Raw genomic sequence first — 144179 nt, 5'->3', positions numbered from 1 at the left:
AATTTAATCAAGAAAGTGATTGAATGCCCACTCAGGGGACCATGGACCATTATTAAAGCACTGTAGCTGGAGAGGACTTCTGAACAGATGTGACCTTGGAGTCTACATGCTTGCAAGTAGATTAGAATCAGAGGCAAGTTTTTGTTTTTTGGGGAGAGGGGGTCACATTGATGATATCATTTAAATCAGGCTATCTATATATATAAACGTAGCCTGTTCTTGTAGCTTTTCATGACAACAGAGACCTGCCTCACCTAAAATCATAGGTGTTACTTAATGTAGTATAAACATTAAGCTACCAAAGTTTAAAGTAACAATCTGAGCAGTTAATGACAGAAATGAGGCACAATTAATATTTAAGTTGATGCACAACACACGAAGCTGCTTTCTTACAGTTGCAGGATTCCGTAAAGTGACCTGCTTTTATAGAAGTGCTGTTGGTATCAAGGTACATACATCTGTTTTTGTCAGAAACAAACATCAAGTGGTCTTGAAGGCAGGGAGGGGGGTGGGTTTCTGAGATATCACAGCAGGAAACAATTCTTTCACAATTACAGGATTAAATGTAGGAATAAAACCCATATTTATGGCTGCCATGTTGCTTTTAATTTCTCCCACAAATTGTAGGATCTCTAATTCATAATGTGAATATTTTATGTGTAGAGAACATCTTAACGTCACTAATTTTTAAATGCTGACAGCAGATAATCTGTGTAGGCACACCCAAAATAGAAAGGAGGCATCACGAAGGGTTAGAGAAACAGAGAACAGAGGAATGCTATCAGAAACAAAAGTAGGTTAAGACCAGAATTTCTAAAGTACAGTATTTGCCTTCAAGAGGATTGGCTAGGCCAAGAAAAGGAAATTCCCCAAACTCCTTTTTCAAAACAAATATTTCAAGAATGTCAGTTTAAGTTTGACCTTATATTATAGAGACCTTTTTTTTTGAGGAAAAAAAAACACAAAATATTGTTTTAATATCAGAAACTTTTTCCGTATCTTTATTCTTCAAACTTGATGTCAATTTACAAATAAATAGTCCATACCATGTGGCTATATTGCTTCTTTATGATGTACACTTCTTCAGGCAGAAAACAGCAGTAACCAAGAATACAACCAAAATGAACTCCCAGTGAATAACCGTTAAGCGTAGAGAAAGGACGCATTACATTTCAGCGTGGTCCAGTATGTACACTGTTAATAGTGGCTCCCCTTTAAAACATCACAGATGTACATAATTCTCTTACAAAAGAACAAACTCACAAACAAGAGATTTTAAGTTTTAGAGTTGTATCACAGGAAATAATTGCTTTAAAAACTATAGAATTTATTTTGGCAGCAAAAAAAAAAAAAAAAAAAAATTTATTCCAGGATAATCTTTAAACATTGCTGAAAAAATTGCAAGCTTTGGAGAACATGGTATTAGATCCATTACTTAAAAAATCAAAGCAGTACTTAAGAGAGACCCCTTACAGTTTTGTTCTGCTGTTGGTAAAAACCTTTCTAATAAAGTTGAAGCTAAAAAATCCCCAGCAGGAGAGGTGAGGGAGGCTGCCAAGAGAAAAGGGGAGGTAGCCGCCATCAGCCCTCAGACTTACTGTCACGGGCAAGGCTGATAAGTCTTATGTAACTTATTTCCAGAAAACAAGTTCTTCAGAATCATTCTTTTTAGGATCTATAGTCTGTTTTCAGATGTATTAGATTTAGCAACTGACTTTGACATTCTTCAAAGTTTTCCTCCCCAAGCGTCTTCAAGCTAAACCAGTATTTTAAAAAAATCCTCATTGTTGGGTGGTGTTTTTGGTTTTGGTTGTTAAACCAATGGTTTCTTTTCGAAAAGTTAAGATGAAAACGTCTCATTTTTCAAGTCACTAAAGATGGTGTGGGTCAGAGAGGAACTTGTTTGAAAGGGGACGCTACTTTATGTAATTTCATACTCTGCTGTGACATCTGACACCTGGCATCTGAGATTTTAGGACTGAAAAAAATGAGAAAAATGGAACAAAATGCAAATTAAATCAGTCCTGTTAGAGGCTTCTGAAAAGAAACAACTTGTATCCAGAATCAGTGATAAGCTGCGTATTCATCTGACAGTTTTTGAGTCCCGATTGCATTGTTCTCTCCCTCCCTTTGAAGCACTGAACCTTCTTTTCTAAATACAACTTCTCAAAAATCATTTGAAAGCAGACATTCTAAAGATAAAGCATCTGAAACAAATTCTCCACCCACCCTGACTTAATCTTCAGATCACAACATCCTGACAGAGAAGTTCTGTTTAATGTCTTTCATTGTTTTACTTCTTGGCAGTTTTCCCAAACTTTATGAATAAATTTAAACTATGACAAGGAAAAACACACTCAAAACACAATGCTTATAAACAAATACAAGAAAAGTTCGAAACAGAACACCATATGCGGTATCTCCAAATATGATGTGTGTGCAACATGACCAAAAGCTACAGAGTCCTGGGTCTCAGCATTCCTACTGTCCTACCCAGATCTACTTCTTTTCTTTGTTTTTGCCTTATGATGCCTAAAGGAACTAAGAATCGAAAAATAACCAAGAGGACATAAGAAAACATGGTACCTTTTTTTTTTTTTTTGAAGTCTTGATCTGAACACATCGTCATTGGTGCAACAGTACTCTTGATAATGCTCAAATACAAGACAAGCAACACATATGAAGACTTACCATGTACATACAAGCAGCGTTTTTAGAATCTTAACTTCCACAGTAACATAAAAACCTACAAATTAAATCTTAACTCACCTCAGTATAAAGTTAAATTCTCATATATCTTAGTACGAATGCCAGTATCAGAAACATTCTCCATGTTTCCGTATTCTAGTGTAAAAAAGTTTCATAGAAAGGATAAGGTGCCTTTTTGATAAGTTGCCAACACACACACACACTCTCTCTCTTTCTCACACACACACACACACACACACCAGTGCAAACTATCAAGAGAAAAATCCTCATTTTGAAATGCGATAGATTACACATCTAGACTAAAAGCATCAGAGCGGACAGAGTAGCTTTCCATGATTGAGGTGCTATAAATATGAACAACTGCATGTACAATGGTTGATGAAATAAAGAATAGCTTTCTATCCTTTGCCTCTTAAATCCCACCTTAACTTTTAGAATTGCGCCCAACTCTTAGAGTCCGGACATTCTCCTAGTTTCAAAGCAACTAGAAGACCCTGACTATTCGGAGGGTAAGCGACTAGAGACTAATTACCCAGCGGCGCTACACTTGCCGCGTTTCTTCCTTGCGCTTAAGCGTGACCCCCAGTGCCAGCTTGTTTCACGCAGCACCACACTTCCATTCTTTTCCCTAATAAAAAATAAATATATATAAGACGCTGTCGGGCATATATTCACAAGGTCTCAATTTCTTAAAACATAAGTATGGGTATATTTATTTCTCTCAAATGCATACAAGACAATAATTACACAGCAACAAATCTTTTGTTCAACAATGATTTGATTCATAAGCGTTTGAATTTACATAATTTCACATCCATACCCTTGCATTTTTAAATACTGTAAGTAAAAAAGCCCCCCAAATAACCAGTTCTTATATTTCCTATTTCTCTCTCTATACATCCAAACTTTAAAAAGTTACAAACTGAACATTATACAGAACATATAAATCATGTTTAAAAACTTGAGGTTTTAAAATCACTGTTCCCCAAAATGATTCAAAGTCCTCATGCTGACAAGTGCAGTCCTAGGTGGTAAGTTGGAAAGGGGGAAGAAAGAAGAGACAGACACCAGTTTGCTGTCTTAATGTTTTACTAATCCCGTCAGTAAGAACGGCGACGTCAGAAGGAACAGGCGACGTCAGAAGTAACAGCTTAGGTTTACTACGAGGAACGAGGAACGGGGTTTGCCTCACAGTTGGAGACATGCACTTCAAGTATTTTCCTATTTGATCTGAGCTCCCTGCAGCAAACGATGCTGAAAGAGAAGAACTATTTTCTTCCATACATTCGCTCAATGTCCGCCTGGTAATGTGTTTTAAGCTCTTTACGTTTCAGCTTGAAGGCATCTGTCACCAGACCAGTTTCGGGGGTCCACGGTTCCGGGCTCAAACGAATTTTTACTGGAATTTCGAATTTTTCTAGACTCGCTGCGATGGTGGAAGAGGGAGTGAAAATGTAAATGCAGAGGCATAAAAAACATACAATTAAAATTCCTGGCAAACAGTGTAACTTTTCTAGTCTTAGAGCGCCCATCAAAATGCACAACATCCCATGAAATCTTGCTTCTAAATAAGCCATCCCTCAAAAACACTAGAAGTAAATAGATACATACAGATATGTATGAGAATTATAAAAGCCAAATTTTTTGTTTAAAAAATCTACATGGCCATCAACAGAATAAGTTACATTAAGTTATGATGCAGGCATAAAATGGAATAAAATTCAGTCATTAAAAATAAGATCTACATGGTAGGGTGTATAAAGATATTTGCAATATATTACTAGGCTTAAAAAAAAGGCAGTTTTCAGATTTTTTTAATAGCAGATAAATGTTATGCACACAGATGTGTAGGACAACTATACACCAAGTTATAAACTGTATAGCTCTAGGGGTTAAGATCCATGATTAAGGAAAAGCAAATGCCACACACCTAAATCTGAGTTTATTATAAGGAGATCACTTTAGAAACCAAAAAATAATAAAGTTTAAAGAGAATCTTGTCATCAAATCAGAATATTCAGCATAAGCTATGAGGACAGAATGTTTGCTTACTAGTGTGTCTCTATATACTGCTGGATATCAGTAAGAGTCTCAGTAGCAGAGGGTTGGACACAGGGAGAGGGATGGAGAAAAGGGAGAGGTTTTCCAGCATTCATTCAACAAATATTTATTGAAAAAAATTACTGTGTAAAGCGTTTTACTAAACACTCTTAAACACTCTTTAAGAAACACAGAATAGTTCCTGTTCTCAAGTGGTATAAAATCTAACAAGGATAAACAGATGAACATCTAGCCATGATTACACACACACACACACACACACACACACACACCATACAGACAGGCACACTTGCTCACTAAACTGAAGGTGTAAGTACCTTGGGAGCAAAAGAGATATATTAACTCTAACTTATAAACATAGACATAACAAGGTTTTCTTCTTCAAAGACTAAAGCTATTCCGGGAGTGCTCTCCTAGAGGGAAAACCACAGTGAGTAAAAGCAGCAAGGCCTGGACCTGAGAACTTATGGAATGGTTCTTGTTTTGTTGTGTTTGTATATATGTTAAAGCAAATATTTTTATTTTCCTCCCTTTTATTCTCCTATCATAATAAGTATTAATAAGCTAACTGTGTATCACTGAATAAGAGCAAAAATCGCTCAAGGGGTGTGCATCGTCTTCTGCAAAAAAGGTTAATGTATTTTCAGCTGTGTGCTGGGCAGTTTTACTACATGAGGCGGGAGTCTTTGTTACTGTCCTTACTTAGAAATCAACTATGCTCTCACGAGATGTACATGGGTGCCAAGCGGACAAGCGATGATAGACTGGAAAAGTCAGTTTTATGTATCTACTGGCTTAGGCTAGTGTCCCCAGTTAGTCAATTAAACTCTAACACAATACACATTGTACATAAATGATTAAGTCTACAACCAGTTTACTTTATGTGAGGCAAACTGTCCTCGATCATCTTAACGGGCCTGGTTGGGTGGACTGAAAAGGCCGCAGGAGCAGAGCTGAGGTGTCCCCAAACAAAAACCAACTCCGCCTGTGGTCGGACTTCCAGCAGCTGCCAACCAGCTGCCCTACCGAGTTCCAGCTTTGCCTAAGTCAACCCCCAAAGAGCACATAAACCAATTCTTCACAGTGAGTTTCTTTATAGATAACTACTAACTGTTTCTCAGGTGTAAACCTGATACAAATTTTGCCTAAGAATGAAGTTGGATCCCTCCTTCACACATTAAAATGAACTCAAATAGACCGAGGACCTAAATGTAACAGCTGAAACTATAAAACTCTTAGAATAAAAAATAGGGTGTATCTTTGTGATAGATTAGGAATGATTTCTCAGGACACCAAAAGCACAAACAACAAAAGAAAAAAAAATTACCCTTTCAAAATTAACACTGTTGTACTTCAAAAGGTACCATCAAAAAAGTAAAAACACAACCCACAGAATGGGCGAAAATATTTACAAACTGCGCATCTGGTAAGGGCCTCGTGTCTAGAATACATAAAGAACTTATACAGCTCAGTAATAAAAAGGCAACTCCATTTTTAAAAAACGGGCAAAGGATCTGAATAGACATTTCTCTAGAGAAGACATAAAATGGGTAATAAATACAAGAAAGGATGCCCGACATCATTAGCCACCAGAAAAATATATATCAAAACCAACAGATACCCTACTGCATACCCACTAGGATGAGTAGAATCCAAAGGATGACAGTAACAGGTGTTTCGGGGACGTGGGGAAACTGGAACCTAACACCAGTGGGAATGATAAAATGATGCCAAAATTTTAGAAAATAAGTTTGGAAAATACTTGGAAAAAATATTCTGGAAAATAATCTAGTACTTTCTTAAAAGGTTTAACAAAGTTGACACAGGCCTAGCAATTCCACTCTGAAGTACCTACCCAGGAGAAAGGAGCCCGTCTGCACAACCCCTTGTACACGAATGTTCACAGCAGGATTATTCAGTAACCACCAGAGCGACCGACTGCAGGCTCCCCCAACACACCCGCAAAAAGGGGGGATAGGACACATCCATACAAGCTACTACCAGCACATTAACAGTGTAGAAAATGCAGAAAAGAGTCTTGGGCAGTTGAGGATGGGCCGGGGTGGCCAGGACCCAGCTGAGAGAAGGAGAAAAAGGGTGAACCCAGAAGACAAAAGCTAAAGGGACAAGGACAAGGACTGGTGCATGGGGGTCATGGGAGCACATGATAGGCGAGTCCTCTGGAAGGGCCTGTGAAGTCTGCTCTTCTATTTAGCTGCAGGAAAACATAGTTGGTTTCTGAGTAGGAAATGACGTCACCTAAGCCGTGTGACGGCAGCACAAGCGAACGTGAGCACCCTCTTCCCTTCCCGCCTCAGTCCTCAGTCTGTTTCACAGCCACTCACCTGAAATAGCAGCTTCAGAAAGCACTTTGAGGACCTCGTTTTCCATTTCACAGCTGTTACACAGCTCCTCCCAAGTCCCATGAAGTCCTTTCTTTCGAGCGAGTTCTGTAAGTTCCTTTTGGTTTGGCACAACAAACCCAATGACGTAAGAATGATAACTGAAATACAGAAAGGACAAAGGGGTAAGGATCTAAACGGCACAGGGTGTGAGCTGCAGTCATGATTACCAATGCTGTTGTCATCGATCCACGACTGCACTAAAGAACACACATGACGCCTATTTGGTACTTAGCACACTCACCTCACGCCACTTCTGCTGCATGACTCATAGTATGTTCAAGGCTCTGACAGAGTTCCCTGCTAAATAAACCTTCATCGGATATTTAATGACAAATTTCAACTATGTGTGTTATGAATACTTCCATTTATACATTTTTTTAAAGAAAATTACAAATATTAGAAAATTCAACTCTTAAATCAGTAATTCACATTAACAGGTTAAAGAGAAATTAAAATTTATGTAAATAGAAATTATATCTAGGGGCGCCTGGGTGGCTCAGCCAGTAAGCATGTGACTCTTGATTTCGGCTCAGGTGATGATCTCAGCGTTGAGACCGAGCCCCATGTCAGGCTCCACATTCAGTGAAGAGTCTCCCTGGGATTCTCTCCCTCTCTCTGTTTCCCCCTCCCCTGCTCATGCACTCTGTTGCCCTCAAACAAATAAAATCTTTAAAAAATATATTTAAAGTAAAAAAAAAAAAAAAAAGTGTATCTCAAGAAATCTGGCAGCAAATCAAAGTAATGTGGTTACATTTATTTTCTCTTTTGTTGTCACGAGAACTGTTAATAAAAGAGCTGTAGGTACGCCTGCCAATGGCAGCAGGAAATGGCAAGCAGCATCAGGAAGAGAAGGGTAGTCTGGTTAATATCACACAAGTAAAAGCCAGAACTGTAGTACCACAGAAGAAAACATCTCTTGGCTAATTGAAGGGCAGAATAATTTATAATACAATGTAGTTAATCTTTAAAGTCTGTTTCAAAATTGGTTCTTCTGATACCAGATTTTATCTTTTCATAATAATTATTATGTCAACTGCTGCAGCAAGTAGTAGCACGAAGTAGCTGATCATGAACACTGGCCACAGAGTAGCTGATCATTAACACTGGAGACATTACCACATAGAATACTGTTAGGAAAAAATGTCACCAGAGTGCCAATATAAATTTCCAACACATTTCCCAGGAATACATTTCCAGGATTTTTCTTTAAACTCTCCTTCCCAGCTGCCTTGTATCATTACGGATTAGATATGATAGGAGTTAAGCCACAGCTTAACACAGCTTAAAGCAGAGCCCCCCCACCTTGGCGAGGGTCCCAAGCAGGCTTAAGTCTAGTGCAAGGTAGTAGGTGTGGAGCAGGGTCCAGCTTGAAGACTATCCAACTTCCTTCTCTACTCCCCTATGCTCTGGGCTGTTTCTGGGAAGCTTCCCTGTGCGGAAAGACGTGTTGCTGGGGATGCCAAGGCACCAAGAAGGAGCACTTGACTTTCTTCCCCTCCCCATCACACAGGACACCGCAGTGAGATGTAAACAGAAACCAGAGAGAGAGGATGACAAGGAGGGGAAGCATCCCAAGGACAGAATCAGTTACTGGCTTTCCAGAGAAGAGGCCACTCCCAGAGACAACAGATACGAAGGAAGAAGAGTTCTTAGTATAGTTTTAAGAAGAAGATTCATCTAGGAAGGAAATGCCAAGAACACACAAAAGGTTTGAAGTAAAAGTAACAGAATTCTACTTTCTTACCTGTTTGCATATGCACAAATGTTATCTATAAGGGAGAGGTTCTTCAGGGCTGCCTCTACTTTCCCAAGAGAAACATATTCTCCGGCTTGCAGTTTCACAAGGTCCTTCTTACGATCTATGCAGGACAAAGGCCAGGAGGGGGCACATGGGAGCACAGAAATACCTTGAATACACATGAATATTGGCCATTCCTGAAGTAATTTGCTATCAATTAAGTTTATTATAATAGTTACACCAAAATTAAAAGTACACAGTAAATTAGGCCCTAATTTCAGTACCATTAAATAAATTCTTTCAAAAAAGAAAATTAGTTTCTGGTCAAGAGTCCCTCCAGGGCTTCAGGCATGTTCTGCTGAAGAGGTATGTTCCCTATGACATATTAACACCAGGAAGGAGAAGAGTTCTCAGTGACATGTGAAAGCTCATGTGCTATCTGGAGAGAAACATATCCCCTCAACACAGAATGGTAACGGTAAGGGTCAAGCCTGTCCAACCTGCTGATCTGGAAAGAATTCCCACCAAGTGAGGCCTGGGCAGAGTCTCTAGGAAAGATAGGAGGTAGCCAAGTGCACTGGCCCTGGTAAACGACAGACAGGTAGGTCAGCCTGAACTTCCGCAGCACTTGGGGGGAGGGAGGGGCTAGATGGGGAGGCGGAGAGGTGAATCTGGCTACAGAACAGAGGCACTGAACCGAGCCCCTAGCTGCCACTAGAGTTTTTTAGCAGCAAAGTGGCCCAGTGAGATCAGTGCTGACGGCTCAAGCGTGTGTTTAAGCGGGACAAGCATGTCCAGAGAGAGGAATTTCTTGCAACAGGGTGACAGAAGGTGTGGGCCTGACCTATGGTCATGGTGAGAGGGCAGAGAGAAAAGAATGATTTTTTTTTTTTTTTTTGGTGCAAAATGGTAGTTTTATTAAACCACGGGGACAGGACCCGTGGGCAGAAGAGCTGCTGCCAGAACAGAATGATCTTGAGGCACGTTTCACCTGGTAAATCAGCAGAAGAGGGGTAACACATGGGGAGCTCCCTGAAGTCTCACATCTCCTCCGAGGTTTCTAAGTAGCATGACTAGTACAGAAACACTATTAACTGAGAAAAAGAATGTTAAGAGGGAAGGCAGGGAGCTATTTTCTGCCCCATGGGTCACAATACTCCAACTGCCAGGCCTTCCTTATCTCACAGGCAAGGCCAGGACATGGTTCCAACAGGAGAGCCGTGTCCAATAAACCTTAGATACCAAAGAACACAAAAAATAAATATTCCGTACTAAGAATTTGATTCCTTCAGGGTTATCTAGTAATTAAAAATATCACTGCTATTGAACAGATTTTGAGATCTCCTAAAATGTCAAGCCTTAAAATTCCTTCACAGTCTCTATTTTATATTCCAGAGATGATACAACAGACCCTATCAACACTGCAGAAAGATCTATTCTTGTATTATTAAAAAGCTTCCCTAAATATAAGTTATCTCTTTTGCAAAACTGTTTCAGAAACATCCATTGTCAGGGGGTATATATACATACATTTTATATATATATAAAATATATGTATATATATATATATATATATTAGTTGGCTCACCAATAATCTTTAAACAACCATCAGGGTCAAACTCCCCAATATCTCCAGTACAGAGCCACCTCTGTCCATATTCATCTTCAAAGAAATCAGCTTTCGTTTTTGCTTCATTTTTGTAGTATCCTAGTGTCACATTTTGGCCACCAATAAGAATTTCACCCCTGGGGTGTGGTTTATCAGTATTAAAGTATCCACCTAGTAAACACAAAATAATTAAGAGTTAATTCTAAATTTTTATTTCTATATACATCATGTGAAAATTAGAAAATGTTAGTTTCTAAATAGGAACATCTGATTTTAAATCCAATTAGAGTTTCCCAAAGGAAACGAGGCAGACAGTATAAATGAACAAAACTCATTCAAGTAAAACTAGGTGCAACATTTCAGTTGCTTACCCATAAGCACTGACGCTTTTAAACTACTATTCCAAGCAAACATTACACTAAAAAAATCCAACGCCTGTGGTATAAAATAGTCATGTGTACTACAAGGTAAACTCCTTTAGGGACTCTGTGGAGATTCTTAGATGTCTGATAAAAGTACTAAATCATGTATTCAATAAAACACAACACTGTAAAACCAAATTACACTATATTTAAGAGATTTATGCCTTATAAAATTCAGAATGACTCCAAATTTAAATTTGTCAAACATTTTCACTAATTCTGCTAAAAGAGAAATGAAAAATGGCATCAAACCTTCAGAATATTTATTTTGTATAAAAGAAAAGTGAAACCAAACACTAATAATCTATATACACTGATAGAATCAAATGCAATTTTTTAAAAAGTAATTAGTATTTAAATGGCAAAACAACAGATTTTATGAAATCATAGTAAAAATTTCCTTCTGATGATTCTAGATTGAAATCATCAGGGAAAAGAAAAAAAGAAAAAATATGAAAAATCCTGTTTCAGAGATTACATTTTATGATTTTTGCTTCTACAAAATAAACTTATGATCATTCCTAATTTATTGACATCGTTTAGCAGATTTCAAGTTTTTGTCATAATTCTTCCTTGCATTCATGTAATGAAATAAGCAAAATAAAAGCAATTATAACTCTTCAGAATCATTCTTGAAGCAAGTAAATCCAAGTATAGCTCTAGATAAAATAATTCTATTAGATAAAAAACAAGCACTTGTGGATGATTTATGTCCTAAAGTAAGAAAATGAAGCACAGTTCTAACTTTAAGGTTAAATATTATACAGATTAATGCTCTGTGGTTAAAACAGGTTATTACCTTCCTCCCAGTTCTTTAATTTGATTTCACAGCAAACTAATGGTGCTCCCACTCTGCCAGTATTGTAGTCCCACACTAAGATACAAATGAAAAAAGGTATTTGATTACAGTGGTGACTAAACAGCTTCATTTTTCTACCAAAGATGATGACGTATCCCAAAGCTCTGACATCCCCAGAGAATCTTTAAAAGCAGGAGTCACAAACTGGTGAACCACAAGCTATGGGGCCCACACAGGGTTTCTTTTTATTCTGACTTGGTTATTGACATTTAAAACTCAAGCCATTTTACACAGAAGTGTGGACCCTCCAGGAACAACAGGGCCCGCATCTCCAGCACAGCAACAACTGGGGTCCCCGTCAGACGGGGCATGCCTGCTCCAGCTCCCCTACATGCCTTACTCCCTTCACGGATCTTCTCAAGGCCCACTTCACTCCGTGAAGCTGCCTGGCTCATCAGTCTGGAGCCCCTATCCTCAAGGATGATGGGACCCACTCCACTTTCTTGTCAGACCAGAAGGCTTTGCAGTACCTGCAGCCTCTCCAACCTTCTCCTGTCTATCACTATTTCAAAGGGAGACCTCTAAGCCTCCCGGACAGCAGCCTAGGCTATCATCCAGACCAGGCTGGAGATTAACTTTCAAGGATCTGGGAAAAGCACACACCACTATTGTGAATTACTATTTCATCATGTTTCCTCTTCAAAGATCATTCAAGTACCAGAAAGAAAAGGCTGATTATTTAATAATTTATAGGCTGTTTTATTTACAATATAAGCTGTAACTGATTAATCACATTCAACACAATAATTAACACATAATTAAGACTTTTATTTCCTGCAAAACAAAACTTAGAAATAGCTTCCAAAATATAGAAAACAGGAAAATACAGAAGTAGTGTATGATAAACCTGACATAAGAAAGGTACACAGAAACATTCAAGGTAAACAAGGAAAATGATCAATTAGGAAGTTTAATATCTGTCAGTATCTAGAAAATATAAAGTAGCTCTTCCTAGTACTGAGAAGCAAAATAACTTTCCTCAATAAAAGGGACACATGAGGCACTCCGGGATTCATCTGGGAACCACTTGGGTTATGGATGGCCTCGTCAATCATGTCACCATGATAAACCCTAGAAATTATATTCTCTAGAACTGAATCTGGTTTTCCTCTCATTACACAGACCACCCCCATAAACCACTTCCAAGTTTGAGCTTTAATACACATACCTCAACAACTACACAAAACATGTTTATTTTTCTTCACAAAAAGACACTTAATAACTGAAATAAGAAAATAAATGTATATAATACAGCCAATTCTTGTTACTAAAACTTTTTCCAGAACTCTAAGTAGCTTTTAATTTAACATATCATAATCTAACATGAAACTATCAATTATTGACTATTAGATGTATCCAATACATTCTAAACACTATCAATAATCACAGTACTTAGAATTTACCATCATTCTGCACACAAATACCTTAACCACTTTTATCCTTCATACTGCAGAAAAAAACCATTACCAAAGAATGCCTAGAGGTGCACCCCAGCCTCTTTTTGGACACACCACTTTGAAGAACACAAACCTTCTGTAATTGTTCCCGCACCGCAAGATTCAGTCAGTCCATATCCCTGACCAACGGGACAGCAGAAACAGATGTTCATGAATCGCTGTGTGGTTGCAGAAAGTGGAGCACCTCCACATAACAGAAGCCGAATATTTCCGCCTAGCAAGCCTCGGACTTTTCGGAAAATAAACCTTAAAAAAAAAAAAAAAAAAAAAAAATCAGAGAATTTGAAGCTGAATGGCATTCTCCAAGTCATTTGGACTAATCTCCCAATTCTGAAATGTGAGATTCTGAGAGTCAGGCTCACCCAAGGCTACATAGCCAATTTAAGAGATTCTCTCACCCACTACTTAAACCTTAACTTTTTTTTTTTTTTTAAAGATTTTATTTATTTATTTGACAGAGATCACAAGTAGGCAGAGAGGCAGGCAGAGAGAGAGAGAGAGAGGTGGAGGCAGGCTCCCTGCGGGGCAGAGAGCCCGACGCGGGGCTCGATCCCAGGACCCTGGGATCATGACCTGAACCGATTGCAGAGGCTTAACCCACTGAACCGCCCAGGCGCCCCAAACCTTAACTTTTTTTATGTTTGGCCAAGTAAAGAAAGTAGCATTTTCTCTTAACTTTTCAAGTTAATATTTGAATTCAAAATTGTCAGGTTTAATTTTATACAGTAATGACAAACTTATGTTTATGGCCAGAGCAATTAGTTTTATATTATATAATAATACAGATATTAAGGGGCGCCTGGATGGTCAGTTAGTTAAGTGTCTGCCTTTGGCTCAGGTCATGATCCCAGGGTCCTGGAATCGAGCCCCATGTCAGACTCACTGCTTAGCAGGAGCCTGCTTCTCCATCTCCCCCAACTTGTGCTCTCTCTATCTCACTATCTGTCTCTCTAATAAATAAAATCTTTTTAAAAACACACCTATTAATACTGAATAATCCTGTTGTATCTTCATAAAATTTAGCATTAAAAGCAAAGCATTTTCTTTGCTTTTGCTTACTTCATTAGGAATGTGTACGTATTGGGGGCACCTGGGTGGCTCAGTCAGTTAAGCATCTGACTCTTGGTTTCGACTCAGGTCATGATCTCAAAGTCGTGGGATTATGAACTTGGCCCCACATCAGGCTCAGCACTCAGAGTGGAGTCTGCTTAGATCCTCATTCTCCCTCCCTCTTTACCCCTCCCCCTGCATACACCCATACTCTAAGTATTTTTTGAAAAAGAAATGGGTACATATTTGTACAATCTCTTTTTAAAATTTCACTGGTTTCTGAAGTGTTTATTGTTTTAAAATGTCTGCTAAATTAAAAAAGGAAAACAATTCAAACATCTAATTAAAATGTTTCTGAAAATACACTAATAAAAAAGACTGCTTATTAATAATTTTTTTTAATATTTTATTTATTTATTTGACAGACAGAGGTCACAAGTAGGCAGAGGGGCAGGCAGAGAGAGAGGAAGGGAAGCAGGCTCCCCGACGAGCAGAAGCCCGAAGTGGGACTCGATCCCAGGACCCTGGGATCATGACCCAAGCCGAAGGCATAGGCTTTAACCCACTGAGCCACCCAGGCACCACGCTTAATCATAATCTTTATCAAAAAGGGGAAAGGGTAGGTTTTTCTTTAATAACTCTGGAAAAGTAGAAGACCAAGCAGCAATCATTTTTATATCTCACTCAGAAGTTAATTAAAATAAGGCAAAAAAATATAGTTTCAAATAATGTGGAGCATGTAAAAACTGTATTAGTATTGCCATAAAAAGGGGTACCTGGGTGGCTCAGTTGGTTAAGCGACTGCCTTCAGGCTCAGGTCATGATCCTGGAGTCTCAGGCCTGAGTCCCAACATCAGGCTCCCTGCTCAGCAGGGAGTCTGCTTCTCCCTCTGACCCTCCCCCCTCTCATGCTCTCTCTCTCAAATAAATAAAATCTTTTAACAAATTCCCATTAAAACAAATAAAAAGTCATATATTTTTTAATTTCTAAATTATTTTATAACTAAATCTACTCACTCAGCACTACAAAAACAAAAAATAACAGTCTGTGGTAAAACCTATCGTTTAACAGTTTAAACGCAAAACATTTACTCCTATTTGGTTGCCATTTTATATTCATAGTGGAATTAATTTAAAAACAAAGAAACACTATTTCTCAAACTAAAATTACATACGTGTCCACAGAAAATAAAAGCACACTATTAAATATAATAAAACTATAAGTGAAACATTTTTTCAAACAACACTGCAATCTATTTTAATTGCTCATATTCTTATGCAAGATGAATTTATAGAGTCCCTTTGACTTTCTAAAACCTAATTATTTCTTAGAACTATCTCAATTACCTAGTCTAGTAATATGAACAAAATGGTTATTTGACACCAAAGAGAGAGGGAGTCCACTGACCTGTCACACAGTGGAGTACCATGGCCTTTGGAAATCTGTTCCATTTTGTAATTATAGGCCAGAATAAACAGATTACGTTGGAAACTACTCATTTCATTCACTTTATTCATGACGTTTTTGTAGATCCGATCCATGATTTCCTAGATGTATAAAAATGAGTTAATAAAGTCAATAATGCTATCAGCTGCCTTACATATTATATCTTAACATCAGATAAATATTTCTATCAGTACTGAGGCATTTTAGAAGATATAATCTATCAGGAACAAATTTTTTAAATAGAGCCATAACTAGTTTAAAAATGAGGTTTCTGTAAAACTAATTTTTCAAAGCACAAATATACCTAGATGTTCATGGCGGGGTGGGGAGACAAAAAGAAATAAAAGCCTTAGGTCAGTAACATAATCAGTACTGATTTTTTACATGGCTTTGCATATCTTATTTATTTTGGAAAAACTAAGCTTACTACATAAATGAACAACCATTAAATGAACAACTATATGAAATGGTTTTTAAAATTCTCATAACCTGGGGCGCCTGGGTGACTCAGTGGGTTAAGCCTCTGCCTTCAGCTCAGGTCATGATCTCAGGGTCCTGGGACTGAGCCCCGCATTGGGCTCTCTGCTCAGCAGGGAGCCTGCTTCCCCCTCTCTCTGCCTGCCTCTAGGTCTACTTGTAATCTCTTTGCCAAATAAATAAAATCTTTAAAATTCTCATAACCCTATAAAAATACAGAGAGCCACATTCTTTGCTCACAAAAGGACCACAGGGTTATTTTGGTTGGTTGGTTGTCTTTTAATGCTACACTCAGGAAATGTTCCCTTCTCTGCACTGCATTTTGCTTGCGAGCCCTATGACTTGAAATGGTTTTCCCTCTACAATTTTAAATTATATTTAATTTTACATGAACTAAAAGTTTACATGAACTAAAAAGTAAAATACTACACTAAGGAAACTATACACCTACAGAAACTATCAAACTATTGGTCTTTTATATTTGGCGTAACTATGTAACTTTGCTTGGACTGGAGTACTCAGGTACCTGGTAACGATTCCCAAAACTTTCAAACAAAATCAGGAGCCACATAAGACTTAAAATTCAGGAGACAGAAAATTGTTACCATCCCACTTCTACTCAACTAATTCCCAGGCCCCTGCCCATGCCAGGTACATTAGGCTACACAGTGCTTCTCAGGTAATTCAAAGGCACACTAAATTCTCTGTCACTTTTTTTCATGACTAGGCCAGACTGTTCCTGGGGACTCAGGAGGTAATGGCACAATTTGTTTAGAGGAGGAGGAAGTGGTTATCAAACCTTCCACCCTACCTCCTGCCGGGCTTCAGGTTTCTACTAATATCAAACATATCACAAAAATGATCTGAGTAAGAAGTGACTTAGGGAAAGGACCTGATGATGTCATAGAGAAGCTGAAACCACATTCAGTAAATTTTAAAAATAGATAAAGCTAATAAAGAAAAAAAAATAAAGACAATGAATCCAGTAGAGCATTAAGGCAATATAATCAATAAGGAATAAATTCTACATTAACCACCTTGTCAACAGTTATCTTTTAGCCTAGCATTTAGGTTCTGTAGCAGATGACACATCTTTTACTCAACATTAATTAATGGTCAATTCTTACCGGAACAGCTGCCATCAGTGTTGGTTTCAACATGGTTGTATCCCCTTTGCTTCCTTTTTTTATTTTTGAGGACTAGAGAGAGAAAAAGTGATTCATATAAACTGTTCCTTATCTCAGAAATTTGTTGTAATTCTTAGACCAAAAAGTGTATTATAAATTCATCATTTTTATTTACTTATTGTAAAAACAAAAAAAATTAAAAATAATTATTTTTAAATGATTAACTGCCATCCTTACAATATACTGTCATACGAATATAGAAAAATGTGTTAAAAAATTGTAATTTTCTTAGTATCTGAAGTCACAAACATTTAACTTACCTGATCTGCTAAAGTCTGTGGTGAAGAGTAGCCAATGCGGCATCCGTGAGAAAGACAGACAAGCTCAGCACTTAATTCTAAAACATGGGCCAGAGGCAGATAGCCAATATAAACATCTTCCTCTCTAAAAGAAAAGGGAGATGTAAAAGCAACTGTCAGGAGTGGTCTCTGCTGGAAAATATTGCAAAGCGAGCCCACCCACATGGAGAGAGGGAGATCGAGAAAGCACACGTGCACATGCGTGTATGGGGGAGGGAGGGGGAGGCAGAAAGATGCTGGGGGGAGGGGTGGTGAGAAGTACAGTTCAACCTAAAGCCCAGGAGGCAGACATGAAGGAAGAGGCTGTCTCTAGGGCCACCTGAAGACACTCACTAATTACAAGTGCTAACGTGCAGAAGACAGAAGAAACAGGGCCTGAGGGGCCAAAACATGAAGGGTTCTTCTACAGAACAGAGGAAATCATCCAAAGAGGAGTGGTCTTTAAAGGTAGGGGGGCAGAGTGCCTGGGTGGCTCAGTGGGTTAAAGCCTCTGCCTTCGGCTCAGGTCATGATCTCAGGGTCCTGGGATCGAGCCCCGAATCGGGCTCTCTGCTCAGCAGGGAGCCTGCTTCCTCCTCTCTCTGCCTGCCTCTCTGCCCACCTGTGATCTCTGTCTGTCAAATAAATAAAAAATCTTTAAAATAAAAAAATAAAATAAAGCTGGGGGGGCTCCCAAATAAAAAGTTCCAACAGAATCCAGAACTGCTGGCCAGAAATTTTACAACAGATTCCTGTTTGGAAAGTTACTTAGAAATAATAAATTATACTGTATGTAAGAAAATGTGTATGTCTGTATGTATTTCAAGAACTGCCCCCACCCCCAAAAATATGAAGGGCAAAGACTAACCCAGGAAACTACTGCTTTTAATTTTTTCTGAAAACTTATCCATTCATAAGAGAAATCTCTCTCTCCATCCCTAAATTAAGTTCCACAGTAACCTGTGAGTATAACTTCTGTGCATAAGGGCATCAAAAATACCCCAGCACTCCCACCACACCATATTAGTCATCAAGTACTGACTCCTCTACTACCTGTCATGATCCCATCTGGCTTCCCGTCTCTTCCCTACAGCATGCCTACCCTGCCACCATGGCTGCGGGAATTGGCCTCAAAAATAAGAGAATGAATAAAGCTCGATAAATACTGGAACAGATGAAGTTATTTGTTCACCTCAATTATAACATGTTTAGGTATAAAAAGGACTACAGGGGTGCCTGGCTGGCTCAGTCAGTTAAAGTCTGCCTTCAGCTCAGGTCATGATCCCAGGGTTCTGGGATTGAGTCCCATAATGGGCTCCCTGCTCAGCAGGGAGTCTGCTTCTCTCCTGCCTGCCATTCCCCCTGCTTGTGCTTGCTCTGTGTCTCTCTCCCTCCCTCTGTGTGTCAAATAGATAAATAAAATCCTTTAAAAAAAAAAAAAAAAGACTATAGCAGCAATATGATCAACTGATTATTTAAATTAAAGAATTTAAGTCAGATAAAATTTACACTTTTGAAGTAAAAAAGTAATGCTATATAAATGATATATACATTATATAATGATATATAAAACTATATTTTAAACCTTACAACGGTAATTATTTTGTAATTAATTTTCAAGTCCCTCTGATTTTTTTGGAGGAATTGCTTACTGCCAACAGACTCTGAAAGACTAATTTAGCCACATACCACTAAATGGCACAAACCACGTTAATGTAACAACCAGCATCAACAAGGGACTACTTCATATGCATTGAACATGTGACATACCCCAGTCCTGGAATCCTTTCCGCCATCCCAGTTATACCAGCAATAATGTTACTGTGGGAGATCATGACTCCCTTCGGAAGTCCTGTGGATCCACTTGTATACATGATTACTGCAATATCTAAGGGCCCTGGTTTGCTAAGAGGTTTGCTTTCTGCATTGGAGAAAAAACAAAAACAAACAAACAAAAAAAAACACACACACACTTCTGAGAAATGCAGCCATAGCACCCATTTTTTTCATAATCATGTTTAATAACTCAATTTGACAACCATGAATTATATTCATTCAGAGGTCAACGAAACAGATGAAGTTCCTGCACATAAGAGACGTATGTTCTATTGAGATAAGCAAACCATAAATCCATAATGTAGTAAGAGATAGGAAGAAAAATAAAGACAAGGTGAGATGACAGTAGAAGTATTTAGATGGAAAAGTCAAGAAATGCTTTTCTGGCACGTTGGTGTTTTAGTGAAGACCTGGATACAGTGAGGAAGGGAGCCATGGAAACCCTGGAACTGGGAGATTGCCTCAAATAGTAAATAAGTGAGAGCAAAGGCTTTGACGTAGGAACCAGGACCATATCTGGCAAAGCCCTCAAGGCCACGCTGAAGACTTTGGATTTCACTTGGAGTAGAAAGCAATGTTGTTTTGAACAGGGGCTTGTCATCACCAGCAACAAGGGTCACTTTGGCTGCCAAGGAGCTGCCTAACTTGGGGAAGAAAGGCAACAGGGAAACAAATGGCTATTCCAACAATTTCACTATGAAGTAAGTGTGGTTGGGCTAAGGTACCCAGACACTTGTTAACAACTGTTCTCTGCCTCATGGTGAAGTGGACTTGGCTACAGTCCGAATCCTGGATTCAAAGACAGTGTCCTCCACCTGCACAAACCTAAGGGCAGTAGCCCACATCCTGGAAGTGACACAGGAGGAAGGCAAAGCGAAGCGGGTCATGGGTGGCACCCCCTGAATTAATCTTAGACCGCCCCTAAGTGTGGACTTCTTAAATAAGTGGCAGAAATAATTTTAAACATGTTGCTGAGTGAACCTTCCTTTCCTACAGGCACAGATCTATTTCATGACAACGCGTTATCTTTATTCCAGTCCTTACTTTCCAGCCTGCCGTTCACTCCTCCATCCCACACCACAATTCTCCACCACCTCCTAGCAACTGCTCTGGGGTGGGCCTCCCCCAATGCCTGTGTCATCCACTCCTCCAGGGCACCTGCTCTTGTGGCCAACACCTGCCTCCAAGAGAGGCTCCTTCATGCGCCCTCATGACAAACTGCGCGCCTCCCTCTTTCCTCTGACCCACCCTCAGTTGCTTTTGGAGACATGGCTTTCTGTGGGTAACCTCACCTCCCTCCACATCTATACTTAAAACCCAACTTCTAGCTTCTAAATCTCTAACTCCAAACTTACCTCCAGAGTACATGCCACTCCCCACTAAATATCCATGTCTGAATATCCTCTAGCACTTAAATGTCCAATGGTAATGTCAGCAAAACCCCATTCCCAAGCTGAGTGCTTACATCTAATTTATCACTGAGTTTCCAACTATAAAGGAAATATTGTCCCAGCATCCCAGCAGCTTTTAGGATATTCCTTGATACCCATACGCTTTCTAACACTTTCTGAGACTTATCTGAGAGTAGGAACTTCCAGCATCACCATGCCTAATGTTCAGGCGCATTATAAAAAGATGCTCCCTCTGGAAAAAGGCAGATTTGGAGCAGGGAACGAAGGAGGGGATCTAGGTCTAGCCACTCCAGCTATCTGTACATCCTTACGGATGATCCACATAGGATTAGTTTAATGGCATTGTTTAGAAAACGAACTTCAAACCACTGAAAACTATCTCAAAAGAGAAACGGGAAACCTGTATAATGTTCCCCCTTTAGAACAATAAACTAATGTGTGTATTCTTCCTTAAACGCTACTTTGAAAAGTAGAGAAAAGTATAACTAGAGTGACCTTACTTCCCCAAGTGATGATCTAGAAAATTATTTGTCCCTGATCTGACTTCAGGATCTGGAACCACTCCAGAGAACGCGGTCACTGCAGAACGACGACAAGGAACTGGGAAGGTGCGCCATACCTGTGCTGGCCTTGGCTCCCAGAGCCTGCACCGCAGCCATCGTGTGCACGATGACGCCCTTGGGAAACTCGGACCACGTTGGTGGCTTACCATCCACAGTGATGATGTGCCGTAGGCGTGGGACTAATGAAACTATATCCTGGAAAAACATAAGCATTTAGTATGTTCTTTGCTGCTGTTCCTCAGGAACAACTTAGCAAACAGTCTAGGACACAAGAAAAGTAGTTTACCATAATCTGTGAATTACTCATTTCTTGCCTTCAAAAAAAAGGTTAGGGGGTGCACTGGTATGAACAGCACTCTTTTCAGATGGAGAAACTGGTCTGACATTTCCAACAGCTATTTTATAGCATTAGATTTACTGTGTATGCCCCTGTTCTTAGGTAAAATCCTAATCAGCAATGTCACTTCCTTACAAAATAGGCATATAAACATAGGCCTCCTGTAATACAGAGTAGCCACAAGTCCTAGGTTTTTATGAGGCTCATAAAGATATGCGGGGAGAGGGAGGGAACTCACAAATCTGGGTATTAAAAAACCCAGCAGATATTACTGTTTTCACTGGAAGTCATCTAGGCACTTTCAAAACTTCTTTCTCCAACAGTTTATCATAGAAGTCTCTTTCTTCCCTTTAAAAAAATCCTAAAAACTCATAATGACTCAATGCTTCAGAAATAAATGATTACTTTAGAAACTAACCCTTGAAAATTATAAATTTGCTGAAAACAGACTAGAAAACAAATGAGCATAATAAAAAAGGTAAACCCTTCATCTTGGATTCCATGTTAATGATCTGTAACTCTGCACTACTTATACATAAATATGTATGAAATCTACTTTTTCTTTTCTAAAGGCAAGGAAGAAAGTATGGTACTCCTAAAAGTTTACAAAGATATTCAGGATTTTAAAGATCATAAAAGTATCAGTATTAGAGCTCATGAAAATGAGAATTCTTAAGTGCTGGATAATTATAAAGTAACCACAATCCTCACCTTCAACTTTGTTTGCAAGAGTTCTTTACTGGTAATGATGCTGGTCACTTCTGTTTCGTTTAATCCATGAACAATAGCTGGGCCTCCTAGAGTAGCATACAAGGTAACAACTACAGGGAAAAGAAGGGCAAGTCATGTATTTGCACATTTCATGAAAGTGCTACATGTGAAGTCTCTGAAAGTAGTCAGAAATTCTAATGATATACTGAACACTAAATTGTCAGATCCACAGTTTATTATGTAACTGTGCTATGATTAGCTAAATTATTTCAATATACTAATAAATATGTCCACTCACCCTTTCCTACTTCCTCCAAGATTTCCAGTATCTTTCAATATCTAACTGTGCTATGATTAGCTAAATTATTTCAATATACTAATAAATATTTTTTCTGTATCTTTTTTTTTTTTTTTTTTTTAATTTGACAGAGATCACAAGCAGGCAGAGAGGCAGGCAGAGGAGAGGGGAGGAAAACAGGCTCCCCACTGAGCCGAGAGCCCGACATGGGGCTCGATCCCAGGACACGGGGATCATGATCTGAGCTGAAGGCAGAGGCTGAACTCACTGAGTCACCCAGGTGCCCCATTTTTCTGTATCCTTAAAGCAAAAGAAAGAACAGGAAGGATTGGGGAAGAAGGAAGGGAGACCCAGCATAAAATTCTTGTTCCTCAGACTGCAATCTAAAATCCATCTTTTTCTTTCATAGCCATAATGCGTTTTATGACATCAAGGGCGTGCTGGTGACTCGGCATCGCGGGTGTCCTGCTGCGGTGAGTCTGCGTCACCTCCTCTACCTGTGACAATAGCATGTCCTGCTGTACCCGGTTCCCATGACTCTGTAGGAGAAAGGCTCGGGGTCTGCACCACTTTGGGAAGCCAGGAAGCCGGGGACGGAGCTGGCAGACGTCAGCATGCACGGCGGCCGGCACCCCAGGGCTGGTGATTCACAGAAGGAGAATGGGGGGCAGACCGTCGCGGAAGCATCCATTATCTCCACGCAGTCCCTGCCGCTTCCTGTAAATGCTGCAGAGGAGGGAAACGAGATCCACCCGGCCAAGGCTGCCTTCGGCCTCCCCACCGAGCGCCAGCACGTCTCTTTTTGATTAATGATACTGTGTACGTTTTTATTTCCCTCGTTATTAGAGTATTCCTGGGAAGGGGAAGGACAAAACAAGGTCCCAAGTGACTCAAAAGGCATATGAGATTATTATTTATCATCAGGGGGAAAAAGGAGGGAGGGAGGGAAGGACTATGTGACCAAAAATCCTAACAGCTCACATCGCACACCTTCTTTCTCCTGATCGCCTGCATTTTAGCCTGGGCAAAGGCTAACTGATGAAGATGGTCCCAGAGCAAACGTTCCAAATCTCAGAGAAGACAGACATCCTACGCTAGACCTGCGGAATGAAAGGAATTGCTAAAGCCCCCGTGTCCTGGGGAATTTAAACTTACCCCAGGAGTCAGGATATATACACTCAAAACAAAGTAACAATTGGATAGCTTGCAAAACTTCTAAGGTTTGATCCAGCAGGTCCACTACTCAAGAACTGTCCTATATGTGAGTTTCCACTTATGCCCAAAGTGTTAGTAAGGGCCCTTTGCTGTCACAGTGATTGTAGTGGTAAACTTTGGAAAAACCTAAAAGCCCAGGAAGGAAAGAATGATTAAATACATTATAATACAGGACACAGTGTTGGCTCAGTTGATTAAGCATCTGCCTTCAGCTCAGGTCATGACCCCAGGGTCCTGAGAGCAAGTCCCGCATCTCTTCTCAGTGGGGAGTCGTCTTCTCCCTCTACCTCCGCCCCCACTCATGATCTCTCTCTCAAGATCTCTTTCAAACAAATCTAAAATCTAAAACAAAATAACAAGTATGCATAAAAAATTTTAAAAAGAGCTGAGCTGTATGGAGACAAAAGTGCCACATAAATAGGAAAATTCCAATTGAGTGCTGAGGCAATCAAGAGAATTGATAACATGAAAATAAAAATATACAGAAAAGGGAAGGAAACACAGAAAAAAATGTTTAATACAAGAAGACAGGGATAGATACTTAAATATCACATTATAAAGATGGAATAAACAGAAAATTGATAAGCAAAATGCATAATTGGGGGGGCACCTGGGTGGCTCAGTGGGTTAAGCCTCTGCCTTCAACTCAGGTCATGATCTCAGGGTCTTGGGATCGAGCCCCACATTAGGCTCTGTGCTCAGCAGGGAGCCTGCTTCCCCCTCTCTCTTTGCTTGCCTCTCTCTGCCTACTTGTGATCTCTGTCAAATATATAAATAAATAAAATCTTTTTTAAAAAAAGTATCATTGGAAGAATGCTTTCAAAAAAAAAAAAAAAATGGGCTATGGGTCGAATTGTGTCCCCACCCCCCACCCCCAGAAAGATACGTTGTCCTAACTCCTGTATCTCAGAATGGGACCTTACTTGGAGGTAGTAAGGTTATTGCAGACGACCAGGGTAATGCGACTATGTCCTTATGAAAAGGGGAAATTTGAACACACAGATGCACACAGAGGGAAGATGATGTGAAGACACGGGGAGAAGAATGCCATGGGGAGGAGCGGGGCGATAAATCTACAGGCCCAAGACTGCCACACATCATGGCAAGCCGCCAGCAGCTGGAAAGAGGCAAGGAAGAATTCTCTGATGGACTTCAGAAGGAACATGGCCAAACCAACACACCTAGCCTCCAGAACCGTGAGAACAGATTTCTTCAGTTTTCAGTCACCCAGCTTGTGGGATTCTGTGACAGCAGCCCTAGGAAACTAACACACTAATAGAAATACAAGGAGATTAAAAAATCAAAAGTTGGGGCACCTGGGTGGCTCAGTCGTTAGGCGTCTGCCTTTGACTCAGGTTATGATCCCACGGTCTTGGGGCCGAGCCCCACAGCAAGCTCCCTGCTCAGCGGGAAGCCTGCTTCTGCCTCTCCCACTCCCCTTGCTTGTGTTCCCTCTCTATGTCTCTGTCTTTCAAATAAATAAATAAAATCCTTTTAAAAAAGGAAAGAAAGTCAAGTTTCTGGTTTTTACCAAAACATGACACAATTTCAAGACTTTTTCTCTTAAAAAGTATTCATTTTGCCAGGATAAGAAAAATAACGACTGAACTGTTCTCATAAATTTGGATTTTTAAGATAGCAATAATGTCATTGTAAATTAAAAAAAAAAAATAGTAAAGAAAAGCATGGAGGGGAAAATAAGGGAACCACAATTTCACAATCACCACCATGTTGGCATATGTCTTTCCAGGCTTTTCTCTATGCAATATGCGTGCCACACAGATGGGCGTGCATGTGCACACACACACACACACACACACACACACACACACACATTTTGACCTGAAGTGCCTCTACATTTTGATTCCAACTTTCTTCCCCCAAATCATTCATAATATGAAATAATCCTCATGATATAAGAAATTGTGTAAACACTTGTTGCCCATACGATCAGTCGAATGGATGTTATAGGACATTTAGCTATTTAGATATTAGGGCATGTAGGATGTTTCCAACCGACAGTTACTATAAACTTCACCGTGAAAGTCTTTGTCCAACCCAGCCTGAGCGCCCCTCCCCTGACCCTCACCCAGCCCCCTGTTAAAGCCATCCTTTGATCTCATTCTGACCTTCAGTCTGCCTCCCATTTCAGACACAGAACCCTTCTGAGGTCAGACAGCATCCAGTACAGGGCCATGAGGGTAGACAAAGTGTAAGGGCATTGGAACTATAGGCTTTTACAAATAGAATTTGGAAAGCTGTGGCATCACATTATTTGGGCAACATAGCAGTGGGTTTTTCATTCCTATTTTGATGGAGACTGTGGAACTGTGCAGTATCACAGAGCAAAAATTTCACAGCTGTGTTCTGCTAACAGCTACGATGTTTTTCCTCCAGTGGAAAGCTGGGACTCGGGGATGGGAGAAGGGACATACATACAGCCCAGCCTATGGACCCGTACTCTCACTTAAAAATGATTATCTTAACATGTCTGTGGTCATTAAGGAAACCCAAAGTGAATGATTTTAAAACTCTATACATTTCCTGGTAAAGCACAAACACTTGTGAACGAAAAAGTCCATGATTTTAAAATATCGAGATGTAAGCCACATAAATCAAAGCTTTCTAGGGTCCTCAAGAATTTTGCCAGTAATTTGTTTCAGATTGTAAAGAAGTCCTGAGGTCAAAGAGTTAGGGAACTGCCTTAACATGTGGAAAATCATATAGGTATGAAATCCTCTGGTTGTAAAAACCTGACAAAGTCTTTAGGGACTGCCCATTCTTTATCCAACATGTGAGTGTTCATGCAGGTTAAAAACAAAAATGAATGTGAAGAAAGTGGGGAAATCTTTAGCTATAATGCGCCTTGTAATCAACATCAAAGAATTTATACTGGAGAAACTCCACAAATGTGTTCACTACAGGAAAATCTTCACTTACAGCTTGCCTTTGATTAAACAGGAAAGCTCACACTAGGATTTCCATGAAGAAACCCCATAAATTCAGACAGTGTGGGAAAGCCATAGGTCGTCCCACTCTTACCATGAGAGGGCATTTTCTAAAGAGAAAAATCTACCACCAGTATTTTTCACTGGAACAAATAATTCTAAAATTTGTATGGAACCAGAAAAGACCCTGAAGAACCAGAGGAAGGTTGAAAAAGAAAACCAAAGCTGGAGACATCACAATTCCGAACTTCAAGCTGTATGACAAAGCTGCAATCATCAAGACAGTATGGTACTGGCACAAAAACAGACACATAGATCAATGGACAGAATACAGAGCCCAGAATTAGACCCTCAACTCTATGGTCAACTAATCTTCAACTAAGCAGGAAAGAATGTCGAATGGAAAAAGGACAGTCTCTTCAACAAATGGTGTTGGGAATGAAAAGGAATGAAACAGGATCACTTTCTTACACCATACACAAAGATGAACTCAAAATGGATGAAAGACCTAAAAGCAAGACAGTCAAAATACTAGAGAACGACACAGGCAGCAACCTCTCTGGCCTCGGCCATGGCAACTTCTAACTAGACACCTCTTCAAAGGCAAGAGAAATAAAAGCAAAAATGAACTATTGGTACTTCATCAGGATAAAAAGCTTTGCACAGCAAAGGAAACAATCAACAAAACTAAGAGACAACCCATGGAATGAGAGAAGATATTTGCAAATGACATACCTGATAGAGGGCTAGTATCCATAATCTATAATAAGAACTTATCAAACTCAACACCCAAAAAAACCCCCAAAAATCCAGTCAAGAAATGGGCAGAAGAAATGAACAATTTCTTCAAAGAAGACATCCAGATGGCCAACAGACACATGAAGAATGCTCCACATCACTTGGCATCAGGAAAATACAAATCAAAACCACAATGAGATACCACCTCACACCAGTCAAAACAGCTAATATTAACAAGTCAGTAAACAAATGTTGGTAAGGATGTGGAGAAAGCGGAGTCCTCTTACACTGCTGGTGGGAATGCAAACTGGTACACCCACCCTGGAGAACAGTATGGAGGTTCCTCAAAAGGTTACAAATAGAACTACCCTATGACCCAGCAATTGCACCAGCAATTGCACTAGGTATTTATACAGAGGGTACAAAAATGCTAATCCAAAGGGGCACATGCACTCGAATGTTTATAGCAAACATTAACAATAGCCTATATACACACATATACATGTGCATGCAATGTGTGTACACACACACACACACACACGAATATTACTCAGCCATCAAAAAGAATGAAACCTTGCCATTCGTAAAGACACAGATGGAACTAGAGGGTATTATGATAAGCAAAGTAAGTCAAAAAAAGACAAATACCGTATGATTTCACTCATGTGGAATTTAAGAAACAAAACAGATGAACATAGGGGAAAGGAAGGAAAAATAAAATAAGATAAAAACAGAGAGGGAGGCAAACCATAAGAGAGTATAGGGAACAAACTGGAGGGGAGCTGGGTGGGGGGATGGGGTAATTAGCGGATGGTTGTTAAGGAGAACACTTGATATTATGAGCACTGGGTGTTACATGCAAGTGATGAATACATTATATGACTAAACTGAATTTAAATTTTAAGAGAAAATCTGTAAATGCAGAAAAACTTTCATCAACAAAAAACTCATATTGGAGAGAGACCCTATTTCTACAAGGTAATCCATGCAGAAAAAGTTTTAATCAGAGGCCCCATCTTATTGTGTAACAGAGAACTCACACAACAGGATCTATCTTTACAAAGAACTGAGGATTAACAAGGAATCACCAAATGGAAAAGTTGCTTCTGAATGAATCCCACCAAGTCAACACTATTCAAAAGTATCAGTCAATAAGAATGCTAATGGAAAGGTTTGATGAAAAGGGTTCCAGAAAGTCTAAACTAGAAAAATGCATCTCTCGTTCGACACATATATGCCTTGTGGTTATAATTTTGTTAACATTTTAATTTAATCAAGAAAGTGATTGAATGCCCACTCAGGGGACCATGGACCATTATTAAAGCACTGTAGCTGGAGAGGACTTCTGAACAGATGTGACCTTGGAGTCTACATGCTTGCAAGTAGATTAGAATCAGAGGCAAGTTTTTGTTTTTTGGGGAGAGGGGGTCACATTGATGATATCATTTAAATCAGGCTATCTATATATATAAACGTAGCCTGTTCTTGTAGCTTTTCATGACAACAGAGACCTGCCTCACCTAAAATCATAGGTGTTACTTAATGTAGTATAAACATTAAGCTACCAAAGTTTAAAGTAACAATCTGAGCAGTTAATGACAGAAATGAGGCACAATTAATATTTAAGTTGATGCACAACACACGAAGCTGCTTTCTTACAGTTGCAGGATTCCGTAAAGTGACCTGCTTTTATAGAAGTGCTGTTGGTATCAAGGTACATACATCTGTTTTTGTCAGAAACAAACATCAAGTGGTCTTGAAGGCAGGGAGGGGGGTGGGTTTCTGAGATATCACAGCAGGAAACAATTCTTTCACAATTACAGGATTAAATGTAGGAATAAAACCCATATTTATGGCTGCCATGTTGCTTTTAATTTCTCCCACAAATTGTAGGATCTCTAATTCATAATGTGAATATTTTATGTGTAGAGAACATCTTAACGTCACTAATTTTTAAATGCTGACAGCAGATAATCTGTGTAGGCACACCCAAAATAGAAAGGAGGCATCACGAAGGGTTAGAGAAACAGAGAACAGAGGAATGCTATCAGAAACAAAAGTAGGTTAAGACCAGAATTTCTAAAGTACAGTATTTGCCTTCAAGAGGATTGGCTAGGCCAAGAAAAGGAAATTCCCCAAACTCCTTTTTCAAAACAAATATTTCAAGAATGTCAGTTTAAGTTTGACCTTATATTATAGAGACCTTTTTTTTTGAGGAAAAAAAAACACAAAATATTGTTTTAATATCAGAAACTTTTTCCGTATCTTTATTCTTCAAACTTGATGTCAATTTACAAATAAATAGTCCATACCATGTGGCTATATTGCTTCTTTATGATGTACACTTCTTCAGGCAGAAAACAGCAGTAACCAAGAATACAACCAAAATGAACTCCCAGTGAATAACCGTTAAGCGTAGAGAAAGGACGCATTACATTTCAGCGTGGTCCAGTATGTACACTGTTAATAGTGGCTCCCCTTTAAAACATCACAGATGTACATAATTCTCTTACAAAAGAACAAACTCACAAACAAGAGATTTTAAGTTTTAGAGTTGTATCACAGGAAATAATTGCTTTAAAAACTATAGAATTTATTTTGGCAGCAAAAAAAAAAAAAAAAAAAAATTTATTCCAGGATAATCTTTAAACATTGCTGAAAAAATTGCAAGCTTTGGAGAACATGGTATTAGATCCATTACTTAAAAAATCAAAGCAGTACTTAAGAGAGACCCCTTACAGTTTTGTTCTGCTGTTGGTAAAAACCTTTCTAATAAAGTTGAAGCTAAAAAATCCCCAGCAGGAGAGGTGAGGGAGGCTGCCAAGAGAAAAGGGGAGGTAGCCGCCATCAGCCCTCAGACTTACTGTCACGGGCAAGGCTGATAAGTCTTATGTAACTTATTTCCAGAAAACAAGTTCTTCAGAATCATTCTTTTTAGGATCTATAGTCTGTTTTCAGATGTATTAGATTTAGCAACTGACTTTGACATTCTTCAAAGTTTTCCTCCCCAAGCGTCTTCAAGCTAAACCAGTATTTTAAAAAAATCCTCATTGTTGGGTGGTGTTTTTGGTTTTGGTTGTTAAACCAATGGTTTCTTTTCGAAAAGTTAAGATGAAAACGTCTCATTTTTCAAGTCACTAAAGATGGTGTGGGTCAGAGAGGAACTTGTTTGAAAGGGGACGCTACTTTATGTAATTTCATACTCTGCTGTGACATCTGACACCTGGCATCTGAGATTTTAGGACTGAAAAAAATGAGAAAAATGGAACAAAATGCAAATTAAATCAGTCCTGTTAGAGGCTTCTGAAAAGAAACAACTTGTATCCAGAATCAGTGATAAGCTGCGTATTCATCTGACAGTTTTTGAGTCCCGATTGCATTGTTCTCTCCCTCCCTTTGAAGCACTGAACCTTCTTTTCTAAATACAACTTCTCAAAAATCATTTGAAAGCAGACATTCTAAAGATAAAGCATCTGAAACAAATTCTCCACCCACCCTGACTTAATCTTCAGATCACAACATCCTGACAGAGAAGTTCTGTTTAATGTCTTTCATTGTTTTACTTCTTGGCAGTTTTCCCAAACTTTATGAATAAATTTAAACTATGACAAGGAAAAACACACTCAAAACACAATGCTTATAAACAAATACAAGAAAAGTTCGAAACAGAACACCATATGCGGTATCTCCAAATATGATGTGTGTGCAACATGACCAAAAGCTACAGAGTCCTGGGTCTCAGCATTCCTACTGTCCTACCCAGATCTACTTCTTTTCTTTGTTTTTGCCTTATGATGCCTAAAGGAACTAAGAATCGAAAAATAACCAAGAGGACATAAGAAAACATGGTACCTTTTTTTTTTTTTTTGAAGTCTTGATCTGAACACATCGTCATTGGTGCAACAGTACTCTTGATAATGCTCAAATACAAGACAAGCAACACATATGAAGACTTACCATGTACATACAAGCAGCGTTTTTAGAATCTTAACTTCCACAGTAACATAAAAACCTACAAATTAAATCTTAACTCACCTCAGTATAAAGTTAAATTCTCATATATCTTAGTACGAATGCCAGTATCAGAAACATTCTCCATGTTTCCGTATTCTAGTGTAAAAAAGTTTCATAGAAAGGATAAGGTGCCTTTTTGATAAGTTGCCAACACACACACACACTCTCTCTCTTTCTCACACACACACACACACACACACCAGTGCAAACTATCAAGAGAAAAATCCTCATTTTGAAATGCGATAGATTACACATCTAGACTAAAAGCATCAGAGCGGACAGAGTAGCTTTCCATGATTGAGGTGCTATAAATATGAACAACTGCATGTACAATGGTTGATGAAATAAAGAATAGCTTTCTATCCTTTGCCTCTTAAATCCCACCTTAACTTTTAGAATTGCGCCCAACTCTTAGAGTCCGGACATTCTCCTAGTTTCAAAGCAACTAGAAGACCCTGACTATTCGGAGGGTAAGCGACTAGAGACTAATTACCCAGCGGCGCTACACTTGCCGCGTTTCTTCCTTGCGCTTAAGCGTGACCCCCAGTGCCAGCTTGTTTCACGCAGCACCACACTTCCATTCTTTTCCCTAATAAAAAATAAATATATATAAGACGCTGTCGGGCATATATTCACAAGGTCTCAATTTCTTAAAACATAAGTATGGGTATATTTATTTCTCTCAAATGCATACAAGACAATAATTACACAGCAACAAATCTTTTGTTCAACAATGATTTGATTCATAAGCGTTTGAATTTACATAATTTCACATCCATACCCTTGCATTTTTAAATACCGTAAGTAAAAAAGCCCCCCAAATAATCAGTTCTTATATTTCCTATTTATCCCTCTATACATCCAAACTTTAAAAAGTTACAAACTGAACATTATACAGAACATATAAATCATGTTTAAAAACTTGAGGTTTTAAAATCACTGTTCCCCAAAATGATTCAAAGTCCTCATGCTGACAAGTGCAGTCCTAGGTGGTAAGTTGGAAAGGGGGAAGAAAGAAGAGACAGACACCAGTTTGCTGTCTTAATGTTTTACTAATCCCGTCAGTAAGAACGGCGACGTCAGAAGGAACAGGCGACGTCAGAAGTAACAGCTTAGGTTTACTACGAGGAACGAGGAACGGGGTTTGCCTCACAGTTGGAGACATGCACTTCAAGTATTTTCCTATTTGATCTGAGCTCCCTGCAGCAAACGATGCTGAAAGAGAAGAACTATTTTCTTCCATACATTCGCTCAATGTCCGCCTGGTAATGTGTTTTAAGCTCTTTACGTTTCAGCTTGAAGGCATCTGTCACCAGACCAGTTTCGGGGGTCCACGGTTCCGGGCTCAAACGAATTTTTACTGGAATTTCGAATTTTTCTAGACTCGCTGCGATGGTGGAAGAGGGAGTGAAAATGTAAATGCAGAGGCATAAAAAACATACAATTAAAATTCCTGGCAAACAGTGTAACTTTTCTAGTCTTAGAGCGCCCATCAAAATGCACAACATCCCATGAAATCTTGCTTCTAAATAAGCCATCCCTCAAAAACACTAGAAGTAAATAGATACATACAGATATGTATGAGAATTATAAAAGCCAAATTTTTTGTTTAAAAAATCTACATGGCCATCAACAGAATAAGTTACATTAAGTTATGATGCAGGCATAAAATGGAATAAAATTCAGTCATTAAAAATAAGATCTACATGGTAGGGTGTATAAAGATATTTGCAATATATTACTAGGCTTAAAAAAAAGGCAGTTTTCAGATTTTTTTAATAGCAGATAAATGTTATGCACACAGATGTGTAGGACAACTATACACCAAGTTATAAACTGTATAGCTCTAGGGGTTAAGATCCATGATTAAGGAAAAGCAAATGCCACACACCTAAATCTGAGTTTATTATAAGGAGATCACTTTAGAAACCAAAAAATAATAAAGTTTAAAGAGAATCTTGTCATCAAATCAGAATATTCAGCATAAGCTATGAGGACAGAATGTTTGCTTACTAGTGTGTCTCTATATACTGCTGGATATCAGTAAGAGTCTCAGTAGCAGAGGGTTGGACACAGGGAGAGGGATGGAGAAAAGGGAGAGGTTTTCCAGCATTCATTCAACAAATATTTATTGAAAAAAATTACTGTGTAAAGCGTTTTACTAAACACTCTTAAACACTCTTTAAGAAACACAGAATAGTTCCTGTTCTCAAGTGGTATAAAATCTAACAAGGATAAACAGATGAACATCTAGCCATGATTACACACACACACACACACACACACACACACACCATACAGACAGGCACACTTGCTCACTAAACTGAAGGTGTAAGTACCTTGGGAGCAAAAGAGATATATTAACTCTAACTTATAAACATAGACATAACAAGGTTTTCTTCTTCAAAGACTAAAGCTATTCCGGGAGTGCTCTCCTAGAGGGAAAACCACAGTGAGTAAAAGCAGCAAGGCCTGGACCTGAGAACTTATGGAATGGTTCTTGTTTTGTTGTGTTTGTATATATGTTAAAGCAAATATTTTTATTTTCCTCCCTTTTATTCTCCTATCATAATAAGTATTAATAAGCTAACTGTGTATCACTGAATAAGAGCAAAAATCGCTCAAGGGGTGTGCATCGTCTTCTGCAAAAAAGGTTAATGTATTTTCAGCTGTGTGCTGGGCAGTTTTACTACATGAGGCGGGAGTCTTTGTTACTGTCCTTACTTAGAAATCAACTATGCTCTCACGAGATGTACATGGGTGCCAAGCGGACAAGCGATGATAGACTGGAAAAGTCAGTTTTATGTATCTACTGGCTTAGGCTAGTGTCCCCAGTTAGTCAATTAAACTCTAACACAATACACATTGTACATAAATGATTAAGTCTACAACCAGTTTACTTTATGTGAGGCAAACTGTCCTCGATCATCTTAACGGGCCTGGTTGGGTGGACTGAAAAGGCCGCAGGAGCAGAGCTGAGGTGTCCCCAAACAAAAACCAACTCCGCCTGTGGTCGGACTTCCAGCAGCTGCCAACCAGCTGCCCTACCGAGTTCCAGCTTTGCCTAAGTCAACCCCCAAAGAGCACATAAACCAATTCTTCACAGTGAGTTTCTTTATAGATAACTACTAACTGTTTCTCAGGTGTAAACCTGATACAAATTTTGCCTAAGAATGAAGTTGGATCCCTCCTTCACACATTAAAATGAACTCAAATAGACCGAGGACCTAAATGTAACAGCTGAAACTATAAAACTCTTAGAATAAAAAATAGGGTGTATCTTTGTGATAGATTAGGAATGATTTCTCAGGACACCAAAAGCACAAACAACAAAAGAAAAAAAAATTACCCTTTCAAAATTAACACTGTTGTACTTCAAAAGGTACCATCAAAAAAGTAAAAACACAACCCACAGAATGGGCGAAAATATTTACAAACTGCGCATCTGGTAAGGGCCTCGTGTCTAGAATACATAAAGAACTTATACAGCTCAGTAATAAAAAGGCAACTCCATTTTTAAAAAACGGGCAAAGGATCTGAATAGACATTTCTCTAGAGAAGACATAAAATGGGTAATAAATACAAGAAAGGATGCCCGACATCATTAGCCACCAGAAAAATATATATCAAAACCAACAGATACCCTACTGCATACCCACTAGGATGAGTAGAATCCAAAGGATGACAGTAACAGGTGTTTCGGGGACGTGGGGAAACTGGAACCTAACACCAGTGGGAATGATAAAATGATGCCAAAATTTTAGAAAATAAGTTTGGAAAATACTTGGAAAAAATATTCTGGAAAATAATCTAGTACTTTCTTAAAAGGTTTAACAAAGTTGACACAGGCCTAGCAATTCCACTCTGAAGTACCTACCCAGGAGAAAGGAGCCCGTCTGCACAACCCCTTGTACACGAATGTTCACAGCAGGATTATTCAGTAACCACCAGAGCGACCGACTGCAGGCTCCCCCAACACACCCGCAAAAAGGGGGGATAGGACACATCCATACAAGCTACTACCAGCACATTAACAGTGTAGAAAATGCAGAAAAGAGTCTTGGGCAGTTGAGGATGGGCCGGGGTGGCCAGGACCCAGCTGAGAGAAGGAGAAAAAGGGTGAACCCAGAAGACAAAAGCTAAAGGGACAAGGACAAGGACTGGTGCATGGGGGTCATGGGAGCACATGATAGGCGAGTCCTCTGGAAGGGCCTGTGAAGTCTGCTCTTCTATTTAGCTGCAGGAAAACATAGTTGGTTTCTGAGTAGGAAATGACGTCACCTAAGCCGTGTGACGGCAGCACAAGCGAACGTGAGCACCCTCTTCCCTTCCCGCCTCAGTCCTCAGTCTGTTTCACAGCCACTCACCTGAAATAGCAGCTTCAGAAAGCACTTTGAGGACCTCGTTTTCCATTTCACAGCTGTTACACAGCTCCTCCCAAGTCCCATGAAGTCCTTTCTTTCGAGCGAGTTCTGTAAGTTCCTTTTGGTTTGGCACAACAAACCCAATGACGTAAGAATGATAACTGAAATACAGAAAGGACAAAGGGGTAAGGATCTAAACGGCACAGGGTGTGAGCTGCAGTCATGATTACCAATGCTGTTGTCATCGATCCACGACTGCACTAAAGAACACACATGACGCCTATTTGGTACTTAGCACACTCACCTCACGCCACTTCTGCTGCATGACTCATAGTATGTTCAAGGCTCTGACAGAGTTCCCTGCTAAATAAACCTTCATCGGATATTTAATGACAAATTTCAACTATGTGTGTTATGAATACTTCCATTTATACATTTTTTTAAAGAAAATTACAAATATTAGAAAATTCAACTCTTAAATCAGTAATTCACATTAACAGGTTAAAGAGAAATTAAAATTTATGTAAATAGAAATTATATCTAGGGGCGCCTGGGTGGCTCAGCCAGTAAGCATGTGACTCTTGATTTCGGCTCAGGTGATGATCTCAGCGTTGAGACCGAGCCCCATGTCAGGCTCCACATTCAGTGAAGAGTCTCCCTGGGATTCTCTCCCTCTCTCTGTTTCCCCCTCCCCTGCTCATGCACTCTGTTGCCCTCAAACAAATAAAATCTTTAAAAAATATATTTAAAGTAAAAAAAAAAAAAAAAAGTGTATCTCAAGAAATCTGGCAGCAAATCAAAGTAATGTGGTTACATTTATTTTCTCTTTTGTTGTCACGAGAACTGTTAATAAAAGAGCTGTAGGTACGCCTGCCAATGGCAGCAGGAAATGGCAAGCAGCATCAGGAAGAGAAGGGTAGTCTGGTTAATATCACACAAGTAAAAGCCAGAACTGTAGTACCACAGAAGAAAACATCTCTTGGCTAATTGAAGGGCAGAATAATTTATAATACAATGTAGTTAATCTTTAAAGTCTGTTTCAAAATTGGTTCTTCTGATACCAGATTTTATCTTTTCATAATAATTATTATGTCAACTGCTGCAGCAAGTAGTAGCACGAAGTAGCTGATCATGAACACTGGCCACAGAGTAGCTGATCATTAACACTGGAGACATTACCACATAGAATACTGTTAGGAAAAAATGTCACCAGAGTGCCAATATAAATTTCCAACACATTTCCCAGGAATACATTTCCAGGATTTTTCTTTAAACTCTCCTTCCCAGCTGCCTTGTATCATTACGGATTAGATATGATAGGAGTTAAGCCACAGCTTAACACAGCTTAAAGCAGAGCCCCCCCACCTTGGCGAGGGTCCCAAGCAGGCTTAAGTCTAGTGCAAGGTAGTAGGTGTGGAGCAGGGTCCAGCTTGAAGACTATCCAACTTCCTTCTCTACTCCCCTATGCTCTGGGCTGTTTCTGGGAAGCTTCCCTGTGCGGAAAGACGTGTTGCTGGGGATGCCAAGGCACCAAGAAGGAGCACTTGACTTTCTTCCCCTCCCCATCACACAGGACACCGCAGTGAGATGTAAACAGAAACCAGAGAGAGAGGATGACAAGGAGGGGAAGCATCCCAAGGACAGAATCAGTTACTGGCTTTCCAGAGAAGAGGCCACTCCCAGAGACAACAGATACGAAGGAAGAAGAGTTCTTAGTATAGTTTTAAGAAGAAGATTCATCTAGGAAGGAAATGCCAAGAACACACAAAAGGTTTGAAGTAAAAGTAACAGAATTCTACTTTCTTACCTGTTTGCATATGCACAAATGTTATCTATAAGGGAGAGGTTCTTCAGGGCTGCCTCTACTTTCCCAAGAGAAACATATTCTCCGGCTTGCAGTTTCACAAGGTCCTTCTTACGATCTATGCAGGACAAAGGCCAGGAGGGGGCACATGGGAGCACAGAAATACCTTGAATACACATGAATATTGGCCATTCCTGAAGTAATTTGCTATCAATTAAGTTTATTATAATAGTTACACCAAAATTAAAAGTACACAGTAAATTAGGCCCTAATTTCAGTACCATTAAATAAATTCTTTCAAAAAAGAAAATTAGTTTCTGGTCAAGAGTCCCTCCAGGGCTTCAGGCATGTTCTGCTGAAGAGGTATGTTCCCTATGACATATTAACACCAGGAAGGAGAAGAGTTCTCAGTGACATGTGAAAGCTCATGTGCTATCTGGAGAGAAACATATCCCCTCAACACAGAATGGTAACGGTAAGGGTCAAGCCTGTCCAACCTGCTGATCTGGAAAGAATTCCCACCAAGTGAGGCCTGGGCAGAGTCTCTAGGAAAGATAGGAGGTAGCCAAGTGCACTGGCCCTGGTAAACGACAGACAGGTAGGTCAGCCTGAACTTCCGCAGCACTTGGGGGGAGGGAGGGGCTAGATGGGGAGGCGGAGAGGTGAATCTGGCTACAGAACAGAGGCACTGAACCGAGCCCCTAGCTGCCACTAGAGTTTTTTAGCAGCAAAGTGGCCCAGTGAGATCAGTGCTGACGGCTCAAGCGTGTGTTTAAGCGGGACAAGCATGTCCAGAGAGAGGAATTTCTTGCAACAGGGTGACAGAAGGTGTGGGCCTGACCTATGGTCATGGTGAGAGGGCAGAGAGAAAAGAATGATTTTTTTTTTTTTTTTTGGTGCAAAATGGTAGTTTTATTAAACCACGGGGACAGGACCCGTGGGCAGAAGAGCTGCTGCCAGAACAGAATGATCTTGAGGCACGTTTCACCTGGTAAATCAGCAGAAGAGGGGTAACACATGGGGAGCTCCCTGAAGTCTCACATCTCCTCCGAGGTTTCTAAGTAGCATGACTAGTACAGAAACACTATTAACTGAGAAAAAGAATGTTAAGAGGGAAGGCAGGGAGCTATTTTCTGCCCCATGGGTCACAATACTCCAACTGCCAGGCCTTCCTTATCTCACAGGCAAGGCCAGGACATGGTTCCAACAGGAGAGCCGTGTCCAATAAACCTTAGATACCAAAGAACACAAAAAATAAATATTCCGTACTAAGAATTTGATTCCTTCAGGGTTATCTAGTAATTAAAAATATCACTGCTATTGAACAGATTTTGAGATCTCCTAAAATGTCAAGCCTTAAAATTCCTTCACAGTCTCTATTTTATATTCCAGAGATGATACAACAGACCCTATCAACACTGCAGAAAGATCTATTCTTGTATTATTAAAAAGCTTCCCTAAATATAAGTTATCTCTTTTGCAAAACTGTTTCAGAAACATCCATTGTCAGGGGGTATATATACATACATTTTATATATATATAAAATATATGTATATATATATATATATATATTAGTTGGCTCACCAATAATCTTTAAACAACCATCAGGGTCAAACTCCCCAATATCTCCAGTACAGAGCCACCTCTGTCCATATTCATCTTCAAAGAAATCAGCTTTCGTTTTTGCTTCATTTTTGTAGTATCCTAGTGTCACATTTTGGCCACCAATAAGAATTTCACCCCTGGGGTGTGGTTTATCAGTATTAAAGTATCCACCTAGTAAACACAAAATAATTAAGAGTTAATTCTAAATTTTTATTTCTATATACATCATGTGAAAATTAGAAAATGTTAGTTTCTAAATAGGAACATCTGATTTTAAATCCAATTAGAGTTTCCCAAAGGAAACGAGGCAGACAGTATAAATGAACAAAACTCATTCAAGTAAAACTAGGTGCAACATTTCAGTTGCTTACCCATAAGCACTGACGCTTTTAAACTACTATTCCAAGCAAACATTACACTAAAAAAATCCAACGCCTGTGGTATAAAATAGTCATGTGTACTACAAGGTAAACTCCTTTAGGGACTCTGTGGAGATTCTTAGATGTCTGATAAAAGTACTAAATCATGTATTCAATAAAACACAACACTGTAAAACCAAATTACACTATATTTAAGAGATTTATGCCTTATAAAATTCAGAATGACTCCAAATTTAAATTTGTCAAACATTTTCACTAATTCTGCTAAAAGAGAAATGAAAAATGGCATCAAACCTTCAGAATATTTATTTTGTATAAAAGAAAAGTGAAACCAAACACTAATAATCTATATACACTGATAGAATCAAATGCAATTTTTTAAAAAGTAATTAGTATTTAAATGGCAAAACAACAGATTTTATGAAATCATAGTAAAAATTTCCTTCTGATGATTCTAGATTGAAATCATCAGGGAAAAGAAAAAAAGAAAAAATATGAAAAATCCTGTTTCAGAGATTACATTTTATGATTTTTGCTTCTACAAAATAAACTTATGATCATTCCTAATTTATTGACATCGTTTAGCAGATTTCAAGTTTTTGTCATAATTCTTCCTTGCATTCATGTAATGAAATAAGCAAAATAAAAGCAATTATAACTCTTCAGAATCATTCTTGAAGCAAGTAAATCCAAGTATAGCTCTAGATAAAATAATTCTATTAGATAAAAAACAAGCACTTGTGGATGATTTATGTCCTAAAGTAAGAAAATGAAGCACAGTTCTAACTTTAAGGTTAAATATTATACAGATTAATGCTCTGTGGTTAAAACAGGTTATTACCTTCCTCCCAGTTCTTTAATTTGATTTCACAGCAAACTAATGGTGCTCCCACTCTGCCAGTATTGTAGTCCCACACTAAGATACAAATGAAAAAAGGTATTTGATTACAGTGGTGACTAAACAGCTTCATTTTTCTACCAAAGATGATGACGTATCCCAAAGCTCTGACATCCCCAGAGAATCTTTAAAAGCAGGAGTCACAAACTGGTGAACCACAAGCTATGGGGCCCACACAGGGTTTCTTTTTATTCTGACTTGGTTATTGACATTTAAAACTCAAGCCATTTTACACAGAAGTGTGGACCCTCCAGGAACAACAGGGCCCGCATCTCCAGCACAGCAACAACTGGGGTCCCCGTCAGACGGGGCATGCCTGCTCCAGCTCCCCTACATGCCTTACTCCCTTCACGGATCTTCTCAAGGCCCACTTCACTCCGTGAAGCTGCCTGGCTCATCAGTCTGGAGCCCCTATCCTCAAGGATGATGGGACCCACTCCACTTTCTTGTCAGACCAGAAGGCTTTGCAGTACCTGCAGCCTCTCCAACCTTCTCCTGTCTATCACTATTTCAAAGGGAGACCTCTAAGCCTCCCGGACAGCAGCCTAGGCTATCATCCAGACCAGGCTGGAGATTAACTTTCAAGGATCTGGGAAAAGCACACACCACTATTGTGAATTACTATTTCATCATGTTTCCTCTTCAAAGATCATTCAAGTACCAGAAAGAAAAGGCTGATTATTTAATAATTTATAGGCTGTTTTATTTACAATATAAGCTGTAACTGATTAATCACATTCAACACAATAATTAACACATAATTAAGACTTTTATTTCCTGCAAAACAAAACTTAGAAATAGCTTCCAAAATATAGAAAACAGGAAAATACAGAAGTAGTGTATGATAAACCTGACATAAGAAAGGTACACAGAAACATTCAAGGTAAACAAGGAAAATGATCAATTAGGAAGTTTAATATCTGTCAGTATCTAGAAAATATAAAGTAGCTCTTCCTAGTACTGAGAAGCAAAATAACTTTCCTCAATAAAAGGGACACATGAGGCACTCCGGGATTCATCTGGGAACCACTTGGGTTATGGATGGCCTCGTCAATCATGTCACCATGATAAACCCTAGAAATTATATTCTCTAGAACTGAATCTGGTTTTCCTCTCATTACACAGACCACCCCCATAAACCACTTCCAAGTTTGAGCTTTAATACACATACCTCAACAACTACACAAAACATGTTTATTTTTCTTCACAAAAAGACACTTAATAACTGAAATAAGAAAATAAATGTATATAATACAGCCAATTCTTGTTACTAAAACTTTTTCCAGAACTCTAAGTAGCTTTTAATTTAACATATCATAATCTAACATGAAACTATCAATTATTGACTATTAGATGTATCCAATACATTCTAAACACTATCAATAATCACAGTACTTAGAATTTACCATCATTCTGCACACAAATACCTTAACCACTTTTATCCTTCATACTGCAGAAAAAAACCATTACCAAAGAATGCCTAGAGGTGCACCCCAGCCTCTTTTTGGACACACCACTTTGAAGAACACAAACCTTCTGTAATTGTTCCCGCACCGCAAGATTCAGTCAGTCCATATCCCTGACCAACGGGACAGCAGAAACAGATGTTCATGAATCGCTGTGTGGTTGCAGAAAGTGGAGCACCTCCACATAACAGAAGCCGAATATTTCCGCCTAGCAAGCCTCGGACTTTTCGGAAAATAAACCTTAAAAAAAAAAAAAAAAAAAAAAATCAGAGAATTTGAAGCTGAATGGCATTCTCCAAGTCATTTGGACTAATCTCCCAATTCTGAAATGTGAGATTCTGAGAGTCAGGCTCACCCAAGGCTACATAGCCAATTTAAGAGATTCTCTCACCCACTACTTAAACCTTAACTTTTTTTTTTTTTTTAAAGATTTTATTTATTTATTTGACAGAGATCACAAGTAGGCAGAGAGGCAGGCAGAGAGAGAGAGAGAGAGGTGGAGGCAGGCTCCCTGCGGGGCAGAGAGCCCGACGCGGGGCTCGATCCCAGGACCCTGGGATCATGACCTGAACCGATTGCAGAGGCTTAACCCACTGAACCGCCCAGGCGCCCCAAACCTTAACTTTTTTTATGTTTGGCCAAGTAAAGAAAGTAGCATTTTCTCTTAACTTTTCAAGTTAATATTTGAATTCAAAATTGTCAGGTTTAATTTTATACAGTAATGACAAACTTATGTTTATGGCCAGAGCAATTAGTTTTATATTATATAATAATACAGATATTAAGGGGCGCCTGGATGGTCAGTTAGTTAAGTGTCTGCCTTTGGCTCAGGTCATGATCCCAGGGTCCTGGAATCGAGCCCCATGTCAGACTCACTGCTTAGCAGGAGCCTGCTTCTCCATCTCCCCCAACTTGTGCTCTCTCTATCTCACTATCTGTCTCTCTAATAAATAAAATCTTTTTAAAAACACACCTATTAATACTGAATAATCCTGTTGTATCTTCATAAAATTTAGCATTAAAAGCAAAGCATTTTCTTTGCTTTTGCTTACTTCATTAGGAATGTGTACGTATTGGGGGCACCTGGGTGGCTCAGTCAGTTAAGCATCTGACTCTTGGTTTCGACTCAGGTCATGATCTCAAAGTCGTGGGATTATGAACTTGGCCCCACATCAGGCTCAGCACTCAGAGTGGAGTCTGCTTAGATCCTCATTCTCCCTCCCTCTTTACCCCTCCCCCTGCATACACCCATACTCTAAGTATTTTTTGAAAAAGAAATGGGTACATATTTGTACAATCTCTTTTTAAAATTTCACTGGTTTCTGAAGTGTTTATTGTTTTAAAATGTCTGCTAAATTAAAAAAGGAAAACAATTCAAACATCTAATTAAAATGTTTCTGAAAATACACTAATAAAAAAGACTGCTTATTAATAATTTTTTTTAATATTTTATTTATTTATTTGACAGACAGAGGTCACAAGTAGGCAGAGGGGCAGGCAGAGAGAGAGGAAGGGAAGCAGGCTCCCCGACGAGCAGAAGCCCGAAGTGGGACTCGATCCCAGGACCCTGGGATCATGACCCAAGCCGAAGGCATAGGCTTTAACCCACTGAGCCACCCAGGCACCACGCTTAATCATAATCTTTATCAAAAAGGGGAAAGGGTAGGTTTTTCTTTAATAACTCTGGAAAAGTAGAAGACCAAGCAGCAATCATTTTTATATCTCACTCAGAAGTTAATTAAAATAAGGCAAAAAAATATAGTTTCAAATAATGTGGAGCATGTAAAAACTGTATTAGTATTGCCATAAAAAGGGGTACCTGGGTGGCTCAGTTGGTTAAGCGACTGCCTTCAGGCTCAGGTCATGATCCTGGAGTCTCAGGCCTGAGTCCCAACATCAGGCTCCCTGCTCAGCAGGGAGTCTGCTTCTCCCTCTGACCCTCCCCCCTCTCATGCTCTCTCTCTCAAATAAATAAAATCTTTTAACAAATTCCCATTAAAACAAATAAAAAGTCATATATTTTTTAATTTCTAAATTATTTTATAACTAAATCTACTCACTCAGCACTACAAAAACAAAAAATAACAGTCTGTGGTAAAACCTATCGTTTAACAGTTTAAACGCAAAACATTTACTCCTATTTGGTTGCCATTTTATATTCATAGTGGAATTAATTTAAAAACAAAGAAACACTATTTCTCAAACTAAAATTACATACGTGTCCACAGAAAATAAAAGCACACTATTAAATATAATAAAACTATAAGTGAAACATTTTTTCAAACAACACTGCAATCTATTTTAATTGCTCATATTCTTATGCAAGATGAATTTATAGAGTCCCTTTGACTTTCTAAAACCTAATTATTTCTTAGAACTATCTCAATTACCTAGTCTAGTAATATGAACAAAATGGTTATTTGACACCAAAGAGAGAGGGAGTCCACTGACCTGTCACACAGTGGAGTACCATGGCCTTTGGAAATCTGTTCCATTTTGTAATTATAGGCCAGAATAAACAGATTACGTTGGAAACTACTCATTTCATTCACTTTATTCATGACGTTTTTGTAGATCCGATCCATGATTTCCTAGATGTATAAAAATGAGTTAATAAAGTCAATAATGCTATCAGCTGCCTTACATATTATATCTTAACATCAGATAAATATTTCTATCAGTACTGAGGCATTTTAGAAGATATAATCTATCAGGAACAAATTTTTTAAATAGAGCCATAACTAGTTTAAAAATGAGGTTTCTGTAAAACTAATTTTTCAAAGCACAAATATACCTAGATGTTCATGGCGGGGTGGGGAGACAAAAAGAAATAAAAGCCTTAGGTCAGTAACATAATCAGTACTGATTTTTTACATGGCTTTGCATATCTTATTTATTTTGGAAAAACTAAGCTTACTACATAAATGAACAACCATTAAATGAACAACTATATGAAATGGTTTTTAAAATTCTCATAACCTGGGGCGCCTGGGTGACTCAGTGGGTTAAGCCTCTGCCTTCAGCTCAGGTCATGATCTCAGGGTCCTGGGACTGAGCCCCGCATTGGGCTCTCTGCTCAGCAGGGAGCCTGCTTCCCCCTCTCTCTGCCTGCCTCTAGGTCTACTTGTAATCTCTTTGCCAAATAAATAAAATCTTTAAAATTCTCATAACCCTATAAAAATACAGAGAGCCACATTCTTTGCTCACAAAAGGACCACAGGGTTATTTTGGTTGGTTGGTTGTCTTTTAATGCTACACTCAGGAAATGTTCCCTTCTCTGCACTGCATTTTGCTTGCGAGCCCTATGACTTGAAATGGTTTTCCCTCTACAATTTTAAATTATATTTAATTTTACATGAACTAAAAGTTTACATGAACTAAAAAGTAAAATACTACACTAAGGAAACTATACACCTACAGAAACTATCAAACTATTGGTCTTTTATATTTGGCGTAACTATGTAACTTTGCTTGGACTGGAGTACTCAGGTACCTGGTAACGATTCCCAAAACTTTCAAACAAAATCAGGAGCCACATAAGACTTAAAATTCAGGAGACAGAAAATTGTTACCATCCCACTTCTACTCAACTAATTCCCAGGCCCCTGCCCATGCCAGGTACATTAGGCTACACAGTGCTTCTCAGGTAATTCAAAGGCACACTAAATTCTCTGTCACTTTTTTTCATGACTAGGCCAGACTGTTCCTGGGGACTCAGGAGGTAATGGCACAATTTGTTTAGAGGAGGAGGAAGTGGTTATCAAACCTTCCACCCTACCTCCTGCCGGGCTTCAGGTTTCTACTAATATCAAACATATCACAAAAATGATCTGAGTAAGAAGTGACTTAGGGAAAGGACCTGATGATGTCATAGAGAAGCTGAAACCACATTCAGTAAATTTTAAAAATAGATAAAGCTAATAAAGAAAAAAAAATAAAGACAATGAATCCAGTAGAGCATTAAGGCAATATAATCAATAAGGAATAAATTCTACATTAACCACCTTGTCAACAGTTATCTTTTAGCCTAGCATTTAGGTTCTGTAGCAGATGACACATCTTTTACTCAACATTAATTAATGGTCAATTCTTACCGGAACAGCTGCCATCAGTGTTGGTTTCAACATGGTTGTATCCCCTTTGCTTCCTTTTTTTATTTTTGAGGACTAGAGAGAGAAAAAGTGATTCATATAAACTGTTCCTTATCTCAGAAATTTGTTGTAATTCTTAGACCAAAAAGTGTATTATAAATTCATCATTTTTATTTACTTATTGTAAAAACAAAAAAAATTAAAAATAATTATTTTTAAATGATTAACTGCCATCCTTACAATATACTGTCATACGAATATAGAAAAATGTGTTAAAAAATTGTAATTTTCTTAGTATCTGAAGTCACAAACATTTAACTTACCTGATCTGCTAAAGTCTGTGGTGAAGAGTAGCCAATGCGGCATCCGTGAGAAAGACAGACAAGCTCAGCACTTAATTCTAAAACATGGGCCAGAGGCAGATAGCCAATATAAACATCTTCCTCTCTAAAAGAAAAGGGAGATGTAAAAGCAACTGTCAGGAGTGGTCTCTGCTGGAAAATATTGCAAAGCGAGCCCACCCACATGGAGAGAGGGAGATCGAGAAAGCACACGTGCACATGCGTGTATGGGGGAGGGAGGGGGAGGCAGAAAGATGCTGGGGGGAGGGGTGGTGAGAAGTACAGTTCAACCTAAAGCCCAGGAGGCAGACATGAAGGAAGAGGCTGTCTCTAGGGCCACCTGAAGACACTCACTAATTACAAGTGCTAACGTGCAGAAGACAGAAGAAACAGGGCCTGAGGGGCCAAAACATGAAGGGTTCTTCTACAGAACAGAGGAAATCATCCAAAGAGGAGTGGTCTTTAAAGGTAGGGGGGCAGAGTGCCTGGGTGGCTCAGTGGGTTAAAGCCTCTGCCTTCGGCTCAGGTCATGATCTCAGGGTCCTGGGATCGAGCCCCGAATCGGGCTCTCTGCTCAGCAGGGAGCCTGCTTCCTCCTCTCTCTGCCTGCCTCTCTGCCCACCTGTGATCTCTGTCTGTCAAATAAATAAAAAATCTTTAAAATAAAAAAATAAAATAAAGCTGGGGGGGCTCCCAAATAAAAAGTTCCAACAGAATCCAGAACTGCTGGCCAGAAATTTTACAACAGATTCCTGTTTGGAAAGTTACTTAGAAATAATAAATTATACTGTATGTAAGAAAATGTGTATGTCTGTATGTATTTCAAGAACTGCCCCCACCCCCAAAAATATGAAGGGCAAAGACTAACCCAGGAAACTACTGCTTTTAATTTTTTCTGAAAACTTATCCATTCATAAGAGAAATCTCTCTCTCCATCCCTAAATTAAGTTCCACAGTAACCTGTGAGTATAACTTCTGTGCATAAGGGCATCAAAAATACCCCAGCACTCCCACCACACCATATTAGTCATCAAGTACTGACTCCTCTACTACCTGTCATGATCCCATCTGGCTTCCCGTCTCTTCCCTACAGCATGCCTACCCTGCCACCATGGCTGCGGGAATTGGCCTCAAAAATAAGAGAATGAATAAAGCTCGATAAATACTGGAACAGATGAAGTTATTTGTTCACCTCAATTATAACATGTTTAGGTATAAAAAGGACTACAGGGGTGCCTGGCTGGCTCAGTCAGTTAAAGTCTGCCTTCAGCTCAGGTCATGATCCCAGGGTTCTGGGATTGAGTCCCATAATGGGCTCCCTGCTCAGCAGGGAGTCTGCTTCTCTCCTGCCTGCCATTCCCCCTGCTTGTGCTTGCTCTGTGTCTCTCTCCCTCCCTCTGTGTGTCAAATAGATAAATAAAATCCTTTAAAAAAAAAAAAAAAAGACTATAGCAGCAATATGATCAACTGATTATTTAAATTAAAGAATTTAAGTCAGATAAAATTTACACTTTTGAAGTAAAAAAGTAATGCTATATAAATGATATATACATTATATAATGATATATAAAACTATATTTTAAACCTTACAACGGTAATTATTTTGTAATTAATTTTCAAGTCCCTCTGATTTTTTTGGAGGAATTGCTTACTGCCAACAGACTCTGAAAGACTAATTTAGCCACATACCACTAAATGGCACAAACCACGTTAATGTAACAACCAGCATCAACAAGGGACTACTTCATATGCATTGAACATGTGACATACCCCAGTCCTGGAATCCTTTCCGCCATCCCAGTTATACCAGCAATAATGTTACTGTGGGAGATCATGACTCCCTTCGGAAGTCCTGTGGATCCACTTGTATACATGATTACTGCAATATCTAAGGGCCCTGGTTTGCTAAGAGGTTTGCTTTCTGCATTGGAGAAAAAACAAAAACAAACAAACAAAAAAAAACACACACACACTTCTGAGAAATGCAGCCATAGCACCCATTTTTTTCATAATCATGTTTAATAACTCAATTTGACAACCATGAATTATATTCATTCAGAGGTCAACGAAACAGATGAAGTTCCTGCACATAAGAGACGTATGTTCTATTGAGATAAGCAAACCATAAATCCATAATGTAGTAAGAGATAGGAAGAAAAATAAAGACAAGGTGAGATGACAGTAGAAGTATTTAGATGGAAAAGTCAAGAAATGCTTTTCTGGCACGTTGGTGTTTTAGTGAAGACCTGGATACAGTGAGGAAGGGAGCCATGGAAACCCTGGAACTGGGAGATTGCCTCAAATAGTAAATAAGTGAGAGCAAAGGCTTTGACGTAGGAACCAGGACCATATCTGGCAAAGCCTTCAAGGCCACGCTGAAGACTTTGGATTTCACTTGGAGTAGAAAGCAATGTTGTTTTGAACAGGGGCTTGTCATCACCAGCAACAAGGGTCACTTTGGCTGCCAAGGAGCTGCCTAACTTGGGGAAGAAAGGCAACAGGGAAACAAATGGCTATTCCAACAATTTCACTATGAAGTAAGTGTGGTTGGGCTAAGGTACCCAGACACTTGTTAACAACTGTTCTCTGCCTCATGGTGAAGTGGACTTGGCTACAGTCCGAATCCTGGATTCAAAGACAGTGTCCTCCACCTGCACAAACCTAAGGGCAGTAGCCCACATCCTGGAAGTGACACAGGAGGAAGGCAAAGCGAAGCGGGTCATGGGTGGCACCCCCTGAATTAATCTTAGACCGCCCCTAAGTGTGGACTTCTTAAATAAGTGGCAGAAATAATTTTAAACATGTTGCTGAGTGAACCTTCCTTTCCTACAGGCACAGATCTATTTCATGACAACGCGTTATCTTTATTCCAGTCCTTACTTTCCAGCCTGCCGTTCACTCCTCCATCCCACACCACAATTCTCCACCACCTCCTAGCAACTGCTCTGGGGTGGGCCTCCCCCAATGCCTGTGTCATCCACTCCTCCAGGGCACCTGCTCTTGTGGCCAACACCTGCCTCCAAGAGAGGCTCCTTCATGCGCCCTCATGACAAACTGCGCGCCTCCCTCTTTCCTCTGACCCACCCTCAGTTGCTTTTGGAGACATGGCTTTCTGTGGGTAACCTCACCTCCCTCCACATCTATACTTAAAACCCAACTTCTAGCTTCTAAATCTCTAACTCCAAACTTACCTCCAGAGTACATGCCACTCCCCACTAAATATCCATGTCTGAATATCCTCTAGCACTTAAATGTCCAATGGTAATGTCAGCAAAACCCCATTCCCAAGCTGAGTGCTTACATCTAATTTATCACTGAGTTTCCAACTATAAAGGAAATATTGTCCCAGCATCCCAGCAGCTTTTAGGATATTCCTTGATACCCATACGCTTTCTAACACTTTCTGAGACTTATCTGAGAGTAGGAACTTCCAGCATCACCATGCCTAATGTTCAGGCGCATTATAAAAAGATGCTCCCTCTGGAAAAAGGCAGATTTGGAGCAGGGAACGAAGGAGGGGATCTAGGTCTAGCCACTCCAGCTATCTGTACATCCTTACGGATGATCCACATAGGATTAGTTTAATGGCATTGTTTAGAAAACGAACTTCAAACCACTGAAAACTATCTCAAAAGAGAAACGGGAAACCTGTATAATGTTCCCCCTTTAGAACAATAAACTAATGTGTGTATTCTTCCTTAAACGCTACTTTGAAAAGTAGAGAAAAGTATAACTAGAGTGACCTTACTTCCCCAAGTGATGATCTAGAAAATTATTTGTCCCTGATCTGACTTCAGGATCTGGAACCACTCCAGAGAACGCGGTCACTGCAGAACGACGACAAGGAACTGGGAAGGTGCGCCATACCTGTGCTGGCCTTGGCTCCCAGAGCCTGCACCGCAGCCATCGTGTGCACGATGACGCCCTTGGGAAACTCGGACCACGTTGGTGGCTTACCATCCACAGTGATGATGTGCCGTAGGCGTGGGACTAATGAAACTATATCCTGGAAAAACATAAGCATTTAGTATGTTCTTTGCTGCTGTTCCTCAGGAACAACTTAGCAAACAGTCTAGGACACAAGAAAAGTAGTTTACCATAATCTGTGAATTACTCATTTCTTGCCTTCAAAAAAAAGGTTAGGGGGTGCACTGGTATGAACAGCACTCTTTTCAGATGGAGAAACTGGTCTGACATTTCCAACAGCTATTTTATAGCATTAGATTTACTGTGTATGCCCCTGTTCTTAGGTAAAATCCTAATCAGCAATGTCACTTCCTTACAAAATAGGCATATAAACATAGGCCTCCTGTAATACAGAGTAGCCACAAGTCCTAGGTTTTTATGAGGCTCATAAAGATATGCGGGGAGAGGGAGGGAACTCACAAATCTGGGTATTAAAAAACCCAGCAGATATTACTGTTTTCACTGGAAGTCATCTAGGCACTTTCAAAACTTCTTTCTCCAACAGTTTATCATAGAAGTCTCTTTCTTCCCTTTAAAAAAATCCTAAAAACTCATAATGACTCAATGCTTCAGAAATAAATGATTACTTTAGAAACTAACCCTTGAAAATTATAAATTTGCTGAAAACAGACTAGAAAACAAATGAGCATAATAAAAAAGGTAAACCCTTCATCTTGGATTCCATGTTAATGATCTGTAACTCTGCACTACTTATACATAAATATGTATGAAATCTACTTTTTCTTTTCTAAAGGCAAGGAAGAAAGTATGGTACTCCTAAAAGTTTACAAAGATATTCAGGATTTTAAAGATCATAAAAGTATCAGTATTAGAGCTCATGAAAATGAGAATTCTTAAGTGCTGGATAATTATAAAGTAACCACAATCCTCACCTTCAACTTTGTTTGCAAGAGTTCTTTACTGGTAATGATGCTGGTCACTTCTGTTTCGTTTAATCCATGAACAATAGCTGGGCCTCCTAGAGTAGCATACAAGGTAACAACTACAGGGAAAAGAAGGGCAAGTCATGTATTTGCACATTTCATGAAAGTGCTACATGTGAAGTCTCTGAAAGTAGTCAGAAATTCTAATGATATACTGAACACTAAATTGTCAGATCCACAGTTTATTATGTAACTGTGCTATGATTAGCTAAATTATTTCAATATACTAATAAATATGTCCACTCACCCTTTCCTACTTCCTCCAAGATTTCCAGTATCTTTCAATATCTAACTGTGCTATGATTAGCTAAATTATTTCAATATACTAATAAATATTTATGCCCACTCACTTACCCTCATCTACTTCCTTCAAGATTTCCAACATTTTTAAACAAAAATTTTAAGTTTTATTTCACCTACAGACGTTACTGAGAGGATGCCACAATGGAAAGAATTATTTGACTCCTAAAATGTCAAGCCTTAGTTGTTACTCAGTACTAAAATATGAAAAAGAATAATACTGTAGATAAAGATAATGTACTGAGTATCAGGTTGAAGGGGTTGTATGTTAAGAAAATAACATCAACAGGTGGCAGTACTGCTTATTCTAGTAGAAAACTCGAGAAAAACATTCTTAGTCATACTGAAATTTAATCATCATCATGTGGACTTTTATTTACTTGCTGCCTAGCTCACAGAAGTCAGACTTAAAGTGACTTTAAGAGGTAATTATTTTGAAGCTTCCCAAAAGACGCAAACAATAAACCCAAGTCTATGAAAACAAAAAGGTGTGTCAGTTTAAAAAACCAGTGGAGGCATTTACAGCAAGAAATCTGATAAAAATAGCTCTTCTGTTCCATCTGAAAGGTAAGACAATGTCCATAATTAACATCCCATTATGCCACCAAGATCTGTGAACTAAGCTTCCAGAACTACCTCAAAGACGGGGCATCTGGATTGCCACTTAAACCACGATATAAAAATCCCGTCATTTCACCTGGCTCATGGCTCTGAGTAGTGCAGTTTTAGAGGTCAACTGCTACTACCAACAGAAGAGGGGACAAAGTGACACTAACTTCACAAGAGGATTCCTGAGAGAACCAGCAGCATAATCAAGGACCCACAGGCCTGGTCAGCGAGGCCCCACAGCCCCTATTAACAGGCCTACACGAACTACACAATTTGTTCCAAAGTAGACCTATAACTCTAAGTTGTAACAGAATAGTCCCCTGATTAGATGCAAGGTGGCAATTAACTTCAGAATTTTAATTTCCAGATAGTGAAATATTTATAACAGCATCCTCTCTCCCACACAGATCAGAAAGCCCACGTACGCTGAAAATTATACATAAAGCACGTCTGCGCAGCAATCATCCATTCGGCTCTGGTTTCACAGAAGATGGCGATGTTGGTCTTTGGTTTCTGACCCAACATCTGTAAACCATTTCCAAAATTAAAAGCTCTAACGAAGACATCTTCATAGGACAGCCAATTATAGTTTCCAAGAATCACCTGATAAAATAAACACAAAACATACAAATACCTTTTAATATAACCAAAATATTATTTCCTAGGAAGAAGCCAAGATTTGTTCCAAATTTAATGACAACCAGTTATGTTTGCATGTAACTTAACTATTTTTTCTAACACAAAGCTAGAAAGTAAATTTCAAATAAAAAACTTTTGAAAATTAGTTATTTTTTTATATTTTCTATGACCAATCTTACACTAAATCTTTTATTGTGGGGGGGGTCTTCAGAGTTTGACAGGATTTTAAAGGTTAGCTTTTTTGTGAAAAGCTTATATATCAATAATTCATTTATACATCATTTAAACAATTTAGATGTTAGCTTAAAATTTAGCCTAGTATCAAGTACTGATACCAAAAATTTACTTTCCCCCCTATTTATGAATTCCCAGATTTCAATATCAATATGATTTATGAACAGAAACTGGCTAGACCCAAGATAACAAACATATTTATGGCTGTTCAATGTGAATGGCTCTCTCCTGTACTGAACTCTAAACAAGTCTCTGTTTACGCAACCTCCAGGACTAGTTTCAATATTCATCAAAGTCTTTCCGCTGAAGCCTTAAATGCCCACTGACACCACTGGGCTTTCAACATTTCATTTGTGCTTACCATAAGTAAAGGTAACATTAAGTGTTCATTAGTTATAATCCTCTTTAAAAACTGGCTAGCTCGGGGCACCTGGGTGGCTCAGTGGGTTAAAGCCTCTGCCTTCAGCTCAGGTCATGATCCCAGGGTCCTGGGATCGAGCCCCACGTTGGGCTCTCTGCTCCGCAGGGGGCCTGCTTCCTCCCCTGTCTCTCTCTGCCTGCCTCTCTGCCTACTTGTGATCTCTCTCTGTCAAATAAATAAAATCTTTAAAAAAAAAAAAAAAAAAACTGGCTAGCTTACTTTTCTTTAAGATTTTCTCCAACTTAGACTATAAATCCCCAATTACATACAGACTATATTAAAAGCTCTTCACGCACGCACTCTCTCTCTCTCTCTCTCTCTCTATATATATATATGTAATTTCGGAACATGGCTGTTTCACTCATTATGTCTCATATACTTTAACCAAATTCATTTCCAAAAACACATCCAACATTTCAGAGAGCTCTACAAATAAGAGATTGGATAAAATTGTGGCAGAGGTGTGGGGTGGGGGGAATGCAGGCAGAGAGGATATATACTGCCCTCTAGTGTCCTATTCCATAACAGACTTAGGGAATGAAGTCTGTCTTTGATGGATAAGGCAACTGGATTTAAAGTATTTATTTAAATTCTCAAGTACCAAACTCTCACCCTGCTCTGCACCCCCATGAAATGCTCAAGCACGGGGAGCTCCAGTGACTTCATAAGGAGCTCTGTGGGGGTGAGAAGACAGATAAGAACTTGGCTAAAATGTGCACGAACTGGATTATAATTAAGAATTTTACACTCCAAAGATCAGCATGAGCCACCTCTTAAGATTCTACAACCTAAATGATGAGCTTTGTAAGTTTCAGAGAATGTATATACTCTGGAAGGTATTATCTACATAATCCAAATCTTTAAACCCATATGATAGGGCCACCACTGGCAAAGAAATCAAATCACGAGTTTAATTCAAATGTAACTAAAGGGAATTTCACTTAATTCTTTAAACCACTGAATCTCCTAGTAGTGATCTTTCCCATGAAGATTACATTTCAAGGCCCCTACCTACCCCCTAATTTTTACTTTTGCTGGAAAAAAATCCCAATTCTAACTCTATCCCCCATGGTTAGCTTAAACCTGAGATTAAACTCATTTATTTATTCCCTGTCCATACGGCTGAAGAACACCCAACCTCATTCTATCCAAGATCATAGATCTCACCACCCAGAAATCCGATAAGGACTCCCTGATCTACTCATTTTCTCACCCTCTGAAATGGCTACTTGAAACCTTCTCTCTACTCAAATATCCTCTACCCCCGGTCCAGGTGATAAGGTGATAATACTGTCTCATACATCACTGAGAAATTAGAAATTCAACAGAAATGCCCTTATCTTCTTAGCACCAAGTTCAATAACCTACACACATCTGTACTATTCTTCACAGTCCCCCTCATGGTATTACAATGGTTGAAGTGTCCCTAACAAAAGCCAAATTTAGAAGAACTTTACTTCGAAGCACTTCCCAAATTTCTATCTCCAGGCACCTCTACTTCCACACTCAAGTTCAAAAACCTTATGCTGGCCTACAAAGCCCTAACAGACCTAGCCATGCCAGTGTCTCTGTGCTCCCATCAAATCCTCTTCCCCAGACTTACCACCCCTAACTCATGACTTCCTATAAATACAACTTTGTCCTTTCTGTCCCTCAAACAGGTTGAGCCAAGGCAGGAACTAGGATGAGGTAAGAGAGGTAACTAGCACGGGTGCAAAATTTAGAGAAGTACTCACTCTCAGGATTTGAATACTTTCTTCAACTTTGTACCTCAAGTGCCTCACCCAACTGGGTTTATTCCAGTTTTAGAGCCAGTGGGCACACACCTTGTCCCACTGTACAGAAGGTTCATTACCCAGATCTTCGCAAAATTGAGTCCCCTGCTGTTCAGGCCTCCACTTAGCCATAATCTACCAAGAGAGGCTATCCCTAATCTCCAATCATCTTTATGTCTTTGTAGTAGTTATTTCATCTGTTAACTTATTACTGTCTCTCTTCCTTCCATACAAATATAAGACCCATGAGAAGAGTAACCTCTGTGACCTATTCATTACTGTCTCCCTAGTGCCCAGAACAAAGCACCTAGCATAAAGTCATCACTCAGTAATTATTTGCTATACACAAGGAATGAAGGTTGTAATTAAACATCATTTCAATTCACTTTGGGCCCTGAGAGAGTCTTCTGACCCCTTTTTTCCTCCAGGAGCCTCATTTTTTAAAAGACTGCTTGAAAAAAAAAAAAAAATCCACATCCATTTAATCTTTTAACCTCTAGAACTGCTTCTGTTCTGGTCTCCATTCCGCTGCACACATCCCTTGCCTACTACCTCTTAAATATTCTCATTCATGAGACAAAAGTATGTTCAATTTTCTCAACTCTGAGTGAGGCAAGGGAATGACTAGAGTGGCTATTGGAAATGATGACCAACCATGGCACCCCTGAGCAGCTTCCTCATTTGCAGAGGTACGGGAAGAGGTAAGACTGGCCCTATGATTGATCACTTCCCTGTCTCATATTTAATTGGTTCTATTTTTATTCTAGGACAGGTGTGACAACACATGGCTAAACATCAATGTTACCACTCCGCCCACCAGTGCCCCAGAGGAACTTAATCATTTACTTTGTTCAGGAACAGATGAATTTAGATGCTTTGATGATGCTAATGATGAGGGCCTCTTATCTCAGAAGATAAACTATAAAAATAAAACCAAGATAATATAAAGAACATTCTGTAAAATAAAAGCACACAAATATTTCACCATTCAGGAACCTGAAGAATGAGACAATCAATAACGATCAAGTTTTCAGGTAGTTGAGGTATTAAACAGTGCAAAAACAAGGGCTTTCTTTTCCTGGAGCCACTCAGAATAGAAATACTTCCAGTTACACACTTCCCTGCTGTCTTCAACCAAGTACACCCAGCTTCACGGAACCTTTCTCTATGTGAATAAAGATTATTACAGGTCACTGTGAGGGAACCAAGGGGTGAAAATCTTCAGCAAGTCTGGATGGCTGGTGGTGATCATGAGGAGGAAGAGGGTGGCTAAACTTTGCCAATGTTCACTCTGGGCTAGTAAGCATATCGCAGCAACTCTCTCAGAAACTCCTAAGCCAGGGTTACTCTTAGTATCCCTATTTGACAAATGAGAATACTGAGGCATCAAGAGAGTCGGCAGAACTTGCTCAAAGATAACAAAAATGTCACTGACCACCTAAGTGACAGGACTAGAACAGGAATCAAGGCAGAGTCATTCCAGTATCTAAGCACTAAACCACAACGCTCTGACTGCTCCACAGAAAGGAGAAGAGATGTTACCGGGCAGGCGAGGAAGGTGTCCTGATTAACACCCGTAAGACCCATTCAACTGCTGTTTGTGAGTGCATTATTGTGGGGGCAAGAGTGGAAGTAAAAGACCTGGTAAAAAGGGAAGGGGGGGCTCTAAGGAGGAAAAAACTCCGACTTCTGGTAAGAAAACAAACAAGAAAAAACAAAACATTTAGTACATGGTAGGGCCTTTAACAAACAGAGGCTGACTAGGAGAGGAACACGTATGGAAAGGAACCAAACTTTTGGCTGGGGACAGTACTATAATAATGAAAACACGAGCCCTGGCCAAGAGACTGACCACTGGTTTTCACATGAATTAAAATGTAAATGTCCTAACCAGTCAGAAAGTAAGTATCTTACACACATGCAATTAGATTTTTAAAAAAATAGGACTCTGGAGCAAGAACCAACACAAAAGTAGGCACTGAACAGAAATGAGTACTTCTGTTATTGTTCTAGATCAATTTACAAGGAATGTCACAATGCAATCTTCTCTTTCTAAGCACTGTGATTATATAATCCCTACTATTTTCTTCCCTGTCATGTGTGTAAAATATGTAAGAAAAAGAATTTTAAGTGCTTCTGGTAGTTACTAAATGTTAGAACCAGCCTTGTGCTCCTTTCCATTTCACCGTAAAACCGTAAACTTATTTTTACTCTTTGCAACCTTGTTCTATTTCAGCTACATGTATTTTAAAGATCTCTGGACACCAATCCTTCACTGTTCTTTATTTCCAAGGACCTTGGTACAATGCATTCGCAGCTGGGAAGGCTGGCATCATGAGCTGCTGACATACATTCCAGGTGCTAAGCTCTGCTGTATTTTCATAAAGCCGAAGGAAACAAGAAAAAGCTTGCCAAGCCTCAAGAACATGGCAGCCTCTGCTTCCCTGCCTCTCTGTGCCCCACCCCCTCCACAGACATATCTTAGTGAAGGTGAGAGCCACACTATGGTGGGCATATTTACAGCAGAATCACCACTGTCTTTTCTTCTGTTTATCTTCCTTTGGGAGCTCAAAACAGACTTATAAGATGAAAATAAAGCTTCAGCATTCATTTAATTAAAATAAATGTCCGGGAATCTTTGATTCAACCATATCAGATACCTTCTGGGGTTAATCCCTAAGCTCAGCCCCCAAAACAGGAAGAAAGGAAACTTGTAGATACTGTTATACCACTAGCAGGCTTTTCCAATTTAAGTTTATCTTCCAGTACGTAAACTATTAATGACGATATATTCATAGGAAACACGCTGGCGCACCAGTCAGTAAGCACTCAGCAGAAACCACACCAGCCTAGGCAATACCACTCTTACTATCTACCAAGCGCCAGTTGTGAAATGTTCCCTTTTTACTCTCCTATCAAAGTAGATGCTGCTTCTGCCGAAATACAGTGAGTATAAACAAGAAACCAAAAGGGAGGAAGCCTAGCTTGTTTGTAACACCCAGCTGAAGTACCCACCATTTAGTTTGCAAACCATGACACCATTGCAACACAGACCAAGAGAAACTCAAGTCACTCTCTTCTTGAGTAAGTCTAACAGAAAACATTTGCTTCATTTACTATACAGGAAACCTAAAAAATTTTACTTTCCCAATAAGCCTAATTTCAAACAGGAAAAATATAACACTTTTTATATCAGAGGTTATATAAAGACTTCCCCGAAGAGTCTGAAAAAGCACAAATCCCAATATGAAGGCAAATGTCAATGGTAGAAAGATCTGAGAATGAGATCCTGTAGACAAAAAAGGCTGCTGATTTTATAAAGAGGTTTTTTTTTTTTTTTCAGCTTCTAACTTCCCTATTTGAGTTCAAATATGTTGAATAAACGATGACTACAAAGCCACCATGGGCATGACAGGAAGGAAAAGGCCACATACGCAAACACACAACAGGGAAAAATACTCTCCTTGTGTACACTGTGTTATCTGGCCACATTTAAGGAACAACTGTGAAAGCTCTAGATTTTATTATGTCCTAATTACACTGATAAACTGAATTAAGAAGGAATTTCCTAATCACCATACTGATCTCCTTTTTATATACTTGGAAGCTTAGTTTGTTGCTCTAAGTGCTGAATGAGGACTGAAAAACAGTGCCAGTCCCATAAAATGCCTGTAACATGGAGAAAAATTAAACTTCCTGCTAACAGAGAACTTCTGTTACATATGCCCAGATTAAAAACAAGGGAACCCAATCTTTTGATTCAAACAGGATTAGACCAAGAAACAAAAAGGAATGTTTTAAAAGAGGAGGCATACAAGTAGCAAACTTCTGCAACTCAAAAAGCGTAGTGTTCTTGGTACCTTTTCTAACTACCAGATCTCTCAAAGACAAAATCAAGAATGTATACCCTAAAAAGTAGCAACTCAATATGAAAAAAAACTCAGACACCATTATGACTTAATGTTTTACAAATTATAATCTACAGGTTAGACAAAAGGAAACAAACATGCTTAACTACATAACTTCAATTTCAAGAAATGTGCTATTAAATCTCCAGACAGACCTTAAGTTAACAGAAAAAAAAAAATCATTTAAGTGAGGCAAAACTAACTCAGCACAAGAAATAGAGAATATACCTTAAAAATCAAGGGACCAATAAATAAATAAATAAATAAATAGTCAAGGGACTATACCATTTCTCCAAGCCACTTCTGAGACTGCAAAGTGGCACTGTTAATGTGACAGGCAAAGCGAGATAAACAAGCACAATTTAAGGCAAAACAAGATACAAGATCATTTTATTTAAAGGGGATGGACACTTACAGATTTTGTTGTCTGGAGCTAGAATAATGCTTTAAATTTCTAGGAGTTACTGGCGTTAACTAGCATTAACTTGCTTGCCATCTCCATGTTTGAAAGAAAAAGACTCTGGAATTTGTAGGAGTAAGTGCCAATTTAACAATAATGGGCCCTATTGGCCCATTAAATACCACCGTTAAATACCAAATTGTTAAATACCATCCCCCTGGCCCTGCAATCACAGGAGAAACTAAGTATTTCATTCCTGGTATGATTATTTGAACTTTCCTCTGATACCTGAGCGTTCCTTCATGACTAACAGAAAAAAGGCAGCTGGAGTCAGGATATAGTTGGAAAAAAGGAAAGAAAAACAACTGCACCTACACACATAATAAACCTATAATCTGACCAAATTATCAATCAAGCAAAGATAATTACTGATCATCTTACTGCCTCTAAAAAAATTTTTATCTTCAGAGTCATGACTCCATATTCAAAAACAGTATTTCCGGGCGCCTGGGTGGCTCAGTGGGTTAAAGCCTCTGCCTTCGGCTCAGGTCATGATCCCGGGGTCCTGGGATGGAGCACAGCATTGGGCTCTCTGCTCAGCGGGGAGCTTGCTTCCCCCCCACCTTCTCTGCCTGCCTGCCTCTCTGCCTACTTGTGATTTCTGTCAAATAAATAAAAAATCTTTAAAAAAAAAAAAAAAAAGGGACGCCTGGGTGGCTCAGTTGGTTGAGCGGCTGCCTTCGGCTCAGGTCATGATCCCAGCGTCCTGGGATCGAGTCCCACATCGGGCTCCTTGTTCGGTGGGGAGCCTGCTTCTCCCTCTGCCTCTGCCTGCCACTCTGTCTGCCTGTGCTCGCTCTCTCTCTCTCTCTCTCTCTCTGACAAATAAATAAATAAATAAATAAAAATCTTTAAAAAAAAAAAAAAAGGCATTTCCGTGCCATTTCTCTACTCCCTATCCTTCACAGTGCTGCACTACCACCATGTGTCTCTGAAGTCACTCATATAATTCTGACCACCCAATTCCCAAGATAATGCTAATATAATAAAACTAGAGCATTTACACTAGATACCACAACTGTTCTGTTTACACACACGAGTGTGTGTTTGTGTGTGTGTTATGTATACATACATTCAGTTTATACTCTCAATAACTCTGAGAGCTGGCATTTGCTAAGGAGTCTGGAGCAAGACAACCTAGGTTCTTCTAGTCCTGGCTTTACCGCTTCTAGCTGGAACGTCGGTGCCTCTGTGGCCATCATCCGCAAAGTAACAACAGTAACACGAACTCATAGGGCTACTTTAAGTCTTAAATACGCTGGTACATATAAAGAACTTAAAACTGCCTGGCCCATAAGAAATGCTAATAATTATCAGCATTAATCATCATCTTCATATGACAGATAAAGAAACTGACACAAATTTGTTAAATAAATAACTTTTTTCAAAGTCACATAGCCAGTAGGTGGCAAAGCTAAGATCCAAACCCATAGTCTGGATCTGGAATTCAGGTTCTTAACCACTGTTATACTGCCTCTAAGGGTGTCTTATCCCCTGTTTCAAACCAACAACGGCAGGTGCTACTGTCTATACGGGTGAAGAGAAATCCTTAAAAAACCATGCAGTTGTCACTACCGAAGTACCAACACATTAAGCACCCAATGGAACCTACATTAAAACCAGAAAAAATGGGGCGCCTGGGTGGCTCAGTGGGTTAGCCTCCACCTTTGGCTCCGCTCATGATCCCAGGGTCCTGGGATCGAGCCCCACATCAGGCTGTCTGCTCAGCAGGGAGCCTGCTACCTCCTCTCTCTCTCTCTCTCTCTCTCTCTCTCTCTTTCTGCCTGCCTCTCTGTCTCTTGTGATCTCTGTCAAATAAATAAATAAAATCTTTTTTAAAAAATATATAAAACCAGAAAAACCCAGAACCATCTCAAGCACACACAGGTACTTGTGGAACCAACAGGGAATAAAGTTTCAGACCCAAAACTGCTCAAGGCAGTCTATTCCAAGCTGTGGTCGACATTTAGGCTCAGTGGGCATTCTGGCCAGTCTGAAAATTCAGAACAAATCCATGCGGGAGGGTACAGGGGATCAGAACACGGTCCTCTGCCCACCCTGGCAGACTGCTTTTCCTGCCACATCAGCCACATGGGACGGCAGCAGGCTGTCCTTGTCCCTTGCCACCACTTCTGAGAGAACCTTTTATTCAGAAAGACAAAGGCAATGAAATATCACCTTACCTTTTTAAAAATTTTTCCATTTGGTTGTACTTCATCTTCCTCATTTAAAATTTCACGTGTTCCCAAGAGTCTTTTGTCCTTAAATTTGTTTTTTGCATACATAAAAACTTTATCTAGTGTATCACATCCAGGGTATAATACTGAAGCCAAACCATCCAAACTGTTAATTGATCTGTATGCAGACTCGGGTTTTGAATTTACAGGTTTTGCTTTAATTTTGTTTGCTTTTTCTTGTCTTGTCTCAAACAAAAAATAATATGGGATGTACGTTAAAACAGTATAAAGTGACATCAGAAAATGTATGAAATACAAAAGAATGGGATTGATGGTCTGTTTTAGCTTCATGGTAGATGAAGACACGTGGTTATTCATAAGTGCTCAAAAAAAGTGGAATTAACGGATTTCCAGAATCTAGAAGGAAGGGGGGAAAAAAGGTATTAGTTCAAAATCATTTTAAAATAACTATAAAGAAAAAAAATCTTCATTTTAGATACGCAAATGATTTTTTTCCCCCCAATCAAGCAGCAGCTAGTACTGGCCTCCAGCAAAGTCCAGTCCACTCCCAATATGGTCGGGTGAGTCTCTTACAACTATTAGCAATGGAAATTACCACAGAGAAGTTTCTACATCATTCTGTAAACAGGTGATTTTTCCAACCTAACCCCAAGTGTCCACAAACTTCCCAGTGGTGAGAAGAGAGCAAGTGAGAAGTCTAGAATCAAGGCCAAAAATGTACTGATTTCCTGTTCATCCCTCGGGGATGGCAAGTGCTTTGCAGACACACCATTCTCCTCCCTCATGGCCCCGGCCACCTGCTCAATAATCACTGCATTCTTTCCCAGCGGGCTCCACGCTCTCGCTCTAGGTGGCAACACACAACTGGTGTTGGCAAAAAAAACATAGAATTCACTTTCCAAAGTGGTATTTTTCAGTCTGGCAGGTTAAACTGTGAAGCAAGAAAGCAGTAAACTCTGACCATTTCTACTTTGCATTCATCAGATTTACTGACAATCTCCTATGTGTTACATCCTGTTCTAAGTACAGGAACTACAACAGTGAACAACAGTCTCTGTCCCTTCCCTCTGGGAGCCTACAATTCACTGGGAGAGGAAGACACACAAACGTACATATATAGGCACACCAAGTGATGGTAAATCCTCAGAGGAGAAGTGAACCCAAGAAAGGGAAACGTGAATGGGCGAGGCCAGAGAGGCTAGTAGTACAAGGGTGGTCCAAAGGAGTCTCTGCAGCCAGGGCTATCTGAGCAGAGACTTCCAAAAAGAGGGAGAGTGGGCCATGTGCCTTTCTGGGGAAAACTGAGCACTCCAGGCAGAGGAAACAAGCCTCTGTGTGGTAGGTACATACTATCATTTAAAAAAAAAAGGGGGGGGGAGAAAGAAAAAAAACCTACTAATTATTCCATCCAGCTCCAAATCCAGAGTTATGATTTCTAGTATTCTCATCTCCTACCCCCAACTCCATAGTGGAGAAGTTCTATTAGATTCACATGTGGCCAAAAAATGTGAGGAAACATGAGGAAGCTCTCTACTGCAGGCACAGCAGGCCAAGAATAATACCAGACACCTGTTAGGTTATGAGAAGCTGAGGCAGGGACTAACTGCAGAGAGAGAAGCTCCACACACAGAAGACCAGAGGCAACAGCGCAGGCCAGGCCCCCACTCACAGAAAAGACAAGCTGCTGTCCGTGCCCCTGGCTTTGGAACAACGGCACATAGGTTCTACACAGGCCAAAGCAGGCTGTAAGCACAGAGAGCCCCTCAGCAATCCCTAAGTGGACTGACTTCAGTTAGAACAGAGAACAGGGAAGCTCAAGCTTCATGGCACTACAGAAAACAATGGAGACTTCGGTGATGAGCAATGAAGATGAGGCTGGCAGTTCCAGGATAGCAACAAGGAAGAGTAGACCAAACAGAAGTTTAACAGAATCAGGGAGCAGAGAACTGAAGAAGAGCCCTTCCAGAGTCAGGGCCGGTCGAAGATTGGCCTCAAATAACCCCTACAAAGGCCATTTAACTGAATCACACCGTGGGGCAATTTATGGCCCAGGGCTCTGTTTAACACAATAACGCAATCAGCTAACTATCAGTGGAGAATAATTGCTGGGTGTGAACCAACAGAGACAGACTTAGCAGATTAACAAGATCAGAGAAAGAGATGGTTCAAGAGTGCTACTAAAACCGGCTGCCATCCCCTAAAGAGGGCCCTTCAAGGAAACTCTCAGTGTTCCCAAGGCAGTGCTCACTGAGGAGCAACATCAAAGGATGCACACTGGTGGGGGGGGGGGAGTATAAAATGCCAGCCAAGTCACTAAAAAGACAAGCAAGCAACACAACAAGCCAGGGAAATGGGGAGGGGGCACTCAGCATTCAGAAATGCTATAAAAGATCTTAAATGTGCAGTTTACAACAAAAAATTAAGAGGCGTGCAAATAAACAGGGAAGATCCAAACACAGGAAGAGAAAGCTGGCAACAGAAATTGTCCCTGAGAGGGCCCAAATGCCAGACGCACACAAGACTTCAAAGCAGCTATGAAAAACATGTTCAAAGAACTAAAGGAAATCATGCTTAGAAAATTAAAAGTCCAGGGGCGCCTGGGTGGCTCAGTTGGTTAAGTCTTCGGCTCAGGTCATGAATCCCAGAGGTCCTGGGATCGAGGCAATCAGGTAAGAGAAAAGTTGAGATAAAATCCTTTGCTCCTAGGAGTAAGGCGGCTAAAGTGCGTGACAGAAGTCAACAGCTGGGATTTCCAGCTCCTGATGGCCCAGAGGGTGCCAGCAGCTGCTGCTCCTCCAATGCGCCCCAGTAACTGCAATCTTTAAATTCAGCGCCGTGGTCTCTGTTATCTGAACCCTGGAGAATAAAGCCGCGAATCAGAGGAGTTGCTGTGAAAGAAGGCAAAAATGGTTTGGGTGCCTTCAACAGAGACAGAAATGTATCAGCAGTGGGATGGCCACTGGAAAGGAGATGAATACAAGTCTTGAAAATGAGAAGTCGGAGATGCCGGTGAGTCATCCAAATGTATAAACTGTGACGATTAAGAGGGATCAGAGCTAGAAGCACACATTTTAGAGCCATACTCAGATGAAGGATGAGAATGTAAGAAATCTCCAAAATCAAGTTCAAGAACAGAAAACTTTTGAAGGAAACCAAAGCCCAGACTGAGCAAGAAAATCCCGGTGGCAAGACCAATAAAAGTGGAACCTGGAGAAGGCAGTGCTGTGAACGCCAAGGGTTGGGACAAGGAGAGGGTTCAGAAGCATCAGATGCAGCCTGCATGTACCAGCCACATGCAGTGAAGACATTTTGTTGTTCCAAAAGCCTCTGAGAAGACTTCACCCTTTTCGAAAACAGGGTACAGCACCAACCTCTGGCCAACTGCATCCCATTAGCTGAAGCGGTTGTGGAAAATCTACAGAACTAAGAAATAGTCACGATGCTCTATTATGTTGCCCATCTTACGGTATCAGCTTTCAGAAAGCAAACCTGAACAATTAAATCTGTTCATCACTTCCTTCGCGACTTCTAGGTTTACAGTTCATGTTAAGAAGGCCTCATCCATACCAGGGTTACACTAATGGTCTCCTGTATTTTTTCTAGTATTTACATCATTTAGATCTTTAATCAATATGGAATTTATTTTTCTATACTGTGTAAGGAAGAAAGCTTTTTCTTCTGGATGAACTACCTGAACTGCTTATTAAATAAACCACCCTTTTCTCGATTAACCAAAATGTCATCTTCAACAGTAAGTCCTTGTTCAGAATTGGATCTGTTTCTAGACACGATTCTGTTCCTTGGTTGGACCTGTCTACTGCTTTGCCATGCCTCCAAATACAGTAGACTGACAGCAGTGCTTCTCAACTGTGATCCACAAGACCAATTATACCAGAATTACCTTTGCAAGTATTTAAATAGAAGACTCTTCAAACATGCTGTCCCCTCTTCCTTCCCTCCCCAATACCTATAAATTGAAAAACTCTAAATAGCAGACTCATTTTTTAAACAGCAACCATGTAAATTTTATGTACACTGCTTGAGAACTTCTATTTTTAGTATCTAGTAAGACTCCCGCTATACATGTTCTTCAAAATTTTCTTATCAATTCTTACAAATTTATTCTTTTACATAAATTTTGAAGAGTTAACATTTGTCTGGCGAAACAAAGTGAAAAATCAAAAGGAAAACAAGATTCAGGGAAAAAAATACATAACAAAATATACAAACAGCTCTCATAAAATTAACGAACCAAGCAACGCAGAGGAAAAAGAAAAATTTATATAGAGAAGCTCTATAAAAGAGAAAAAACACAGATTGTTAATCCAAATAGACAATATGTTCTCTTTAAACTCAGATTAAAATTAAAATGAAGCCTTACTAATTTCATCCAATAGTTCCACTACTAATGACTTAAAGACTAATATCCAGAGCTCATTAAGCCATCCTGCAGTACTTAAAACCCACATACAAACCCAAACTCGGAACTCTTAGAATTCTACAGAAAAGCAAGTGCATAGTAAGTACGTATGAATAAGAACTCAATCATTCATTCATTTCTCAAACATTTATTGAACACAGAATTCATACCACTCTCTCTTGACGGATGTCTGAGTCACAGTCATGAACAAAACACAAAAAGGACCATGAACAAATAACTAAATATCATGAGGCAGAAACAACTACAGAGACATACATGCAGGCTAAACAAAATGAACAATATTGCAGGGGTGTTGGTGTGGAGAAGGCTGCTGCTTTAGGAAGGGTAAAAATGCATGTCACGGGGCACCTGGGTTAAGTGTCTGTCTTTGGCAGGTCCCTGGCAACTTTGGGCAGGAAGGAGGCTCCCTCTTCCTCTGCTGCTCCCCCTGCTTGTGTTCTCTCTCAAATAAAATCTGTAGAAGGAAGGAAAGGAGGGAGGGAGGGAGGGAGGGAGGGAGGGAAGGAGGAGGGGAGGAGAGGGGAGAGGAGAGGAAGACGGGAGGGGAGAATGGGGAGGGGAGAGGAGGGGAGAATGGGGAGGGGAGGAGAGGAGAGGAGGGGAAGGGAAGAGAGCAGGGGAGGGGAGGAGGGGAGGAGGGAAAGACAGGGGAAGAGAAGAAAAGAGGGAAAGAAGAGCAGAGGAAAAGAGGAGAGGAGGAGAGGAAAGGAGAGGAGAGGAGGAGAGGGGAGGAAAGGAGGAGGAGGAGAGAAGGGAGGAAGAGGAGAGGAGAGAAGGGAGGGAGAGGAGAAGAGAAAAGAAAATGCATGTCAGGTGTTAGGAGGAGACAAGGAGAAAAAGCCACATGGGTATCTGGGAGAAGGGAAATTCCAGGCTGAGCCCAGGAAGGATGGGGGACAGGAAAAGAGGAGGGCAAGGAGGGCAAAGAGGGCATGGTAGAAGAATGGGGCCAGATCCCAAAGGGCCTGGGACCACTGCGAGACTGTATTGACCTGAGTGAAATCACCTGTTACCATCAAAAGGCCAACTCTGGCTGCTGCAGGACCAAGGAGACCAACTGGGAGCCTTTGCAGGGAACAGATGTGAGATGACCAAGATGTAGACCAGAATGAAGATGAAGCAGTGAGAAGGGACCCTAATCGGACTCTGTACGGAAGGTACAGCCCTAGGAAGAGTGAGAAAGAAAGGGGGGTGTCAAGGTGTTTGGCCTGAGATAATGAAACACCACTGAGCTGCATCACTAACTAACGAAAGAAGACTGCAGGAGGAACAGGTCTGAGCGAAGCACAGTTCAGTTTTGTTGAAAGCAACTCAGACAGTGATAGTATTTTCGGCCATGAGAGTGGCTGGCATGGCTAAGGGAGTGAGAAGTGCAAAGAGCAGGTTCTGGGGCAGATCAAAATTGAGAGGCCTGGGGCATGACAAAAAGGGTCAGCGTTCACAAGAAAACCAGAAGGGTAGAGTAAAAGGAGGAGGAGAGTGATCAGCTGTACACATTACCTAACAAGTCAGCAAAGATGAGGACTAAAATGTGAATCAAAGCCTCAGTAGAGGAGACTACACACTCATCAGGATGGCTACTAACAAAAACAAACAAACAAACAAAATAACAGTCCTGGCAAGGATGTGGAGGTAGAGAAACTGGAACACTTAAAATTCTGCTGTTGGGAATGTGGCATGGCGCAGCAGCTACTGAAAACAATATGGTAGTTCATCAAAAAATTAAAAATTAAAAACAGAATTACCGTATGATCCAGCAAATGCACTTCTGGGTGTATTTCCAAAGGAATTAAAAGCAGGGGCTCAAACAGGTATTTGTACACCCAGCTTCATAACAAAGTTATTCACAACAGCCAAAAGGTGGAGGCAACCTAATGTCCACTGGTGGGTGAACACGTAAACAAAATGTTGATAGAGACACACAATGGACTATTTACTTAACCTTAAAAAGGAATGAAGTTCTGATAGTTCTGATACATACTACAACATGTATGAATCTTGAAAACATGACACTAAATGAAATAAAGCAGACACAAAAGGACAAATAATATATAATTCCACTTACAGGAGATGCATAAAGAAACTGGACTGGATTGCCAGGGACTGAGGGGAAGGAGGGCTGGAAAGATGTGTTTAATGTGTATAGAGTTTGGAATAGCAGGAAAGTTCTGCAGATGGATGATGGTGATGGTCCACAACAATGTCTACTTAATGCCAATGAACTGTACACTTAAATATGGTTACACTGGCAAATTCTGTTACATGTATTTTAATACAATAAAAAAAAAAGTGTGAGGGTCACTCGAAAATAGCTATGGTAAGGATCAAAGCCCAACTGGAGTGTGCTTAGGAAAGGGGAAGAGCACTCTACAGAGGAACACAGAAATGGATACTAGGACAGGACAAAGCAGAGTCTTTGGTTTTCAAGATAAGAGAGTGGGGCGCCTGTGTGGCTCAGTCAGTGAAGTCTGCCTTCAGCTCAGGTCATGATCCCAGGGTGCTGGGATCGAGCCCTGCATTGGGCTCCCTGCTCAGCGGGAAGTCTGCTTCTCCCTCTCCTGCTTCCCCTGCTTGTGTTCCCCCCCACTCTGTCAAATAAATAAATAAATAAAATCTTTGGGTGAGGGGGAGAGAGAGATAGTTACAGCTTGTCTGCATACTGATGGCTATAACCCAGTAGAGGAAAGAAAAAGATTATACAGAAGAGAGGGTGACACGCAGCACCCAAGTGAAGAGGATGGCTGTGCACAGGAACAGGGACACAGATGCATGTGGGTGGTACCAAGAGCCATTAGAAGATTCTTTTCTGAGTGCTTCTATTTTCTCAGGGTAATAGGAAGAAAAACTGCTGACTGAGAGAGGAAGAAAGGAAGGTATTAGAAAATTAAGTAGAAAGAAAGTATTAAACAGTCATCTAGGAGAACAGGAAAACAGAGAAGGAGACAGTAGAATCACTTGACAGCTCCTGAGGCCCACCTGAAGGTGGAGTCCTAGATGTAAAGGGAAATTAAAGATCTGGTTGTGTGCTTCCCAGCCAAGTTGAACTGATGGAGCACAAATGGGAACCAGGCAGAGAGCGGGTATTAACCAAGGAGAGGGTTTTACCAGGCAAGTACCGGACCGAAACATGGGGAAGGGGAGGAAAACAAGGGAAAGAAGACTATTTCCATGACTGATAAGGGAGATTTAAGTTGAGGAAAGAAGGATGGCCCCATAAGGAGGGAAAGGTTTGTGAAAAGGAGATAGGATCAATGATGCAATCAGATCATGTGTGGTGACAGAACTGCGGATGTTGAGGTACTAAGAGAGAGTAAAATGGAACCACAGGAGGTAATGGTTTGAGAAGAATGCTTGAAGCTGGTATGCAGAAGAAGGCATACAGTTACTGTTCACGGAGAGGTCCAGGTTGTAATGATGGAGGAACGGGTAGCAAAGGCAGAGTGGAGTAGGACATCTTTTAGAAAAGTATTGAGGGATGTCTGGGTGTTCAGTCAGTTAAGCAGCTGCCTTCAGCTCAGGTCATAATCTGAGGGTCCTAGAATCTAGTCCCCACATCAGGCTCCCTGCTCCACGGGGAGTCTGCTTCTCCCTCCCCCTCTGCCTGCCACTACCCCTGCTCATTCTCTCTCTCTCTGACAAATAAATAAATCATTTAAAAAAAAAAAAAAAAAATCTTGGGATGCCTGGGTGGCTCAGTTGGTTAAGCGGCTGCCTTCGGCTCAGGTCATGATCCCAGCGTCCTGGGATCGAGTCCCGCATCGGGCTCCTTGCTCAGCAGGGAACCTGCTTCTCCCTCTGCCTCTGCCTGCCTCTCGGCCTACTTGTTATCTCTCTCTCTCTCTCTCTGACAAATAAAAAATCTTAAAAAAAAAAAAAGAAAATTTAAAAAAAATTAAAAAGTGTTGAGTCTTGAACGAAATCAAATAGGAAACAGAAATTAAGCAAGGGAATTTGTATGTTTCTCAGCTTGATACAAAACAGGGTTGGGGGGGGAATCCTAATTTTTTTTTTTTAATTTTGTTTGTTACCATACAGCGCAATATTGATTTCTGGAGTAGAATTCAGTGATTCATCACTTACATACAACAAACAGCCAGCACTCATCACAACCCATGTCCTCAATGCCCATCACCCACCTAGGCCATCCCCCACCCACATCCCTCCATCAACCCTGTTTGTTCTGTATCCTTAGGAGTCACTTATGGCTTGTTTCCCTCCCTCCTTTTTCAGAAAAGGGGTCTGAAACATGCACACACAAAAACACATGCGTAAATACACATATATACTAGTCTTGGCTCTGCCGCCAGTTACTATGAGACCTTGTCTAAGTCAATAAATTGTTAATTTTCTTATCATTAATGATGCTGGAATTCAAGTAAACCTATTTTAAGACTAAACTGTACTGATGCCAAGCACTCCCAGATCAATCTTTGAGTAATGGCAATCATCAAATATTGAAGAAGTAAATGAGCAGAGGAACCCACTTCTAGCCCTGTCTTCTATACAAGACACTCTTCTCCTTTGGTGGGGGCGGGGGGAGGTAGGTAGTGCAAGAATTGCCATGCTTTAAAACAAACAAACAACAGGAAGATTGCTAAGGTCCATTTCCAAAATTCCAACATCTTCCAATCAATTCATTTTGAATCATGTGAATACACTATCTTAACAACAGCAAAAATACTTTTTAACATACAGTCGAAAGACAATACGGATGGTCTGTGAGAATATGCCAGTGTTTGATGGACTGATCCAACAAAGATAGAATGGGCTAATACCTGGGTTAAATTTCCTGTCAAGTTCAGAACTACTTCAAACCAACCAACACATACAGACACACAAATGTTTTAATGCACTGAGCAAGGTATGTTTTCATATATTCATCCTGACCTCTTGCATCTCTAGCCATGTAAGAACAAGAGCCAAGTACTGCTAGATGGTACACTTATTTATGCAGATAAATGTATAAAGCCTAAGGTCTACACAAAAAAAGCAGCTCAATCTTTTTATACACCAGAATGTCCCTTCACTCTTACTTGGGGCAGTCAGGCTTAACAAATAAAAACAGAAGATACCTGGTTAAACTTGAATTTCAGATAAACAATCAACAGATTTTAGTGTACATATGTCCCAGGCAGTACCTGAACATGTAGTAAAAAAATTATTTGGTTTTTATCCGAAATTCAGATTTAACTGAACGCCTTCTCTGGCAACCCTAATCCCATCCCCAGTCTACCACAAAGTGTGACAATTAATTAGGATGACAACCACTCTGGGTTGCCCCAGACTTTGAGGTTTCCCAAAACACAGGACTTTCAGTACTAAAACCAGGAAAGTTTTAGGCAAACCTGTCACCCCACAATTAACCATCTCACGGAATAGGCAAACAAATTACAGCCTGGATTCTACCACTAGTTAATTTTGATCTTTTGTCTATGAAATAACTTTTCTGTGCCTTATTTTCCCACATCTGTCGTTATTTATCTAATCTGCAAAATTTAAACTGAAGATAAAATGGAATGCAGCAAAAAATAAAGGACTCTGGAAAATGCAAAGGCATTATAAGTGCTAGTTATTAGTATAGTTGGTTTAGGTACAAAGTTCTGTTTATGCATAATTTCAAAGCAATTTTACTTATAGAGTTTAATTTACATACTTTATATAATCTACTGAAGGTACTATCACTTGCAATACTAGTTTGCATATAAAAATGTTCAATATACTTGCTCCTTTTAGACAATAAGCTCTTGGTTTGATGCTGGCCTCCCCACTTACTCATTATGTAACAGGGACAATTCCCTTAACATTCCACAGCTTCAGGTTCACTGTAAAACTGGGGAGACGGTAGTAATAAACCTCACAAAACTCCCTTTGGGAACAAAGAAAGCAGGTGAACACACTCTACATAAACTACAAAATACAATGCATGTATTGGTAGCACTTTAAATTCACTTATGCCAAACTATGTACACCAATACCAGTATTTTTCTTTCATCATGGTTATTTATTTATACCCTCACTGATTCTGAAGATACTTAAGTCGAATGTATGCTTACTGAGACCCTAGGCCATGGAGCCAAACAGATGGGAGTGTGACACTTAGTTCTACTACTTACTAAATGTCACCTTAGGTCAACTGATTTTCTAAGCCTCAATGTCCTCACCTGTAAATGTGAAGAGTGTATGTATCAAAGACCACTAAGAGGGGCGCCTGGGTGGCTCAGTGGTTAAAGCCTCTGCCTTCGGCTCAGGTCATGATCTCAGGGTCCTGGGATCGAGTCCCGCATCGGGCTCTCTGCTCAGCGGGGAGCCTGCCTCCTCCTCCTGTCTCTCTCTCTGCCTGCCTCTCTGCCTACTTGTGATCTGTCAAATAAATTAAAAAAAAAAAAAAAAAAAAAAAAAAAAAGACCACTAAGAGTACTCAGCAGCTAGCACGTGTGAAGAAGGGTGGTGTGTTTGCTTCACAGGAAGCACTCCAGCCTCAGCTGCGGGTTGCCATTACCGTTTCAGGTTTCAGGCATTTAATATTCTAAAGGTTAGAAGAACCCAAAATCATAGATCCACCCATAAAATTCCTTATAGAATAATAAGTAAAGAGAATAAGGATACTTAGCACATCTTGCATTTGGAATTGGTATGATTCCATTTAGCATCTCTAGTTCACTAGTCAACTTTGAGGATTTCTCTCCATGAGCTTCAGTTAGATGATGACAAATTTATTTTTGTTTAGGAAAACATTTATGAAGAATACTTTTTTCTCACAGCTAGTACTCCATACTAAAGTTTAAATATCCTTGGATTTTATGACACAGAACTACTGGATCCCACTTTGTGGATCCTACCCCACCCCCAAAGGTAAAGAACTCATGTGCGATGTAATTCAGAACCAATTCTGTTTAACCAACTCAACTTACCAGACCTTCATACCTTTAAAAGAGTTGATCCTCAAAAGACTTCCCTAACTCTCAGGGTTTTTATAGTCTCATCTACTGCTAATAACCTCATGCCAAGACCCAGCAACACAAAGGGGAGTCAGAAGTGGTTCTGTTGTCCATTCATCAATCCTATCATGTGGTAGATCCCCAAACTTCCCCCACCCAGACAACTCACACCACATGCATGCCCTCTCTGAATCATGTTGCTTCACCTTCCTCATCTAAGGGAAAACCTATTACTATTCTTTCTACTCACTTTCCAAACCACATAACTCCCCTTATTATTATATCCAAAAGAAGTGACATGGAATTCTCTATATAGAAGTGCAGCTTTTTATCCTAGAATTTTGTTTAAGGTTAATCCATTGAAGGGAAAGGAGGGGAATGGTATGTTCAGTCATCATTATACTATTCAAATGGTTGGGCAGAAAAACTAAACCTTAGGAGCCCTATTTCATAGCACTATTTTGACAAATTCATCAGTGTGTCCTATCCAGCCAAGAAGTAAATGCCCTAACTATATTATAACAATACTGAATAGGACCATTTAACCCTCTGTAGTACTAATTCCTTACTTATCCCAATTATCTCCAGAATGTTAATGAGAGCCACCTATATAAATATTTCAGAACATGAACTATTAGATTATATAATGACATCAGCCTAGATGGCTGGTACTTGAAGGTCATATTAGTAACTTCAACTCAATCCAGGTAAGTACTTTATTTAGTATTACATGAAACTAAACCTAGAAGAGTGGATTGGTTGATGTCTCAATTAACAACTTCACTTTTGAACTTAACTATTTTCTTCCCTACTTTAAAAACAGAAAATGAAATTAAAGAAAATTCAAAGGCCAGAGGCTAAATAATTGCAAACATATGAAATATGTCAGCAAAAGTAACATGCTTAAAATAAGCAAAATAAAGAACACTTTTGAGGAGATAGTTCAGGTAAATTCAGTCTTTGAGAATGTAAAGGGATTAACATGTCAAAATTAAGATTTTCAGGATAATTTTAGTCTACACCATTTAAATCCATCCAATCTAGATCTATACTTAATTTAAAGAATTTATAAATTGTTCAGTAAGATTCCTTAGCTATTTCCTTATTTTTTTCCTCAACCCTCCTCAGCCCAAAAGCCCTTTCTCTCTATCTTGGCATATTGTTAAGAACAAAGCAAGGTGAGGCCCAGGTGGCTCTGCCAGTTAAGCTTCCACTTCTTGATTTCAGCTCAGGTATCATAATCTCAGGGTTGTGAGATCAAGCCCCCATCAGGCTGGGCATGAGCTTGCTTAAGATTCTCACTCTCTCCCTCTGCCCCTCCCTCACCTCTCTCTCTCCGCTGTTTTTAAAAAAAAAAAAAAAAAACTTAAGATAATAATATAAATCACAAGAACTGTTAAGTACGTTGTAGAAACATGTAATTACAGGATAAATAACCTGCATCACAACCAACATTGTATCAACTTCGTTATCTATATTATCTAAACCTCAAATAGTTAAGAATAAGGTTTAAACATGCAATACTTCCTTAGTGAATACTTAGTCTTTTACTGTTTTTCACTTTATTCATATAATCTTATTCTATTTTTCCTTAACTCTTTACAGAAATTTTCTTGTTCCCATAAACTATTTTACTGCTAATATAGCTTTTCTGAAACAAGAGCTATGAAGATACGGTCTTCCCGTCTCTCCTCCAATCTCCAGTGCACCCAGCTTTCTGGCCTCTTGCAGCTTTTCTGTAAATGTTCAAAAACCTAGATTGTGTTTTAAAAATAGAAGGCACAAGAAAAAGGAATCTTCTAGCTTCAACAGCTATGAGAACTATCTGACCTTACTCTAGGAAATCATTTTGAGTTAAGCCAAAAAAATAAATAAATAAACCAGCAAACCTGCTGCTGTCCCCATCTCCTTCCAAACTTCAAATCTAGATCACTTTCACATAGGAATGAACAATATTCTGAATAATTTCTCTCTACTGCATGGGTATATGCACCGATAACCCTTGCTGCTACCACCTGAATGTACAACACTGGATAAAGGTGAGTGAAGTCCTAAAGGCCATCAGAACTTATCTACTCCAGGAAATATTTAAATATAAACTACCAGAATCATGAACAGAATACACTTTAAACCAATATAACTGAACACCAAGAAAAAAATAAGAATAATGACTTACTGTGCATCTCTAACAGTTAAGACACTAGACAATACCTATGTAATGGGTTTACATTTATTCATGTACAACTCTATTTGTTAATGTTCTTCTTCAAATTCTACAGACCCTTTCTCATTTGACTAACACCAACAGCGCTAAAACAAAACTTTGTAATCAAAATCTGCTTCTCCAGATTTTTTAAAGAGCCCAAAATACTACACTCTGACCATCACAAAAGGACATGTTCACATGCACATCAGTTCAATTTTTCCATCATTTCTGAAGTCACAGGCCTTCTGAATATGCACAGTTCCCCACATGGAACACCATGCAGTTCTAAGTTTTAGAATACAAGACACCGAGTTCCTCAAACCGTCTGTAACATTCCCTTTACTTCCCAATATATTAATCTGTATACAGCGACAAATGTCCTTTCCCTTTTTGGGGTACCTGATCAAGTCTAGGCAAACTAATGAGAGATAAAGTTACTTCTGTCACTTTGCCATAGCACTTTTTCCCCCAGGAACCACTCACCACTTCCTGGTCCCCTAAGTAGATGTACTAAAACTCCAAAACCACTTCCCCGTCTACCCCAATCCAGCCGAGCCTCTATGAAGAAAAAACTGACTGCAGTCATCTATATAAATGCCTTACTATTTGATACCCATTATTTGATACACAGTACTTTATTTTTTAGGTAGGCTCCATGCCCAATGTGGAGCTTGAACTCACAAACCTGAGATTGAGAGTCACATGCTCTACCAACTAAGCCAGCCAGGGCCCCTACACGGTAAATTACCTTTGCAATTTCAATTACTTTGTAAATCTAAACTCTGCTGGGCCATTCTTAGCTAGAAATTCCAAGTCTGGAGTTTCCAAAACCCACTAAGCACCAAAAGAAATTTGTAGAGAATCTACTATGTTCCGATGTATTTACTTAGTGACTTCAAAGCGCTCTTCATGTGGCTAAGTATACAATTCAAGAAAATGTAGGCAAAGAAATGGCTAAAATAAAGTGAAGGCACATCAGCAGACAAGGAATATTCTCTTTCCATCACACCTGCTTCATTACAAGATGGTCACCTCGGATTTGCACATAAAAAGGACTAGAAAGACATACTCCCAACTGGTAAGGGCTGGTCCCCTCATAGAAGAATCATGGGAACAGAGAAGTTACCTTTTTACTTACAGACTCCTAAACTGTTTAGTTTTTAATAATAAATATAATATTTACTTGCATTCTTTTTAAAATCCATAGAAAACAAAGATTACTCAATTTGACCAATGTGGGCAAAGATGGGAGGGAGGGACAAAAATTTTGAGATGAAACAGAAGATAAACGTCAACACTCGTGATTCTAATTGATAAAAATGCTTATTGCTTGCTTTTATAGTCTCAAAGCATTTTATCAACATGGATTATTTCCTGTAGCAGTTCTGGAAAGAATACAACCTGCCATATTCTAGCCCACCACAACATGAGTAATATGCAGAACCTGCTGCAGGTTAACAAAAACCCACTGCTGTTTCCCAGGCCTGGAACCCACAACTTGGTTAAGATGTTCAGTTAGGAATTTCAAATAACACTAACACAAATTTAAAATGACCAGCACATTCTGAAATGGTAATACCACTCTAATCAGTGCTAAACTTCACAAAATTGATTACTGAGTTCAGAAACGCTCAGATACTTAAAAATTTGAGAAAAGATCAGTGATATTGTTGAATAACATGGCTTAATGTTCCAATGCATTTGTATTCAATTAAAATTAGTACAAAAGCTAACTTCTCCTAACTTTCATAATTCTATAAGCACAAAGTGGGAAGAATTTAAAAAAAAATTTGACAGTTTACACACAATTGGTTTTAACTTAACACAGTTTATGCTTTATAGGAGTATTCCGTAGTTAACAAAATTAACTTTTTACCAGCTGACAATGGTAGGAGGTGCTAGTACCTTCAAAATATGCGCCTTTGATTCACTACCTGTCAAAACAAACAAAAAAAGACAAACATTACTACTTGTAGTCTAATCCATCAGAGCCAAATATCAACCTTTTCCTGGAGATACTTTTACTTCCAAAAACTCACAGAAAAATTTCTGTTTTTGAAAACATCATCTATCACACTAGCAAATGACATTTTATCATTAACCTTTCATCAAAAAAAAGCTTATTATGTATCCCTACACACCAATTAGAATAGCCAAAATCTGAAAATACTGGTACCACCAAATATTGGCAAGAATACAGCACAAGAGGAACTCATTAATTGCTGGTAGGAATGCAAACTGCATGGCCACAAAAACAAGTCTGACAGTTTCCTAGAAAACTGAACATATTCTTTACATTATGATCCAGCCTCCTGGATGAACTGAGTCCCCCTGGTATCTACCCAAATGAGCTAAAAGCTTATGATTAATTAAAAAAAAACTACATAAAAATATTTATATTGGCTTTATTCATAACTGCCAAAACTTGGAAGTAACTAAGATGTCCTTCAGTAGGTGAATGCATAAACTGTGGTCCATCCAGACAATGGAATATTATTCAGCACAAAAAGAAATGTGCTATCTAGCCACGAAAGACATGGAGGAAACTTAAATGCGCATTACTAAGGGAATGAAGTCAACACGAAAAGGGTACATATATTTTTTTATTCCAACTCTGTAACATTCTGGAAAAAGAAAAGCTATTGAGGACAGTAAAAGGTTGCCAAGCGTTAAGAAGGAAAATGGGATAACAGGCAGAGTACAGAGGATTTTGGGGGTGGCAGAACCATCATTACATATTTGTCCAAACCCACGGAATGTACAACACACAGAGTGAGCCCTCAGGTAAAACAAGGACTCCAAGTGATAACGGTGTTATCAGTATAGGTGCACTGACTGCACTATATGTAGCATTCTGGTGTGGGATTATTGATAATGGGGAGGCTGTGCATACTTTAGGTCAGAGGTATATAGGAATCTCCATGCCTTCTGCTCAATTTTGCTTTAAACTTGAAACTGCTCTAAAAAATAAAGTCTATTTAAAAAAAAGTTAAAAAAAAAAAAAAAAGTACATCCAAAACTCTGAAGGTACATATTGAGTTTCTTCTCTCATTATGGTAGTGGTCAAGAAGGATAATTACTAAGATTTATAAACAGTATTTCACTGTGTATAACACTTTTATCCAATAATCTCAATGATTTTTTTTTTAAGATTTTTATTCATTCATTTGACAGAGAGAAACAGACAGAGAGAGTACAAGCAGGGTGAGAGGCTGGGGGAGAGAGAGAAGCAGACTCCCCTGCTGAGCTGGGGGCCTGTCCTGCGGCTGGATCCCAGGACCTGGAGATCATGACCTGAGCCAAAGGCATACACTTAACCATCTGAGCCACCCAGGCGACCCGCAACGATTTTCACAATTGCTTGTGAAGTGGGAAGGTTTGTGGTCATTATAGGCTTAAAAAAAAATAATTTAACATCAGCCCAAACTCACAGGGTTTGTAACTGGACTTAACAGTTAAGTATTTTGACAAAATTTAGCATATCACTACTCATAATTAACTTCCTTATTCCCTGTCAAGGCAGCCAAATATACTTTAAAAAAAAAAAAAAAAAAAAGCATAGGCCTTAAAACCAGATAACCCTGGGTCTAAACCCCCCACTCTTTCTCATTTGTTTAGAGTCTTCTAAACAAATTCATTTGTTCATTCATCCATTTATCCATCTATCCATCCAGGTAGGGGAAATCTTACAAATTTACCTGCTATTTCATATGCCAGTTTCCTCATACATAAATAGGGATGACAATATATATATATATATACACATATATGTATATATATATATATATATATAATTCATATCCAGAATATTTGTTGAATTTCTATAAATAAAATACAACTCAGAAGAAAAAATAGGCTACGTATGTCCATGGGAAAAAACCTAAACACCCATTAACTATGAAATTGTCTCACTATTAAACACAAATGAAAACATTATCATTTCCCCCAAATTTTTTTATTAGAAAAAACAGGGCACCTGGGTGACTCAGTTGATTGGGCAGCTGCCTCCAGCTCAGGTCATGATCCCAGGGTCCTGGGATCGAGCCCCACATCAGGCTCCCTGCTCAGTGGAGAGCCTGCTTCTCCCTCTTCCCTCTGCCTGCCACTCTACTTGTGCTCTATCTCTGTCAAATAAATAAATAAATAAATTTAAAAAAAAAAAAGGAAAGAAAAAACATCACAAGTATTGGCAAGGATATAGGAAACAAGAGTGCTTTTGGCTTTGTTGAGGGAAATGCAGCCACTTTGGAGAGCAATTTGGCAGCAACCAGCAAAGCTGAGGATGTAAATTCCTATGACCTAGCAAACGCCTCCTAAAAAAAATTTGCCCTGGAGAAATTCTGGCACATGTGCATATTTTATTTTGTTAATTAACACGACAGGTCCTAGTATTTAACTGGCCCTTAATAAATGTTGAATCTCCTCAAAAACTAGTTAGTGAATGAATGCCTACTCGGCTCCATACCCAGTGCTTTCCACTCTGGAAATGTGTCCATAGGCCTCAAAAAGCTCCCAGGACCAAGTACTGAGATGACAAAAACTACTGGATAAGGAGATAGGCTTTATTAAGGAAACAGGCAAATGAGGTCTTCTGTAAGAAGGTAAAGAAGGCTGAGTAAGAACTGATTTATTTAACTCAGAACTGAGTGGATCCACAGATTTTTGGCAAAGGACACAAGAGAGGAAACCACAGGCAATTAAAATAGCATCTGTGAAAGCACAGAAGCACTGGAGAACTTAAGTACCTGAAAGCAGGCTGACAGATGACCCCAGAGGCATCAGGCCCTAAACCCTGGAACCAGCAAAAGTTACCTTACTTGAGAAAAGATCTTTGCAGATGTGACTGAATTAAGGATCTGGGGATGAGAGAGCAGTATGGGATTCAGCAGGTCCCTAAATGCCACCACAAGGATCCCTGGAAGAAAGGCAGATCTGACATTCCGAGAGGGCATGTGAGGACAGAGCAGAGCTGTTACCTGCTGGCCTCGAAGTCTGGACCCAGGCCACAGAATGCAGCAGGCCCAGCAACTGAAGAGGCAAGAACAGGTTCTTCTCTGGAAGGGGCAACACTCTGCCAACGCCTGATTTCAGCCCAGGAAACTTAAGGTCTCTTTTAACTGTAGGATAATCAATTTCTGTGGTGCTAAGCCACCAAATCTGCGGTGTTACAGCAGCTCTAAGAAGCAAAGGCAAGAGCTCACTGGCACTGCCCTCTATGCCATGCTAAGTGCTAAGTGGTTTAGATATTACCCAAATCTCTAAAGAGCCATCCAGATTTGTATGCAGAAGAGCCACCCCTCATACTGTTAAATCTCACGCCAGTGTGGGGAATTTATTGATGGAGGCGGCGGGAACTAGAAACAGAAAAATCAGAATCAAAAATCCAGAGAGAATATGAAGTTCTGGATCACCAGACATTTGACAAAAAAACCCATCACAATGAAAGACACAGATGAAAACTAATGTGGGGGGAACTCGATGGAAACAGTCGATGCAGGAAATACAAAGAATACTTTAAATACATGTGACTCATCTTCCAAAAGATAGGAGAGGCTATTAAATTGATGAAACAAAACTGGGGCACCATACAGGATTAAAAATAAGAAAAAACTCTTGGAGGCACCTGGGTGGCTCAGGGGGTTAAAGCCTCTGCCTTTGGCTCAGGTCATGATCCCAGAGTCCTGGGATCGAGCCCCGCATCGGGTTCTCTGCTCAACGGGGAGCCTGCTTCCTCCTCTCTCTCTCTGCCTGCCTCTCTGCCTACTTGTGATCTATCAAATAAATAAATAAAATCTTAAAAAAAAAAAAAAAGAAAAAGCTCTTGTTAAAATTAAGAAGAGCACCTGATATTAAATTTAAAAGTCAACAGATATATTAAGAAAAAAAGGCTGGGAGTATTTTCCCAAAAAGGAAAGCAAAATCAAAGAAGGAAAAAACAGAAATCAAAAAAAGATTTTTAAAAGTAAGGTTGTACCTGGGGGCAGAGGGCTATAGGGAGTCTGGGGCTCTGAGGGTTCCAACAGTCCAGGCTCAGCCACTCACCAAAGGCAGAGAGACAAGTGGTAAGGAAATAAGAAAGGAAATGTATTTCCGAAAGCCCACACGGAGACAGCAGGCTGATGTTTTAAAGACTGCCTCCAAAGTGCTGAAAATACTTCCAGGTTTATATAGGAAAATGTGGGACAAAGGTCAGTGTGTATATGCAGGTGGGCAGTAAAGGTCAGGTGGATCGTTGTCTTGGGATCAACCACACAGGTAGGTCTTGCTGGCTCAGGACAGTCCTTATTGCTTGAGAGGGTAGTTTCAGTTCCCATCAAGAGATGTTTTGTGCAAGGTCTTTTGCCTGAGTTAAAGAGATAAGCTGGAAAGAAAAACTTAATTAGAAACTTTAAGAACAAAATGGAAGTAGTCAAAGTCCTTTTTCAAGGTGCTGAATTAATCCAAAAGACCAAGAGTACAAGTTCCACTAAAAGGAGTTGTAGAAAGAACAAACAAAGAGAATGAAGAGGCAGAAATTACTGAAACACTCAGCAATAAAATATCCCACAGCTGATGGACGCTAGTCGTCAGACTGAAAGGGCCTGCAGAGTGCTAAGCAGATGAATGGGGGCAAAAATAACTTACCTCTAGACACAGCTTTGTGAATTCTCAGAGCACTCAGTTTAAGAATATCCCAAAAGCTTCAAAACAAAACAAAAACAAAAACAAAACTAGGTCACCTACAAATAAGTAAATTGTGTAACTGATCAATACATACACTTTACATCTCATAGCACCTGCTTTCACTCTGTAATTTGAAGTGTCCCACACAAACCTGGATGTACAGTCCCCCTTCCTATGAAGGAATAAGAATCATACTGGCCTCAGATGTCTGCAACCCTGGAAGGCTATCAACAATGCCTTCAAAGTTTTGAGGGAAATGAATTTTAAACTAGAATTCTACTTCTAAATTCCTGATGAACTGCCAAGTAGAATAAAGAAATACTCAGAGATGTAAAGACTCAGGAAATTCACATTTTGCAAACATACTCTGATGAGACTACCTTAAAAAGTCCTCCACCACGTGCACACAATGACAGTATTTTTAAAGACAATTTTATTAAAACTAGAACTGCCCTACACTTCTGTATTATTTTACAAGAGATAGATCCTACAGGTGAAGGGGTTAAGGGCTTAGTCCCGCAAGACTATTCCTCACTTGCTAGTCATGAGTCACCAGCTGGTTACAAACCAGGGATTTCCACAATCTCCTCAAATTCAATAATTTGCAAGAATGGCTCACACAACTCAGGAACACCCATTACTTACGTTTATTGGTTTATTATAAAGAATACAGCTCAGGACAGCCCAAGGGAAGATATGCCTAGGGCAAGGGATACAGGGAGTAGGAGACACAGCAAAACTTCCAAACCCTCTCCAGGTGTGCCGTCCCAGCACCTGGCCCAGGTCACCAACACGGAAGCTCAACAAACTTCGCCGTTCATGAGTTTTTATCTCCAGCCCCCTCACTCCTCATAGGAGGTTGATGGGTGAGTCTATAAGTTTTTTTAATATTTTATTAACATATAACGTATTATTTGTTTCAGGGGTACAAGACTGTGATTCATATATTTTGAGACTATTTTTGTGTGTAGTGTAAGGAAAAGGGTCCAGTTTCATTCTTCTGCATATGTCTGTCCAATTTTCCCAACACCATTTGTTGAAGAGACAGTCTTTTTTCCATTTGACTTTCTTTCCTGCTTTGTTGAAGATTAGCTGACCGTATAGAGTTGAGGGTCCATTTCTGGGCTCTCTCTATTCTGTTCCACTGATCTATTTGTCTGTTTTTGTGCCAGTACCATACTGCCTTGATGATTACAGCTTTGTAACAGAGCTTGAAGTCCAAAACTGTGATGCCACCAGCTTTGCTTTTCTTTTTCAATATTCCTCAGGCTATTCAAGGTCTTTTCTGGTTCGATACAAATTTTAGGATTATTTGTTCCACTTCTGTGAAAAAAGTTGATGGTATTTTGACAGGGATTACATTAAATGTGTAGACTGCTCTAGGTAGCATAGCCATTTTCACAATATTTGTTCTTCCAATCCATGAGCATGGTATGTTTTTCCATTTCTTTGTGTCTTCAATTTCTTTCATAAGTGTTCTATAGTTTTCTGAGTACAGATTCTTTGCCTCTTTGGTTAGATTTATTCCTACATATCTTATGGTTTTGGGTACAACTGTAAATAGGACTGACTCATTAATTTCTCTTTCTTCTGTCTTGGTGGTGGTATATAGAAATACAACTGATTTCTGTGCACTGATTTTATATACTTCTACTTTAGGGTCTTTAACCTTCTAATCGCTGGGTCCTTCTGGTGACCAGCCCCATCCTGAGGCTATCTAGAGAACCCCAACCTAAGTTGTTCATTAACATAAACTCCAGATGTTATCAAAGGATGTATTTATGAATAACAGAAGACTCCTATCACTTGGGAAATTGCCATGATCTCAGGAGCTCCCTGCCACTAGTGGGGACAAAGACCAAACATATTTTTGTATTACACCCAGGATTCTGTTATTCTCTATATTAGCAGTTTAACTGGGAGGGAAAGGTGTGATCATGTCAGTATATGCATTTAAAAAAAAAGTATCCGGAGCTCCGGGGTGGCTCAGTTGGTTAAGCAACTGCCTTCAGTTCGGGTCATGATCCTGGAGGCCCCAGATCCGAGTCCCACATCGGGCTCCCTGCTCAGCAGGGAGTCTGCTTCTCCCTCTGACCCTCTCCCCTCTCGTGCTCACTCTCTCTCTCTCTCAAGTAAATAAATAAAATCTTTAAACAATAATAGTAATAACAATAATATGTATGTTTAAATAAATAAAAAAGTATTAAAGGAAAGTACCAATTATCAACATTTTTTTTTTAAAGATTTTATTTATTTGACAGACAGAGATAACAAGTAGGCAGAGAGGCAGGCAGACAGAGAGAGGGAAGTGGGCTCCCAGCTGAGAAGAGGGCCTGATTCCAGGCTGGATGCCAGGACCCTGAGATCATGACCGGAGGAACCAAAGGCAGAGGTTTAACCCACTGAGCCACCCAGGCGCCCCACAATTACCAACTTTAAAAGGAATTTCATACTCACAGACAAAAGAAAACTTCTTTAACTTAATATATCAGAAACCAATACCAAATACAAAAGATATTTTACAATTAAAGTAATATATATCAGAAACCAACACCAATTACAAAAGGTAATTTCGATTAAAGGCAGGAAGGCCAGCTGTAACCATCATTACTGGATTTTGTTAAGAAGGCTCTAGCCCTTATGACCATTAGCCACATGTAGCTACTGAACACTTACTTGGAAGTATGTCCAAACTGTGCTCTAAATATAAAATATACATAGAATTATAAAGCCTTAGTATGGAAAAAAATGTAAAACATTGCAATAATTTTTATGTTGATTATATGTTGAAATAGTATCTTGGTTACAAGTAGTCCCCCCCCTTATGGGGGGGGGATACATTCCAAAACCCCGAGCAGATGCCTGTAACCACAGATAGTACTGAACCCCGCAGACACTATGTTTTCTCCTATACATACCTATGATAAAGTTTTATTTATAAATTAGCACAGGAAGAGATTAACAATGTTAAAAAGAAAAATACAAGCCTGAAATGGCATCACTTAAGCCAAATCACTGTACATAGACTTAATACCTAATCTTGCAGTTTCAACCTCCTCAAGAAATGTAGTCTTAATGAGTCAGTCAGGAATTTTCTGATCCCCATCAATGAGGTATGTCATTGGGGCATTCTCCACACACCCCCAAAGAAAGAGGAGTTAATCTGTGTAAGACTCCCTGCCATCTCCATAAGGGAAGGTGATTTTCAAAAGAACAATCCTCTTCTATTGTGCATAACTTTCTCACCACACCCTCTTCCACCTTCTATGACTCCTTGGATCTCCCCTCTACTTGCTAGATGGGATGCTGGCCAAGTCATGATCATTTAATAAAATCCATTAGGTCTTCAAATTTACCTGGATGGATTTTGTTTTTAAACAGCAGTAATAGAACAATTTTAACAATATACTGTAATAAAAGGTCAACTATACGGCAATTAAAATAAAAAACTTAATAAAAAAGTTATATGAATGTACTCTCTTTCTCAAAACATTTTATTGTACTGTACTCCTCCTTCTTGTGATAAGAGACAATAATAAAAATGCCTAGGGGATTAGATGAAGAGAGGTGAAGGAAGTGGATGTTGTGAAGCAGCCTTAGGCTCCTGCTAACCTTCTAAGGAAAGGACAGGAAAAGAGGAGCATTTGCTTCTGGACCACAATTGACTGAGGATAACCAAAACTACAAAGAGAGAAACTGCAGATAAGGGGGTACTACTGTATGCTGGATTAAATAAAATATATTCAAGTTACTTGTTTCTTTTCACTTTATTTAATATGCCTACTAGAAGTTTAAAGTTATATATATGGCTCATTATTTGTTCCTCTCATTGCATTCCTTTTAGAGAACACTGCAGGAGAAAAAGAAACAGCATGAATACTGGAAAAGGAGAAACAGAATCTTCATTATTTGCATATGATTGCCAATCTGACAAGAAATCCAAAAGAATCATTTGAAAGCTATGCAACCAGAGACAGAATTCACTAAGACATCTGGATACCAGGTAAATAATAAAAATCAATAGTTCTTCTATATACCTGTATAATCAGTTAAAAAATGAAAAGACGGGGGTGCCTGGCTGGCTCAGTCCATAGAAATGAAACTCTTGATCTTGGGGTCATGAGTTCAAGCCCCAAGTTGGGACTAGTTTATATTTAAAAAAAAAAAAGAAAGAAAGAAAGAAAAGTGTGGCTCAGTTGGTTGGGGGTCCAACTCTTCATTTCAGCTCAGGTCAAGATCTTGGTGTTGTGAGATGGAGCTCTGTGCTGTTCTAGGTGTGGAGCCTACTTGGGATTCTCTCTCTCCCTTTCCCCCTCTGCCCCTCCCCCTTTAAAAAATGAAAACAGAGAAGATCTTAGTCACAATAGCAAAAGCAACTTTAAAATACTTAATACACACAACATCTTGCTTAAACATATGTAGGTAGAGACGCCTGGCTGGCTCAGTCAGAAGAACATGCAACTCTTGATCTCTGGGTTATGTGTTTGAGCCCCACATTGGGTACAGGGATTAGTTAAAATCTTTTAAAAAAAAAACAATGAACATATATATGTAACTATGAACGTACATGTGTAAAAAATGCTACTGACAGACACTAAATTAAAAGACAGACTAGTTCTTGAGTAGAAAAGATTATAATTCTGCCAAAATTCATCTACAAACCAAATACAATCCAACTCAAAATCCTCATAGGACTTTATTACTTGTTTTGTGTGATCACTTGATAGTAATTCCGAAGTTTATCTAGAGGAAAACATTTTAAGATTTGCTAATAAAACTTGAAAACAAGAATACTTAATGCATACTTACCCTATTAGATGTCAAAAATAACACTAACTGTTCTGGTACAGAATTTTAAAACCAGAAAACTGTCACGGGATTTTTGTATTGGACCATAGTGGCATTTCAGATCAGTGGTTAAAAGATTATTAAGTTAAGCAGCATTAAAGAAAACTTGGAACTGAGCCAATGGGTGGATTTAAATCTTAGAAAGATGAGGAACAGATCTGTGAAACGAATAACCTGGAAATTCCTCTCTTCCACAGCTCCCACGTCCCAAAAGCGATTTGTTCCTAAGCGTTTTTTCTGACTATAAAATAATCTCCAGTGCTATCATGGTAGCCGGCACACCCTATTGCCTGGCCTGCCACTTTCAGAGAGAGAAGCACGGGTTCTGCCGGAACTCTATGATGCCCCTGGCTCGCATCTCCACCCCAGTGGACTACTGCAAACATGACATCAATAGGGACCCAGCAGCCTATGACCTAGGAGGCCTGTATCAAAAATATGGACATGCTGATCCAGTAATATTCTCTACAGAACTTAGAACTGGCACTCAATTAAAATAATCTGAGACAATTAAAAGAAGCTGAAGACTGCCAATGTAAACTTGTCCTTCAACATTCAGCTGAAGCCTCTAGGGGAGGTCCTCCTCAGTGCCACAGAGCTGTGTCAACCTCTCTGTGCTAGCACTCCATTCCTGTCAACACAGAGGCATGAGTAAACACACAATGAGAAAACTAAATAGCTTAACAGATGCAGTACAGGAAAACAGGAGGAAGTTAGAAGTGAAAATGAAAAATAGAAACACAGAGTGGAGAGAATGAGATCGCATTTTTAAGCAAAGCAGCTGACAAAATTTGTTTTTTCATAATGATTACTTTGGGTTATCACAGGAAAGGATTCCAGGTATGTAGATATTAAAATAGCTCAAGTGAAGGATGAGTCCAGAGTTTAGGGCAGTAGTTACAGAAGAAGCAAGACAACAGGATATGGGGAGATGTGAAGATTAAGCTTTAAAAATTAGTATTCAACATTTCTAGAATGGTAGGTGACTTGCAATAGACACAAGGAATATATGCGGAAGAGCAGATCCACAGGAGAGTGCATGAGGATAGGGCTGGATGTTCAGTGCGTGGGAATGACTAGAGGAGAGATTCAAGATATTGTCAGAAATACAGGGCTGGGGCTACCAACAGAGCGGCAGATGGAGATTTTGAGAGTCATCACTGACCCTATCCCTATTTAGAGTGGAAACCATGGAATCCCTCAAATACAGTGTACATTCACTTGTAAAAAGATTAAGGACAGACACTACAAAAGCCAGTTAGAAAGGTAAAGAAAGCAAGAACAGTGTCCTAGAAACCAAAGGCAGACAATGAAGGTTGATGAGGACACTGTCAGGAGTGTCAAAGGCTTTTAAGAAGGCAACAAGCATGGGTATCTGGGTGGTTCAGTTGGTTGGGTGTCTGCCTTTGGCTCAAGGCCATGATCTCAGGGTCTTGGGATCAAGCGCATCAAGCTCTCTACTCAATGGAGAGACTGCTTCTCCCTCTCCCTTCCCCTCTGCCCTCCTACTTGTGCACATGCATGCACACTCTCTCTCAAATACCTTTGGATTTAAAAAAAAAAAAAAGGCAACAAGGAGTTACCATATCAAAGTTCAAGAACTCAGGTTGGCCTGAGACAAATCTATCACACTTTCTTATCTTCCCTACCAGGAAATTTCTAAATTATAATCTGTACATTATTACTCAGCCAGCTAGCTATTCAAATGCATATTTTATCAACAGTAAATCTACTCTTTCAGAATTCCTGAGCTCCCACTAATAAGCAGACTGGTCATTTTGTGTCAAGTTGTTGTTGGCCTTCCAAAATTTGTTTGGTGTTAGGTTCAAATCTTTCAACGCAATTTAATAAACACTATCTCATGTCCTTTACTGTGCAGGGATACACAGACTGATTCATTCAACAAAACACGAATATCTTTATGCTGGGCACTGGGTGTACATTAGTAAGTAATACACAAATACACTTGTCTTCATAGAGCTCTCTTTTCTAGTGGAGGGATACTTAAACACAGCAACTGCCCCTTAAAGAGCCCAAAAGAAACACATCTAACAAGGTAACAAACACATTTATTATCTCATGAAGCCTATATGAAATCAGTAACAAGAAACACAAAGCTATAATTAATCACCTACAGGTAACATGCCTGTCTGCCGACATCACACAACATAAACATTATTAACTTAAACATGCATATAGTCAGCTCTCAGTTATCTGTAAGCAAACTACCCATGCATCAAGAGCAATTCCCTAATACTGACTCATGTTTCTGGGTTATATACCATCCAAATTTCTACCGTATAATATTCTGATACATGATATCATGTAAAAAATATACAGTTTAAGACTTTTACAAACTGGGGCACCTGGGTGGCTCAGTGGGTTAAAGCCTCTGCTTTCGGCTCAGGTCATGATCCCAGGGTCCTGGGATCGGAGCCCCGCACCGCACTGGGCTCTCTGCTCAGCAGGGAGCCTGCTTCCTCCTCTCTCTCTGCCTGCCTCCCTGCCTACTTGTGATCTCTATCTGTCAAATAAATAAATAAAATCTTTAAAAAAAAAAAAAAAAGACTTTTACAAACTAACTCAATCATTACACATGCCGGCTTTACTATGTCCCCCATTTTTTTTAAGATTTTATTTATTTGAGAGAGTGATCACAAATAGGCAGAGAGATAGAGGGGGAAGCAGGCTCCCACTGAGCAGAGAGCCCGATGTGGGGCTCAATCCCAGGACCCTGAGATCATGACCTGAGCCGAAGGCAGAGGCTTATATGTCCCCCATTTTTCAAATGAACTTGCAGAGACATGCTCCTTAAATCCAATAACCTTCAATCTATTTCCCGGAGCCAACTAACCCAAGCTCTTCAAACTCATCCCAAACTCAACTCATCCCCAAAGTTGCTCCCAAACTAATAAGCCTCCAAACAGGGCCTAGTTTTATCTAAGAGCCCACTCTCTAAACTTCAAAGATCACAACAAGCCCCTTTTGGTAAAAATTACTGGCATTCCAAACACATGTACCTTTAATATTGTGTATATGTACTTTGGTCCTAGCATATCATAAACCCTACGAATCATGCATAAAATGTAGAAATTACTATAAAGAAAATGTTTCTAACATTTCTTCCCTGCACCGCAGAGACAGGCTATATACACACCTGGACCACAGGTACCCTGCAAGGCAGATCTCACCCTGATCCTAAAGAAACTGAAACTCAGAGGTTAAGAATTTGCTGTGGTCACAAAACTAAAATGAGGCAGAACTAGCTTTGGGGATTTAAGTAACAGTGTGGTCACAAACCTCAAGCCCTTCGTCACTCCTCTCTACCACACCAATCTCCTTCCTTACCCCGGGGGTCTCATGAGCTCCCTCTCTGACCTCACACCCCACTTCCGGCCAGCTACTATCTCCCACAACCTTCCCACCTCGAGATGGTACCGGATAAACAGGTATTCATTTTATACCTCAGGAAAGTGATACACAAACTAAACACTAAATTTCTAAGAAGAATGCTATGCTGTCAAAATGAGCATCGGTCCACAAAGACAGGCCTAGTTTCAGGGTAAATGATGAATACAAATTCTTAGACTCTAGCACACTAGCAAATGGAAAGTTACAATACAAAGGCAAAAGGACTTAGGAAAATATTCACCGTGGATATGTAAAAAATAGTAATAATGACCAATGTATTATGGTCCATGTGGTATAATTTCAATTAATGTGAATCTTGTTTAGATTAAAATGTCATCATCTACAGTTCTAAGATTAATTAATTTTAGTTCATTCTGGTCTCCTATGGAATTAAAATAAACTCCATTATTTCAACTTAGAAAGAAGAGATCAAGTCAGTCTCGAATGAAAAAAGAGGAATTTCTGGTTGTTTACACTAAAAAACTCAAGGTCAGGGCGCCTGGGTGGCACAGTGGGTTAAAGCCTCTGCCTTCAGCTCAGGTCATGATCCCAGAGTCCTGGGATCGAGCCCCACATCGGGCTCTCTGCTCAGCATGGAGCCTGCTTCCTCCTCTCTCTGCCTGCCTCTCTGCCTACTTGTGATCTCTGTCAAATACATAAATAAAATCTTTAAAAAAAAAAAAAAAAACAAAGAACAACAACAAAAAAAAAACCCAAGGTCAAGATCTAGAATGAGGATTACTGCAATCCTGATGAAAGTAAAATGAGTAAAAATAAACTTCTGTGGCTGAAGAACTTTTTATAATGTTGGCCAAGATAATAGTGAATATTTTACAACCCAGAAACATCAATGCAGAAAAATGAGCTGTTACATATCTACAAAATCAATTTAGAACTAAAATAATATTCAAAAGGTTAACTATTTCATCAGTCAGTGTAGCTAGTATCTAATAAAACCCATGCAAATACCCAAGTGAATTCCAAGGAGTAAACACAAAATAAACTCACAGAGGGAAATGCACAAAGCTAACAAAGGTTCAGAGAAACCAAAGAGAGAAATATGGCATAGATAACAAAAAAGCAGATCATAACACTACTGAGCAAGAAAGGATTACAGGCAAGGAAATCCAAACTCCAAAAAAACTAAGGGTGTGGAGAATGCCACAATGCCAGGCGTAACAGTCATTATGGTGGCACAACTGGAAACAACTTTAACAACTCAAAGCCCACGTGTTTCTCGTCACTTGCTGGCTGCTCAATCTCCATTCCTACTCCTAGAACCTTCCATGCATTCAGCAACTACTTTCTGAATTGAAGGAAACAATGAATAAATGAGATCATGTAAGTTCTTAACTATTTCTGTTCTCCATGCCTCTGCTCTTTGCTTGCCCTCTGGGATATGATTCATTCTCAAAGTTTCCCTAGCCCCCCTAAACCAGCTAACGCCTCAATTTTATCTGTCAGTCCCGCTCTTCCCCAACTGCCCGGGACATCCCATTTGAATACCATCCTCAAACACAACTCTTTCTTCAAATCCAACTCATGTCTTCTTTCGCTCAGCGAAAGACCTTTCCTGGTTACCTTGGGCAAACATGACCATTCTATCCTCTGTATTGTTCACTCTACATGAACCACATCTTGTCTGTATCCTCCTATAGATTGAACATTCTTGTCCTTAAGAAATTATTATTTCCTACTCCCCCTTAAATGATGTACACTTTTGGGACAGGTAGGTGGCTCAGTCAGTTAAGCTTCTGCCTTCAACTCAGGTCATCAGGGTCAAGCCTGCATCAGGCTTCCTGCTCACAGGGAGTCTGCTTTTCCCTCTTCCTCTGCTCCTGCACTCTCTCTCACTCTGCCCCCATGTGTGTGCTCTTTAACAACTAAAATCTTTTTTTAAAAATGATGTACAGTTCTATCATATGATGGGCTCCCTCACACACTGGATTCAGAATACCCTGTTATGTTTACCAAAAAACTGCTTCTGAAGGACAGAGGAAAAACAAACAAACAAACAAAAAACAAAGAGGCACAAGGAACCTTTCGGCAGTGATAAACATGTAAACTACCTTGATTATGGTGATGGTTGTACAGGTGTATACATGTACAAGCTCAAACTGTATACATTAAATATGTGATTTTTCAATTAAAATATAGAGAAAGGGAAGAAGAAAGGAAAGACAAAGAAAACTGACAAAGACAAAGACAAAAAAAAAAAAGAAAGAAAGAAAAAAGACAGGAGGCAGAGAAATAAGGCAAGCAACCAACAGAGGAGGTCACCTGTGTACCCTAAACTACCATCTGTATCTCCCTCAGTGCTCATACTTCATAAGGTGAGAATTAAAATATTTATGTTAAAGAAACTGAAATGAAAAGGATTAGAAAGGTTAAGAAATCAGATCAAATTTACACAGAAAGTTTTATACACATGACTCCTCCACTCAACAGCATAGAGTTGATGATACAGGATAATGAGTGTATTTAGAAATGCTACCTGAATCATTATTAAGATCGTATTACAAAAGGTATTAAAAACAAGAGGAAACTCTTAAATTACTTGAATGAGAAGTATACCATGTCAACCTACTTTCAATGTGCTTTATAAATACCAGAAAATTAAAGCACAAGATAAATCCTAAATTACTGATGTTACTCAATTTTCTATGATTTATAATCTCTTCCCAATCTCCATTAGTAAGACCTTACAATACATTAGACATTTCTTTGAAGTATATTTGTACATGTAAAGATAATAATGCTATTTCAGAAAAGAAGGCAATAATAAGAAGTGGATAGACTTAGAATATACTACATACGCTAAATAAAATTAGCATGGTTAATATTTATTGATCGTTGACTCCATGCAGGCACTTACCCCATATAAACCCTTATAACAATCAACGGGTAGATTCCATTATGATCTGTATTTTATAGAAGAAACTGAGTCACAGAGATGCTGAACAAGCTGCCCAAGGTCACACAGCTATCCAGAAGTAAATCCAGGACTCAAATCCAAGCAATCTTTTTTTTTTTTTTTTTTTTTTTTAAGATTTTTATTTTAGAGAGACACAAAGTGGAAGAGAAATCACGAGCAAGGGGGAAGAACAGAGGGGAGAAGCAGACTCCCCACAGAGAAGGGAGCCCTGTGCAGGACTCAACTCAATCTCAGGACCCTGGGATCATGACCTGAGCCTAAGGCAGCCACTTAACCAACTGAGCCACCCAGGAGCCCCAAATCCAAGCAATCTTAACTCCAAAGTCCATATTCCTACTCACCAAATCACAATGGAAAAGACATATTTTAGAGAAAAATTATTAAACAAGCATTAAATACAGAACTGGCCAAATAAAAAATAGATTGACAAAAACTTCCCAAGAGGAAGCACACGTGAATTATCCCTACAGTCACTTATGGAATTTAAAATGAGAAGATACTATCTGCAAAATTGCCTAAGAATATAAATAAATAAATAAATAAATAAATAAGAAAGTCAAACAAGGTTAATGAAAAGAAAAGTTACTAAAAAGAACTTTAGAGGAAAAGCAGCCACTGTGGTTTTGTACTACAACTATGAGTCAAATAATACCTTAAGTCAAATAATGACAAGATTAAAGGGACTCAGAGAGAGGATATACAGAAGAAAAAGGAGTGCAGGAGGACTACAGTGTCAAAAATGGAATTAGAGAAGGAATGGTGTTTAAGGATACTCATGCTAGTATTCATAAAAACAAAACAACAACAACAAAAAGGCAGCGCAGCAGCAACCCAAAGGTCTACCAAGAGAGCGAAGAGGAAACCAAATGCATTGTAGTCCTAAAATGTCACACCATATCACAGTGAAAATAAATGAGCTAAAAAGACATGTACATACCCACTCTGATGAAACTCAATTGATAAAACCACGATTAAGTGATAACAAGTAAAAAAAAGTTGTTGCACAATCATACAATACTACGTACTTGAAATTTAAAAACACACAGAACAGTATTATACACTGCTTGGGGATAATAAAACTGTAGAGAAATGCCTACAAATAATAAAATTCAGATCACCAAACTCAGATTAGTAGTTAACTGGAGGATTTGGGGGAAGGGAGTGGGTTTAACTGGATTAAATATTATGAAATACTTTTCAGACATACAGAAAGCATGTCTTTTTAACAGAAGGAAAGGAAGAAAATGTATTAGATTATAGCATCCCAAATTGCTTTATATTCCCAATCCAGAAAATTCCAAAAGGGCAATTATAATGATCCCTGAAGGAATGCTGAAGTAGGATTCACATTCAAGTACAAGAAAATTCCAGTTAAATTCCCTCAATTTAGGTTGTTACTCTTTATTTATGTCCTGCTCTGTAAGAACAGGATGGGGGGGGGGGGGCATGGGGGAGGAATAAACTATGTGTAATTAAAACAGATTAACACTGTCCCTAAATGTCATCACAGCTCCTTTCCTGATAAATTGTGTCTTCAGAGGTCAGTAAGAACTGCAAGCCTGTCACCCCAGACAGGGGGTACAGAGCCCAGGCTATAAGAACATGGATGGACTCTGGAACCAAACTGCTTGAGAGGAGATCCAGCACACATACAGACTACACTTTAGGTTCCCTGTGCCTCAATTTCCTCATCTGTGCAATAAGAGTGATTAAAAAAAGGAAAAAAATCCCTATCTATTATAACTGAGAAGAAGGTAGGAACAGCACCTGACCAGAGGAAGTACTGTAATGGCATTGGCTATTAGCCTTATTCCAAAGACCAATCCTCTAGAAGAGGAAAAACTAAGCTTTGTAGCAGGAAAGTGTTAATTGTGGTTACTTTCTAAGTGAAGTAGGGGACAGAAAGGCTGACCATGACAAACAGAAAAATGGACAGCTTTTGACCTCTTGAGCAATGTTAGGATAGCAAGATAAGCTTTTTATTTTTCTAATATTCTTTGATATTATAATATCTCCAATATGTACATATTTGTAGACATACACACCTGGACCAAATTCAAGACAAACTTTCTATTCCCTGGCTCCCTCGTTCCCTTCAGCCCAATTCATCTTAGAAAACCACGCTATCAGGGCGCCTGGGTGGCTCAGTGGGTTAAAGCCTCTGCCTTCAGCTCAGGTCATGATCTCAGGGTCCTGGGATCGAGCCCCGCATCAGGCTCTCTGCTCAGTGGGGAGCCTGCTTCCCTCTCTCTTTCTCTGCCTGCCTCTCTGCCTATTTGAGATCTCTGTCAAATAAATAAATAAAAATATTTAAAAAAGAAAAGAAAAGAAAAAGACTCAGGTCACTATCACCTCCACTGCAAAATCTCCCCTTCTTCCTCTCCTGCTGTCTGTACTGGTTATACCACACTGCAATACTTCTGTCCTTACACCTTCCTTGCCTACACCATATAATGTTCATACAACTTACTTCCATCAACCAAGAAGAGCTCTCTGAGAACAGAAACTATCAATCATTTTCAAATTCCCAGTGTCTTGCAAGACAGGCATTAAATAAATATATGAACGAATAAAGCAGTCTCCCTACATATAACAAATACAACAAGGGCAAGTAGAAACCTGTAACTGAAGGTGGTTTATCCAAAAGGTTATTTAGGTATCTTCAGTTCTATTTAAGAATTAGCAGATCAGTTGAACCCTCTGAATCATCCACCAATTAATACTTTATCCCTCAGAGTGGGAATTACATGTATGTATGTAAAACATATTCCGGTAAAAACAAAAGCTAAACTTTTATTTAAAAGATTTTATTTGACATAGAGAGAGGGAAAGCACAAGCAAGGTGGAATAGCAGAGGAAGAGAGAGAAGCAGCTCCCCCTCCTCCCCAAAGCAAGGAGCCATATTCGAGGTTCAACCTCAGGACCCTCGGACCAGGCAGGCAATTAATTGAGCCACCCAGGTGCCCAAGAAGCTAAACTTTTAAATGAAAAAAATTAAGTCATTTAAAATGTCAGGGAAACAGAAGTAGTCTAAAAACTGTTTCTTATGAAACTAAAAAGAGCATGTAGAAGAAATCACAGGACAGTATTTATAATGTCTTTTTCAGGAGAAAAATAATAATCACAAGTCAGATTAAAGTACATACCCCATTAAGGTGGATGAAATCAAAATTAAATCACACATTAAATCAATTTCACGCAAAGCTTCTATAGTGAGGTTTTGTAAAGAACCTATCGGGTCAGCTAAAATTGAGCTAGTTTTTTGGAATTTAACAGTTCTTGGTAATTATTGGAAAACTGCCAAGGCTCCAGAATAAAGTACTGACTAGTGTCAGATCAGTTACGGGCCTGTCTTGGATTACTACAGAAAAGGTGTGTCTCCTCCTGGCTAAGGTTCAGGCCTCATCTGGATCCCACCCCCTTCCATCTTCTCAGGAACTTTGCAAAAATAAGCAAACACTTTTCTCATCTGTATTCAACCTCTCCCTTTCAATGAACACCTTCCCATCAGAATTTAAACTTAAATGATAAAAAAAAACAAAACTCTAGAAAGTTTCCTGTTCTTGCTATCTCCATTTTCTTCACCTTCTACTTGCTTCTGCTTCCCATCCCATCAACATCACCTGCAAAAGGGCACTCATGACCTCGGAGTCGCTAAATCCACAGGACGTTACTCAATTTCCCTCTTAGCTCCCCCAATGGCTGCAGGGATACCACTCCAGCTAGGGCTCCCACCTGAGCCAGGTTCCCTGGCCACTCCTTCCATCTCATTTGCCAAGCTCAGCCTCCTCTACCCAGCTCCATCCCAGGCCTCCACCTGTCTCATTCTAGCCTCTCCACAGACAATCTCACCCAAGCCCAGGAGTCTACATCACCTCTGTATGATGGCTCCAAGACAGTAAAGTAGTAATCACTGTACAGCTTCTCCCAACTATTAATCACCATGTCTGGCAATTTTACCACCAAATTTCCTTTTTCTCAGTATTTCTCCTGGTGATACAAGGCTTTTAAAAGGATCAAATGGGCTAACATGAGTACTTTGAAAAGGCTGGGGGGAGAGACGTGACTTAAATCTGAGCATTACTATTCATTAAATTTAAATCTCCTTGAAAACGGACTTTGTCAAATTCACCTTTTTACTTTTCCACATGGTACACCTAGCAGTGTTTTGCATGCAGACGGCATTTCAGTATATGTATTGCAATGAATTATTTGTACTGCCTTAATACACATTCAACTGAAATATTCATGTACTTAACAGTTTGTATTTCCCAAACCACATAATCATTTTGTCTCCTAAGAGGTGAGAATTTTAAGTCAAATATAACTACCCTGGATACTTCTGATAATCAGGATGCTACTTATCTCAAGTTAGGAAAACCTGTCACCTTTTTGGCCTGGCTTTCCTGAAAACATCCAACTCCTATCAAGTCCAAAGTTTAGATAAAGATTCTTGGTTCCCAAATATTCACGTTCAGAGGGGAAAATTTAAGTACTACAGAACAGTTAGGCTGTAAGGCAGAATGACTGCTTCAAAAAGCTCCCGATCTCATTTTCCATCTTGTAACATGAGCTAGAGTGGTATTCTGAGTAGGATCAGACACCGTGAAATGAAAAGAACAATAGTGTTCAAAAGTTCTCAAACTCTTGCATTAGGCACATTTAATTAGAGACTCAGAATGCAAGATTGTAAAACCTCACCTTATCAATTCAAAAAACTCCCTACTTTCCATCTAAATCATAATCCTCACTAAAATCTTCATTCACACACTTCTCCTTCATTGCACTTCTCATAATTTGTAATTAAGTATTTATCTGTATGATGATTTGCTTCTTATCTGTTTCCTACATGAAAGTAAGGATCACATCAGTTCTGTTCAACACTATATTCCCAGCCTTACATGGGACCTAAAATACAACATGAGTGAAAGGCTCTGGCTGAGCAATTAATTGAATGAGGAATGGAAATAGTCATTTAAGCAGAATCAGACAGCAGGGAAGCACAAGATCCTGAGGCTTTGAGATCTGACACACACCCCCACCAGATACAGCATGATTTTCCACTCATAATTTACCCATCTTTCATTTCTTTCAAACCTTCTTCCTTCTTCTTTTCATAATTTACCCTTTCATAATTTACTTCCTTTCATAATTTCCTTTCTCATAATTTACCCATCTTTCATTTCTTTCAAACCTTCCTTCTTCTTCCTTTTTCTTCAAGAAGGGCATTTTAGACTCAGAGTATTTCAGCTTTAAATCCTGTCGAAATATCTTAACAAATCCAGTAACAGAGACTTGACGACACGAGGTGATTTGTCACCTTGACCCTTCCCGTAAAAGACAGCTTGAAAAGTCTAAAGAACATGCCACAGTGACTACAGAAGTCTTAGTCATCCCCAAGGTAAGAACTGCAGAGTAAGATGCCAGAAAACAAAAGAATAAAGTCTGTGCAAATGACTACCATCTCATAACACCTCTTCCCTTCAATAACCTTCTAATACACTTTCAGACAACAGGGGAACAACCTTCAGCTCCCAGGACTAATCTGGAGAAACAAAAAAGGTTGTGATAATCAGGAATGAAGGTCATCAAACTACAGCTCTCCTGGCCCCCCCTCCACCCCACCCCCCCGCAAAAAAAATTCACGGTGGCAACTATTCAGCCAACCACCAAGGAGAGGCAGCATAATACAAGTGGTTAGATGCAAGAGCTCTGGGTTTTAACACAGGCGGGTCTGAATCCCAGCTTCTCTTAACAGGCTGTGATCTGGGGCAAGTTAATGCGTCCAAACTGCAGTTTCTCCAGCTGTAAAATGGTAATAAGCATTACCCTAGAGGGCTGTTAACTGTGTGAAGGTACTGTGCATAAAGCACTTAGTACGGTGCCTAGCATGTAATAAAGCCTCAATAAACTGTCAACTATTTGTCACTGTATTCAGCGATGATCGCTTTCACACAGGCCTATTCCTCCTCTAGCTTCCATATAGTTCTAAAGATATTGCTCTACCCTTTCTATTTTTGAGGGGTCATATATGCAATAGCTTAGAGCACATTTTCTAAATGCAGGCTGGATAAACCAGTTAAATGTCTGCCTCGGGATGCTCACCTAGGAAGCGGGCCTGATCATCCCTCCCCCGCAGGACTGCTGATTGCGCGAGCACCACCTCAGCGTGACACATTCTGTTACTGATGTATTAAACCGCACTTAGGGAAAAGTAAACCTGCAACTCTCAACCCCAACCACCGGTCAATCCTAGCCCCACCAGCACCCATCGCGGCCACAACAAATACCAAGGTCGCCCTTGCTCATCCACCCAATTTCTCCCCACAGTCGGCGGCAACACACACCCCCGCCGGTCCCTCCAGCAGGGTTTCCCGGAACCGCAGGGCTCAGTTTCCTCGCAGGAACGCGTCAACGCCCACCCAAAGACGCCAGCCCCCCATACCGTCCGCCCCCACAGCGCCGGGAGGGACGCGGGGCACCCTTCCTCCCCCGGACCGCGCAGTCACCCGGCGGCCGTTCCCCCCCGCTCACGTGGGCCCTTCGGCCCAGGCCCCACGTCACCAGCTTCCCAAACCCCACGGCGGCGCCTCCCACCCTGCCCGGCCTTTCCACACACATACACACACACACACACACACGCGCGCGCCGCGGGCCGCCACGCAACCCCCGCGGCGCACAACCCCGGGGCCTGGCTCCGCGGCCACATCCGGGCCCCAAACCCGCGCCGCCCTCGGGCTCAGCCCGGCCGCACGCTGAGGCCGCGCCGCCGACCAGCCCCCGCCGCTCCCACAACGGGCGCCACACTCACCGCGACGCCGGAGCCCCGGTTCCTCCAGCCTCGGGCCCACGCAGGCCTGGCTGCGCCCCCAGAGCATTCACGCCCCGTGCCGCCTCCTGGGGACCCTGGCGCAGCCGCACTCTAAGGGGGCGACCGTCTGGTGTCCCGACCGCTGCCGCCGCCGCCGCCGCCTCGTCCCAGCCCCGGCCGGGGCCACAATCCCAGCGTCGCAGGCCGGCGCCGGCAGACCAGCGTCTGTTGAGCCGAACCGCCCGGGACGCTCACCCCCAGCCGGCGCTCGTTGCATATGCAGAGAGGCCGCCGCCCATTGGCCAGCGGGCGGTGGCGCGTGCGGGGCTGGGCCTATCGAATTCCGGCGGGGGAGCGCGGCGCGGTCGGCCAGGGGCGGGACGGGGTTACTACGGGTCGTTCGCGGAGCCGCCGCGGACGGGACCCAGCCGCCACCGGCCGCGGGGTGGGGACCCGGCCGGAGGGAGGGATCGCACCGTGGCGGCTGGGGGAGGGGAGGCGGTCTCGGCTGCCGCGACGTGGGCGGAGGGCCGGCGGCTCCGGGAGGGTGTGCAAGGGGACTGTCTCTCCGGGGGGAAAAGACCGCCCCTCCCCTCGAAAAATAACTAGAAACGCAGTTACTGCTGTGGTGTTTAAATCTGAACATAGATCATGAAATGATATGCATATCATTTTCATTCTTAACTGGATCATTTATCCTGTTCTTGCACACATTGTTGACAAATTTTGTAAAATAAAATCGTTTTCGGAAATATCTGAAGCGAGAGGGACTCCCAAGATTCAAAGCAAATTCCTCTATTATTTCTCTTGCTTTGGCTTCACTTAGCCCAGCAAATAACCCATCTTCTGTAAATGCACGCGCTATCTATACAAGATTGATATTTGTTGTCATAAAGCTAAAGTTTACTCCAAACTATTGTTTTTGGACATTCTACTTCTGAATCTAGAAGTGTTACTGTATTTTAAAGAATTTATCTCATTTTAAAAAACCACAAAAGGAAAGAAGACCTGAGTGCGGGTACACTGCCTCCCCACAAGCAAACAAATGCAAACCAAAACACAAATGACTAAAACAACTACCGCAGTGCTCTATTAAAAAGATGACTTTCATTACCCTAGTGGTAGGAGGGTTAGGCTTTTTTTTTTTTTTTTTTAAGATTTTATTTATTTATTTGACAGAGAGAGATCACAAGCAGGCAGAGAGGCAGGTAGAGAGAGAGGAGGAAGCAGGCTCCCCACTGAGCAGAGAGCCCGATGCGGGGCTCGATCCCAGGACCCTGAGATCATGACCTGAGCCGAAGGCAGCGGCTTAACCCACTGAGCCACCCAGGCGCCCCGGCTTTTTCCTTTTTTTTAACCTAACGAAATATTTAGTGGGTCTGTTAACAAAGTTATAACATTAAGTCAGATCTGATACCACAGGAAATAAAAATGATTTGGAGGTTTTTGGTTTTCTTTTTTTTAAGCAGTGAAGGAGCTAGAAATAGCTACTTGAATAGTAAATCTCCCTGCCATGCAAAACTTCTTTAAGTGGGTGAAAGGTGACGTTTCTGAGCCAGCCTCAGGCTAAAAGCAAGGGCACACTTCCCAAGAGAATTTCTAAAATCAGTGAAGGTGTCTGAACTTGAACTAGGGTGGAGTGATGGTGCACAGAGCAAAGAAAGCTCACTCACCTTGGGCCCCAGGCCAATATAGGTACCTAAAGGAGTGGATACCTGATTCAGGCAACCTGTTCCTCCACTACAAAATGTGTTCAGCTGCTGCTAATCTATAGAGATGCTATCAAAGGATAGACCCTGAAGACTAATGGAATGCAGAATTATCTAAAAAGATCACCAATGGGGCATCTGGGTGGCTCAGTGGGTTAAAGCCTCTACCTTTGGCTCAGGTCATGGTCTCAGGGTCCTGGGATTGAGCCCCACATCGCATCGGGCTCTCTGCTCAGTAGGGAGCCTGCTTCCTCCTCTCTCTCTCTCTGCCTGCCTCTCTGACTACTTGTGATCTGTCAAATAAATAAATAAAAATCTTTTAATAAAATGAAAGACCACTATTTTTCTGCATGCAGAGGGAAGTACAGTACAAATGATAGTTCCAGGGTGCCTGGGTGGCTCAGTCGGTTAAGTGTCTGCCTTCAGCTCAGTCATGATCCCAGGGTTCTGGGATCCAGCCCCAAATCGGTCTCCCTGCTCAGCGGGAAGCCTGCTTCCCCACCCCCCACCCCACCCCGCCTGTCTCTGCCTGCCTCTCTGCCTGCTTGTGATCTCTCTCTCTGTCAAATAAATAAATAAAATCTTAAAAAAAAAAAAAAAAAAGATAAATGGTAGTTCCAAAACCAGAAAAGCCTCTAGGAAAAGAAGTAATTTCCAAGTGAGGAAAGTAAATATAAATACGTATGTATATGTATATATCTTAGGAAAACCAGTATTAAAAGTTTTTTTCCATCAATAAGTACGAAGCAGACTAATAGAATTCCAGCAACATCTTCACATCTTTCTTCATTATCTCTTTCTTATATTATAAAATATGTGTGTATATACATACATATATATATGACATATTTTTAAAACAAAATATTCCTTGGAATTAAAATTCTAAATTCTCACCTTGTTAGCTTAGGCTAAACAAATATAATTTTTCTAGTCTCTAGAAGTTTTGCTTTTCAAATAAAATAATACATATACAGTTGTTTTCTTTTAGCAAAGTTTCCAGTGTATTTTTATTTTTATTTAGAGCTTTTGAGAGTTACGGAATTTGGCTTCACTTTCCCTCTTTTTAGAAGAACTCAGTTCAGAAACTATAACAGCCAACTAAATGAAAACATCCAACAGTACCTTTTATAGTTTTGTTATTTCTCCAAATTGCAGGGGCATTCAGGGAGATGTCTTTGTAATTCTCCAGAACACTTAATGATCTGTTTTATGTGAAGGGTCGCAGAAATAGTCTGTGACCACATGGCAAACTACTACTAACATTTTCCATAATCATTATAATGTAAAACCAGGGCCAGCCAATGTTCAGAAGTTTAACAGAAACCTTTTTGTTCTTTCATTTCTGGGGATTGAGAAGGAGTTGGGGGAGCTGAGGTAGCAGAGGATACTCTATGTTTGAGGCAAAATGGTTCTGACTTGAAGGAGCAAAACACTCAACGAAAAACTATGACGCTTATTGGCCTCACATAGAGATAACTTAAGAGACAGGTCAAGTCCAAGATGGGCCCAGAGACTCTGCCATGTGACTGAGGATCTGAGCTTTTACCATCTTTCACTCTCAGTATATCGGCTTCATCCTTAAGCCATCTTGGTCACAGGTGGCAGGCGTGGTTTCAGGTGTCACATGAAGACACAAAAGCATCTAGCCAAAAACTAGGGGCATCTTTCCTAACGCCACTTCTTATTAAGGAGGAAATCCTTTCTCAGACGACTCAGACTGATCCTGAAGTCCTATTGGTTGGAATTGGGTCACATGTTCACATTCTAGCTGGAAGGGACCCTGGGAAAGTGTTGGCGGTTTGGGCCTCTCTATAGGAAAGCAGACACTGTCAACATGGAAACAGCCACGAGAAGGAATAAGTGTGGGAAAGAAAGCCCGTCAGCGGTATCTGCTGCAGATATCACCTGAAAGTACCCATCTCTGACTAAAAGTGCTCAAACAATAAAACCGTCTGTTATCTCACTTAAAATGTCCAGAGGAAGGCAATTCCAGAGTTGCTTCAAAGGCTCACTGGTGTTATCGAGAACCTACCTCATTCTGTCTCTTAACCCTGCCATTCTCAGCGTCTACGGTCTCTCCCTTCTTGGTTACAAGATGGCTGCCATGGTTCCAAGCATTATGTTTACACAATATTTCCAAAGCCAGAAGGGAACGGTAGCTTCTCCTACATGTCAGTATGTGTTTATTCTGGAACTCCATCTTTCCAAGACGCACTCAGCCCACTTCTCCTAAACCAATCACTAACAAATGAAATGGCCCTGATAAACTTAGCTCACTCATACGTCCTCTATTAGGGCTGGGAGTGGATAGTCTAGCAACTGGACACATGGCATTCTCTGTCCTCTGGTTCAAGCTATATGAAGGGCATTTTAAAGGACAGGGCCCCACCCCAAAAGAGGATCAACCTCAAGTTGGCTCTTCAGCACCACCTTTAAGAGGCCTTTAAGAGTTTCATCAGGCAGAGGGTACTTGGCTAGCTCAGTGGGTAGAGCATCAACTTTTGATCTCAGAGTCAGGAGTCAAGACCCACATTTAGTGTAAAATTTCCTTTAAAAAAAAGAAAATGTTTTATCGTACTTATGTACTTATGGAGAATGAAGTATCATGACAGGACTCATGGATCCTGTAGTCACAGGCTTGTCATTGCTACTCTGCCATAAAATGAGTCCCTTGATGGCAGAACAGTATTATGTAAGATCCCACCGTAGCAAATTAGACACTCTCTGAGCCCTCAGATTGTGGTGCTGCCAAGACTCAGTGCGTAAGACTAGCAAATCCATACCCAGATTTTGTATCAGCCCCAGTAAGGTCAAGTAACTGCCCTACCCACTGTTAGGAAGAAAGCCCTGGGGTGGAGATCCCCATCTACATACACTGCATACATATGAATGACACGATATGTTCCGGGCACCAGTAGCAGCTGCTACAGGTGGGCAATCAATTGTCTGCCACTTATCCTTTTGTTAAAAAGAAAAAAAAAAAACAAAAAACTGGAATGTATTTCAAGGAATTTTCCAGTTACTGAATTTCAAGGAAAGAATCAGGAGAATTCTAAGAGGTCTTATGGTCCTGTCTTTGCAAAGGAAGCCCTTCTTTGCAACACCGACATCAGATGTGGGAGGAATGTGCGTGGTAATTACAGGTCAGATATCACAGTGGAATACCCTCAAACCCACTTTACACTGTAAAGATCTCTAAGGATTGAGATTTTTAATGTCTGTGTCCTCAGTGACACTGGATTGCATCATCACTATCAGCACATTCTTTCTTCAATGTAAACTAATTTAATTTTGTTTCACTTTAGTGATTAAGAACCTACCACTTTCCTTGTGCTAACCCTTCATATTCATGAGATAATTTAAAGCCCTCTTTTACTTTTTATTTTGAGACTGAACAATCTTTTCTTTTTTTTTTTTTTCAAATGCCCTATCTCTATCCCTTTTATCATTTTTATTGTTCTTATCCATTCTTCATCATTTGGGGGACAAAACATAATACCTAAACTTTAATGAGGGCCTGACAATTGTAAAATACACTGAAAGCATCAATCTCCAGCCCTTACTCACCAGAATCCATTAAAATAGGCTAAAATTAATTAGCCTAATTAGCCTCAGTGGGTTAAAGCCTCTGCCTTTGGCTCAGGTCATGATCCCAGGGTCCTCGGATCGAGCCCTGCATCGGGCTCTCTGCTTAGCAGGAAGCCTGCTTCCCCCTCTCTCTCTGCCTGCCTCTCTGCCTACTTGTGATCTCTGTCTGTCAAATAAATAAAATCTTTAAAAAAAAAAAAAAGAATGCAGGAGCTTATAAAAGAAAAATAAAGTAACAACACATACTTTCTCATTCCTAGCTCATTTTGATTAATGATAGTTTCTAGTTAAAGCAGTTAACATTTATTAGCTACACATTTGTATATGTCTAAAAGTCTCTTCAAATACATTCTTGGGCTTGACTGCTGCTCTACATGGGTGTCTCTGTATAGATAGTTTTAAATATATTTTTTAAAGAGTTTATCTTTTTATTTGAGAGAGAGAATGAGAGAAAGAGGGATAGAACGTGAGAGAGGGGAGAGTCAGAGGGAGAAGCAGACCCCCTACTGAGCAAGGAGCCAGATGCAAGACTCTCCCAGGACTCCAGGATCATGACCCGAGCTGAAGGCAGTCTCTCAACCAAATGAGCCGCCCAGGCACCCTAGATAGTCTTTTATATTATCTTTATTAAACTTTTTCTGTAATCTATCAATTCTCTTGAATCTCCTTTCCATTTTATAGATGTAAACAAGATAATTGCAGAGTCAAATGTGCTCTTCAGACCTGTGCAGGATAACTGGAAGAAAAGAGGAAGAGAGACACTTTTGGATGGAGAGATCAGGGAAGACAACTCTTGCGAGGTGACACCTAAGCCCTAATGAGGAAATATCTGATATTTTTGGCAGAAAAATCGTCTTCCCATCTACCAGCACTCTTGTAGAGCTCTTCTACCAGAGACTAGGAACACATTCTTACATCCCGTGGACTTGACCTGGCCTTTTTAGAAATCCTGTCCAGTTTGCAGAGTCAATAAATATAACATGGAACACAGTCTTATCATCTAAAGGTTCATTAGATCTTGCTTTGTCATTTAGGGTATTTAACTTAAATGTCAAGTGTTCTGTGAAGCTCCCAAGTGAAATTACTTGTCCCATTTTCTGTGTTTTGTTTGTGCCATTGGTTTGTCAGGTAGGCCTCTTCGGGTTCCAAAGAATAGGAAATGGAAATTAAACTTGCTTAAGCAAATGGAATTTATTGGCCTACAAAATTAAAGGGAGTTTAATCTGCCCTTAGGGACAGCTTGATAAAGAGCTCAAAAGAAATCAGAAAGAGCAAGTTTGACTTTCCATTTGGCAAGTTGGCTTGGTTGGCAACCATGTTTGAGGACCCTGGGGCAGCAAGACGGCTAGAGGCCCTGCAGACTCCTGGCCCACTGAAAATTCAGCCTCTTCTCAAAAAATCTCATTTACTCTTGAGGTACTAGGTTTCCCTCCCTGCCCAAGCTGCGTGCCCGGAACACTCTGCTCTGGCCTAACCCGCCTGACTTGTCCCACCCTGGGATCCTGGAGTGGAGTTCACCAGTCCACACCTCAAAAGCACTGAAGTAGTGTGATGGGGAGACAGATGGAGATTCTCCACAGGGAAATCAGAGTGCAGTTACTAGTAAAGACGAAAGGAGACCAAGAACACCACCAGCGGCTTAGTGCCTCTTGGTTCAAAGTATGGCCAGTTGTGTCTTCCTCTTTTTCTGACTCCATGATGAGCTGTTTGAGAAGAAGCACATCTTCAGCTGTCAGTCCTCAAAATCTACCCAGTGTGTTGGTAGATAGAACCAACCACGCTAACCACGTTAGCTCGGTAAATACATGTTGAATTCGACTATTGAATACCATACACACATGCATAAGTTTGGAGGGCTCTGTACACAATGCTAGTTTACAGTACCTTTAAATTTCTCACAAAAATTCAAACTATTTCTTAACAGTTTGATGGATAGACTAGCTTCACACTACATTTACTTCCATTATTTCGTTTGTGACAGCTTGCGTTTATCTTAGTTTTCATTCTTTCCTACATTCTTTTCCTACATTTCAATCCACATTTGATTGACCATTTCATAAGCCTTTTAATCGCTTCCAGTCTGCCCCAAGGGTGCTGCATGCAAAGGCAACATCACATGGGATCTCATAAGAAATGCAAAATCTCAAGCCCCGGCTTGGACCGACTAGAACCAGATCTTCATTTTAACAAGATTTTTCTTGTTAAATCTTCATTTTAACAAGATTTTTCAGGAGATTCACAGACACATGAAAAATTGAGAGTCACTGGTCTTCTACTCTAACTAGTGCCTTCCACTGGAGAACTAATGGAAGCCACATATGTGATTTTATATTTTCTGGTAACCACACTTAAAAAGTACCAAGAAAACAGCCAAATTAATTTTAGCAACAGACTTTATATAACTCAACCTGTCCCACCATATCATTTCACCTTATAATCAATATAAAAAATTATTAATGAAATACTTTTAGGGGGTGCTCTTTTAAACCGGGTGTTCATTTTATACTTAGAGTTGACCTCAATTTGGTTTAGCCACCTTTCAGCTGCTCAATAGCCACATATGGTTAGTGGCTACAGTATTGATCAGCAGAGCTCTGGAGGGTTAGATGCATGAAAACAATATACCATGTCTGTTTCACTCTCCACTGTATTCCAGGACCTAGCCCAGTGCCTGACAGGTAGGAGACACCCAGTGTTTGCTAAATTAATCAACTGACAGGACAGATATTTAAAATATTTAACAGCATGGCAAAAGCACTGACCAAACATTATAGGTCCCTGTACCAATCAAAACTGACACAGGATGTGTCATCCAGTACTACTACATTGGTGGGAACTGATACACTACCAGCCAAGAGTAGATGACCTGGTCCAAATCATTCATATCTCAAATGAGAACACAGAGTCCAAAAAGGTTAAGCGATTTGTGCATAGTCATACATTCTTTATTGCAAAGATTAGGATTAGACACCAGGTCTCAACTTCCCACCAAGAAAGGCTTCCGTGATAGTCATTCATTAGTAAGCACCTACTGTGTGCAAAAGCACCATGTTGGGCCCAGTGGGAGAAGAAACATAAAGAAGAATGATATTCCTGTGCTTCCAATAACACCCCCAGCCAATTAAGATCATTTTCATTTTCAGTGGGCCAGATACTTCAACTCAAGCTAATTTAAATTTAAAAAGGCATCAATTCAGTCCTGTCATTGAAACCTGTAGAGTTTCCTTTCCTTGCAGCTTCATCCAGACTCACTTGTCAGCAGGCTCTTCAGTTTTCCTGCCCCTCTGGGGCTGTCTTCCTTCATGGTTTGACTTCACTAGCTCTAAACTACCCTTCCTCAAATTGCCAAATTAAGCCCAACAAAAACCAACTACCTTTTCCAGAAATCCTGGGAAACATCTCACATTGTGTTGGCTGTGATAAGACTGGTCTGCTATCATTACCTCAAAAACAGCTCTGTGTATAGGGAGATAAAATATTCTTGATTGAGTTAGTCTGGGTCCATCCCCAGGGCTAAGTGTGGGGCCACCAGTGGTAGGCAGCACGTAGTCTTAAAGTCAGGAAGAACTTGGAGTGAACTTACCTCACACGGGGTAGAGAATGCTGATGTGCAAGACACAGTAATGCCTACTCCAGAACCTGTTTTTTAATTTAATTACCCCACTTTCAAAACGGTAGAAGTCAACCTGAAATGTCCCTTCTCTCTCTTATTTCTCTGCTCTCCATTTTTCTTGCTTTTCTTCTTCTCATTCATTCTATCTTTTTTTTAAGATTTTACTTATATATTTACTGAGAGCAAGAGCAAGAGAGGGAGAGAGAGAGAGAGAAGGGAGGGTGGACAGAGGGAGAGGGAGAGAAATAGAATCTCAAGCTGTGGGGCACCTGGGTGGCTCAGTGCGTTAAGCCTCTGCCTTTGGCCCAGGTCATGATCTCAGGGTCCTGGGATTGAGCCCCACATCAAGTTCTCTGCTTGACAGGGAGCCTGCTTCCCCTCTCTCTCTGCCTGCCTCTCTGCCTACTTGTGATTTCTGTCTGTCAAATAAAAAAATAAAATCTTAAAAAAAAAAAAGAATCTCAAGCAGTCACCACACCAAGCATGGAGCCCAATTCAGGACTCAGTCTCACAACCCTGAAATCATGACCTGAGCCAAAATCAAGAGTCAGATGCTTAACCAACTGAACCACCCAAGCACCCCTCTTTCATTCTCTTCAAGGTGGAAACACCAGGCAGACAGAATTGAGAGGTACAATTGAAATCAAAACAGAGAAATCATTTTAGTGTTTCTTCTTTGCTCTTTCAGATCTTGACGTGAAAACCTTTATTATTCATATTTGTCTTATTATAATAGAATTTTAGTCCAGTAGGCAATGCCATACATCTGACTTAAAAAAAAAAAAAAAAAAACTACACTTGATGATGGTTTATTTGCACTTTGCTAGTTTATTCCTGTTCACACCAGATCCCTAATGATCTTGTATACATTTCTAGGCTCCATAAACAAATATGAAAACATTTTATATGTTTTATATTTTATGTTACATTTCTATTTTATCTGATATATTTATCTTTCTATGTAATTTCTAAGCCACCAGACTCTATTATTGACTATAATATCACACCTTGTCTTAAAGCTTATTTCTTAAATTGATATAATTTGTGAACGTAGCAAAAGTTAACTAAAAGTATAGTGAGTGTACCTAATTTACTTAGGAAAGCCTACTTGTGACCTCAAGACCTTGTTATTTAAAGTGTGTTTCCATGGGCTGGCAATACCAACAACATCTGGGAGTTTCGTAGCAATGCAGACTCTCTGGCTCCTCCCCAGACCTACTGAATCCGAATCTGCATTTTAATAAGATCCCTCGGTGATTCCTGTGAGTTTGAGAAGCACTGATTCACCATTGGCGTCAACTTATCCACCACCAGTTATAGATAACGCTTGCCACTGAGCCTAGAGCCGGGCGCAAAAAGAAGAAAACCATTGACCCGGAGAACAGATGGAGCATCTCTGATTTCTAGTGCTTTGGCCCACCAAACAGGGACATAATGGAGCTTTCCACAGATGAAGGAAGAGCTGACATAAAGATAACGGAAGGACAGACCTGAAATTTATCATGGTCGTTTGCTACTCATCCAAAAAGCAAGAGTTCCCAAACCCCCTGAGCTGCACTAAGGGGGATGTTTGAAAGAACCATGTTTCTCCAAAAGTGACCCAGAGCTTTCTTAAAGACAGCCTTCCTGATTCCCATGCTGGCACCGGCCTGAGTGATGCTAGCAAACACCCACAATGTCAGAACATGTTTCCCAACCTCATTTTATACCAGTGTTGTTAATTCAAGAAACTCAATGTGATCTACCACACCTGTGTTTTAACTACAAAAATTACGAATGGTCATTTACCCACTTTTCAATCAGCTACTTCTGGAGAGGGAAGAAAGAAGTAAACCACCACATGGACAATTAGTGAGAATTTTTTGCGTTTGATAAGCTATCCTAATATAGCCATTTTTTAAATAATACTAAATATTATTTTTTTAATAATCTCTATGCCCAATGTGGGGCTTGAACTCATGAGGGCAAGTCACAAGAGTCACAAGCTCTACTGACTGAGCCAGCCAGGGTTCCATCCAATGTAGTTCTTCTTATTGCCACTATCAAAGCAACTCTGAAAAAGAATAGTTTCCCTCAATACTTTGGGACATTTAGGTAATGATGTGACAAGCATACTCTTACAGGGGTTAAAGACCTCCATACATAAAATGTCAATGCTCTATTTTAATCCACACGATCGCAGTAAAATTCTAGCTAGATATTTACCAAAGATTACCTCTAGCACAAACATTTGTCATCTCCTCTTCCCAGCAGTCCTTCCTTTCTATTAAAAGCCACCACCTCCCTTTGGGAAAGGGCCCCGCCCCACTGTATTTCTGGCCACAGGGCTTGTCAGCAAGCCTTCTCTACACTGGCCACAGTCGGGACTACAAAATCCAACCTGCCAATCAGAACAACCTGTCGCTCAAGCCATAGGTATTCGCTCAAGAGCAGTCACGTGATGCAGGGAGGACCAATCAGAGTCCATCCCTAGCATTTTTCCATCTATATCCAGGGAAAGAGGCTGAATTGGGATGGGTTGTGCCTAGAGTTTACCAAGTCTACGTCAAGTCTCTCTCAGAAGCCATGAGGCCAACACAGCTTAGGGAAGAGATGGGGGCGAGAAACCCCAAATCTGGTGGGTTTTGAGGTCAGCTCCTGCCCACCACTATTTTGGCTGGTAAAATGAGTCTCTGTGTGTGTGCGTGTGTGTGTGCGTTTGTGTAAGCTAGTTTTGGTTCAGTCACAACTCAAACTAGTATACAAACAAGAAAATGATAGGAGGACTTTAAAATGAAATGTATTGAAGCTTAAGAAGGTAGCTTGTTCCTGTGGTGAAATTGAGGTTATATCTCTGGTCAACAGAATCGTTCAGCCTTTACCAGGAGTCTGCATACCTTCTATCTCTCCATCTCTGTACAGCAGGAATCCTATTTCCAGGGCTTCCTTTTCTTCCTGCACTAGGTTAGGCAAGCTCAGGTTTCTGAGTCAACACAGCAAAAAAGAAGAGGAAAGCAGTGTTTCCTTTTATACAGATCTACCTGAATCACTCTATCCTCTATCCTGGTTAACTGGATGAATGGTGTGAAATTTCCATTGACTACTCTCTAAATCAAAATGTTGAGATGGAAAGATAGCATTTGTGTATTGAATCAGTGTTTTAATGTATATATTCCTTTAATTTTTAAAATAAATACCCTGATGGCACTAACACAGTCATCCTCCCAGCCACAGGATTCAAGCAGCAGGAATGGAAAAACTGGGAAGTCAGTGTGACATGGCCCACTGAGTACTTTGTCCCACAAAAACTCTCAACACCCTGGCAGCCCAACCCTCCCTATTCAGGCTTGTGTAGGAAGATTTCCTGCCCCTCCTTGCCCTTTGAAACTTGCCGAGCCTGAGCCTGTATCTCCGTTACCTACAGGCATATTCTCTGTTTTTGTCATCACTTAATCCTTTAATCTTATGACAGACATGGAAAAGTTTCTAAAATATATTGCTGTTTTGTAAGACACATAATGAAAATGCAGAGAAAAGGACTGGGAATGTATACTGCATAATGAGGGGGAGGGAATGGAATGGGGAGATTGTGGGACGAGGGCGGATTTTCAACTTTTGTTCCTTATATTTCTATATTTTTTGAATCTTTTACATGAAACCCATGTTTGTATATTAGTTACATAACTTTTAAAAAGTGAGTGGGGGGAGGAAACGAGAAAAGCTATAGTTTTGTTCCCATTTTCACCTCTTTACCTTCATTCCCTTTTTCACCTTCTTTTTTTTTTCAAGATTTTATTATTTGAGAGAGAGCGCACATACAATCAAGGGGGGACAGGGAGGACAGTATGGAGGAGCAGAGGGAGAGGGACAAGTAGACTGCACTGAGCAGCAGAGCCTAACTCAGGCTTAATGTGGGGCTCGATCCCATAACCCTGAGATCAGGACCTGAGCTGAAATCAAGAGTTGGATGCTTAACCAGCTAAGCCACCCAGGCGCCCCATCAATAGTGACCTTTTAGAGAAGATTGCTGAGAACATAGAAGGGATATGAAGGAAGGTTCAATTTCAGATATACCTGGGGTTGGGTCACAGAGTGAGAGGGGAAGTGTTTCTGAAGTTGGAACTTAACCTTTAGTGCAGATGTGGGCAGACCCTATGTAATCACAGTCACTATCCCACATATAGCCATCATGTAAAACAATCCTCCAAGCTCTTCTGCATGTCCATAGTGAGGTATAATAAGTGTTTAAAGAACGCAAGCTGAATAAAGTGTAGCCTCTGGAGGGGAATGGTAAAGTCAAAGTCAGGGGACTTTTTGCCTTTTCTGTAATATTTCCATTTCTATAAGAAGAATGTATTAGTAATTAAAAATAATATAAAACAAAGTCAACTTTGAAACATTTTTTGGTGAGTGAGAATGGGATGGGGACTAGATATCCCATCTAAGTTGGCCATAGTTTGAGACCCACCCCTCCCTCATGGGTATTCTTTCCTCTGCTACATGCCCAGAGGGTCAATGACCTTAAGCCCAAAGGGTCACTGGGTGAAATGATTTGGATGGGAGGAAACACATCCTTGTCCTAGGATCACAGAACCAGGGGCCTGTCTACTCACTTTTTTCTCTCTCTATTTGCTAACCACCCTGATGTCAGTACTAATAAAGCCTTTTCGGGTTAAAAGTGACAGAGAACCAAATGGAATTACCCTTTCCAAAAAGGAGAATTTATTTTATCATGAGAAACAAAACAAAACAGGCTTGGCTTCACACAAAGTTGGATTTGGCACTCAAACATTATCAATTTGCTTTTCTGCTTTGCAGCTCTTCCTCCTTTTGTCTGGGCTTCATTCTCAAGTCTTTTCCCTCATGGAGACCATGCTGGTAACCAGCCCCTACAGGTTTATAATTCTTCCTTGTATTTGTATGAAGTAACCTCACTAAATACAGAAAATCTCAGTTTGGCTCCGGAGAAGATCCTGGCGTTAAGTGTCACTGATCTGAACCAATAGGCCAGGGAAAGGAAATGGAATGCTCTGATTGGACAGGCTGAGGGCATGTGTCTACCAATGGTGTGGAAGCCTGGGATCAGCCCCATCTAAACCACAGGGACTGAGTTGGTGGAGAAGGGTTGGTGTCCCAAAAGACACACCAAGGTACAAAGGGAAAAACATTGCTGGGAAGCAAAAACAAAAAATGTCTCCTAGTTTCCCTGACAAGTAGTCACACAGAGTAATCCAGTTTCATTATCATTACTCTCTTTTTAATGTCTCTAATGTCTGTCTAACATGCTCTGATTTTTGGTTCTCAACCAATTCATCTTTTCTTTCCAAGTCTCAAGGAGCTCTTAGGGCACTTCTGTTAATGCCCAGAAGGATTGCTTACTAACCCTCTATGATTTGGACCGAGAAAGAGTAATTTTCCTGGCGAGGAGCATTCATTCAACATGTCCTTCATTCCTTCTATGTATCAAATTGCTTGACCCAGTTCCTACCTATAATAAGGAGCCTTGTGATGGTGCTATCCAAGAAAATCAGTATTAAGACAGCATGATAAGGATTAGAGTTCTGTACCCTACTGATAAGGCTGATAAAGGAAGGTTATGAAGGAGAAGCTTCAAAATCAGCACACAGCCATCAGGACATGCTTCTAAAAGAAGATATGCAAACTATTTCCCTAAGGACTTATACGGGTTCAGCAGAGAGGTGAAGGATGAGGGGGTACATGGACATTCTGTGTGGAGAGAATAGTACGTGTCAAAGCACAAAGGCAAGTTGGGCCATGGTGCATTTTTGGAATTATAAGCTGGCCAGGATGACCACAGCTCAGGGAGTATGTAGCAAACTGGCCTGAAACAAGGCAGTAAAAACACAAATGAACTTGTCACCCATGTCAAGCCTGGATGTTTGAAAGTTATCTTGCAAACAAGCATTAGCCACTGAAAACTTTAAGGCCAAAGAAAATTATGACCAAATGTGGTTTTGTTTGTCCACTTTCTGGAGAACAGATTGCGGAGGAATAAGCCTGGGGGCAGAAAGACAACTGGTCCGGGTAGGTTTTGATAAGGAGGAATTAAGCAAAGCACAGTGGGATAAAGAAGATGGGGAATGAGACAGAAAAACTAGGAGTGGGGGAGAAGAAGAGAAAAGAAAAGGGGAGTGTCCAGGAGAGTTCCCAGGTTTCTAGCTTGGGTGACTGGCTGGTGGATGCTGTCATTCCAACAGAAATGAAGGTTCCAGAAGAAGATGATGGATACAGTTGGGGACATCCAGTTGGAGCTGTATAATGAGTCTAAGAGTTGTCAGGACTGGAAATGGAGATGTCATCAGGGACTGGGGGTAGTGAAACCATGTTTCTGAATGCGTCAAAGGGGTGTATAATATGAAAAGGGAAGTGGGAAGAACAGAATCCCAGATATCACCACCATTTAAAAGTCCAATAGATGAAGAGGAGTCAAAAAGAAGACCAAGGGGAAAGGACTAGACACAGAGGATGCAGTAAGGATGCTGCTCACCAGGAAAGGCATAGTCCCTTCTTGATAACCATTTGCAATTTTCTTTAAGAAAACTACCCCATCTCCTTTCCACTCCACCTCTTCACTGCTAAAGCTATAGATTGGGACTGAAGATAAGAAAAGGCTTTGGGGTACCTGACTGGCTCAGTCAGTAGAGCATACAACTCTTGGTCTCGGGATTGTGAGTTCAAGTCCCACGTTGGGTGTGTAGAGATTACTTAAAAGCTTTTTTTAAAAATGCAGAAAAGCTGCAGCCTCAACACTACACCCAGCTTAGTACTATGACACCATTTTACTCACTTCTGTCCTCCCAGTGTTAACAGGTAATTTTTGCTCACTTCTGGATTTTTGGCTGTCTCTGGATGACTGAGGTTGCAAATACATGAATCATTCCATTGACATTTTCAAGGCACAAATTACCTTCACAAATAATCAGCTGGACTGGAGAAAACTCTACTTAGTTTCCCTTCAGAACCAGGAAATTCTCCTTTACGGGACCCATAGGCCCTTTTCCCTGCTATCCTGGATCTGCTGCAAGAAAGAATGGTTGTTGGGGTCTGGGTTATCTTGGTAGACCACAGATAGAGAATCCCTATATTGTTTGTTTAGCTCCAGGGAAGGACTAAGACTTGAATCCCAGCCCAGCTCTGTCAGTTAGTAGCTATTGGCCATGAGTAACCCCCTGAGCCTTACTTTCCTTAGTTGCCAAATGGAGACAATAATTTTTACATCATAACGCTTTGTGAAGATGAAGATGACACAAGATCATCAAACGGGTATAGAGCTCCTTGTTTCATGTCCCAGGTTCCATGTGAAAAGAATAGAATAATTATAAAACTGATTTTTCTGTCTTTTTATTTTACTGTAGTAAAATACAGATAACATAATATTTGCCACTGTTAGGTGTGCAATTCAGTGGTCTTAATTACATGCACAGTGTTGTAGAACCACCACAACCATCCATTTCCAGAACTTTTCTATCACTCCAAATAGAAACTCTGTACCCATCAAGCAACTCCCATTCTCCTCTACCCCCCAGCCCTTGGCAACCTCAAATCTACTTTTTGAACCTATAAATTTGCTTATTCTAGATTATTTCATGTAAGTGGGATCATACATATGTGCCCTATGTTGTGTGGCTCATTTCAGTTAGTACAATGCTTTCAAGGTTAATCCATGTCGTAGCATGCATCAGAACGTCATTCCTTGTCATGGTTGAATAATATTCCGTGTTCAAATAGAGGGTTTTGTTCATCCATTCATCTATTGATGGACACAGCGGTTGCTTCCAACTTGTGGCTATTGTGAATGATGCTGCTATGAACATTGGTGCACAAGTATCTCTTTGAAGATACTTCAAAGAGATACTGATTCCAGTTCTTTGGGATATATACTAGGACTGGAACTCCTGGGTCTTTTAATAATTTTATGTTAAACTTTTTTGAGGAATCACCAAACTTTTTCACAGCACCAGCAAGGTAGAAGGATTCCAGTTTCTCCATAGCCTCACCAACACTTGCCATTTATCTTTTTTTTTTTTTTTTTTAAATTATAGCTATCCTAGTAGTTGTGAAGTGGTATCTCGCTGTGGTTTAATCAGGATTTAATTATCTCTTCCAATGAGTGAAAAAAGTTCAAATAATAAAATCGAGCCAATGGTCCAAAGATTACCTACATGAAGTGTTGTAGTGTTTGGGTATTATTTGAAGGAGTCTGTGTCACACAAGCCAAGGATAATTATCTGGTTTTAAAAACACATTGAAAAGAATACTTTCTCCTTTTCACTGCCATCCTGCTGTGTGAGGCTGATTGTTCTTGCCATGTCTTCTCACAAGACTCAGAATCAAGCAATTCGTGGCCAAGAAACAAAAGCAGAATCATCCCATTCACAGTGGATTCAGATGAAAACTGGTAACAGAATCAGGTACGACTCCAAGAGGAGGCTCTAGAGAAGAACCAAGCTGGGTCTCTAAGGCATAACACATCATGAGATGATGCACCTAATTGGCACACATGAAGATCATATGTTCCTATCCTATCCCTCTGTAAACATCGCTCCTACCTGGCCTATAGGCATATTTTATCAGGGAAATTATTTTCCTCTGTCACTATACCTCTCCAACAGTAGGTTCATTCAGTAATAAATGTGAGACCTTTCAGCTGAAAAATAGAGAAACAAAACAAAACAAAACACCCTATGTACATATATGGCTCAAAAGAGGCTAGAAGCTGGTCTCTGGCTGTGACCCTCACTGCTAATTAATCTACAGTGGCCCCAGACTGATCCACTATGGCATGTCAAGATAGGCTGAGTGCTTGTTCTACGGTTGTTGGCTTTCTGGTTTATGACTTCTTCAATACATAAAGTTAATTATTTTGTTTCAAGAGACTTAACAAGGGTGTCTGGGTGGCTCAGTCATTAAGCATCTGCCTTTGGCTCGGGTCACAATTCCAGGGTCCTGGGATGGAGCCCTGCATTGGGCTCCCTGCTCAGCAGGAAACCTGCTTCCCCCTCTTCCACTCCCGCTGCTTGTACTCTCTCTCCTCACTGTCTCTGTCAAACAAACAAAAGAAGGAGACATAACAGTTTCAATCATTGAGACCTGAAAAGTAATAGCAGCAATATTAATAACATGAACTAATGAACAGAGGAAGTAATGCTGAATTTGAATCGGTAAGGGGCATAATATTTACAAAGATTGGACTGACCACCAACAGATTCATAAGCATTTTTGGGGAAGATAGCCAATTAGACTTATGTGATGCTCTTGAATTTATAACACCTAGAAAGGAAGGATCTTATTTATTTTAGCTCATGTAATAGTCAAAAGAACTCTACAGTAGGTATTACTAATGTCCTTGTTTTACATGATGAGAAAATAGTCTTGGAGAAATTAAGTTACTTGCTCAAATAATTGAACAAAAATCAAGTCCATTTGATTTCTGAGCTGTCTTCATGGAAGAAGGAAACATGCGCTGAAGGGAGAAGGTGCTGTTGGAGTAGCTGTGTTGGTTTTCTGGGGCCACAGTAACATGGTACCACCAACTATACAGCGGAAACAACAGAAATTCATTACCTCTCAGTTCCAGAGACTAGAAGTCCAAAATCAAGGGGTCAGCATGGTTGGTTCTCTCAAGGGCTACCAGGGAGAATCTGTTTGGGGTCTTCTCTCCTAGCTTCTGGTGGCCTTGGGCATTCCTTGGCTTGTAGATGGCATTCTCCTTGCATCTTCACTTCAATATCTCTCTATGTCTGTTTTTCTCTATGACCCTAACTCTCCTTTTTATGAGAACACCAGACATGTTGGATTACAGCCCACCCTAATGACCTCATTTTTACTTGACTACCTCTGGAAAGATTTTATCTCCAATGAAAGTCACACCCTGAGGTACTGGGGGTTAGGACATCAGTATATTTTCTTTGGGGAGTTGGGGAAGTTACACAACTCAACCCTTAACAATGACTTACTATTGAGTTGTTCATACCTCCAAATGGGCTTGCACTCCTGTCTTCTTGTAAGTTTATAGTGTCCGAAGGACATGTTAATGTATTTTAAGTTATAAAATATATGAATGTATTTTTAAGTTCAGGGGGGGAAACTGTATAAGTTTCTAACTAGGAGCCTGCACAGTATTCCCTTAGTTACTTAAGAACCTCACCACATACTTTAAGACATCTGTTGTTACAATCTTTTCAAACTCTGAACTCTTAAGTTTGGTTCACAGTGCCTGTGGGCCTGCTTAACTTTTAGCATCGGTTCTAAAGGAAAGTCCTCTTTATTTTCAAATTGCTTCAAGGTTTATTTTGGGGGGAAAAAAGTTTCTATTTCCTGTGGAATTCACAAAGTTTAGGGTATCTGGAAAAGAATGCCTTAGGTTTCAGAAATATATTTTGGAACATGGACTTACATTTCATTTACCCAAAACAAAAATGTTTTGATGTTTCAATTTTTTGTTTTGTCAGCGAATAGGACCACCTTGTGCCACAATTTTTGTAGGGTTTTTGTTTTTGGTGGGGGGGGGTGCTTGTTTTTTAAGATGTAGCTGAGTCTTTGATTTTCACCTGGAAAAGCTATAGACGGAGGCTAGGGCCGAGGACTTGCAGGATGGCTGGTGAAGAAGGAGGGATTGTGGGGGATGCACTCTGCTCCCCAGATCCCTCCCCAACTTCCTCAGGGATGAGGGATTTGTTTCCTCAGCTGCTGGGAATGTTGGCAGCCCACAGCCCTCAGCTGTCAGCCATCTTTAGAAATTGGCTGGACTGAGTCAAAGCCCACGGACTATCTCCTCCAGAGCAGCCAGCACCCAGGGACCAGCCTGCAAGGAGATAATCAGGGCTGACTCAACTCAGGATGACTCCAAAGAGCTTTCTCCATGTCAGGACTCTCTGTGGGCTGAGGCCTTGTGCATCAGCATGACAGCCCACCTTCTCCCTCTGCCTGCTTCCATTCCCTCCCCACAAACCCAGGTGTTGATCTCAAGGACGTTCCCTAAGAAAATTTACCGTGTGATAATTTCAATGTCTGTTTCTGGGGAACTCAGCCTGAGACAGGGCCCCGAGTACCCAGACTCTGAGGAAATGAGGCAACCGTGGGAATAAAAAGGGAGCTGGATTCCAGGTCGTGGCTTCGGTGAGACAGGAAAAGCTGTGTGGGAAGATGCTTCCAAAGGGATTGTCTCATCCAGCACCTCAAGGAATATTTCTGGAACCTAAATGGGGAAAAAATAGATATATTCCTCCAAAAACCCAAAGGGAACTCAATAGCAATATCCCAAACAAAAGAATGATGAGGGAAGGTGATCCAGGAAAAACTTACAGGTCAGGATGCAGAAATAAAGCAAATGGCTAAAATGGGAAGAGGACAGCAGTAAGCATCAGGAAGTATTGTTTCACGGCTTAAGGTTGGGATAAGCCAACGAAGAACTTGGAACTGTATTTGTAATTCAGCTCAACAAAGACCTTAACATTGTCTCGCGGGGTTAGGAGATGTCTTGCACTTGAACCAGCTATTGAGTTTAGTAAACGAGACGAGTTCAGAATATAGCTGGGAAAGCCCAGGTGGTGAGAAAAGGCCAGCATTCAGGGACACGGCTTTGATGCCCTTAGGCGGTGACAGTGAAACCTGGTCAGAGGCAATAACCAGAAGCCTGACATATGTGCGTGACAGTGTATATGTATCTATGTGTACGTGTGTGTGTGTGCACATGCTTGATTGTGTATCTGTGTGAGCACATGTGTGTCTGTGTATATGCATGTGCACACGTGTGGGGAGGTGTGGATGTAATATGTGTTGTGTATGGGCATGGGTTGGGATGGGATCACCTACCACAGGGAAGGAGGAGTCTGCTCCTTCTAGATAAAGCGTATCCTCCTTTGTCATTACCTTGGTTTGGGTCTCTCCGAAGACGGAAGCAGGGTTTGAGGGCAGGTAGTTTGATTGAGAGGTGATCCCTGGAAACAGGAGTGAAGGGCAGAGACAGGGAAGGAGGAAATGCCAGTAAAAGGGTAGACTTCTGTGGGATAAAAGGGATCAGTTCCCCTTGGACCTGTTGAGCAGTATTGTAAATGCCTCCCAGCATTACCCACCCAGGGGTGCTGGGTGGCTCATTCAGTTAAGCACCTGCCTTCAGACCCCAGGTCCTGGGATCTGAGCCTTGTGTTGGGCTCCCTGCTCAGTGGGGAGTCTGCTTCTCCTTCTCCTTCTCCCTCTCCTTTTGCCTCTCATCCCTACCCCCCTCCTACACACACCTGCTTTCTCTCTCTCGGTCTCTGTCTCTCTCTCAAATAAATAAATAAAATCTTCTTAAAAAAGAAAAGAAAAGGACTGGCCACTTAAAGGATGGACATCCGGAGCATTTCTTCACAGGCTTGGCTCCTTCCTTGCCTGAGGGTTGCCCCTGTGGGCACTGACTCCCCGACCATCACAGGCTGTACTTGCCGGCAGGGTGAGCAGCCTCCCTGCCTGGGAGAGGGCTGTGGGGCAGAAAATGAATGACACAGGGTACCTGCCTGAGGTGGTAGGGTTTGATCCACCTTTGCTGTGGCTGAAGTCATCCGGAGTGGAGGGCAGTGATGTAGGCTGCCAAGCACTTCTACCCCACAGTCGTAAACTACCAAGGGCCCTCGGAAAAGCAGTCACATGTTTTAAAAAGGACATCTTGATAAATCATTGCTGAGCACTTACAATTCCAATTGCAATATTAATGAAGATGTTTTACGCTGAGTTTCTTTGACGCGGTAATAAGCCACGGTGGTTGCTGAATTTTAAGTAAAGAAGGATATGGATGCTTTGTATCTGGGGAATTTTAAGAGGTCAGTAAATAAAAACACCTCTTTCTTCCCTTACGGAATTCTGAAGCATCTGGGAAATGAGACATGGGAGACCAAGGGATGGAGGGGAAAGTGGCAGCTGATTGCAGAATGTGCATTTATACCTGCTGCCAAAATCGGGCTGAGGTGGCTAATGATCTGTACCCACACCACGTGTGAACTGTGAAGTCGAGCCCCTGAGCAGATCCACTCCTCCCGGATCACTGCCTTGCTCTGGCCGGGCAGGGGAAGAGGGAAGAGCGTCGATCTTTGATGCATTGCACCCTGGCAGGTTTGAAATAGATGATTTTTACCCCTTCAAGGAACACGCACCGTTTACTGTGGGATCCGTGTTCATTCACCAATCAGAAAACTCACTTCTAATGCAGGCACATTATTCTGATGGGAGTTCCTCCGTGTGGAACAATGAGGCAGGGCAAAAAAAGATTTCTTCCAACAATGGTAAAAAGAAAAAGGAATCGTTGGAACAGCCTGCACTCCAGTAGTTCAACTACTCCTGTAGTTCTCACTGTTGACCCCATTACATTTGACATTCAACTGTGTTTGTATAATTTGCTTTGATGACAAGGGTAGAGATGTCTTCTATGAATCTTGTTCCCCAACTGTAATGTGAACTCAGGAAGAGTCTATGTCATTCTTTCTTTCATGGGATCCAGAAAAGAACTCTGGGCTGGGAATCAGGTCAACCTAAGTTCTACTCCCAGGCCCCCAGTAAAACACAGTTCCATCACATGGCACTGTAGACCCATTCCAGGTCCCGATATCAGTTTCAGAATAGCTTACAAATTGAACTGAATAGACACTGATATGATGAATGGGGTTAAGTGTGACCTAAGAATGAAAATAAGACTTGATGTTTGCTAACAGGGTGTACCTATGGAAGAGAGAAGGCCATGGAATAAGGATGGCTTTGGCATTGGACAGATCTGGGTTTACATACTGGTTCTGTCACTTTATATCTTGAGAAACTTAGTTGGCCTCTCTATGATTTCATTTTTTCATGGGTAAAATCGTAATTCCTACCTTGGAGGTTTGTTGCAAAGACTTAATAAAATAAGGTAAGGAACATAAATAACACACTGTATGCTAGGTGTTCCAATAAATGACAGTGGTTACATTGTTATCTAGAAGAGAATTTTAAAGTACCGTGGAAAGACACTTGGTTTGAAAATTGGGGCTTCCCAAGGATTATCTTTGAATAGCTAACTAAAATTAGGGCTTCCCAAGGATTATCTTTGAATAGCTAACCTTGAAAACCCCCAGGCATTTCTAGATAAGAGTGAGTAGAGTTATAAGCCCATTAAGCAGAACTTAGCAGGCTTTCATATTAGCAAGGAAAATTTCTCACAGTTTTCTTCTCTGTTCCCATAACCTCTAAGCATCCTACGTACATGGGCTCAGCTCCTCCAACTAGGCCCAGCACCTTCCTTCTGTCCTAAGAGAAGAGAGGGTGGAAAAGCACAGTATCTGGCACATAAATATATACTGGATGAGCAAAGGAATGAATAAAGTAATGAACTGTTGGCTGAATAAAATACAACAAGAAAGAGCACAGACATCTTTTTTGCCCTATGGAAATGGCCAGAGAGAGCAGGCTACCCTGGATGACCCCCCATTGAAAAGCAGTCAAATCGGCTGTCATGATACGGGGAGCTGCTTTCTACATCTATGTGTCTCCTACTAAAAGGCTTAGGGAAAGAAGAGTGGAGAGGAAGGGCATCACTTGCATCTGATGATTGCCACTTCTCCAGCCATTATCCCATCTCCTGCCATCAGGGATTTCACCCTTGCCCGAGGGATCAGTCTCATCCCTGGGAAGGAGAGGGGTCATTTAAGACTATGCACATGTTTCATATCCTTGGCTGCAGAGAGTGGTTCGGGGATGGACACGTTGCATGATTTTGGTCAAAAATTGTGCATCTGACAGCTTACGAAGGAGCTAGTTACCCTGGAAGGCGTGAAGAGGTGAGATCTTACAATGCTGCCTCCATGTTGCCACCTGGAGCTCCTGGGGTGGAAGGAGTGGGACACCCTGGAGAACCAACGGGAAGATGATTTCCTTCTGGTGACATTGTTTGAATTGTCAGCTCAAACCTTGTCTGAAGATTACGTATCTTGGGACTTTTAATGTGAGTCAATAAATCCTTTTCATTGTCGAAATTAGTTAGAGGTGTTCTTCTGTCACTTACAAAAACTTCTAAAGGATGCAAAGAATCTTCTTCCCGGGGCACCTGGGTGGCTTGGTGGGTTAAAGTCTCTGCCTTGGGCTCAGGTCATGATCCCAGGGTCCTGGGATCGAGCCCCACATCGGGCTCTCTGCTCAGCAGGGAGTCTGCTTCTCCTTCTCTCTCTGCCTGCTGCTCTGCCTACTTGTGATCTCTATCAAATAAATAAATAAAATCTTTAAAAAAAAAAAAAAAGGATCTTCTTCCCTCCATGCTGGATGACATGGTGCTTATGTGCTGACTCCAACATAAAATCCAACTGAAGTCAACGTCTGAGGACACCATATATGTGGGGTTTTGACATTGAAAATAAACTTCTAAAACATTTTGAAAGAGCTTGGTTAAGGTAGACTAAGTTGCCAGGGACACAAGTTCTATTCGGAGAGGGTTTCCTGCAAAATCCTATGGAAGTTTCTTAGTCCGACTGGTTCATTACTTAATAAATACTTAACAAATCACTAGAAATTGTATATAAAGTATTCGGAACTACACACGTGGTATTTCCCAGTGTTTTATATTACATTAAAATCTAGAGACATGTACATAAAAGCAATATGTACATTTCAAACAACTGTTTAATTCTAGAAACCCAAAAGGAGATTCCATAAATGACTAGAAACAGAACGTCTTTGTTCCCATAAAGAAGATTTTAAGTCAAAAGTTACAGAAGAAAATAACTTCCAGCTCTGATGTTTATAGAGTACAAGCATAAATATTAGGAGGAAAAATAAAAACCAGACTTTTTTTTAGGAAAATATATTTAAAAGCTCCTACCATGAAGATGCAGGATCTAAAAACATCATATTCAGTGGGAAGAAAACTGAAGAGGTTTTTTGGTTTATTTGATTTTATTTGATTCAGATATTAAATTTACATCTGATTATGATCAAACTACCAAGGTTTACAGAGCATGAGGGAAATAATCAAATTGTAAACCATCTGCAACAAATTCATATTATTTCTTATGGAATTTTCATCACATAACTCAGATTTGATTCATAATTTTCTTCCAAGAGAGCCTTTGAAGTTGAATAAGGATTTCAAAAAAACAGGAAGTTAAATTATGAGAAATGGAAAGTTAAGAGCTATTTCTTGGCTGTATGTACCATGAAATATATATTTTAAAGCCATAAAGGTAGCCCCATTCTTGGTTCACGAGTTAATGAGTGATACTAAAACGCTCCTTCATCCAGAGATACAGATAATAGACCCACAAGCTTGGAAGAAAGTAATGGTGGTACAAGAAAGGGTACAGTGATAAACTGGTCTTGAACTCTGGGGTGTTTTGTATCTTGTTTTACCGCTCAGTACCGAATTTAAATTTACCTAAAGAGATTGCCGTTCAAGTAATGTTGGTTCCCTCTCATCCTAGCTGGTAGTAGTAAATCAATCCAGAGCTTATTTTCTTCATTTAAGGAAGCATTGCTTTTTCATTTTTGTTCTTATTTTTGTTTGAAGTTGTTTTGTTTTCGGCCTACTGAAGTATGCTTCTCCTGCACTCCATGGTATCTTGAGGAGAAGGTGGGCCAATGTCCATGAAAACCTGGCAGCTTTTGGAAACATGGAGAGGCTTATGGTTCCTACCTTTGGGGGGTTCTTATCTCCCTGAGGGACTGGAATGGTATGCAAGGGGAATCTGCCAAGAAGGAAAGGGCAAACCTGCCTAGACTCCTACGCCCAGTATCAGGGCCTAGATGATTGAGAGCTTTTCCAGCAGAATGAGTGGCTTGTCCTGGCAAGAAAGCTGTGCTTTGGGAACTACAGCTGAACATATATATGCACAAACCAGGGGCATTTGTAGAAGCAACAACCACAAAAAATGTGAGAGCCATCAGTGGACTAATCGTATTCTTCAGATTCTGTCGGCAAGATGTTTGGAAGCAGGACTGGTCCAGCGGGGCTGTGGAATCTTCTCGAGAGAGGCCCCCAAGGGAGAAAGTGGACTCCTTGCACAACCCAGCAAATAGGGCCCCATTGATTAAAGGGAGATGTGACCCTAGTTGAACCTTGAACATGATAGAGCAGGTCATACAATAGCAAGGAATACAATGCTATGATCTCAGTGGATGCTGGATACTCTTCAGCTATTATCATGTTAGATCCATAAATAACCAAATGGCTACGTTTGTTTCAACACCACTGTCCTGTCTGTATTTATGGCCAGACTACAATAGAAGGCAGTTAACCTTTAAACACACATAGACGTGTCCAAAGATAAATAATTAAATAAAGACCTAAGTTAGTATACTTCTATTTGTTTCTTTTTAACTCTAATAAAGACATGATATGTGCCGTCTTTATATTACTACTTAAATACCTTAATATTTCTCCCTCCTTAATGTTTTTTACTATTTCAACTAAATGTTTTTAAGTTTGAAGTTTTTGCTAAGACAAACTTTAAAAAGGAAACCACTTCGTATCTTATTTATTTTTTTTAAGATTTTATTTATTTATTTGACAGATATCACAAGTAGGCAGAGAGGCAGGCAGAGAGAGGAGGGGAAGCAGGCTCCCTGCTGAGCAGAGAGCCAGATGCGGGGCTCGATCCCAGAAGCCTGGGATCAAGACCCAAGCCGAAGGCAGAGGCTTTAACCCACTGAGCCACCCAGGCGCCCCCATGTCTTATTTCTTTAAAGCGATTTATTCAAACTCTTACCCTTTTGCATAGAAACTTCTAGAACCCTCTTCCTGCAGGATAAAACTGTATATTAATTCTTTTAAAAAGTAGCGCTAATGTATTTCTAATCACAATGAGTTAAAAGTATAAAGGATAAGTTAAATTTTATTAATGTGATACATTAATGGAACAAATTCATGTAACTATATAGTAGCATCATTAAGTCAAAAATCAGTTTATTTAATAGTTTTAATCAATTTTCCCTCTGGCCTCCTATATCTGTTATTCTGTAAGTTGTTACATTGTTAATATTTTCTAGTATTTGGAGTAAATTTTTAAAAACATTAAATGCTTTTTCTTTTTTAGATTTTATTTTTATGTAATCTCTACACCAATGTGGGGCTCAAGCTCACAATCCCTAGATTCAAGAGTCACACACTCCACCGACTGAGCCAGCCAAGTACCCCTAAATGCTCTCTTATTAAATTTGTACATTTAGTTAATTCTTCAGGTAAAACTGCATTACACAATTTTTATTTCCCCTCATTTTTTTAAAAGATGTTACTTATTTGACAGAGAAAGAGAGACACAGCAAGAGAGGGAACACAAGCAGGGGGAGTGGGAGAGAGAGAAGCAGGCTCTCTGCCTGACAGGGAGCCTGATGCGATGATGCGGGGGTCCATCCCAGGACCCCGGGATCATGACCCCGAGACAAAGGCAGATGCCTAACAACTGAGCCACCCAGGCACCCCTCCCCTCAATTTAAACTTTGGTGAAAAGATGCCTCAGTTGATAACATTAGATTATCAGGGTAACAAATTCATTTTGAATGATAATTGGGCTTTTTTGTTATAACTTACAACTTTTCTCTTTCTCAAATATTTTTTGTAGTCAAAACATTACTTTTCTTGAAATGATTCAATCACAAGTTTGATCTCCAGGGAGATGACTTCCTGTGGGAATACCAATATGTGTCTGAACCCACATGTCATTAATATTTCATTTCCAATTCAGGAAGAGTGTAACCAATTTACCCAAGGGGATTTATAACTGAGTTCTTATTGTATTTTACAAAGAAAACCAATGTTGGGTTAGGGAGATATTTAGACAGATAATAGAAAGACGGAAGTCCCTCAGCAAAATACCAAAGGTCATATTCAGTACTTTGAGGCTGAGCTGGGGAGAAGAGTAGGCAAGTGAAAATGGAAACTCAAGGAAGACAGGATGAAAAGAATATTCTGCTGGATGCCAGGCAAACTTCACTTTCCCCGCACAAGTCAGCCGCAGGTCCACGCATCTCACCAGAATGTCAGTTTAGATGACAGAGCAACAAGTCTTTCTCTCCTTTGTCGAAGAGGCTCTCGAATCTCACTGCGGTATGGCTCATTAACAAAACAAAGACTCTGTCTTTGTGACCTTAAGATCTAGTAGGGGACAAATTCACGTGAGTATATAAAGAAAGATAAGGACAAAAGTTCGGAGAGATTTAGCCTGGGTGGGGTGGGTGCAGGGCAGTCTGCTCGGAGAAGGTGACTTTCAAGCCAAGAGAAAGGAGGCAACATTCCAAGCCAAGAATTAAGTCCAGAAACCCAAGCAGGCAGAAGCCTGTATTTCTTTGCCAGCATTAGTGTCTTCCATCCAATCTTTCGGGCTTCCCTTAAGGATCTGCCCTCCCTACTCCTCCCTCCCTTTAGCTCCACTGAAAAATGAAAGAGTAAGGCAATTATGTATCTAAAATGAGTCATAATTTTAGCTAGAAGAGATTGAGGTTAAGAACCACCATGAGCGCCATTCATCCTGAAAAAGTGGCTGTTATGTAAGGCTGCAGAGAACAGCAGGACCCATTTATCTCCCATGCCAGATCAAATGAAGGCAAATGTCCCCAAATCCCTCCTGTAATGATTTCCATGTAGTCACTGTGGTGATTTCTTGATGGTTTCTCTGGTCTCCTTGTCTTCTCCGACTTCTTGAAATCAGGCCTATGGAAACTTGTTTCTGATGGGCTTTGCCATGGAGGGTGTTTTCTGTTTAGTTGTGGGAAGTGTGCAATTGGTGATTCGATCCTAAGGGGAAAGGTCTTCTACCAACACAGTTTTTGTCTGGTTCTAGGTCAGTGTTCATTTTTCAGAGATTTGGTCTTTCCTAGGGTAACCTCACTAGAAGGCTCTTCTGCACTTGAACTTGTGAGATCTATAGATTGTAAATTGCACAATTAAGCAAAGTTGCAAGAGACTGCAGAGAGAGATGAAGGCAGCAAGGCCCACTTCAAGGAAAGTGAACTTTCAGAAGACCGGCTTTTTTGGATTTTGACCCTGTTTATACAGCTGTTTTTCTTGTTTGTTTCTACTGAGGTATAGAAGGCAAATCTGGTAAAGATGTGGTTAAAAACGTCTGCCATGATAATTCTGTAGAAAATAAAAGGACATGAAAATTGATCATATAGATAAAACCAATGTGCTAAATTTGAAATTCAGTACTTCACCTGGTGATACAGAAATTACCTAGAGGGGGCACCTGGGTGGCTCAGTGGATTGAGCCGCTGCCTTCGGCTCGGGTCTTGATCTCAGGGTCCTGGGATCGAGTTCCGCATCAGGCTCTCTGCTCAGCAGGGAGCCTGCTCCCCCCCACCCCGCCCCCACCTGACTCTCTGCCTACTGGTGATCTCTCTCTCTGTCAAATAAATAAAATCTTAAAAAAAAAAAAAAAAGAAAGAAAAAAGAAATTACCTAGAGAAGAACAAAGGGATACACACACACACACGTATATTAAGCATTAATTATATATATTAAGCGTTAACTGTGATCCAGCCTATATTAATAATACAAGTAATTCCACAAAAAGAACATCATTCTATATGCTTGGGACTCCTTCCTCTTACTTTTTCTAAGCAAAAAACCTAAATTGCTTGCTAAAAGGAGAGTACCAAAAAAAACCTATATTGCTTTGCTAAAATAAGAGGACCCATAATGGAAATACTATTTATCCATCTTAAGCAAGTGTAATGATTCAAGATATGAGAAATAATATCAAACATCAAAAGCACAGTTAAGGGGCGCTTGGGTGGCTCAATGGGTTAAGCCTTTGCCTTCGGCTCAGGTCATGATCTCAGGGTCCTGGGATCAAGCCCCGAATCGGGCTCTCTGCTCAGCGGGGATCCTGTTTCCCTTCCTCTCTCTCTCTGCCTGCCTCTCTGCCTACTTGTGATTTCTCTCTGTCAAATAAGTAAAACGTTAAAAAAAAAAAAAAGCGCAGTTAAAAGACTAGATCAGGAGACATCCTTGGTGTCATATTTGTGTTTTGAAGCAAACTTTAAGCCTGATCAATATCAGCAATAAATTATAACAAAACGTTGGAAAACAAGAGTATCCTCAATAAACCACAAAAGTTGAAGAATCACTGACAGAAAGCCCTAAGGGTCAGCACTATGGATTAATCAACAAAGGAAACAAGGTTTAATGTTGGAAGCAATCCCAGAAGAGCCCCTTGCTCAGAGGCAATGGATGTGAGGAGCCACAAACACTGAGGGTGATGAATGGGGAGGTGAAGCGGGAGGAGGAGGACTGTTTGGAGAAATGGAGGATTTGCCCACAGACAAAGCCTTGCATGTGGACACTGGTTCTGGAAAATTATACATCCCCATGGGCACTAGAAGTCTCTATACTCAGAGGAAAACCTAAGGTAGACTCCCCTCTCCAATATGGTTTCTCCAATCCACTCTCATGGCTCCCCAGAACATGAGATATGACTGGTAGGTGGCCAGAAAATTTCAGTACAAGATCAACAGAAACCAAGTATCATCAAGTTTTTAGGAAGAAACACTCCCATAAAACGACACCAAATTGAATAAAAATAGAATAAATACCTCAAGAAGTTCTGTTATAAAATTGTTATAAAAATTAACATCCTCAAAACGATTGGAGAGGATATCTTGGAAATTTTAAATGTAATAGATAAGTATTAGCAAAAGGACTGAATACAAAAAACTAAAAAGCGAATATGTATGAGGGAATCAAAATCTAGTCTGCAATAAACTTGCAGTGCTAATTGGTGTTGGCCTTCAAGGATATGGTACATTCCCTCCCTTCATTTACATCGTTTACCTCTTTCAGTTAAAACTTGTAGTTTTCTTTTAAAATATAAAACAATAGAAGAAAATAAGAATGAGATTTCCAAAGGAAACCATCTTCTCGGGAAAGAAGGCATAAGTCCGTTAGCTCATTATAGAACATCAGCAATTGATACTTGTTAAAACTTGTTAATGCTTGTTAAAAGAAGTGGGGGGGAGGGAGAGAAGAAAAAAAGGAGATCAGCAGCTGCCAAAGTGTGCCCAGGGTCATTTTGGAAATAAGAGAATGATTTTATAATACAAACTTCTTTCCTATTCTGGGGCATTACCAAAGCTATCAGTGGTGACTTGCAAACATTTGAACCATAACCCACAGAAAAAGATGTGTGCAACCCAGTGCATACATCCACATATGTACAAAGGTTTCATAGAACACCTATTTTCCATTTTACTGTATTTTCTAAAAGCCTTGAGGGTTTTTTTTTTTTCAAGATTTTATTTATTTATTTGAGAGTGAGAGAACACACAAGCAGGGGAGATGGATAGGGGGAGAAGCAGACTCCAGCCTGAGCAAGAAGCCCGATGTAGGACTCAATTCCAGGACCCTGGGATCACGACCTGAGCTGAAGGCAGGTTAACCGACGGAGCCACCCAGGTGCCCTGGTTTCACTCCTTATGCCTATTAGATTTTGAGTTATCCGTGGCTTTTTATGAATCTGCAAAGACCGTATACCATAGCAACATTCATTTATGAAACCAGGAAGCTCGTCTCTGGATCTCAGTCCTCCGCGTTGGGACAGTGAGCTAGCCTGAACAGGAAGCCTGCCCCTTAACATAGGGAAGGTTTTCTTCTCCCACTCAATATGAAGCTCTCCATAAACCCTCTATACAAGTGCTACTAGAAAGAGGAGGTCATATAAATTGGAGCAGCCTTAACACAAGCTAACTGCTACTTCGGCAACTAGCTATGGCAAGGCGCACGGCATCATTTCTCTGTCCCAGCAACTGCATTGATGCATCCATTGGTCATGCCCAGAGAAGACAGGCATGGTATGTGATCTAATGAGGTTTTTTCACCTCAGCAATCATGAAGGTGTTTTGCTGATATCCTTATTAGAATTAATAAAGACCTGGATCCTTCAAATTTCTGTGTATTGCCTAATTCTTGGAATTGCCAGCATGTTGTCCTAATTCAGGACAGGGCAGTGGTATCCAGGACTAGAACTGCCCACCAGAGGTCCATGTGAATAAAGGGTGGGGGGCCTCCCCCTGAGAAAGTCTCTACTAAGGGAAGAGGGAGTCACGCCTAAGAGGCTTAACCCAGGGGTGCCTGGGTGGCTCAGTCTGTTAAGCATCTGCCTTCAGATCAGGTCATGATCCCGGCATCCTGGGATCCAGCCCTGTGTCGGGCTCCCTGCTCAGCAAGGAGCCTGCTTCTCCATCTTCCTCTGTCTGCTGCTCCCCCTGCTTGTGCTCTCTCTCTCTGTGTGTGCCAAATAAATAAATAAAATCTTAAAAAAAAAAAAAAAAAAGAGGCTCAACCCAGGAGAGGAGGAGAAGAACGCTTCCTGGGAGAGCACCAAGCCTCTTGCTCACATCTCGGTCTGGTACAGTCTCCATGGTGACTATCCATCTTACAGAGGCAGGGAGGAAGGGGTGGGGTAGAGAGGGGCTGTAAGTTAAATACAAAACAGGTAGTTCAGTAAAACTTCCTCGAGATAAAGAGGCAACACAGCGCCAGGTAATTCTGGTTTTAAACCCCAAAATACCAGTTCAATCACATACTAGTCTCAGAACTTCATCAAGCTGATTTAAACCTTCTATGATTTAAACCTCAGTTTTTCATCTGCCAAGAAGTGTTAGTAATCGTACCTACCTTGTTGCCTACGATTAAATGAGATATGAAAAACAAGCATTTAGCCTAGTGCCTGACACAGAAAATCATTTAGGAGGTCGAATCTGTCATGATTAAGAATTGTACGCACTGTTTGTACGGGAGCTTTGTCACCTCAAGATCCCTGTCTACAACAGGAGACAAGCAAATAGGGTCCAGGAGAAGGAAGAGAAGAGGTATTAGAAGAAATTCAGTTGTCATTAAAATATAAGGTCCATAAGGAGGGTTGTGTTATTCAAAACTGTATCTACATACAGCATCCCAGGGACTCAGAAAGTACTTGTTAGATAAATAAATGAGTATCTAGGGGCACCTGCAGGGTTCAGTTAAGCTGGCTCAGGTCGTGATCCCAGAGTCCTGGGATCGAGCCCCACATTGGGTCAAACTCCCTGCTTAGCAGGGAGTCTGCTTCTCCCTCCCCTTCTGCTGCTCCCCCTGCTTGAGTGCTCTCTTTCTCTCTCAGTCTGTCAGATAAATAAATAAAAAATCTTTAAAAATAAATGAGTGCCTAGGTGAATGAACCAATGGATGAATGAAAAGTCCGAGACAAGCTGTGGCTGGGAGTACATGTGAAAGCCATCCTGCATACTTGGGGGGCACTCTGGAGGGAGCTGGTGTTGAGTGGCAGCTAAGGGGCTAACACTGCTTGTGGGGCAGGAACAGTACCAGTGATTACAACAGCAATGACTTCACATTTTTATGCCCTGCCTTTAATCTCAGGTGTGTAAGCCATCTTCAGCATCAACATCAATCATCAGCATCGACACTTCTTTGAGGTTACCTTGGTGGGTAATTTTACTATCCTTTTTATGGACGGAGAAGCTACAACACAAGTGTAGTGACTTGCCCAGGGTCATGCAACAAATTAGAGACTAAATCCAAGACTCCTAAATCATTCTTTCAGGCTTGTAGGCATTCATCCTCCTGCCAGTTAATATTAGGGACATTCAGGTCATGGAGCATATTTGATGAGGTTAGCATTTATGGACCCTCATAAACATCTTTGTTGTTGTTGTTGTTAAGACAATGGGTTCATTAAAATTAAAATTTAAACAGCCAATGTATTCTTTTTCAATATGGATATATCACGTGCTGTCTGTAACATTTTACTACATTCTTTTTTTAAAAAATACTTTCTATCCACCTTTTCATTTTTTTTTTAAGATTTTATTTATTTGTCAGAGAGAGCATGAGCAGGGGGAGAGGGAGGGGCAGAGGGAGAAGCAGGCTCCCCACGGATCAGGGAGCCTAGTGCGGGACTCAGTCCCAGGACCCTGGGGTCACCACCAGAGCCAAGGACAGGCACTTATCCACCTGAGCCACCCAGGCATCCTCATTTTCTTACATTCTATCCTCATGTTCATTTCATTTTTAGTTGGGAACAGAACCTCCGTAACTAATGATATCAGCACATGATATAACAAGGAGTAAGAAGGCAGAGGAAGAGGCAGCCTGAAATTGAAGAAAAATGTACTTAGGGGGCTTTGGGCTGAGCCACAAGAAGAATGGCTTCCTCCTTGAACCAGGATCTCCCCTTCACCCTTTTTCCCTTCCTTCTGTTCTTCCTTCTAGTCAAGAGGCAGCCTATTAACTGCTGGGGTCTTTAGTGTGTTTTATTTCAAGAGAAGTGAGGCATGGGCAAAAAAAGCCTCAGCTGGGCAAGACATGTAAGTTCTTGGGGGCTTCAGTGTCTCCAGCTTTAAGATGACAAGGCTGGTGGGTTGATGTCAGGGGTCCCTCTGAGCTCGGCCAACCCACGATTCTACCTCCCTTTACCTCTTCTTGACATCCACTTACGTCCCATGCTTTAAAAGAAAGGCGTGTTTTATCCATGTCAACAAAGATACTTTGCCTGTATATTTATTTGAATGTTCCTTGAAACCAAAACTTTGTCTGATGGCCCAGGATTTACTTAATTTTCACTTGTTTATCTCTCTCTTTATTTCCCTTGTTCATGGAATTCCAACAGTCTAAGAATTCAGTAATCAAGACTCTTCTCAGATGCCTGCATTATACCTAGGTTATATGAAATATATTCAAATAGGACTTTTGATGTGAAATAATAGAGGGGTCAAAAGAGACTGGTTTCTGGGGCGCCTGGGTGGCTCAGTGGGTTAAGCCTCTGCCTTCGGCTCAGGTCATGATCTCGGGGTCCTGGGATCGAGCCCCGCTTTCTGCTAAGTGGGGAGCCTGTTTCCCCTTCTCTCTCTGCCTGCCTCTCTGTCTGCTTGTGATCTCTGTCTGTCAAATAAATAAATAAAATCTTAAAAAAGAAAAGAGAGAGAGACTGGTTTCCTCCAGGACCATCATCCTCAATTTTGTCATGTTCCAGACTGAGTTTCGCTCCAAGAATATTCTTACAAATGCCACAACCAAATTTCCTTCTTTCTCATTAGGATTAACTGCCTCCCTCATGTAAGCACTTTCTAGTGATTCTCAAAGAGCATGGATTTTTTTTTATATAAAAGAGAATTATAGGAAGTGACGTCTTTGTAATCAATCCTGATGCAAAACTGTGAATGGCTTAAACAAAAGCACATCTCATTCAGATTGTTCTAAGTAATTTGTAGAGGTACAAGAAGTTTTCATCCAGCCTGTTAATTACCCCAAACTCCTGCTGCTCTCTACTCTTTCACCGAAGAGGCTATAGCATTTCTGGGTTCCTTTCAAGTGCCCTTTTGAAGGTTTATTGTGAAACTGCAGACTTTTATGTGAAATCTGTATGGATTTTTGTGGGGGACATACTTAGTTAATGTTCTAAATCCGCCTAACACCGTACATTAGTTATGTAAACAGAATTAATGTTAAAACAATGTTCGTTTCGGTAGACACCAATTATATTTCTTCTTTTTAGATAGTAACCATTGCAATCATTTTTTTATTTCTGCAAGGTGTTTTGTTTGTTTTTTGTTTTCCGTTTCCACACTGGCGTCTCTAAAATGCCTTTAAATCTGTAAACAGGGATGCTTGTGCTGAATTTTGCAGGACACCTAATTGTCCAGGAATAGATAAAATGTATCAAGCAGGTTTGTGTTTTATGTAAGCCTGGGGCAGGAGCTGAAGGGCTTAGGCTTTGTTCTCTAATCTATCTCAGGATCATTTTTAGGAGAGCCAACCACCTCTATCACAAAACATGGCAGTGATTGATACGCCCTCAGCTACGCCCGGGGACCGTTTGGACCAGAAAATGCAAAGCATACCGGGTGCGGTGGAAAGGACAGGGAGAAGGATATAGAAGACTGTTTATGGGAAGCAGTGAACTTCTGAGTGAGACAAACCTGTTCTTTGTTCAACAGTGCCAAGAGGAACACGAGCTTCCAAAACAGTGACTTGAGTTAGTTCCTGGAGCCAAAAAAAAGATGTTTTACAAACTGTATTGCTAAGTCATGGGTACTCCTAGCTGCAGACTCCCACCGTACACTGCCCTGCGTTCCCTTTCTCCCTGGTGGTGAGGCCAGGGAGAGTACCTCAGCCTTCCTCCCTCTTTGTTTTTCTTCCAGTACAGATGAAGTCAAGGGCGGTGCTGGCAGCCCCAGGAAGCAGACAAGCCAGTGGTCGGCTCGGTGTAGGAGCCTTTCTGAAATGTTATAAAAGCGGGTCTGACTCAAAGGCCTGACAGATGAACCACCCAAAACAGGTGGGACTTGTTTTTCCGTGCACCACAGAGCAGGTAGGAATTCGGTTTAGGAACCCGGCGCATGTATCAGTTTATTTCATGGAAAACAAACACCTTCTTATGTGTCACAGTCCTTCTTCAGAGCAGTTTCCTGTGAATTAACGTCACTCTCGTGGGCGCTTTTCCCTTTTCAAGCTGTGTTGGGATTAGCAACACCCATGCTCGATAGAAAGCAGCGTGAAATAATTCGGAGAGGTACAAAGAAGGAAATAAAAAATTGCCTTTACTATTCTCACACAGAAATAACCACTGGAGGCCCTTGGACTTGCTTTCTTTCTGATTTATTCTGACTTCTTTAAAGGCTTCCTACAGTTTAACTTCAGAACATTCTCTCGAATGTACTTAGGTCAGGAATTATGTCTATTTCGCTGATAAGGAAACTGAGGCCCAGTGAAATCCCATGACCTGGCTAGTGGGGCCACAGAATCCGGCCAGAGAGTGTAGGTTGGCCCCACAAAGCCCCACAATGTCCCTCAGGCCACTCTCCTTGCTTCTGTGGTGGGTTGTGTTCCTCACATGGAGAGAGGACATCTTTTTTTCATCAGTGATGACAATTGCACTTACTCCTCAGTATTCACAGGTTCCCTACTTGCTAAAATTTACTATAACCCCCCAGTCAATACTTGCCGTGTTTGACCTACTCGTGGACAGGCAGCCAAAAATTCAGAGTCACTCTTTGCACACGTTGTCAGCTGAACTCAGACCAGGGGACACTCTGCTTTCTTATTTCAGCTCTCAGACTGGAAACAAGTGTCCTTTCCGTGGTCCATTTAGTGCCGCCTCGTTTGAAGTTTTGGGCTTTTGTTGTTGATTTTGCTTAAATGGCCACCAAGTGTGGTGCTGAAGAGCTTCTGAGTGTCCCTAACATGGAGAAGACCCCTGTGTTAAATGTGGTTCCATCAGGCATGAGTTATGGAGCTCTTGACTGTGAGTTCATGCATAGAACCAGTCACATATTGATTGGTTGAAAGAAATCTTACCAGAAGCTCATAGGAATATAACCACATATCACACCTGAGCGTAACGGTTCTGGATTTGCTAACACAAAGTTTACAGTGACTTTGTAGAACCACCATGAATAAGTAGAAACCGTTGTATTATTATTGTGGCTACTGCGCTCATGGCCTGATAATAAATGCTGTGGCCTCTCAGAGAATTCCAGCTTCCTATTCAGCCTTCCACAAGAGGGTCAGACCTTCAGTTTATACTTCTTCCTGCCGTGGATGCTGGGGAGCTACCATTCCACCATTAGCACCGTCAAGAGGATTCCTGGCCCCTTATAGCAATTAATCATGGTTCCAAGCTCTGACACCTGACAACTGAGGCGCTCCTGTCTCATGCCTGGTCTTCTGGAAGCACCAGGCCGGCCCACTTACAAGTTAAGGCAGGCTTGCTCCTGGTTTTGCTTTGAGAGCGTTCATGTCAGAGCCCTGAGGGCCTGGCCGTCAATCCTACTTTCATCACTGCTCCTCTCAGGAGATCTAGGGTCACCCGCACAGATGTCCCTCAGGCGGATATGCTGGTTAGACCTCAAGCCGACAGTGGTCTTTAAGAGATCAATGGCCCACTGCCGATGATGTGGATGGAACTAGAGGGTGTCCTGCTAAGCGAAATAAGTCAGGGAAAGACAAATACCAGATGATCTCACTCATATGCAGAATTTAAGAAACAAAACAGGTGAACATAAGGGAAGGGAAGGAAAAATCAAATAAGACAAAAACAGGGAAGGAGGCAAATCATAAGAGACTTTTTAAAAAAGATTTTATTTATTAGAGAGGCAAAGTGAGTGAGAAAGAGAGCACAAGCAGGGGGAGTGGCAGGCAGAGGGAGAAGCAGGCTCCCCACTGAGCAGGGAGCCTGATGCAGGTCTCAGTCCTGGGACTCTGGGATCATGACCTGAGCCAAAGGTAGATGCTGAACCGACTGAGCCACCCAAAAGCCCTGAGACTCTTAACTCTAGGACACAAACAGAGGGTTGCTGGAGGAGTGGTGGGTGGGTGGGGGGATGGGGTAACTGGGTGATGGGCCTTAAAGAGGGCACTTGAAGTAATGAGCACTGGGTGTTACATGCAACTGATGAATCACTAAATTCTACCCCTGAAACTAATAATACACTATATGTTAATTAAATTGAATTTAAATTTTAAAAAAAGGGAAAAAATACATAAACTTGTACACAGGTCTCAGAACTCCGGTATATTACATGTTAAATAAATGAAAACATGCATGCCTTTTCTTGCCCTTTAAAGAAACCTTAGTTCTAAATGGAGAAATTCAGTTGGTGAAATGTCTAACGAAAAGGGGAGAATATTAAGAGGACCAGCTTTTCTTCCCCTCAGAAAATACTAGACTCTATTTTTTTCAGAGAAATTCCAAATGGGGCTGGTGATGGGCATCTAACATATAATGAAGTAATTCAATTGGTTATAAATAGATGTTTTGTCTTTATTTCATGTGACTTCCAGTTTCACGATAAGCACAGTCATGTTGCTAACCAAAATAACCATCGCTAGTGAAAGATAATTTCTTATTCAGTTAATCTTAAAGCAAACTAATTTGGAAATAAATTACAGTCCTCTTGCTGCTTCTATTTTAAAGATAATTACTTAGGCTTAAAATATATGTATCTTTATGGTAACCATGAGTAGTAAAATGACCACTCCTTGTGGCAAAATACAAAATATATGAAAAGCAAACCTTTGTAGGCAGCCACTCCAGTCATCCCTCTGATGAAGCCAAAAGAATCCAGTTTAACGAGGAAATCATAAGAGTTGTGAACATATATGGATATCAGTCTTAACCATGGTAAGAACTATGTGAATAAAAACCATACAGAGATTAACTTTTTTTTTTTTTTAAACCCACCAAACTGGCAAAAACTCATGAGTTTGACAGCCTGCTCTGCTGGTAAGGTGATGAGGGATTAGCTTCTCAGACATTGCTTGTGGGAGTGTGGTAGAGTAAGTTAGCAATATTTAACAAAATTACAGTTGCATTTACTATCCGCTCCAGAATTCCCACTTCTGAGAATGTGTCATATGTATGCGCCAGCAGACATAGGAAGTGACATATATTCAAGGTTACTAGCTATAGCATTACTTGAAAAAGCAAAGACTGGGAGAACCCATGCTTCTGATAGGGGAATGATGTCACAAATAATGGTATGTCTGCACAGGAGAATACTATGCAGCTATAAAAAAGAACAATAGTATGGGGCGCCTGGGTGGCTCAGTGGGTTAAAGCCTCTGCTTTCTGCTCAGGTCATGGTCTCGGGGTCCTGGGATTGAGCCCCGCATCAGGCTCTCTGCTCAGCAGGGAGCCTGCTTCCTCCCCTCTCTCTGCCTGCCTCTCTGTCTACCTGTGATCTCTATCTGCCAAATAAATAAATAAAATCTTTAAAAAAAAAAAAAAAGAACAATGGTACAACATGGATGAACCTTGAAAACCTCATGTTATGAAGAAGAAGCCAGTCACAAAGGACCACATGTTCTATGATTCCATTTGTAGGAAATGCCCAGAAGAGAGAGAGACAGAAAGTAGGTGAGGGGTTGCCTTTGGTAAGGGGATGGGTGGGAAGTTTGGTGAGTATCAGCTAAGGAGTGTAAGATTTCCTCATGGGGAGTAATAAAAATGTTATAAAAATTGGTTGTGGTGATGGATGCACAACATTGTGACTATACTAAAAGCCATTGAATTGTACACTTCAAATGGGTGAATTGTATGGTATGTGAATTCTATCTCGATAAAGCTGTTTTTAACAAAGAACAAGGATATTCTCCTTATACTGATGTAGGAGGATCTTTAGGATATATTGAATAAAAGACCAAAGTGCTGTATTATTACATATTATTATTATTCAATATATTATATATATTGAACTTATATTATATATTATTATTATATATTATTCAACTTATTATTATATATTACTTTGAGAAGGAAAGTGGGAAAATAAAAATGTCTCCTTTTCTCCTGTACATAAAGAAATGATGAAAGGTTTACATGAAATTAATAAAAGCTCTCACTAAGGGGGAGGGGCTGTGCTGAGGGTTTAGAAGAGTCAAGTGCCCATATATTTGTCACTGAATATCTTGGCTGAGGATATTAACTTGATGTCATTTGTTTAGCCGACATGCACATTCACTGCTTTTTTTTTTTTATTTATTTGAGAGAGAGAGAATGAAAGAGTGAGCACGAGAGGGGGAAGGTCAGAGGGAGAAGGAGACCCCCTGCTGAGCAGGGAGGCCAGTGCAGGACTCGATCCCGGGACTCCAGGATCATGACCTGAGCTGAAGGCAGTCATCGCTCAACCAACTGAGCAGCCCAAGTGACTGACTACTACTTTTTTTTTTATTTTATTTTTTTTAACGTAAGCTCTATACCCAACATGGGGCTTGAACTCAGGACCATGAGATCATTGACTGAGCCAGCCAGGAGCCCCAATTCACCACTACATTTTAATCTTGGGACCATATTTTATTTTATTTCATTTATTTATTTTTTATTTTTATTTATTTTGAGAGAGAGCACAGGTGGAGTAAGGAGCAGAGGAAGAAGCAGACTCCAGTGAGATGAGGGGCAGAGAGGGAGGGAGAAGCAGACTCTTCACTGAGCTGGGAGCCCAACACCTGGTTCGATCCTGGGACTCGGCGTTATGACCTGAGCTGAAGGCAGATGCTTAACTGACTGACTCCCAGGCACCCATGGGATTATATTTTATTTTATTATTTTATTTTTATATTTTAAAGATTTTATTTATTTATTTGACAGAGAGAGACACAGCAAGAGAGGGAACACAGGCGGTAGAGCAGCAGAGGGAGTGGGAGAAGCAGGCTTCCCGCTGAGCAGGGCATCTGATGAGGGGCTCCATCCCAGAATCCTGGGATCATGACCTGAGCTGAAGGCAGATGCTTAACGACTTAGCCGCCCGGAAACCTTCCCCCAACCTACCCCGCCCCGGGACCATATTTTAAATTATGCAGATACATAACACATTATTCTTCCAAAACAGCTTGTTGTAGCAAACTGCCCTGTGTGCTTGTTTATTCCATTAGGAAATCACTTTGCACTTGGATTTATCAAAATGGCAGTAAATGTCACAACCAAAAACACAGGAGATGCATTGGGTGTGAATGAATTGATGAGCTATTTGCGAGCAGCACCTGTCCCCGAGCTCCAACGACGTGGCACTCAGCCTCCACTGTGACTCCTGGGCTGTGTGCACAGAGCCCCTCAGAAGAGCCCAGCAAGGATCCTCAGCCCCCGCACACTGTCCCCATACGTCTGCTGCTGTGACCTGGAAGGAAGACAAGGGCATGACACAGGGAACAGATCTACCAGCTGATAGTGCTTTGAGGCAACAACAGCTCTGAGTTCTGCTTCCTTCCACACTTACCGAAGAGTTATATTTCACAGATTTCGAAATATTAATACAATCTCGGCTCTTTCAACTGATTCTAATCCATCTCCATCACAGGGACGATGAGAAGCTGGCACTGCATGCTGTCACAGCTCCTAGCTGGTGAGAGGCATGGATGGCATTGCGTCAGACCGTCCACTAGCTGGGGAGGGCAACTCCACAGTTAACGTGGCATAGTTATTCTAGAACGATGACCCGTGAGTTATATTTTGGTGTGTCTCTCTAGGACTCTCTGTCTTCAAAAACACTAACTTGGAATGCCAAAACTTGTCATTCCTCTTCAGCCACTCAGTACATTGTCTAATTACTCCACAAGGTTGGGATACAATAAAAACAAATTCAAAAGAATTTTAATAGTAATAACCTCTTTTTTTTTATTTTTAAATTTTTTTCTTAAGTAGGAAAAAATTCTCCACACCCAACATGGTCAAACTCATGACCCTGAGATCGAGTCACAGGCTGCACCGACTAACTCACCCAGGTGCCCCAATAACATCTTTTATATTTTAAAAAACGCATTGTAAGTGCCAGAAAACTAAATATATAAAATCAACCCTCGTATCAAAACTCACTTGTACCCTAATGCTATTGGGGGAAAGAAAAGTAGCTCTAGGACAAAGACCCTATTGTCATTTTTAATTTATTCATTCTGCTTTATCCAAACTATACTACAGGGTCTGAGAAAAATCTACCACTCTTAGATTAAGGAAAGTCAACATTAATTTTGCTCTTATATTTTTTCATGTTATATTTTTTCCTGTCTACCTTCATCTCAAAGGTCAAAATATTGCCCATAATCTGAATGTTGCAGAATAATTTAGGGTGATACATCTATTCCAGACAAAATTGACATAGAAAATTTTCAAATGAAAAAGGTATTATGTTGGGACGCCCTGGTGGCTCCATCAGTCAGTTAAGCGTCTCCCTTTGGCTCAGGTCATGATCCCACTGTCCTGGGATCAAGTCCTACATCCAGCTCTTTGCTCAGCAGGGAACCTGCTTCTCCTTCCCCCTGCTTGTGCTCTCTCTCACAAATACAGAAAATCTTAAAAAAAGAAAAAAGAAAAAAGCACTTTATTATTTTTAAAAAGCATGATTTTTGTTATGCTTGGAAAAAAGACTAGAAGGAAAGCATATATCAAAGTCTTACCAGTGATTACCTTTGGGGATAGGATAATTTAACTTTTATTCCACTTATCTGCATTTTTATAGTTAGGATAATTCTTTCTATAGTCTTAAGAAATCATATTTTATTTTAGAAAACAGACTGGAAATGTAAGAAAAAGTAGGCTGATGAGTATTAATACAAAACTGAATTTCTCTTTCCAGGTCTTTCTGTAAAAATGGTAGTCATACATGAGTGAAATAAATAGCAAGGCATGGCACGCTGATGACTGATTTCTTGACATTATTTCTAAAGAGCAGTTTCAAGAAATCAATTGATTGCATTCTGATACACAGCAAAGATAACTGACAGTTGGGCAGTTCTCAGAATAAAAATAATTAAATGAAAAATATACGAAAGTATTTCCCAAGACTTTTATCTTAACATTTGCATAACACCACAAAATTTCTTAATGGTTTACATTTCCTAGTTGCATTTAAAATCTTAGTACTTTGTATTCTAGATTACAAACACTCTATTGTAAATACTTAATTGTTTTCTTAGGTAAAAGAAAATAGTGTTTATCCAAAGCTAATCTTTGTTCTGTCTCCTTGGTTAATGTGCATTAAGTACATTAACCTCCTAAGGTTCTAGAAAAATCTATTTTTTTTATTTTTTTAAAAGATTTTTATTTATTTATTTATTTGACAGAGATCACAAGTAGGCAGAGAGGCAGGCAGAGAGAGAGGAAGGGAAGCAGGCTCCCTGCTGAGCAGAGAGCCCGATGTGGGGCTTGATCCTAGGACCCTGGGATCATGACCTGAGCCGAAGGCAGAGGCTTTAATCCACTGAGCCACCCAGGTGCCCCAAAAATCTATTTTTAAAAGGAAGACTTTTTTATGGCTTAAGGGGAAAATGTTTACGAAAATTGAAGTGAATTTTCTAGTGGCTGTGATTTAAGTGCAGCAAGAATATATGTCTAATCATTTATGTTTGGCCTAAGAAATAAGAATGCCATGCT

General features: G+C 40.4%; 2 protein-coding genes across 8 annotated transcripts; both read right to left on the bottom strand.

Annotated features, from left to right (window-relative positions):
* Positions 1-2587: 2587 nt before the first annotated feature.
* Positions 2588-23472, bottom strand: LOC111139278 (long-chain-fatty-acid--CoA ligase 3-like). The gene is made up of 13 exons (XM_022491552.1): positions 23381-23472; positions 22559-22691; positions 21567-21705; positions 19470-19620; positions 17682-17805; positions 17362-17433; positions 15719-15858; positions 13334-13506; positions 11744-11818; positions 10502-10693; positions 8920-9034; positions 7116-7273; positions 2588-4135 (listed from the first exon to the last, which is right to left on the bottom strand). The coding sequence occupies exons 1-13, from the start codon at positions 23470-23472 to the stop codon at positions 3978-3980; spliced, it is 1722 nt and encodes a 573-aa protein (XP_022347260.1). The 3' UTR covers positions 2588-3977.
* An 8138-nt stretch (positions 23473-31610) lies between these two features.
* Positions 31611-100604, bottom strand: LOC111154666 (long-chain-fatty-acid--CoA ligase 3). Of its 7 annotated transcripts, none has more exons than XM_022514509.1 (17): positions 100429-100604; positions 82385-82440; positions 77637-77694; positions 62161-62571; positions 52966-53143; positions 51581-51690; positions 50589-50727; positions 48492-48642; positions 46704-46827; positions 46384-46455; positions 44741-44880; positions 42357-42529; positions 40767-40841; positions 39525-39716; positions 37943-38057; positions 36139-36296; positions 31611-33158 (listed from the first exon to the last, which is right to left on the bottom strand). In XM_022514509.1, exons 4-17 carry the CDS (start codon positions 62530-62532, stop codon positions 33001-33003), a joined length of 2157 nt encoding a protein of 718 aa, XP_022370217.1. In that variant the 5' UTR covers positions 62533-62571; positions 77637-77694; positions 82385-82440; positions 100429-100604; the 3' UTR covers positions 31611-33000. The 7 variants fall into 7 exon arrangements, with proteins under 7 accessions (XP_022370217.1, XP_022370305.1, XP_022370388.1 ...); XM_022514597.1 differs by having other exon boundaries at positions 77666-77694; XM_022514680.1 differs by lacking the exon at positions 100429-100604 and adding an exon at positions 85100-85116.
* Between the last annotated feature and the right edge of the window lie 43575 nt (positions 100605-144179).

Source organism: Enhydra lutris, unplaced genomic scaffold (genome assembly GCF_002288905.1).
Source record: "Enhydra lutris kenyoni isolate GAN:26980312 unplaced genomic scaffold, ASM228890v2 scaffoldscaffold1, whole genome shotgun sequence".
Lineage (NCBI taxonomy): Eukaryota > Metazoa > Chordata > Mammalia > Carnivora > Mustelidae > Enhydra > Enhydra lutris.
This window is presented reverse-complemented; position numbering and strand designations above follow the sequence as displayed.

Coding starts and splice junctions, on each gene's coding strand:
- LOC111139278 (XM_022491552.1), bottom strand. CDS start 23,472: ATGCTGACGTCTGCCAGCTCCGTCCCCGGCTTCCTGGCTTCCCAAAGT. Junction 22,692..23,380: donor TACAGAGTCATGGGAACCGG/GTACAGCAGGAC, acceptor TGCAAATACATG/ACTTGCCCTTCTTTTCCCTG. Junction 11,819..13,333: donor TGCGGGAACAATTACAGAAG/GTTTGTGTTCTT, acceptor TTTGTATCTTAG/TGTGGGACTACAATACTGGC.
- LOC111154666 (XM_022514509.1), bottom strand. CDS start 62,532: ATGAATAACCACGTGTCTTCATCTACCATGAAGCTAAAACAGACCATC. Junction 48,643..50,588: donor GGGAGCCAAGGCCAGCACAG/GTATGGCGCACC, acceptor TCTCCAATGCAG/AAAGCAAACCTCTTAGCAAA. Junction 40,842..42,356: donor TGCGGGAACAATTACAGAAG/GTTTGTGTTCTT, acceptor TTTGTATCTTAG/TGTGGGACTACAATACTGGC.